Source organism: Amphiura filiformis, chromosome 2 (genome assembly GCF_039555335.1).
Source record: "Amphiura filiformis chromosome 2, Afil_fr2py, whole genome shotgun sequence".
Lineage (NCBI taxonomy): Eukaryota > Metazoa > Echinodermata > Ophiuroidea > Amphilepidida > Amphiuridae > Amphiura > Amphiura filiformis.
In genome coordinates this window covers 23,661,786-23,805,964 of record NC_092629.1, presented here as the reverse complement: position 1 = coordinate 23,805,964, position 144,179 = coordinate 23,661,786, and the positions used below count along the sequence as shown (strand labels likewise).

At 36.4% G+C, this 144,179-nt stretch overlaps 4 protein-coding genes across 4 annotated transcripts; all 4 read left to right on the top strand.

Annotated features, from left to right (window-relative positions):
- Positions 1-3,077: 3,077 nt before the first annotated feature.
- Positions 3,078-33,699, top strand: LOC140139205 (uncharacterized). The gene is made up of 20 exons (XM_072160988.1): positions 3,078-3,210; positions 6,821-6,911; positions 7,387-7,503; positions 8,247-8,392; positions 13,464-13,558; positions 14,714-14,805; positions 16,575-16,694; positions 17,439-17,581; positions 19,885-19,979; positions 20,346-20,428; positions 21,460-21,576; positions 23,222-23,382; positions 27,234-27,334; positions 28,776-28,864; positions 29,678-29,797; positions 30,099-30,227; positions 30,967-31,089; positions 31,443-31,565; positions 32,285-32,407; positions 33,641-33,699. The coding sequence occupies exons 2-20, from the start codon at positions 6,827-6,829 to the stop codon at positions 33,697-33,699; spliced, it is 2,121 nt and encodes a 706-aa protein (XP_072017089.1). The 5' UTR covers positions 3,078-3,210; positions 6,821-6,826.
- Positions 33,700-33,823: 124 nt separating this feature from the next.
- Positions 33,824-57,110, top strand: LOC140146005 (uncharacterized). Its single transcript, XM_072167745.1, has 19 exons — positions 33,824-33,947; positions 35,977-36,099; positions 37,752-37,868; positions 38,346-38,494; positions 39,336-39,430; positions 40,176-40,246; positions 40,955-41,077; positions 41,418-41,546; positions 41,812-41,934; positions 42,378-42,500; positions 43,994-44,122; positions 45,391-45,513; positions 46,489-46,611; positions 47,553-47,672; positions 48,057-48,179; positions 48,720-48,839; positions 50,123-50,151; positions 54,174-54,284; positions 55,923-57,110. The coding sequence occupies exons 1-19, from the start codon at positions 33,926-33,928 to the stop codon at positions 56,196-56,198; spliced, it is 2,229 nt and encodes a 742-aa protein (XP_072023846.1). The 5' UTR covers positions 33,824-33,925; the 3' UTR covers positions 56,199-57,110.
- Positions 57,111-77,745: 20,635 nt separating this feature from the next.
- On the top strand, positions 77,746-83,947 carry LOC140139197 (uncharacterized). Its single transcript, XM_072160979.1, has 6 exons — positions 77,746-77,901; positions 79,765-79,819; positions 81,841-81,909; positions 82,915-83,021; positions 83,530-83,640; positions 83,834-83,947. The coding sequence occupies exons 1-6, from the start codon at positions 77,773-77,775 to the stop codon at positions 83,945-83,947; spliced, it is 585 nt and encodes a 194-aa protein (XP_072017080.1). The 5' UTR covers positions 77,746-77,772.
- A 738-nt stretch (positions 83,948-84,685) lies between these two features.
- On the top strand, positions 84,686-121,088 carry LOC140139186 (uncharacterized). Its single transcript, XM_072160970.1, has 16 exons — positions 84,686-84,934; positions 87,039-87,112; positions 87,634-87,744; positions 88,597-88,696; positions 92,257-92,382; positions 93,083-93,208; positions 93,661-93,786; positions 107,544-107,666; positions 109,233-109,358; positions 110,255-110,368; positions 110,993-111,115; positions 112,536-113,838; positions 115,957-116,083; positions 118,130-118,256; positions 119,300-119,418; positions 120,858-121,088. Exons 2-16 carry the CDS (start codon positions 87,044-87,046, stop codon positions 121,086-121,088), a joined length of 3,051 nt encoding a protein of 1,016 aa, XP_072017071.1. The 5' UTR covers positions 84,686-84,934; positions 87,039-87,043.
- Positions 121,089-144,179: the final 23,091 nt, after the last annotated feature.

Below are 144,179 nucleotides of genomic sequence, written 5' to 3'. Positions count from 1 at the left end.
AATTTCAGCCGACTATGATTCTGTGACATTTTTATGAGAATCGAATCAGTTATTTGAAAGTAACCGTCATTTATTTACCATTAAGATTTTGTCGAAAGTATCTGAGATTTGTATGAATGCAAGTAATCTTATGCAAGAGATTTTGTTTACAAAATCAGTGAAGAGAATCATGCCAAACTGTTACTGATTTTTTAATATAACCTTTTGGCTTTACGAACCAGGTATAATTTTACTCTCTCATTTAACGCATTTCCTCACCGAGTATTGAAACTATGTTTTTCTTCGGGATCAAATTGTCATGGAAACCCATCCACTGTTGTTGATATAAATAAAATAATAATAAGGCATTTGATCATTATCATGATGTCTTTATCTCTCAGAAAGTGATCTATCTACTACTGTTATAAATCGGTGGAGTGGAAATTCAATTAGGCTAAAATATTTAATAGGCGCTACTAAAATCCATCTGTGTCAGGCGAATGTAAAACATGGTCATTATGAGAGAAAGGAGAATATGATTTATTGACTACTGTTAAAAAGACTTGGTTGTTGGCTTCAATTTAATGCACCTATCCATTACATGTACCTATGTAAGCACTAAACGTTTGACCAAAAACAAAAAAAACAACAAAATACAAAAAAACCCAAAAAAACGTTTAAATGTTGGACCATATAAAGGGTTCAAAACTTGGTTGTTGGCTTCAATTTAATAGACCTTTCAATGACATGTACATATGTAGACACAAAACGTTTGACAAAAAAAAAAAAAAAAAAAAACTAAAAAAAAAATAAAAAACATGAACAAAATATAAATAAACAAAAAAACAAGCAAAAACGTTTAAATGTCGAGTCATATAAAGGGTTTAAAACGTTACATTTAAGAACAGTTTTTTTAATTTGTTTATTCAAAATACTGATATTTTAAATTTCTAAAATGTTGTTGTATGGTTTTTCCATACAAAACATTTCCGCCTTAAACCATTTGCTGGAATGATGTTACTATAATGTTGACTCGCCTTATTCCAGATCAACATTGAACTCAAAACTCTTGCGTTGGGATACACCCCACCCCCGCAGGTGCCACTCCCGCTTGTAGCTGACGCGTATGTAGGACTGTTAAGATCCACATATTCGGCATCGCTATCACACAATACCCAATATATTTTTTCAAATACATGCTCTGTCATCTAAGCTAAAGTCGAACACCTTAATTTTCCATTCCATCTGTCACCCAAAGACCCTTATTTTTCAACTTGAACAGCAAATTTCATTTTATCACTGATTGTGTTGCTTATTTCAAAAATACCAAAGCCATTTGAAACCATTTAGAACTAGGAATTCAATATCAGAGGCTGCTCACCCAGAGATCCCGTTTAAAAAAAAAGTTTTTTCACCATGATATTCTCACCTTTCCGGGTAAGATGATAGGTTAATTTACTTTTCCACCGACCTAAGATTGATCCAAGTCATTTGGGGGCTGAAGCGTTTATATTAAGATAAAGGTTAAAGGAATTGGTGTTTAATGAGAAAATCATATTTTCTATAATATTTCCTATATATGAGTATACCATGTTCTTGTCACACAGTAAGCGTCAATACAAGATACAGGGAAAAACAAGTTCCACATGCCAATTTTAAAATAAAAACTCATTTTGTAAATTTAACATTTTTGGAAATGATCTGCTTCCTTGATATTTACAATAATAGCAATAACAAAGCAAAAGCAATAAAACAAATGAAAAACGTACACAAAATATCTTCCTACAAGAGTAATCATCCATGAATTAACCAGTTTATTATTATGAATTACTTGTCTCCATGGCTGTCTCAGAAAGAAAAAAAGTGGCAATTGAATTGCAATTCAAAATTTAGAGCTCTTATTAATTTCTATTGATTCAAGGTCAGGCTTTCCTAATATACAAAAACTATACATTTCCTAAACATTAGCTCAAATCGATACAGATTGTTCTAAAATCAGTAATGACTGACGAAGATGCGAGCCGTCAACAATATTCCATGTCAAATGATAATAGTTTTGACCTATTTGCTAACAATAGTTTGATCTATTTACAGTGATCAATACAGAACGATTGCACTAATTAAGATAGAAATGGTCTCATATTACTTGTCGTATTAAAATACGCAAACAAAATCTAGAATTACTCGAAGATACAAAAAGATATGTTGCCGCTGAAATTGACATTGATGTTTTATGCTATGTCAACTTGGTATCAACACATTTGAATAAAGAAACGAATTACATCACATTCAATCCTATGACACATTTTTACACCATATTCATTATTATTAGCAGCTGGGGTATCATCCTTTATCTGCGCAAGGTTCCCGTTACTGAACAAATGAAGAGGTTGGATGCAAAACGCGATGTGCGGCATTTTCAAACTTTTTGCGTTAAGGCCACCAATGCCTTATTATGCTAGCTTTAAATTGCCACCCTATATTATTGAAACTATGATCACTAACATCACTATTTTTCTATCATTGTCTTTATATTTGACTAGGTATATTCGCCTAAATTTCAAATAAGAAAAAATAGATATGGAACTCTTCACAATATATGCAACCCATGCGTTTTATAACTTTTAAACCTACCCTACCTCATACACACCCACAAATTATGATAATTTAACTTAAAAATCTAACAGTAACATAAGCATAAATTTATTGATATGTTTGTATGCCTAAAGCAAGGCACGGCTGATTGCTAACGAACGGAAAAAAAAACACATCATGTTTTTAGGTAATTAAAAAGCCATGGCAACATACACGTATCTATCTGTCGATACATAGTCTGTTGCTCACACGATTATGATAATGTTTATTGTAATACCTCGTCTCAATTCCATATATGGTATCAAGCATACCTTAATAGGCCATTGTCGTAATCAGTTGCCAATAGTTTCACTAGCTTCTTGGGGTTTTGGCTGCTTCATCTTCAGCGGCGGTATCATATCGAGTAGGTGAGCGTATCTGGAAAATCATGGATTCTAACAGTTCCTACTGAGCGTTTAAAAGTTCTAAAGTGTAAGTTCCAAATTAGTATCGTATTAAAGTTTTGGAAGCTGTAATTTGAAGGTGGCGCCTTATTAGGTGACTTTTGGAATTGAATAAACATAAAAGTGGGGTTTACAAAAAAATCGCCTAAGAAGTAGGAAAACTGGCGGAAATGTTGAACATTACTGATAAAAGGTGAGTTTTTCATACTGCAGTAAAATGGACGATTTTTTTCAAGGTAAGGTGATTATAATTCTGATTAAATTATCGGTAATATAGCATATCAATGGTGACGAACATTTTTATATAACAAATAAGGAATTACTCAGACCGCAGATTAAATGTTAGGATATTCTGTATGTGCCGATTTTGGAGGCCATTCAATAACACGTACAGATTTGACTTTTAAGTAAACTTGAACCATTTTGAAACTTTTTGACGACTCAACAATAACATTAATACAAAGCTTTTTCTTTATGTATTTTTAAATCTCGCCCTACTCGGCGATATTTTCTAACACGAACTACGAAGGGGTGGTGCAACCGTCATATTTTGTTATATTTGGTACCAATGTACGCTCGTACCAAGCACTATCAAATTAAATAAAAGCATTTACCCGTAATTTCACTATCACTTCATAATGTGAGTGTTGCCTCGATTTTTACACCGAATACCAAATTTCCATATACCTAATAATATCAAAAGTACGCAACGGAATAATCATTAATGTTACTGCAGAAACTTGTCGTCAATCCCCACTCCAATATGGTCGACTTTGATGCTCATCAGTCCTACCTTGGTGTGTTAGCCCTAGAACTACTGAGCCATATTTTGTAACAAGGACTACGAACATGCGATTTTCACCAAATTCTTCTCCTAAATATAAAAGGCAATGACTATTTCAACCTAACTAACAAGTAAAAAGTCAGTTGTTCTTTGAATAATTTTACAAGAGCGAAATGAAAATTATGGATTTTACTGTATGAACTAATGGTTGGCCTCACCACCCCCTATGTTCATGTTTGATGATCGGTCCTACCCCCGGGTAAGGTGCTGGGGTATAAAATTTATCGCTAAAATGAGCGCAAAGGGTGGATCTAGGATTAGCTTAGGTCGTAAACACACGCGTTTCTTTGTGACGGTAACCCCCTTATGAGCACTAAGGATGGATGGCATGCGATTAGCATAAACAAAAACGTTTTAGTGTGGCGGGTGAAAAACCTTAAGTCGACAACCCCATCCCACGCTCCGTAGTACGAGGGTAAATGACAATTCTGCTGGAAGTTATCGCGCGTTGTCAACATGGTCCCCGATATTGTCAGTCGCATTATTTCAATAATTTCAAGACCTATTCTAGTAATAAGTGGATAATTGATTACAAGCTAGCGATTTGAAGTTCCTTATATTCAACGCACCACACCCCTCCCCAGGTCTTGAGAGCTGCACAGAATTCACCGTACGTTGGTCATGCCTGTATTATCATAATAGAACAATAACACATTGTCAAAATATATATTTAAAAAAAACATTAAGTAGCTAAGGGGTATTCTCTAGGACTCATGATTTGTTTTTTGCACGCTTGTACAAACGCACATAAAAGCATTTAAAGGAAGTCTCCGGCAATCACAACATTATTCCTTATATGTTAGAAAAATAATTATCAAGCACGAATCACATGGTTTTATTTAAAAGAAACTCATAGTGACCATAAAAACGAATAAAAACATCCGTTTCTCAACACGCGATATTCAAAATTCCCGGGCGCCGAGTGCAATGACGTCCCAGTAATACAATGAAGGCTGACGACAATTGAACACAAATAACCATTACGTCATTGCACTTAGACATTTTCGGCGCGGGAATTTTGAATATCGCGTGTTGAGAGCCGACTGTTTTTATTCGTTTTTATGGTCAATATGAGTTTGTTTTAAATAAAACAATAGGATTCGTGCTTGATAATTATTTTTCTAACATATAAGGCATAATGTTACGATTGCCGGAGTCCCCCTTTAAACCGGTTACTTCCATTTATTTATGTCCCTGTTCTGGTAAAAATATAACGGAAAAATAAAGAACAAACATGGTTTATAGAATATGACCATAATATTCCGTACAGGAGTGTGAATTTCAACAAGGGGTTATCTGAAAAGTAGCTCTATTTGAAACTACACCCCGTGTGTGGGGAGATTAAGTTAATGTCGTCCACCTGATAGGGGGTCTATGGATTGCAACTAGAATACCCAATGGTATCATTTCTATCATCTATGCTCATCTTATAAATATAAATCGGCATAAATGCACACAGTATATGATTAAAACTACTAAATAGCTGAATCTCTTTATTCATAATAATATCAAGATTCAACTTTCCCCTTAATGTCCACTTGGACACATTTTGCTGTGTGTGTTTTCTGTATCTTGCATAAATTGAGTCTCCCCGCCACATTTCCTCTGAATGGTGTAAGATTCATTTTTTGGCCTGAGATGTTACACCACTGAAGAAGACACATATTTACTACTTAATCGGTAATGCGATTGACTAAGCGTCGCGGCTCGTTAAAAAGAGGGGAATAACATGACGTTTGATGTTTAAACAGCCATCAAAATCGTCTTTTAATTTCATTTAATTCCGTTCGTTCTGAATAATATACTCGTGGCTGGATAATATTAAATATTACAGAGCCCAAGGCATATGTTGTTTGATTACCATGGAAATATTGAAAATATTGCCATTTGCTTGGTAACACTGTTTTCGCACCAATAAACTTCATTTTGTAATTATGCTAATGGTTATCATACCAGCACGTATTACATGCTTTCAATGAGTATAACTATCTTGTAATTATAATAATTTCAGTTTTAATGTCTGCCAACATAAATTGGCTGGTTGGAAAGTCAACGAAAATAATTGCCTGATTCCTCTGGCTGGGGAAAAATAGGTTGACCGTCATTATTTTGTACGACAAGCCCTCAAATTACTGAATTCTAATACAAAATCATGCCAGTGTTTCCAGAAGAAGAAAGCTGCTTAAAATGATTAAAAATGACTCGATCTCTCCTATTTGTTCGTGAATTTCAATAAATAATGGGTCATGGGGGTGATAGAATTCTCTTCGCTGTGGCAGTAGCGATTTAACAGTATTAGTTATTATAGCGATGGGTCAAAACTATTTCAGAAGGAAGTACCCTGCACTAGACGTACGCTGTTCCTCTGAATCACATAGATTATTATCGTAATTATAATTATAGAAATTTCATATTATGTATTTTTGAGGCCTATGGTTCACTCGCACCTGTACGACTAGTATCTTTGAAGAGAGTAGTATTACATTCAATCTCTGATTGCACACAGACATGACAGGTCATGAGTGCAGCCAATATGTAGTGCGGGGCAATACATTCCAAACTCTTTTTTGACTCATCGCTATGGTTAATAAGCCATGTTATATCGCTACTTTTACGGCGAATATACATTTTAAAACTGCAAGAAAAATGAACGAATCTAAGAATTAGCTATTTTAAAGGAAGACCATCAGTGCCATCACAATCATTATTTTTTTCAATACTGGTCACGTTTCTGTTTGTTTGTCTGTTTGTTGTTTGTTGTTTGTTTTTGTTTTTTTCGTTTATTTAATTTTTTTTGTTTGTTCTTTCTTTTTTTTTTTTTTTGCTATACTTTTTTTCTATTCACTCATTAATTCCGTTTTGTTTGTGCATTTTCACTCGCGCAAATAATAAACATTTTAAATATGGAACAAAATTCGGATTGACCATACTAGTGATTGCTTGTTTCTCTCCTTATCAGATAATAATGGCTACGTCGGTACTCATTGTATTGACGCTAGCCCTAGCTGGTTATGTTCAAGGACAGGATGGCACAACAGAATCTAGTATTAGTAAGTATATTAAAGTTGATAAGTGTCTGTCTGCCTGTAGTGGGGTGTGTATGTCCGTGTTTCTCTTTGGGCGTGGAAGGATTGTGAATGCAGGAGATTGTAGAAAAGTTTGGAGAGGAGGGGGAAAGCCTCGTGAGAGAGTTTCAAGTTTTGCAGAATTATGCCGAAGGTTTCTGTTCAAACAAGTGTAGAACCTAGCACACCATTATACCGCATACCAGAGTGCACTGCTATCGCTCTCTCAGTCCGACTTCTAATGCGTCATGTAGTGCAATGATCTAGGCAAATTTATTCGTAGACAATTTACGCTTGCAATATGTACTGCGTTTAAACGTGATCTGCACTAACGTCAAAATTAAACCCGGATGAGTACCGTATTGATGCAAATTGGTGTCATGACTAGATTACTCCAATAAGCAATTAGTTTATATCAAATCTGTTTAATAAATTTAAAGCATTGACTTGACCTTCACAGATGACGTTTGTTCCAATCTTATACCATCGCAATTATCGGGAGAACCTCAACTGTACGGCCTGCCATTTACTATTGAAGTTGATCAAACGGTTTACGGCCCAAATCTTGAAGTACAAGGTAATACGGGTATTCGTGTGTCGGTCGGGGTGGGGTAAGGGATAGTTTGTGTTTGGGGTCGTTTGTAAAGACTTGGAAACGTGGGCCTTGATTATTCTACCACCTAAACAGGGATACCGTAAACGTTCGCCTAATGGCGCCCCTGGGCTCCTTTGACTTGGGGTAAGTTTCATGTACAAATAGAGAGCTCCCTCCTAAAAAAATCCCAACAAGAATTAAGGGTATGTGCCCTTATTTGCTGGTGGGATTTTTATGGGAGGGCACTTTTAGTTTGTGTCTAAAATACCAGTTATGTCAGGGGAGCCCATAGCGCCATTAGGCGAACGTTTATGGTATACCTCCAACAGAGGACGTTCGCGGTTATATTATACCATTTTCATATTAAATAGATTAGTATTTCTTTCCATAAAATGTTCGCTTTTACTGTCAGATATTTCCCCTTTTAAATTTTGAGCCGAGCAACTAAGGTAAAGTAAAGAGAATTTACTACCAGCGCTGATGCCGCCACTCACGAAGCAATCCTATTTTCCTGCCTACGCTGACGTCATTACATATACCTTTGTTTGTACCATTTGTTAGAAACTTAAAACTTGTATTCATTTAAGTTTGTCACATAATATTTCTGGTGCCGCCACTGGTTCTGCCCCTCTTTTTACTATCCTGATTGTTGGTCTCTGAACAAAAGAGAAACGAAAACTTATAACTTGAAACCAGGGATTGTATTCTATATGTTTATGTTTTAGTTTCCATAACATCTGATAGGATGAACTTGGTGGGATTTGCCATAGAAGCTCGTGTTGTTCTTCAGACCACGAACATTCGCATTGGAAGTTTTTCAAACACACCAGAAGGGACAGAATTAATAACGTGTTCAGAAAATGAGGAAAATGTAAGTTCATGAAAGGACCTTGACCCGATCGATAGCCTCATCCCTCATTTGCATTCATAAAAAACTATGATTTTGATATCAGAAGAACGCTCATATTTGTGACACGATCTGGTCCATGGGGGCCAAATGAGGCATCTTTGAAAATTGAGTTATTGTAATTATTAAAAACCTCGCGTCGAGGGTTTCCAAAGTTTAAAAAATAACGGTTAGTTAATGAAAAAAGAAGAAGTGAAATTTAGCAACGCGACAAGGTTTATTTGCCCGTAACAGAGTTCTATTGTATTCGCTATTGTATCCGCTATTGTATTCTATTCATAAAAACTACTGCAAGAATCGCAGGCATACACAGTTCTTGCTGGTCACTACCGCCGGCGTTTCGCATTTATTAAAATTCAAAATGATCGGATACTCTTACAATTATAGACTTATACTCGCTTTTTATATAATATTAACAAATTGCAATTATGAAAACTAAAAACTTTTAAAGTGAAATATATTTACCATCGAAAATATATCATACTTAATTGTATATAATCTATATTGAACCCTGAAGTGCCCAATTATATCAAATGGAAATTCATACTAGCACCTATGGGCATCTGTCGACGTATAACAATGTTAATCTTTCGTTCATGCTTCACACCTAACTCGTTTATTTACACACTGCACGCAAGAAGCATATTGGAAAGGCTAGCATCGAGCGATGGCAATAGCGGCGGTAGATGCAAGTATGAACAACATCATTCAAGCGTTTAATCCCTTATAACCTTTAGGTCCGAGAAGTGTGAAAGTTGATGTTCTCTATACGTCAGTGTAGAATCATCGTATGCAATTTCAACCGCAGTAGGCATATTATGACACAATAATCCATTAATTACTCGGACTAGAATCCAGAACCCCCAGTCTTTTGATAGTTGGTGGTTGTGTAAATATTTTCTAAACACTATAAAAAGACAGCTTTTTACTATACCAGAGAAGATGTAATTCTGTTCTCCCTGCTTTTCTTACATCTTCTAAATATGGATATCCAACTAGTTTGCCCCGTATGGCTACAAAGAATCACTAACCGCGCAACCAACTCAAAAAAGCATCAATATCTACCAAAACGTAAAAAAGGGCCAAAGTTTAAAAAAAATTGTGAAGCTTTTCACCCTTTTCTAAACTTGGTCCCATTTATCACACCATGGAAGTAATACACATGGAAGCTGGTCAAATACTACATCAAAGTGAGTATCATACTTGCCGCGATACTGAACAAAAGCAGTACAGTTGGAAGTGGAACAATTGAGTCAACGCATGGTCAACGTGTACCATGTCTAAAATCAAAGTTCCCGCTTAAAAATCAATAGCAGTACCAGGTCGTGTACTAAGTCCTGATAATGGGCTGTGTTATATTACCGCAGTGCATGACTAGTTTTATGAACACAAACAGATTTTATAAAATCCCTACGTAATGGTCAGAATGCTATCAGTTTAATTTATACAATTTTATTAAAAGTATGTAATTATGTGAAAACCTACCGATTATTAATGTATATATATGCTAGACTTTCAGATAGCAGTTTTAAAACAGAAAATGAAATGAAATACAATTTATTTTACGCAAAATGTAAAGATAATACCAGACTCTGGAACATTCTGGTCAACAGCAATTTCGGGCAGCCCCGGGCACACAAATAGATGCGGGATTCATTTTATAATGTAAAGCATGTGCCAAGTGCGCATATCAATTATTACCGCTAATTAGCGGTTTAGACGTAAATGCATGATTTCCAATATTTTGAAGTTTAAGAAATTCTGTAAGTATAGGGTAGAAATCGATATTTTGATTGGATTTCTGTAATTATGGATTACAAATCTAACATCCCTGTCACTTTTTTTCCGAATAAAAACAACATACTTGAAACATAATCAAGAAAAACACGATTTTTGCTCAAAATAATAGACCTGTAAATAAACGAACTGGCAATAAAGGCGGCAAGTCTGATCCACATCAAAGACACGCTGACTACATTGTTATCACAATAGCTTGATACGTACCCTCTATAGAATGTTACGTAAATAATTCAATAGGTGTTGGATCGACCAGCTTCCATGTCTCTTACTTCCATGATCACACTAACCGCGAAATGTGGATATCAAACTAGTTTGCCACACAAGGCTTCAAAATATCACTAACCGTGATATATGGATATCCAACTAGTTTGCCCCGCAGACTGCAGACCTACAAAGAACCACTAACCGCGAAATATGGATATCCAGCTAGTTTTCCCCCAGAGCTTCAAAAAACCACTGTAATTCTGTTCTCCCTGCTTTTCTTACATCTTCTCTTGCAAACTGGAATGTGTATGTGGAGAATTGTAATTTTAATATCCGATGCTAAGGAAACAAACAGGTATGACTATAATATTAATCAAAATCAAGAATAATATCAAACAAATCCTCCTACTCTCTCAGTACACTTGATATAGGCCTGCATTATGATTATAGGCCTATGGTAATAAATGTTTGAAGAAAAAAGTTGAGCTAAACAAGAAACCTTTCGTGCTTGGCTGATCCTTACTGGATGAAGGTTATATAGAGGCCCTGCATGCTTTTATCGATTGGCTCTAAACAAAGGATTTGAACCGGTGTCCTTCACTAAATCATAGTGCAGTGCAGTCATTTCAATCAAATGTTGTCATCAACCTATTTGATCGTAGTGCATTTGTTATGCGTACGAGCGTGTTTATAGTGGGAGCAGATGTGCGGTACATTACGGTAAATTTCTATCCGGTCAGAAATTATCCGGATAAACACTAGCAGTATTTGGATGTAGGGTAGATCGATATCCTTCTTAACCGAAGGATATTGTATTTGCGCTATAAACACACCTGTATAAATTGTGTGCGGTATTACCGGAAGTAGGAGCTTCGTCATGATGGGTAGACACTAGTATTTTGATAAGTAAAATAGCTGGATGAGGTATGTAGCTGGTTGGGGTGGTTACGGGTCGCTAAAACCACTAACCGCGAAATATGGATATCCAACTAGTTTGCCCCGTATGGCTACAAAGAATCACTAACCGCGCAACCAACTCAAAAAAGCGGACGGATTTGGAGACCCATAAACTCACATTGAGGAAGGCATGTGCAACAACATTTCTAATGGACATTCAAATTATACGGATGTTACGTAATTTTATATCTACGACGAATATTTTAGTGCTAAAACTAGATGGCATTCGGTGATGAAATTGATAGAATTGATAGAACCGTATGAATAGAACGAAGTGACGTATCGGGAAAATTCGAAGACGTGATGAAAGACTAAGATTTCTACCACGGACGGGAAACTCACCTTCTGACAGTCAATGAAAAACCTGCTTTTCTGGGGAACAGGTTTTTCCCAATTAGGCTCTACCTCATGTTACTTTCTGGGATCCCAGCGGTGTGTATAGTCTGGTATGGAGCTCATGTTGACGTTGCAGCGTTAGAGACTACAGTGAATCGAGCGTTAGCTTTTTTTTTTATCAGTTATCGTCCAAGTTCGCAGAAAATATTTCACGAGTGGTAGTGTTCACAGAATATTTTCAGTGCTTCAGAAAAATGATATTAACGATTAGGATGTTTTAAATTATTTTCCCGTCTTGATTTTTTTCTGCGACTCTTATTTTTTTTTTTTCTGGGAACGCCGGTACCACGATACCGGGGATTTCGTAGCCCTGCTTGAAAAGTTTGGCCCCTTTTTGCGTTTTAAAACGTTTTTTGGTAGATTGCATTATACATTCAATAGGCTATCATTTACTGACAACACCAAAGGTCTAGCATACTTGGTTTTAAAGTTACGAAGTTTGATGCCTATTTTCTTATGTATTTTATTGTTTTTTTTAATCCATATTTTTACCTTTATCTCAGTTTCAAATTTGCCGCCTTTGGCCCCCCATGGACCAGATCATGTCAAAGTTTATTCAATACCTTTGTGAACAAATACGTGGTGAATTGTGGAAACCACACCGGGCGTAACTAATACAGGCATGACATAGAGATCTATACATATAAATAAAAACATAGCGCGAGACTGAAACATATAGCGACAGAGTAAAGAAATATAAAGAGCTATAAGTTTAACAAAATTTCACCAAAATGATACTTTTATGTCTCTTTAAACAAGTACTCTGTCGAGGAAATTCTATTGAGAAATAAGTAAGTATAAAGCCAAATCCAACAACAGAATTTTCTATCGCGATTATCACGAAAAGTGTGTTGCGTCGAATAGGTCAGTACATGATGCGACCGACGAAAACTACTGGAGCAATATAACCCAATTTCTTGAAACAAATTGTTTCATTTCGTTATGAATTCGGCAGACGGCCGAATCCGGATTCGGCTTTTGGTAAATTCATTTTAGGCATGCATTACTTTTGAATGAGAGAACAAGGGATCAGTGCTTTACCTATAGAGGGCAGCATATCGATTTTTTAACGGTTATTGTCTTTGACCGTACTGCGAGTCACCGTTAGCTAACCCTGTATGCCGCCCTCTTTTGAATACTCACTATGCCGTTATCATCTGATCTCCGTTAAAAAATTGATATGCTGCCCTCTATTATGTACAGCATTGATCCCTTATTCTCAAATTCAAAAGTAATGCATGCGTAAAATGAATTTACCAAAAGCCGAATCTGGATTCGGCCGTCTGCCGAATTCATAACGAATTTTGTAGGCCTTTTAAGGCTTTAAAAAACCTTAATGTACGATCTTTTGAAATTTTTAAGATTTTTCTTTTTTTCTTCCAAAATGACAATATGCAATCATTATGAAAGTTCCCAATATATTTGGACTCGAAAAACATTGGGAATTTGCAAAGAAACAACCTCATAAACATTTAAGTTGGAATATGTGTAAGTATTTACAAATATGCCAACAAATCGGTTTTGAAAAAAAAAGTATATTCTGAAAAAAGATCGTACATTAAGGCTTTAATGTAAATTAGATAACAGAACATAAAATATTGGTCATTATCTTTTTCTTTTTGTTCTTCTTCCTCCTCCTTTTCTTCTTCTTCTTCCATATTTTTCTTCTTGTCATTAGCCAATTTGGACTGGGTACAGTGAATCAGGATTTGGTCAAACGGTAGAGGCTACATGGTTTTTTAATCAGAATTTGAACACACCGGTAAAATTTAGGTAAGTATTGCAATAGCCCGATTTCCACTGACGCAGTACACTGCAAATACAGCAGAGCAACACTTAAGGAACCCTTGAACTCTTTAATGGATAAGGTAGGCCTACTGTGAAGGTGTATGGGTGTTAATTTATAAACAGTAAAACGCGTAACACTTTTTTAAACACTTTGAGCACTTTATTCAAAAGATAGTCTAACTTGAGTAAAATGTTGTTATTTAGCATGTTTAGCTGTTTTGCAATATTGAGCACTTTCTGAGCACGATAGACAGACTGACTCTGGCTGTGTTGACACCATGATGGATTAGTTCATTAAATTTTTCATATCCTACAAACTTCTTTCGAGGGGACTGCTGGCCGCTCTCTTCAGGGATTGTCAAATGTAACGAAAACGTATTACATTTGAAAGTGCACATCGTGACTACCCTAGGTTGACCAACACACTAAACTAACTACCTGAAGTTGACAATATGTCTTCAACGGTCACCCTGGGTTGACACTGCCAAAGATGTATAATGTTCATAGACATTACATGTTGTCAAGAAGTCATACGTCATATACCCTGTCTGTGTTAGCATGGTTAGTAACAGCACACGGATATATATCCAGATCAAGTAAAATAGGGTATACCCAGGGTAAGGTTACCCTGGGTAGATATATTTTACATACGACTTATCTTGTCACAAATATCGTACAATGTTGCCAAAAGTGAACTCTGAAAAGTATGTTCAAAATTATGCACAAGACGTCCTTTTCAAAACTGTAAGCTGTATCTGGTGTATGATCTCGCGGACGGATTTGGAGACCCATAAACACACATTGAGGAAGGCATGTGTAATTCAAGTGGCCAATAATAAGATCGACTATGGAGGCTGAATCATAAAATAAATTCAATTTTAGATTATTTTATTCCAAAATGAAGGCGAATTTTGCTATAGAGGGCAAGTGCGCGCTTCGCGCGCGAAATATTGCAATTTTACCCTATTTAAAAAAAAATCAACATGCAGGGGAATTTTGGAGATCCCCAAATTTTGGGGGCCTGAGGGCCCATCTGGCCCAATAGTAAATCCGGCCCTGCATGGTCTTAATGTGCATCTTTTTTAGAATTAATATTACACAAATTTAAATAATCACGTCAAACATCCATTCTATTTTTAGAGCCACGGTAGCCACATATAATGCGCAGAATGTGTTAATGTACTGGACTAATCTTGAATCAGAAGAGTTAATCTACGAAAACGCAGAAACAGGTATGATTTCTTTACTTATTTTACTTTATTTTACTTATTTACTTAGGTCTACTTGTGTACCTATACCTACACTCATAGAAATTGTTCGTTGGCATTACTCAGTAAGTTGATGTAAGTCGTTGCGTCAACTTTCCGTGTAATACCAATGCGTACAATTTTGAGTAACGCTGACTCGATATCATTATGTTGGTCGCACTCATTTGCACTTACTTTATTGAGGTGTTACAAGTCAGAAAATGAAACTAGCCTAGGTTAGCATAATTTTCTAGAGGTGTGCTATATACACAATTTTGCACTGATTACAAAAATAAATATTTGAATACTGCTAATTGTGCAGAAAATGATCCAATTACGTGAATTAAGTAACAAAGTACCAAATTGGAATAACTCAAAACAATAAGTACAAGTAACTTAATATGAACGAGTTATATCAACTTACATGTTGAGTTACAATAACTCAACTAATTGGTTCTTTGAACCTTGTTTATTTTTCTAAGTTCCCTGAACTTGAATTCAGAAGTTGGCATTACTTAAAAAGTTGATGCAACGACTTACATCAACTTTTTAAGTAATGCCAACAAAGTTGATTAGTTGAACTTATTCGGCATTTTTTAAGTTCGGATAACTAAAATGAATTTTGTTTTGGCAACTTTTACACTATTTTTGAGTTGTCCAAACTTACTCCTTTTGAATTGCGCCAACAAGGCGAACAAGTCATTTCTATGAGTGTACCCATTGAACTATCTATTTATCCAGCCAATTGGCTACATTTTAAGAAGCAAGGCAAAAGGCGTTCAATTGGCTACCTTTTAGACATCAAAATACATTAAAATCACACATTTGTCAAGACATGTTTGGTAAATACTCTATAAAATGACAGACTTCTAAAGAATTGTCTCTAAATCTAGAATATTTTATCAAGATTTTATATTTATCAGGGCAAATAATCGTTTTCAATAATATAACTATCGCCTGTTCACGCATAACTGGTTAACAGACTGGCTATATTAAGGGTATGCGAGGTATTGTTGGTCGAAGCAGCCAAAAAAATAGATTTTCATTATCTGAATCAATAATATTTATCACTTTGGTGTTTCGCAAAAATTCATTCTACAAATCATATACTTTGAAAACTTGATTAATTTATTGTTGTTAATGAGTTATGTACGTTTTGCAAAAGTGTTGTTGTTTCAGCCCTCTTTACAACATAACTCAAGAACCACAGGACCTACAAAAGTATATCTGTGATATTTGAATTCTTCTACACGCTCGCTATGAATTGAACGATGCAATTTTTGCTAAAGCTCACTACCATTCGCAAGATGATGTGAACTACTTTTTTTCTGCTGCTTCGACCAACAATACATCGTATAACCTTAAGTAGGCTCGGCTGTTTGATTGTTTACTTCAACATGTATATTATTAATTAGAGGAGGCTTCTCCCTGGTTAAAGTGTACGGGGATGGGTACCTTTTCAGCGATTAGTAAATCGATGTGTGTGTTTTGTGAAGAACAATACGTCCAATTGGGCGCATTTGGGCAAAAATACCTTTAAAATCATCTAATTTGGACAAATGTGGGTGTTGTTTTTTTTTTGTGAAAAATTTGTATACTGTTGGCCAGGACTGATGGGTTGTAAAATCAGCAAAAAGTATAGGTATATAGAGAAAGTCAGCATCCAACAGTCACCCCGTGGTGATAATAGAAAGCAATCATGTTTATGAATCATGAAGGTGACTTTTTATATTAGCTCTTTAATTAAGTTTCAGGTGATTTGTGCGAAACACTGGTGCCCAGTCATCTATCAAGCCAACAACTTCAAATAAGTGACTCCCCGTATGGGATATTTGTTGATCAACCTGAATACGGACCAGGTGTAGTCATTACTGGTAAGTAACTTAAAATCTGTCTTATCAAATTCCCAATTCCGGCACTCCGTATATCCACGGGTACTCCTGCTGGTAGGAAATTTCGCGATTTTAGGGGGCATTTTCGGATAAAGAAACGCAATTTGCGAAAAACCCAAAAAAGGGGTCATTTTTCATACCACTTGTTCGCAAAATTGAAAAAAAAGCGTGCACGAGTCCCGCAAATTCACGGAGTGCCGGAACCGGGATCAAAATAGTGACTTTGTTTCATTATGTAAATCCGCCCTCATAAAGGTGAGAAATCATACAACGTATAATAATGTCAAAATCACATTAATCTAACCTAAATATCAAGGTTGGGCCCTGGGTTGAGCTCAATATCGCTTTTGTAAGAACAAAAATAAATGTAAGTGAGGTTCACCAACACGTCCTTCAAATGTTACCAACGTGTTAAGTCAATTTTTCCTTAAATTAAACAAATTGAATGGTCATTATTTAGACTGTAATTCGGCTGCTTATTTTGGTGCCCCACAGAATTCTATATTGCGGGGGTTCTGCATTTACTCTGATAGACGATGGTTAAACTATACTTTTTTCTGATTTGTTTGGGTGAACAACTTTGACCCAGTGTAAATAAATTTGTGTTTTGAAATATTTTGATGATATTTTTGTAAATTTATTTAACAAGTTGAATTAAATGAGCTTACTCTGGAAAATTGGAAAGGATAGTGAGTGTAATTTTACGTTATGTTTCATCCCGTTTAGTATTAATCAGAGGCATATCAGAATGGCTAATCGTTATGCTGAATGAATTCGTTATTCAAGCCAGGAGTCTCTACAATGCACCATTTGGTTACTTTACTGAAATTCAAGCAGATACAGAACTTATTATCTGTGACTATGAACATGTGAGTAAAATAAACAGAACATAATTGTAATTCAGTGGCATCAAACCATGTAAGGTTGGCTATGTATTGTAACAGTTAAGAGCCATACCGGCTGTCGCAAAAGTATTTCCATAATTCGCTACAAGCAAAGTAGCGACAAAGTTGTCTAAGTCAACTGCATTTCGATATGATAGCGAGATCTAGCGCCATTTTGATCAGATATCGGCAATCGCTTTCTTGATAAGCGACGGAAGTTTCATCACAAAGTATGCTACTCTCCTAGCGATGCTTCGTAAGATATGCCCTTTAGTCATATTTGACCGTACACCACGAATGAGCCGTAAATGTCCTAAATTGTATTCTGAGATACAGTGTAAAATGTGCATGAATTTCGTGTTTATAGGTATCTCAAGTTAGTGCTACATGTATCTCATTTTGATAGCTCTAGTCAAGCACCTTTTTTTTAAACCAATCAATAATCCTATTGTTGAAGAGGATAATACGCTTATATGTCTATATGTCTATAGAATTCTTAAATATCTCTAGTCTTTGTTTGCTTTGGCTAAATCCTGTTCCAAGTGGTGGGTTACATTATATTTTGTCTAGGAATGTATAACCAACAATTAACAATGAGAGGACATTCCTGAACCTCGTTGACTTGGGGATGAGTTGCAATGACCGCCCATTATTACTGTTTGATATTAATTACCGGCAATGTGGAAAAAAGAGACACATGTTGAACCGAAAAAGGTATACCATTTATTTGAAGGAGTTCAACACCCCGCTTCTGGATATCGTTTGAAGTCAAATGATATACCATTTTAAAGCTTATGATATATATTTTCTAAACACGAAATAAAACAAAATTGACCGGGCGGAATTTACGGCTCATTCGTGGTGTACGGTCACATATACAACAAAAATCCACAACAGTTCATACAGTGGGCGCGTTCACTATCCCACTTTATCGAATATAGAATATTTTGGCCACCAACTCCAGTATTATCTAGCTGGGGGTTTACAACCCCCGAGCTAGGTCCTGTTTTCAATCCGATTCTTCTTTCTTTCTTTCTTTCTTTCTTTCTTTCTTTCTTTCTTTCTTTCTTTCTTTCTTTCTTTCTTTCTTTCTTTCTTTCTTTCTTTCTTTCTTCTTCTTCTGCCAACAAACTTCAAAATGCTTCTCCTACAAGTTACACCCTACAATTACGTTACTTGCACATATGTATCGGCTATGTCCAGTGCCCATAGTGTCTAAACAGAATTGGTGTCAAAGGTCATTAAGGGGGAATTTCCGGTATATTACCAAATACCTTCAAAATGCTTCTTCTGCCACATATTATATAGTACAATAATGTCATTTGCATATATGCATCGGTTATACCACACGCCTATAACTTCCATACAGAATTGGGGTCAAAGGTCATTGAAGGGGTAAAATGCATTATCTGGACATCTGTAAGGGGTATGGGGCTCAAACTCGGTGACAACAAATCTCATGACCAGAGGAACATTTTGCAGGGGTCAGGTCAAAGGTCATGCAGAGGTCAAATTTTAGAAATGCATTTCCTGGATATCTGTAAGGGGTACAGGGCTCAAATTTGGTGACAACAAACTTCATGATCAGAGGAACATTTTGGAACACTTTGCAGGGTTCAGGTCAAAGGTTATCTGGAGTCAAATCTTATAATTACATTTTCTGTATACATGTAAGGGGTATGGGGCTCATACTCAGGGACAAATCTCATGACCAGGGGAACATTTTGCAGGGGTCAGGGCAAAGGTCATCCAGAGGTCAAATCTTAGAAATGAATTTTCAGGACATATGTAAGGGGTACGGGGCTCAAACTCGGTGACAACAAACTTGATGAACAGGGGAACATTTTACAGGGGTCATGACAAAGGTCATCTGGGGTCAAATCTTAAAATTGCATTTTCTGGACAGCTGTAAGGAGTACGGGATTCAAGCTCGGTGACAACAAACCTCATGACCAGGGGAACATTTTTGGAACATTTTGCAGGGGTCAGATACCACAACACCAACACGACCCAGCTAGGTTTGTGGTCTATGACCACCATTTGCCACTAGTTTTTCTTGTTGTTGTTGTTGTTGTTGTGAATAAGTCGTATCAAAATTATTGTATCCTATAGGTTTTATTTTTGTTATGTGTATAATTTGAAATGCCTATCGCACCAATAGATTTGTTTTGAGTTTCATTCATAGATATCATCATTATCATTATTATTATTATTATTATTATTATTATTATTATTATTATTATTATTATTATTATTATTATTATTATTATTATTATTATTATCGTTAGTCAACTTGGAAGGGTAACAGTGAAAAAGGTTGGCGCGAGGTGACAGCTAAATGGACTTCCGATGCTGAGGAGGATTTTGGACCAGTAGTGTTCAGGTTAGTTTGCATACAATTTCATACAATTATGTAAAGAGTGTAAACGTTGCACATTGTCCCGTGCTTCGCGCTTATTCGAACCAGTCAATCCTGCTATGCTACGGTCCAGTAAAGAGGGATTCTGAGGTTTCATGGCATTTACATTAATTGAGTGGCAATGATGAGTGGCAAAGTAAAATGATGCCAGCGCCAAATTTCGAAAGTTAGAATCAAAACGTCATAACGTTTGATATTTATGCCCTCAATGGTCTGTCACGGGTGCGTTGACCGTTGTTATCTACCCAAATTACATTGTCTGTATGCATAATACTTATATTGCCCATGTTAACTTCTGGTGATCTTTTTCTCTTTTATTTTTTGTTAAAGCGCTACCATTGTACAGAAGACCAATTTCCAAGAAATGCCAAAGTTTTGGATAAATGTTGAATCGCAGGCGATATATTACCCAGGTATGCCATTTTGATAATAACAATAACTAGCAACAACATTTGGGACTAATTCTATTGCTTCTGCTGCAAATGTCCTATTGTTGATCAGCAAATAATATGTTCAGGACATCCCCCAAAAAATGTTGTACATGCAAAACTTGGCCCTTTTCGGCCAGGGAAGAATATTATTTATAAAATTTTAATATTCAAATAGCCTATTTCATACTCCAATGGATTTGTGCAGCAGGAACAAAAGCACTTCGAAGATCGCAGGTTCAATGTCAGTATCAGCAACCGCTGCAACCGAATGAAATGAGCGTAATTTATGGTGGACGGGGTACGGGGAGGGGGTGCAAAAATTGGGAATTTTTAATTTTTATGATAGTGGGATTTTGCAACGATTATTTCTGCTACGAAAGTATTTTATTTCGCATGGTCTCTGATCCGAATGTTCATTTCTCCGGAAGGTCATTTATATCAAAAAAACTATCATTCCAAAGGCCCCAAAATGACAAGTGTGTTTTTACGAGATTGTTTCTCTGAAAGTATCATTCAAAAGGTTGTTTACTCGTTCGGAGAAAACCATTTTCAAATTACCCCCTTCGAAATAAACATTTTCTGAGTAATGACCTTTACACCATTTTCGGATTAATGCCCATTTGATTTTTTTTAATCTGTCGGATTAACGGACTTTCGGAGAAATAATCTTTCGGAATAATAATCATTTGGATTAATGGCTGGCATTTTTAGAAATAACACCCTCGAAACCTTTTGGAAATTTAACTCTTCGGAGCAAAAATATTTCGGCGTTATGACAACCGTTCGCAACAGAAACACTTCGGGAATTCGCCCTGTTCCTAAAGTGATGGTCATTAGGCGGGGGCGCCGTATTTAACTTTAGCTTTGGACAATTGTAAATAGGTGAAAACATAAAGAAAATGTCCAAAGCTAACGCTAAATACGGCACCACCTCCTAATGAACATTGATAAATGCAGGGGATATGCAGAAAGCAATAAATGCATCTAAATTAAGGATTATGTTCTATTGACAGAGGATGTGTGTACTTCATTGAGACCAGATTGGTTGACGGGCGAGCTTCAAGATACCGTATCCCCATTTGCAATCAGCATTGATGTAGACACATATGGAGAAGAAATACAAGCTACAGGTGCGTATTAAAGCTACGTGTCATGCTTATACATTATCTTCAAAGAGTTTGTTAGTACTAAAGAGGTGCCTGCGTATTACTGTGGGTCGTTTGAGTTTGAGAACCTAATCTACACACATACACGCCTACAAGTACTGTTGGTTGGCAGGTTCGAAACACGGTTTGAAACGCATCCGCTATCAGTGATGTCACTACCAAACTATATTCTTTTTTCACGGCAGTGAAATGATGCCACTTGCACCCACATCTCATATGCACAGTTTTTCCCTCACATATACTGTGTCTTGAATAGCTATATAACCCACCAACCATGTGCTTTAAGAGGCTAGGAAATAGTTCCTAATATCTCATACCCTAGTTTTTATGCCTTTATCTAATCTTGCAACACATGACAACTTACTAATTAGCCCTAACCCGGAAAAGAGTCTGTCCAGGAGTAGGAATTTTTTAGCCTTTTTTAGAAACATGTTTGCAATTGGCTTATAGCCATCACATGCTGACAATACACATAACTGATTGGTTAATCAAAACTAGCAGGGTCATGGCCAGGCCTGATTACAAAGTAAACATATCATTCTGCATAGAAAACTGTGCAGCAAGCGATTTACTTCAGAAAATTACTACATTGCACAAAACTAAGTCCATTATCTATACTCTATAGTTAATTGAATGTTAGCTAATGTTTATTGACTCTTGTAATAACATATGTGTAGGCCTATAAACCTATTGGTGTTCATACATATCCCTGACCCTGACAAAAGCTAGCAAGAGCAAGCTGTGTAATTATTTTGTTTACTTGTGATAAGATACAATAAATTTTCTTTGTAGTTATAGCCAAATTTGTTTCCTAGTAGGTGACTTAATAAAATTCCTTTAAAAAGGAATGGGCGCCCAATGTGAGCTTGGTCGTGATGTGGTAAATTTCATGGTGTTTAGATTTGGTATTATTATCTCTTGCAAACCCGGTGACACCTCATTATAGAAAGCAGACCTGCCGATAGGTTGTAAGAGGGGATAGCCTTTTCCAGGCACGAATTGGACCATATATAAAGAAAGTTGTGCTACTTTGCAACGCAATCAAAACCTAAATGCAAAACGAGATCCTGTAGGTGGCTCCCGAGGTGGCTTAAAAAACTAAATGCAAAATAAGGTTTTTAAAAAATATTGTTTTCCAGAGTCAAGACGCAGGTATCATTATTACGCCTCATATCACTTATTTATTGTCGAATAAGTGCAGAGTAGGTTAGATATGAATATTGAATGTTAGACCAAAGTAGCTCAAAGTACATGTACTATACCCTTGATCCGCGAACTTGTCTTTTTTAAAGACAAATTCTTGTTTGTTTTGACCTTGTCTGAATATTATAACACTTTTATTAATGTATTATGGAGCAGTGATTGAAAGTATTATTTGGATGATTGGTAAATTGTTACTGGAACATCATATTCTAAGTGCTTGAAACAGAAAATTTACTCGTGTACTAAAAACAATATCGTCGCACATGCAAAACATGTTAATTTCACCAGATTTTTCCTTAAGAAAATAGTCGTACAAGTAACCAAAGGGTGTCACAATCATTCATTATATGGACAACCATTACCGCTTATTCGTTGCAACCTTTTACGTATTATAATCTATTTGCAGTATCCGTCGGAGCTGTGTCCTCTGATTCATACGACCGTTTACAAGGGTTTATTCTGCAAGCTCGGACAGTGAACATGGAGAATCCAGACATTACTAGGCCTGTTGGTTTTTTTAGCGGTGCACCTGATACATCTGAGCTTCTCACCTGTGAGAACCAACCTGTAAGTGTGAATTTACTTTACGTGCTTATTATTGGTGTATATTTTAAAGGAATCGTATTATATTATTATGCAACATGTAACATTACACAGGAGTAATCAACTTACTATCATTCACAATCATTTTAGCTCATTTTCGGAAGCGCTTAACCAGTACGTATTTCGTCAGAAAAGAAGGGAACCAAAAGCTAACCGAACTTCTATCTCAACTTTGCAAGACGTTCAATTTTGAACAGCAATATGTGAACTTTTACTCGAGCTTGTTACGGTTCACACGTATCAGGAGAAAATGGCGACCCCGGATAACGGCCCTTTATTAAGTGGGCATTTCGTGATCCACAGCATCATTCCCTGAACTAACTCTAAAAAGTCAAAAATTTTAATAGCATCAGAACCCTAGGACATATACATGATTCCTAGTGATTATGGACAGGATTTGCCACATCCAAATGCAACATTCGATATAAGAGTCCTAGGCCCTGTATCCACAGGCTGTTCCCTTGTGGCGTGTATTTGCATTGTATTTAGTATGGCGGAAGAAACGGAAACAAAAGATAGGGATTAATTCTGCATACCTATATTAGAAAAGAAGTGTTGTTGAGAATGCTAATAAAGCAAACAACGAAAATTTGTAAGTACAACATTTTTATTCAAAGCTAAATGATGAACCCAAGTACTGAAGATGAGCAGGATGCCGTCATGGCATTTATTTTACTTGCTGGTGCACGCTCATCTCATGGTAACCTTTATGTTTGGGGTCCCACAGCAGCGGATATCCCCTCACCTCCTCAATCAAATCAGATTAAGTCATAGCTATCAGCACCAAAATGTCGTGTGTTCTCTTGTGGCCTTAGGCCTCGTATCCATAGGCTGTTCTCTTGTGGCGTGTGCCCTTGTTCCGTGTTTACTTTTTCCCATGTGACCTGCCACACAGACAACGAACCGTAGCGGCCACTAAGCAAAACAAAGGTTCGTTGTTGTCTGACAGGTCACATGGGAAAAAGTAAACACGGAACAAGAGCACACGCCACAAGGGAACAGCCTATGGATACGAGGCCTAAGAGAACACGGAACAAGGGCACACGCCACAAGGGAACATCCTATGGATACAGGGCCTAAAGCGTTAATATGTGGTCATGTCAAGAGGATACAATATTACATTTCACATAGGCATGGTAGGCACGTCTGTTAATAAATATTAAAACACATGGGAGTAGTAAGTACGCATTCCAGGACGTTTACTTCCGGGTCACGAGGTCAAAGGTTAACCCAGGTCAAAGGGCAACTTGGGTCACTTCCGGGTCATGTGTCACGAGGTCAAAGGTTGAGTCCAAAAGGTCACGAGGTCACTTTCGGGTCAAAAGGTCAACCGGAAATGATCAAAGGTCAATCGGAAATACCGCCATTTTGAAAATTAAAAAAAAAAATCTGAATTTTTGTTTGGATAAAATAAGTCCATCGAAATTATCGCCGTTTTTGAATCGCGAACGTTAATATTAAAGGATGTTGAATAAATTAAAAAGATTACGACTTACCTTGATTATATTCAGGAGTATAATGTGATTCCATACTACAAGTAGAGTCAGCCGTTGATATAACATATACAGTAGGCCTACATTCCATAATGTAATATGATTCAGTGCAAGTATAATCCATAATTATAGCATATGGCCATGCTATGTAGACATCCAATACGATATAATGAATAAAAACAATCGTAAACTCGAATTCACTTCGTATATTTACATTTATTTTCTTTCAATAAATTAATGATGAATTAAATATTCATTGATATTCCATCAACCAGTCCATATCAGGGTCTATCGATAATTGTTCAATGCTCGCCTCCACATTTAAGAAATCCATCTCCATGAGCCAATCAAACTCACGAGGCATCTCTGGCTCATGGAGATTGGAGGGTGCCGCCAATGCTTCGTCAACAAGCCATTGAAGCTCTGGAGGTAACTCCGATGACGACGATGATGGTTCTCCTACGATACTAGGTTCATCATTATTATTATCATTTCCATTATCCTTATTATTATTATTACCATTATTATTATTATCATCATCGTCGTCATCGGAGCTACTTCCGGAGTTTGATTCATCATCAATGACAATGACATCTTCGATACTATTGTTGTTGTCATCATCGTCGGTACTACTGCTGTTGTCATCATCGTCGGTACTACTGTTGCTGTCATCATCGTCGCTACTACTGTTGCTGTCATCATCGTCGCTACTACTGCTGTTGTCATCATCGTCGCTACTACTGTTGCTGTCATCATCGTCGCTGCTGCTGTTGTCATCATCGTCGCTACTGCTGCTGCTGTCATCATCATCATCATTATTAGCGGGCTATAATATAGAGTGAAAAATACGTAAATAGATGCATGTAATTAACCGTTTATATAAAGTGATGGGATCAGACAAAATCAGTCGGAAGTCTGAAATAATGATTTTAAAATATTACCAAAAATAAAATAAAAATATTTATATGAATAATATGAATGAGTTAAATGATGTATGGTATATTTTAATGAGAAAACGTATGTAGAGGTATAACAATCTTACCATCTCATATAGTAGTATCATTTAACTCATTCATATTATTCATATAAATATTTTTATTTTATTTTTGGTAATATTTTAAAATCATTATTTCAGACTTCCGACTGATTTTGTCTGATCCCATCACATCGTATCGTAGGAGAACCATCATCGTCGTCATCGGAGTTACCTCCAGAGCTTCAATGGCTTGTTGACGAAGCATTGGCGGCACCCTCCAATCTCCATGAGCCAGAGATGCCTCGTGAGTTTGATTGGCTCATGGAGATGGATTTCTTAAATGTGGAGGCGAGCATTCAACAATTATCGATAGACCCTGATATGGACTGGTTGATGGAATATCAATGAATATTTAATTCATCATTAATTTATTGAAAGAAAATAAATGTAAATATACGAAGTGAATTCGAGTTTACGATTGTTTTTATTCATTATATCGTATTGGATGTCTACATAGCATGGCCATATGCTATAATTATGGATTATACTTGCACTGAATCATATTACATTATGGAATGTAGGCCTACTGTATATGTTATATCAACAGCTGACTCTACTTGTAGTATGGAATCACATTATACTCCTGAATATCAAGGTAAGTCGTAATCTTTTTTTATTTATTCAACATCCTTTAATATTAACGTTCGCGATTCAAAAACGGCTATAATTTCGATGGACTTATTTTATCTAAACAAAAATTCAGATTTTTTTTTTTAAATTTTCAAAATGGCGGTATTTCCGATTGACCTTTGATCATTTCCGGTTGACCTTTTGACCCGAAAGTGACCTCGTGACCTTTTGGACTCAACCTTTGACCTCGTGACACATGACCCGGAAGTGACCCAAGTTGACCTTTGACCTGGGTTAACCTTTGACCTCGTGACCCGGAAGTAAACGTCCTGGAATGCGTACTTACTACTCATGGGTACCAAACATTTTGATACAGCTTGTACATAATATTTGTGAGCATAAATTGTCTGCAGATTTGGTCATTGGACAGTTATCATGGTTATGGTCATGTATTCTATTACGCGTATTAAACTCGCATATTCAATGTCCGCATCAATCAATTTTTATTGAATATCTATTAAAACATACACTAAACGAGGTATTAGTCCAAAATCACGAAATAACTCTTTAAATGAAAATGGTATGCAACTCGTACGAGCGAAAATAATGCATTTGATAGCTAGTATCGTATCATAATTATTATCGCAAGAAATATTTCCCAAAGATATTGAACTAACACCTTCGTTGCTTTCTATCATTGTTTGTTAACATTCAAGAATTCAACTTGGACTGCTTATTCTAGTAGTATATTCTATGGATTAGACACTATGGTAGCCAATTGGACATCGAATATTAATGTTGGACTCGTCATATTTAGGTAATTGCTTACATTTAATAATATTTTAAAAGTTATCGTCGTTCATGCAAAAAACTAGACTTATTGCATGCAAGCGCGCCACTTTACAGCTGCAAATCCCGTCGCAAATAAATAACACCGTAATGTTCACCGTGAATTATGAATATTCACAGATATAGGGTAAATGGTCATTATTAAGGTGATATTTTCAAACTTTTAACATGCCTCTTCTGCTACAAGTAGCAAGACATTATGATACCAATATTTGTATGTCTATGTTTAAACACTGTCTAGAAGTAACATATCACATCAGTGATATATCTTACTAGTGGCGTAACGAGTGGGGTGGCCCAGGTGAGAAGGTTCCCCCTCTTAACCCCCGGTGAGCTAATTGCTGCCCTGATATTTAAGATTTGTAGTTCTTATTGTACTGTTTAGGCCATCTTTGACAAATTGCGTCAAATGTTGCCTCTTCCTTGAAAGTCACCTTGCCCCTTTGACCACTCCCGGACGCGTAATTTCTTTCTGTAAGCTAGTGTTTTGTGATAAGCCTATGTTTACTGGTTTTTATGGGAAGGTCAAACGTAATGTAGCGTCCTTTCCGGGTAAACATTTAATTTTTTCTACAAATGATGCAAAATATGTGTGTCATGCATTTACTTAACGGGAACATTTACATTTGGTCAAAGGTCACAAAGGGTCAGCAATGGTCATTTTGACAATTATTTTATTCAATCGTAAACACGTCCAACTGTTCTAATGGAGCCCATACCTATTATTAAGCGGTATAAACATGCTTACTTTTAACGTCACTTGCCGACACATATGAATAAAAACATAACGGAGATTTTGTTTTTATATTTTAAGGGGAAATATCTCGAGATAATATTATTGATGCAAACTCTTTAATAAAATCACTTGACACGAGAGAAATCGCGATTTGAAATAGATACATAATTTTTTATAGATTTCATGAAAACACATATACACTGTATTTAAGATATAAATGATATAATGCACAATCAATTTTCATACCCAAGAGGATCTTACGATAGTGATACCAGTTTAAGTGTCATGAGCAAAGTCATTTTGGAGTTTTTCAACTAGACATGCTAGACGTACATGTTTAGATTTCCTGCAAAACAAAAAAACAAACAAAAAAACCCGTCCAAATCGGTAAAATTGGGCAATTTTCATCTAGAACCACTGGGACACGTGGTCCAAGAATTAGCACCTTCATGAAAGATGGGTCATCATATCTGATGCATGGACCAACTTGGGAATGATTTATTCATACAACCTTCATCCCCGATCAGGTGGATAAAAAAACACACCCTCAAGTCCAACATTGTTTGTAACCACCCACCCGACATTGACTTATGATGCGTATGAACTCTCACCTTCCTGTGGTGTTTTTGTTCAGTGATAACTATCTAGCTTATCCTTCTTTCTTTTTTTACAGTGGGAGTGTAGCCAAATATGATAACAGAAATAGTATACAAACCTACTGGATTGTTGAATCTGAAACATTATCCTATGAAGGAAAATTAGGTAATCTCCATACCTTTCTCGTTTGGAAGCGTCACGCGTGTGACCTTTTCTTAACCCTATGAGAACTACATGCCTATTGGTCCAAAAGAAGTTTTTATTATGAATTGGACCAATTAGCATTATTGTTAGAATAATTTCAACACGCAAAAAATTAGATTGAATTATTTTCAAAGCTTCATTCATATTGGTAATTAAAGTGAAGATATCACGTAATTGATTAATCGAGGCAATGTTTCGACAGGTAGTGCTCAGGGGGTTAATTTTTAACATTTCAGTGGCCAAGGTTCTACTCCGCTCAGAAAATCATTTCCCTGTAGCCATATGGACACAAAACGTACACCACAATTATGTGTCATATTGAGATAAGGAATGCGAACGAAAATCAAAATTCGGTCAGAACTGCGATTTTTTACGCGAACCAAAAACTATTTGTAACTGAATGTTCAATCAATTAACATAATTACAATGGTACATGTATCCCGATTGTTTTCACACATTGAACGTCCCATTCAGTGATCTCAGCACAAGTGAAAAAAAAGTAATTGAAATTGTCATATGATATTTTTGAAATGAAACATTTGGCAAAAAATGTAGCTAATTTCAGTGCCTTATTTTGTCTTAAATACACAGCTTTTGGCTAAACCACTAGCATGCTATCATTGCTATGTTAGCACATCAATGACAAAGGTGCCAAGATCTGAATTTTGATGATTTTTACGATCTTCCGGATGAGCAAATCACTGAACGGGCCTTTAATAATATACAAAAATCACTTTTTAATAATCCATTTTGAAAAATCAATGTCTTGTACAGCTTATGGTGAATGCACTTTAGATACTGATTGTGACACAAATGCTGCTTGCAACAATGCTGATGGTTCCTCCAATTGTGCATGTAATGGTGGTTACAGCGGAGACGGCGTATTTTGTACAGGTCAGTTTGTTTTAGACCATATCGCAATTCTATTTGTTTCAATTATTTTTTACTTTATAACGCAAGTCAAACTACATTTCAAAAATAGTGCATCTCTATCTAAATTTTCTACTATGATTGCTTTATGTTTTCAAAACAAGTATATTTCTTGACAAAATTATTTGTTATTATTTTGTGTTCATAATAATAATATCATAAATACGCTCGTACTACCCTGATTATTTCAAAGTACTTAAAATTTAAAAAATAATAGTTTTAATGGTCCATTTTGCATTTTTAATTTTCATACAATTTTGTACAGATGACGATGAGTGTGCTTTAGCTCCTGATAACTGTGAGGCAAATGCTTTTTGTACCAACATCCCTGGTTCCTTCACATGTTCATGTAATGACGGCTACGTACACAATGGAGATGGCACAACATGCACAGGTTAGACTGATTTGATCCAATCAGGCTGAAGTCGGTCATAATGAAACTGAGATATAGCAAAAAGTGACGAGAAATACAATACAAAATGTTAGAATAGATACATATAAAAGGTTCATAACTTTACAACCAAGTACATTTTGTTTTGCATTCACGAGACCGGGTGATTCAACATATCAGTAAGTGTAGGTACTGAGCAAGTAATGGTAAATTATCTTTTCATTATCCCTCAAAAAGTTTAGGGTGAATGTACTATGGAGCTCTTTGGGTACATGTACATGTACATGTACAAATGATGTCTGTGCTAATACGTCATTCTTGTGTACATGCAATGTCGGATATTATAGTTAACAAACGTACTGTATTATTGAAAGTATTTCAAGTTTTTTTAGATTTATGTTTCAAACATTTGGTTGGATTTAGAGCAAACATAAGTTAGAATCTAATTATCTTGTCTAATATTATAATTAAATTCAATTTTTTACCAATGGTGTAGGGGCACGGTGACCTTTACTACTACTTTTTAAGCATGCTAATTCAAAGCGTTGTTGCATTCGCAGTGGATGGTTGTTTATTACGATGTAATATGTCACGCAAAAAGGATAATAACAATAACATCGTGAATACTGCGTTGATTATTCTAACTCACTTAACCCAATGATCATACATGTAGTTTAGGTTAAAAAACAACTTAATAGACCATTGTAAAAATAAATATCCAATTTCATACATCTTTGTACAGATGCTGACGAATGTGCTGAGAATCCTCAGAACTGTGACGAAAATGCTGAATGCGACAACACCGTCGGTTCCTTCACATGCTCATGTAATACCGGTTACAATGGAAATGGAGAATCATGTATAGGTTGGTCTATTTTTTTTACCATTTAGGAATTCAAATTAATGTCACCTATACGCGAGTCAAACTATATTTTGAAAGTTTTGCCTCCCGTATCTAAATTATCAACTATGATTACTTTAAGTTACAAAAAATATATTTCACGACCGATATTTGTAATGAGATCAATCGACAATGACAAATGTTCTGTTGTGGTGACAAGCCACCGAGCGTTATTTAGTTTTGATTGTGTAATGTTTCAGAAAACTGATTAACTGATTATTTTAACTCACTTAACATAATGACCATACCAGTAGTTTAAAAACAACTTAATAGACCATTGTAAAAATAAACATCCCATTTCATAAATCTTTGTGCAGATGCTGACGAATGTGTTGAGAATACTCATACCTGTGACGAAAATGCTGAATGCGCCAACGAAGTTGGTTACTTCACATGTACGTGTAATGAAGGTTACAGTGGAGATGGAGCATCATGTACAGGTTGGTATATTTTATACCATTTAACAATTCTATATATTTCAAATAGTTGTCACCTATACGCGAGGCAAACCATCTTTTGGAACTGGTACCTTCCTTTACGTGGTCGAGACGGTTGTAACAAATCAAAGTACAGACCTGACTCACGTTCGAAAGAGTGGCTCGCATTGGCGACATTATGCGCTGGTATTAAATCTCGATTTTCTTTCCATTGGCTCATATGTTTGGGCCAAAATTAAAGAGGTCATATCTGACAGTCAAAATGAACATGGAAAAAAAAAAAAGTCTATTTCTTGTGTAAATGTTACAAGATGGCTTTAACAAACGCCCCGTATGCAGCTGTATGCATAGACATAGGAAGTATTTCAAAAGTTCTTTTCAGATATGTCTATGGCGGAATAAAACATGATATTTAAAATTTTCTTGCTTTATGTTTCAAACCGTTCGCTGGAATTATTGCAGCTGGAAGCTGGGATAATAATTCAATTATATAGTCCAATGGTGTAAGGCAACGGTGTCTTTTAATACGCAAGTATGCCAGCATGCAGTGTGACCGCTACATTAATAGTGGGCGTGTTTTTCCCCGATATGTCACTCGTGTGTATGGCGATATTAACAATAACATCATGAATACTACCACAGCTACAAGTGATAGGTTTTAACTTTACTTAAGCTAATATGAATATGCAAGTATTAAAAAAAATTAATACATTTTTGTAAAGATAATGACGAATGTTCTGACAACACCCATGACTGTGGGGAGAATGCTGCTTGCTCCAATACCGATGGTTCCTTCACATGTACCTGTAATGAAGGTTACAGCGAAAAAGGAGGAACATGCAAAGGTTAGTTTATTTGTGCTATTATTGTATATTACGTTTATTTTAGTCACATACGCGAGTCAAACTAGTTTTTGGAAGTGGTGCACTCATATGGATATTTTCTAATAAGATTGTTTTATGTTTTTAGAAACAACTTCGTATCATGATCACTATTTGTGATGGGATCAATCAAAAATGATATGATTTTGTCATGCAAAGCAGCCATTTTATTAAAGCGTTATCAAGGTTATTGAATTTTAATCGTATGATCTTTTAGAGTGTATCACAGATCATACATCAAACTCGGAATTTTTACGAAAAAAAAATTATAATTTAGATAATGGATGATGTACTTTGGGTAGTGGTGATAACTGTGATACATGGTCATTCGCGTGTATGCAGTGTCCGCTAGAGTGGACAACATTCCTGTATTTCAAAACCGCGTAATTTGCAGTGAGTCTGCATTCGCGGTAGGTACATTACGATTATTTTAAGGAACTTAACCTACTAATATAAAAAGCGATATAAACACGTATTACTCGCAATGCTTTTGACCCTCTTCAAATTTCTTCAAAAATACGAAATTGACTTTTATTGTGAAAAAGTTATCTTATTTAGAACTTGAAACGCTGGTACATATTGGTCAAAGTGAACGCTCATCTTAATTATCTTAATATCGAAAGAAGCGTAAAGCTATTAAGTAAGTAAAGAGCGATAGAGAGCATTTGTTATAATTTATAACTATGATATAGCCGATTATTCATAAATAACACATGATGAACCCATTCAGTTGAACTAGAAATTGTACTGATGTTTATTACAATTAAAGTATTCAATAACAAATGGTTAAAAAAGTTTATAGCGACAGTAAAAGAAAAGTATACGTAGGCCTGTGTTATTTAAAGCAACATATCTTGGCATGATTTGAATAGCTCACATCACTACTGAACAATTCTGATTTTTACCAGTTTATTGATCGCATAAGACCAAGTAAAAAAACACTTGGGAAGCTAACAAACAGAGGGAGTACGGACTGGAAAAATCGAAAATGAAAATCTATCAACTGTACATAAATTAATACAAATCAGAGTTGTATGCTTTGTAATAGCCAGAGTATGCACAATGGGCAGTAGCGTATTGACGAATTTCCAATAAGATTCCAATTCTTGTTTTCCCCATTTACACAAATCAATTTGTTCCATTTGGTTTGCCTCAGATTTATATTTCTGTCTATCTGTCTATTTTCCATTTTTTCAGTCTTGCTATGTCATTATCATTCTGTAAGGACCACATTGGAAATGATCCTGAAATATTGACAATCATGGGTTACCCATGTTTGTATTAATATACATGTAATGGATATACATCTATCTTATTATGCAATGTTTGTATTTGCATATAGAACTAAATAAAATCAATCAATCCATACATCTTTGTACAGATGATAATGAATGTACCAAGAATACTCATAACTGTGACGAGAATGCTCTTTGCGCTAATACCGAGGGTTCCTTCACTTGTACATGTAATGCCGGTTACAGTATGGATGGAGAAATGTGCACAGGTTAGTGTAATTTGTACAATATCGAAATTTTATCTAGGGTAAAAAAAATTCAGCTATAGGTGAGGAATTGCGGAATCTGATCTAAATATTCTACTATGATTGCTTTTAAACGTTCAAAAACGTCCTTTTATTTCCGATATTTGTGATTGGAATAATCAAAGCTGATATTTTATGTTTTCAAACAAAGCTAATTTATTCAAGCTTTTAATCTCTTGATCATGCGTCAAAATCTGGGTCTGCATAAAAAATGTATAACTTAAATTAGGATGAATGTACTTTGGGTGATGTAAAATGCTGTTTATGCTGATACCTAATATTGGCATGTCATACTAAGCAATCGCCAGGAGCGTAGCGAGTTTTTTTTATGACGTCACCTCCATCGCTGATCGGCAAATTGCTGGATTTTGATCACCCAATGTTTCACCAGAGAAGATTACATCTTCTCTGGTTTCACCAATGTTGCAAGCGCACGGAGTCTTATAATTCACAAACATGCCAACATGCAGCGCGTCTATACATTAGTAATGGGCGTGTTTTTCAGCGATATATGTCACACGTGTGCATGGCGAATAGGAACTATTAACAATAACATCATGAATACTATCACATATATCTGCGATACTTCCCTGATTATTTTAACTCGCTTAACCTAATATGAACGTCACCTCTGTCGATAATCGGTAAATTACACGCTCCTGGCGATTGTAAAATATCTACCAACGTTTAATCGCTAGCAATTTTGAATCGCATGCTGCGACTGCTAGTATGATATGGGTACAGGGCGTTAGTCCGACACGCCGCTAGTCCGACACGCCGCTAGTCCGACACGCCGCTAGTCCGACAACACAAATATACTTAGAGGTGCGTCAGTCCGAAAATGAAAAGCACGGCGCTAGTCCGAAAAAAGCATGCGCTAGTCCGAAAATGAAAACCACTGCAACAGTCCGACACGCCGCTAGTCCGAAATTTAATTGTAAAAACCACGCCGCTAGTCCGACAAAAATTCGGACTAGCGGCGTGGTTTACATAATTTTAAAAAACACGCCGCTAGTCCGAATCTGAAAAGCACTTTTTCAGTCCGACACGCCGCTAATCCGAATCTGAAATACACTGCGCTAGTCCGAATCTGGAAAATACTCCTTCAGTCCGACACTGCGCTAGTCCGAATCTAAAAAACACGGCGCTAGTCCGAAACTGAAAACCATAGCGCTAGTCCGAAACTGAAATGCAATGCGCTAGTCCGAAATTGAAAACCACTGCGCTAGTCCGAATCAGAGAAACACTGCGCTAGTCCGAATATTCGGACTGGCGCAGTGTTTCACATTCGGACTAGCGGCGTGTCGGACTGGCAGAGTGTATTTTAAATTCGGACTAGCGGAGTGTCGGACTGAAAAAGTGTTTTTCAGATTCGACTAGCGGCATGTCGGACTAGCGGCGTGTCGGACTAGCGGCGTGTCGGACTGAGCGGTGCACCCCGTATGATATACCCTTTAGTTGAAAAAAAAATCATAAATTATAAGAAGTATTTCACACTTTGCTAATTTGCAGTGAGTCTGCATTCGTGATGGGGGAGGGGGTTATCAAGATGTATGGGAGGAGTGTGTTTATCAAGATGCATCTCCATCTTAAAATATGGAGATGGCCCTTCTAAACAAGAAAATGTCAATAAAAAAGTAAAAAGACCATTCTAACCCCCCTGTATACATTGGTATATACCAACACAGAAATATTGTTATATACCACGTGGGGGTGTTGGAGCTCACTTGACATTCCATTCTTTTATGATATCAGGGTAGCTAGGTCAACTATGCTACAATCTTGCTGTATTCTGTAAAAGACCCCATAGGCATTTGATCTATGAAATATGAAGACTTGCACTTGACCTGAGAGGAGGCGAACTTGTGAGATGGATTGGCAGATATTGTTGTCATATCAAAAGTATCTGTGCATATTGTGAAATCTAAAAATTGCATATTCTGAGCAAAATATTGCCTTTTAATAGTGTCGTATTTTATTTATTATTTTACAGATGATGATGAATGTACATTGGAGACTCACGGATGTGACATCAATGCTTTTTGCACTAATAAACCTGGCTCCTTCATGTGTACATGTAATGACGGTTACAGTGGTGATGGATTAACATGCAGAGGTAAGTCTATTTTGTATCATATAGTAATGCTATTTATTTCAAATAACTGTCTACTATAAATACTTTATGACATGTTTTGAAAACAAATTAATTTTATGACCAACATGTGTTATGTGTAATGATATCAGTCGAAAATGATACATCATGTTGTCAAGCAATAGCAAAAAGCGTCATTGAGTTGTAATGTGTCATCTTTCTTTTGGTAATTTTAGCCCATTTTTGATCATTTTCGTCAAAGTCCCCCCTGTACATTTGCCTTGCCCCCTTCTGAAAAAATCCTCGCTTCACCACTGATGTTAACTGTTGAACATACTCCAAAATGACTTTGGTTCTTTCAATACATGAGTTTTGAAATGATACGCTATTTTAAAACTCATAGCAATAAATATAAGCTAAATCGAACCAATTTTATTATTATAAAATGTATTTCAAAACTTGAAATGTGTGCCTACTACCACTACTACTCCTACTCCTACTCCTACTCCTACTCCTACTACTACTACTACCACTACTCCTACTACTACTCCTACTACTACTACTACTCTACTACTACTACTACTACTACTACTACTACTACTACTACTACTACTACTACTACTACTACTACTACTAATAATAATAATAATAATAATAACAATGATAATAATTATATATGGTGTCCGCATAATGATCTCTATCATCTGAACTGCCGATAGAGATTGATTTGTCATAAAAGTATAGAGACTTATTGCCTATTATTATAGAATGTATATAATTATGTCCACAGTGAATTGGCAATCTCGCAGCTACGTAAATGAGAAGATTAAATTTGCAGCAAGGTTTACTTGAGCTGTGATAATGACATTTTTGGGTAAAAATTGTGGTAAAAATCACATAAAAAGTACGTTTTTCAACCAAAATATTTGAACTCACATTGAAAAGTTTCACTTAATCCCACATCAATCAATATTAGGCATTCTAAGCTGCACACATTTGCCAAATTTGATGTATTTAAGGGTAGATATGGTATTGTTGGTCGAAGCAGTAAAAAAAAATCGATTTTTATTGACTAAATCAATATATTAATAAAAAATAACACTTTGATGTTTTGCAAAAGTTCATTCTACAAATCATATACTTTGAAACCTTGCTTAATTTATTGTTGTTAATGAGTTATGTACGTTTTACAAAAGTGTTGTTGTTTCAGCCCTATTTACAACATAACTCAAGAACCACAGGACCTACAAAATTATTTCTGTGATATTTGAATTCTTCTACACGCTCGCAAGGAAATGAGCAATGCAATTTTTGCCAAAGCTCACTACCATTCGCAAGATGTTGTGAACTACCAAATCGCAACACTTTAAAATAGTGTATTACCTTAATAAACTTATTGTATGATTTCTTCAATATATTGCACAGTATGGCTGGAAGATGGTTATAAATCATCCATGTGCCAATGACACACCAAAACGAATAAAGCTATTTCAATTAAAGTAATAGGACAAGTAGGCGACGTGTATTTTGTTAGAGTACAAACATATATTGATTGATTGATTATATATTTTTAATATTTATTTCAAACACCGTAGAGATCATTCTGGGACACCCTGTAGTAATATATGATTAGATAATTGAACAAAACTGAATCTATGAATCTGTTCTATTGATAGAGGATGTGTGTACTTCGTGGAGTCCAGAATGGTTGCCAGGGCAGTTTCAAGAGAACAACTCGCCATTTGAAATCAACGTTGGAGTAAACACATATGACGAACAGACAAGAGTCACAGGTGTGTATTTAAGTCACGTGTCCCTTCTTAGTTATTCATTACATTCTCGTTTTTATTTCATAAAACTTTCATTACGGAGCAGATTTTATTTATAATTATTTTTAATATTCTCCCCTCCCAGAATTTGTGATTAATGATGTCCTAGTAATCGTACAAATAATGTACCTTTTTCTGTGTAAATGGATTAAGTACCGCCATTCTTCATTTAACGTCACTATGACGTATTATGAGTGCATCCTTGTAAAAAATAGGTGATTCGTGATAAACAGAAATAGGCTAATTAAATTATGTCGTAAAACCTCAACCATATCAACTAATAAGAAAAATTCCCAACATAAATTTGCGCAGTTATTAATTAATTTTGGTAGTATGCTAGTATTTGGCAGTTCCTGAATTGGAAACTGAGCGTGGTGTACATCGCACCTTTCGTTACATAGCATAAATTATAATGTATTCACTCCAACAAATTATTCTCAGTTTCCGTCACGGCTACCAGCTTTTCTACCGGTAGCGATCTGCAAGGATTTGTTGTGCAAGGTCGGTCAGATAATCTAGAAGTTACTGGGCTTCTTGGTACTTTCGAAGCTTCTGCTCCATCGGAACTTCTCACATGCAAGCATCAACCTGTAAGTGCTTTTTAAGGGCTAGGGTATGAACGTTTAACGAGAGCACATCAGACACACCGAACTGCATTCTGAATACGGAGAATGTCCTTCTGATAGTAAATAATTTTGATTTTTTTTTAATTCGCGATATAATACAAATTATATAGCAAATGATTAAAAATTGATATTTTTGATATTTAACAGTCCTCAAAGTGTAATAAAAACTTAATAAATCCAATGATACGTACTTAAAGTGTATGTAGCTGGGATAAAAAGCCGACGATCAATTGAAAATTATGACTTTTCGTATTGAAGATATGTATTTTCCCCCAAGCACCTATTTTTTTGGTGTTTTGGGGAAATCCATATCTTCAATAGGAAAGGTCAAAATTTTCAATTGATCGTCGGCTTTTCATCCCAGCTACATACACTTAAAGTACAAATCATTTTTTCAGAAAATTTTAATAATTTGTAATAAAATTTGTATTTTATCGCGAATTTCAACAAATCAAAAATTATTTGATATCAGAAGGACATTCCTCGTATTCAGACTTCAATTCTATATGTGCTTCCATGACCCACAAAAATACTGTCGAAAAGTTCATACCAGAGCCCTTAAGATTAAATAAGTGTCATGTGTACATGTCTGTAGAGGGTGGGGTGTGGTTGTGTGTGTGTCGTGGGTGTGGATGTGGGGGACGCGTTCGCTTGTGGGTGTGTGTGCACGGGGTGGGGGTGCGTAGGTATGAGGTATTATTGGTGGGTGGGGAGTGTAGGTGTTAGGTGTATGTGCATGTAATATACGGGCATATTTATAATAATTGTCACCTTCTATCAATTTGTTCTGTTACCATTCTAACAGTCAACCTGGACAGCTTATGCTTCAGAGGGATTAAGCCATAGCGTGATGACGGCCACTTGGACAGTGAACGCCAATGTCGGAAACGTCATTTTTAAGTACCTGAACTTAATTTTCGTGTCTCTTTTAATTTCGTTCATAAACAAATGTCACCCAATCTGATCCACTCAGGCCGATGTCGAAAATTTGAAAATTGAGATACTACCATAACTACGAGTATATAACTTGTTCAGTTTATTACTGATGTTGAATCTTGATGGCAAATTTGTGAACCTTTTATATGTCCATTTTCTTTTGGTTTTTTTTATTGTTTTTCTCTTCGCTTTTTGCCTAAATCTCACTTTCATTATTGCCGACTTTAGCCAGATTGGACCAGACCTGGTCACAAAGTGTCTCTACAGGCAACACATGTGATGACTCGTATAGCGTATTAGCTTATATTTACAGCGTGTTCATAAATCTAATATCATTGCCAATAATAATTGTATGTAAACAATAGCTCTAGGATTAAAACAAAATCCACTCAACTTTGTGGCATTATATTAGGGTCAACATTCAGATGAAGCGCCCTCAGTGGCGCAGATTTCCTTTTGCCATGGGGTTGGAAAAAAGTATAGTGATCTATAACCTTCTGCGGGGGTAGCACGGGGTAAAATTTTGCCATATTGAAGCTAAAATAGTGAAATATGGTGTAGAAGAGGGTAAAAATTTGCACTTTTAGGTCAAAATGGCCAAATATTAGGTTTATTTGGTCAGAAACCTATATACAGGGGTGGATTATTGTATGAACCATTCCCTTATCCCCCGGATTTACGCCTATGCTTCTTCGCCTTTTTTTTACAGAGGGATTGTGGCCACAGCTGATTCCTACTGGATAGTTGAATCTGAAGCAATGTCTTATGAAGGAAGATTAGGTAAACTTAACATTTTCTCGTTTAGAAGCATTTTTCATTGTCTTGATTTTAACACTTAAGTGGCCAAGGTACTTTTCTACTCCTTTTGGCCAAGGGGATACCTTTATGGACCCTCTTCATAAAATCACTTTTCTGTAGAAATATTAGTACAAAACGTACACCACTATGTGAGGGGTCATAATGCAAGAAAAGAAGAATCCAAATTAGGATAATGACCTTTGACCTATGTGAAAATCGGTCTTTAACGGACTCGAGTAATTCGGTATCACTTGTTGGGAGTGAAATTGTACAAAATAATGCATGCGTACTGAGATATTGACGCGCCTAATATACGAACCTCGCATTATTTTGTACACTTTTCGAGAAACAAAAATCCATGATATTTGCTATTTTTATGACAAAATTGTCACTAAAATGTTGGAAAATACAAGCAAATATAAATGCATCAACTCGCAAGAAAAATTAACGCGTCCGACAGCACTGCTTGTAGCAAGCGGAGTGCGCCCGTTCAATTGTACACAATTAATGCACGGTTTGCATTTTTCTAACGTTTGTTCTGATTGGTTCTAGCTATCTAACAGTGTGTGAAGCTCAATACATATAATTATGCCATGATCTGACCCAATTTGCATCACTTAATAAGTTTCCTAATCATATGTTGCGACCCCATTTTGAAAAACAACTCTTATTTCATACATTTGTGTACAGATTTTGATGAGTGCACTGCTGGTACTGATAATTGTGACGCAAATGCTGCTTGCGAGAATACCGATGGTTCCTTCACATGTGAATGTAATGATGGTTACAGTGGAGATGGAGTAGAATGCATAGGTTAGTTTGGTGTTTTTTTGTTGTTGTTTTTTTCAAATAATTTTCATCTGTACTGGGGTAAAATACCACATGGAAATGATATCTAAATTTGATATGATTGCTATAAGTTTTCAAAAACAATATTCGTTTCATGACAATGGTAGAATAAAAATTATGCATTATGTTGTCAATTAAAGAAAATTTTTACAAGTAACATTGTATTAATATTAGTCTTTTAATCAAACCTCAACATTTGTGGTTTTTTCCAAAAACCTCGTCACTACCAGCATCAGTTTATTCTATATCGGGAAAAAGGTACTAATCCACCCAAAAATTACTTATTTCATACATGTTTGTACAGATGATGATGAGTGTGCTTTGAGTACTGATAATGATTGTAATAAAAATGCTGATTGCACCAATACCGAGGGCTCCTTCAAATGTACGTGTAAGGACGGTTACTCTGGAAATGGAGTACAAGTTTGCATAGGTAAGTCTATTTTTACAGGCCCCATATCACAGGATTAAGTGCCCAAAGTTGTCAACAATTATATATAATTATATTTAAAGCAAAATAGATTTTAAACTGTCATTCAACTCAAACATAATATTACGATATTTAACTCAATTTAGATGTCACAATATCTCAATATATGTTTGTATTGCATGACAATTTTAAATTTACTTTGCTTGTTTATCTACAAACACGTATGAGCATACACAATGATTATATTATATAATTTGTTTTGGTACAGATGATAATGAATGTACTGCTGGTACTGCTGATTGTGACACAAATGCTGCTTGCACCAATGAACCTGGTTCCTTCACATGTGAATGTAAAGACGGTTACAGTGGAACTGGAGTAAGCTGCATAGGTTAGTGGGTTTTGTATATATCGTCTTTCTACTTCAAATAATTGTCACATATACGCGAGTTAAACAATGGTTTAGAAATGGCGCATTCTTGTATATTTTATACTATGATTGATATAGGTTTTCAAAACAAGTTCGTCATTTAAGCGTTATTGAATTTTAACTGGGTCATTCACGTGTTCATGCAATGTCGACTGAAGACTATAGTAGACAAACTTTCGTTATCTGGTTATTTCATACTTTGGAGTCAAAATTACTTGATATCAGAAATCCCTCGTATTCAGAATGATGCAATTCGATTTGTCTGATGCGTTCCCATGTCCTAGAAAAAAAAAACACTGTGCAAACGTTGCTATCCGAGCCCTTAACTTATTGATCATGGAAAATTGAAGTAGTTTAAAAAAGTTCATTGTGAAACATATACTATTTCATAAATCTTTGTGCAGACGAGGATGAATGTGCTATGAATACTCATAACTGTGACGAGAATGCTGCTTGCACCAACACCGAGGGTTACTTCACATGTACATGTAATATCGGTTATAATGGAAATGGAGAACAATGTGAAGGTTAGTCTATTTTGTTCCTATGTACTTCAAATAGTTGTCATATATTATGGGCGAGTCAAACTACCTTTTGTGTTGCATCAGTATGTGTTCAAGCAATATCATTCGTAAGTCGGAAATATTGATTTGGAGATAAAGCCAAACAAAGGAAATATTTCCCTTTGTTTTGAACTTTGTCTTTAAACTGGTTGTTCAATTTCCATGGGCTTTTCTGCAAAATGTCGCTTTAGAATGCTTGTTACAACCCAATAAGAAACTGAAAATTGAATAAACCGACTTCAGACGAATGGGGTATCAAAATGCTGAAATATTTTGATAAACAATTATTAGTTCTGAAGCTATAGGCATATTGTAACAGCTGCGTTACCTTTTGTGCAGACTTTAGTTATTTGCTTAAGACATACGGTAGTGAGAGAGTATGCAATCATGACCACAAGAGACTACTCGGTTAATACCAACCGTGAATTCAGACCAGTTGTACAACTATCGGCCGGTAATCGTGAGGCCCGGGGTTCAATCCCGACTGAGCCCTGATTTTTTTTCTCTCAATTTATTATATGTCAGAGTACCCGAGCTTCATAAAGTCATTTAAACTGTGACATAAATGCTGCTTGCGTTATAACTTTTGGGCAGTCGTGTATATAAATTTACAATGTCACCTATATAGTGAATAAACTTCCCGCATTTATGAAGTTTTTCCATACTTTGCTAATTTGCAGTGCCTCTGTATTTGCGGTAGACAGGTGTTAAATATATTAACAATAATATCATAAACGCAACTCTGATTATTTCAACGCTCTTAACTGAATAACATTTATAAAAAAATAATTTTGATAGTTCAGTTTGAACAAAAATGCTAACTTTCATACAGTTGTGTACAGATGATGATGAGTTTTATTTACATCCTGATAATTCAACACATGAATACAAAACCCACCCAAGTCCATACTTTGGCCAAATTAAGCTAAGCATGGGAAATTGTTACTTATACATACGTTTGTCATATGCATAAAGAACAACTAAAATCCACACTCTACATGCGTCAATTGAGCATGTGAAATCCAGCATATATGAAAGAACAACCCAAGTCCAGAACTTTTGAACAGGAGTGACATTTGAACAAAATGGGTGTAATCAAGGGAAGTTTTTTTTGTATTACTAGCAGTATTCCCATTCCGACATTGTTTCTTTATATGTGATTCAAAAAACAACCCAAGTCCGGCATATAAAATGAACCCCCACAAAGTCCCTGAAATGCTAATCATCATAAGTTATACAGTTTAACCCACCCATTTGCACGTAAAACTTGCCCTATTGACCAGGTAAGTCTAACCGAAGGAATTAAAATGATACACAGTTTTTTAGTTTTCTCAAAATCACTTTCCAGGGACTTGGGTGGGTTTGTAATATAAATGCTAACGATCATGCAAGTAGTTTAAAAATGACTTCATAGGTCATTATGAAAAAAAAAATCCATTTCATAAATCTTTGTACAGATAATGATGAATGTGCTGCGAATTCTCATGACGACAACTGTGACGAAAATGCTGCATGCACCAACACTATTGGTTCCTACACATGCTCATGTAATGTCGGTTACAGTGGAGATGGAAAATCATGTACAGGTTTGTTTATTTTGTACCATTTAGCAATTCTATATTCTAGTATTTCAATAATTATTGTCACCTATATTTGAGTCAAACTATCTTTTGTAAATGGTAGATTCATTTCTAAATTTTCTACCATATTTACTTCATTAAAGTTTTCAAAACAAATTCGTTTCAAGAACAGTTACTGTTATTGGATTAATCAAATAATACATAATAATGTTGCCAAAAGCAACGCCAATTTATTCAATTTATATATAATTATATCATGCTTTTATAAGAAATATATAAACTCCTTAATATTACACCTCATAATCGGTTGTTGTTTTTTGTTTCACTCAAAACTTTAACTCATGGGTCGGCGTACTTTGGCTAGTTATATCTGTGATACAAAATTAATGCTGTTTGTGCTAAAACCTTTTAGTCAGTCATCCGCCTATGTCGGATATTATAGGTATTTCCAAAATTCTTTCCAAACATGTCGGTCTCTGGCAGAATAAAACATGATATTCAAAAAAATATTTAGCTTTATGTTTCAAACAGTGAGTAAATTTAGTTAGTTCATCTAATTTACATGGTGTATTCAATATGCAGTGCGTCTGCATTAGCTATATGGGCGGGTGTTTTTTCGATGTAAACATCACAAAAAAATAAATAACCCCTTAAATAATGGCCATTATTTAAAAAGGGGTTATTGTATTGCAAATCTGTCAAATGCGTTGAAGCAGAATTTATTTCTGCGCATTTTGACACCTCATTTGATACGATAGCCCAGAAAACAATAAAACACCGGTCAATTTAATGTAGTGAGGTCCAGATTTGAAAGTTGCACTTACATACAAATTATTACAATACAAAAACACTCAGATATCATTACCAGGTTTCCTTCCATTACACTGAATGCAAAATCAATATAATTTACTGCAACTTTCAAATGTTGGGCTACATTGATTTAAATATACGCTGTGACGTCAATATTTAGTCAATTGCTACAAATGAGATGTCAAAATGTGCACAAATAAATTCTGCTTCCAACGCTTTTTACAGATTTGTAATACAATCACCCGTTTTTGAATAATGGTCATTATTTAAGGGGGGTTAGTTACTTTTTGGAGATGTTTATATAAATGTAACAGATATGATGGCAGATAGGATATTAACAATAATTTGAAGACTACTCTGATTATTTTAATATTTAAAAATATATTGATCATGGAAAATGATTGAAAATAGTTTTTAAAAGTCCATTGTGAAACATACATACCATTTCATAAATCTTTGTACAGATGATGACGAATGTGCTAAGAATACTGATAACTGTGACGAGAATGCTGCTTGCACCAACATCGGTGGTTCCTTCAGATGTGCATGTAATAGCGGTTACAATGGAAATGGAGAAAAATGTGATGGTAAGTCTATTTTGTACCTATGTATTTAAAAAAATTGTAATATATTATGGACGAGTTAAACTGCCTTTTGGAAGTAATGCATCTATATGGATATTTTCTACTATGATTGCTTTAAGTTTTCAAAACAAAAATATTTCATGACCAATATTTGTGATGAATCAATCAAAATTATATATGATATGTGACACAAATGAGACGTGATCAAGCAAAATCCATCAGAAGTCGGAAATGTGAATTTTGAGATAAAAGCCAAACAAAAAAAGTATTTCCTTTTGTTTCCTATTGTTTTGAAAACTCTTTAACTGCTCATATCTTTTGAACTGGTTGTCCAAAAAGATTGAATATTCCCGACTTCAGACTGATTTTTCTTGATCACACCACAAACGCTGTTTTTGCTAATATCTTTAGGGCATGAGTGTCTTTTCTAAATAAAAATTTTAGTTTTGTTTATTTTGTATTAATAATGTGTGGTTAATGTCTCGCCATATGGGTTTAGTTTAAACACATGTATTTTATTGTTTTTTTTATTTCATATTTTTTCCCTTTATCTCAATTTCAAATATGCCGGCTTTGGCCCCCATAGACCAGATCGTGTTATTATTATTATGAGTTTTTTTGAACAATTCGCTAAAATTACCTAATTATTTGCGATTTTACAAAACTTTATACTATTTCGGGTTTTACTCAATTTTTTACCAACATAATAAACTTCTAACTATAATAAAAACAGTGTACTGTATCTTGTATCAACCAAAATACATTAACCTGCGCGTTTATTTGTTCTTAATAATCATATTATATTATTAAGGAAGATTTCATTTCAGCAAATAACGAAGATTTTACCTCAGAAATTGAAGAAGATATGAATGTCAAACAAACACCAGATGATGTATTTTACATGTCCAATAGTATGATAAACCTCAATTTGGACATATTTTGCATCAAAGCTCTTCGTATATTTACGTTATTTTACAGAAATTGATGAGTGTACAAATGGTGAACACAACTGCCATGATGATGCTAAATGTACCAATACCCCTGGTTCCTTTGAATGTGAGTGCAAAAGTGGGTACACTGGAGATGGCGTTAAGTGTTATGGTATGTATACTATATGTAAGCTTAAACGTTCCTTTATTTAAATGAATAAATTTAAGCCCCATGATCCAACTTTAATTGCAATATGCGAGCCATTTTCGAATAGTTAATGTTATTATGGTAGTTAATAGTTAACGTTATTATTTGGACGTGAAACCTATTATTTGCACTTTAACGTAAGCTGGCAATATTGGTGTGGTGTCCTAAAATCAAAAATAAAATTGCCTTTCATAACATAATCTATGTAACAACTACCAGAAACCTGTGAATGTCAAGTTCTTCACTTGCGTACTTAGCCGCATTTCACGCATTCCTGAGGAAGCTGCATGCATATCGCAAATACAACTCGAGGTTCATTACCATCGTATATGGCGGGTTTCTTGAGTAGGTCCAGCCACAAGATGGTAGATCAGTATTTTATTTTGATGGACAGAGATAAAAACTTGTTTAGCAAATGTGTTTGAGTGTGTTTTTCAAAAACCTGTTTACTTTTTTTGGGAGAGTTTTAATTCGGTCAGAAATAGGCAATACTCTTACAGTTTAACAAAAAATAGTGTACTTGTTACAACCAAGAATCAAGAACCTCTAAAACTGATTTCCAATTTAGTGATCAATCCTTGTATCAGAAAAAATTAACTTATCTGCATTTTTGTGATAGAGCACAATGACAAGAACTGATCAGTGTCCATATAATGGAAAAAGTAAACAACTAACAAACCAAGTCCAAAATTATATTAGATTCACGTTTTCGCTGCTGGTAAAAGGGTAGCCTACAGTGACTTTTAATACGTAAACAAGGAAGATTTCCATAGCGTGTATGACGCGTGACATATCAGCAATAATACGGTATAATGGATACTACTTAACTCATTGAACTTAATAATAATAAGAAAAAATATCACTTTTTAATAATATATTTTTAAAAATCATACATTTTCGTGCAGATGTTGTTGTATGTACTTCGAATACTGATTGTGACGCAAACGCTGCTTGCACAGATCCCGACGGAGTCTTCTATTGTGCATGTAATGACGGTTACATCGGTAATGGAAAAGTATGCACAGGTCAGTTTGTTTTAGAACATATCGCAATTCTATTTGTTTCAATTTATTTTCACTTACGCGCAAGTCAAACTACATTTTGGAAATTTGAAACTTGTTATTATTTGAACTATTTTTTTTATATATGATAAAAATTATATTCGATTTTCCGAAAATTCATACTATTTCGGTTTTTGTTCAATTTTGACCAACATAATAACGAAATAGAAAAGAGTGTATTATAGTCTAAATCAACCAAAACACATAAACGTGCTCGCTTATTTGTCTGCTTAGTTGTTTATAATCATATTATTTCCGAGGAAATACGAAAATGTTATCTCAGGAAATAACGAAGATTTTTACATATTTTGCCTCTAATCTCTTCGTATGTTTATAATATTTTTACAGATGTAAATGAGTGTGCAAATGGTAAACACAACTGCCATGACGATGCTAGATGTACCAATACCATTGGTTCCTTTGAATGTAAATGCAATAGTGGGTACACTGGAGATGGTATTATGTGTTATGGTATGTATACTTTATTTAAGCTAAAACGTTCTTTAATTTAAAATAAATAAATACAATTTAAGGGCCATGATCCAATTATGATATAAAATTGGATCGATTGAGCCCATATTTATTGGTCGAGCTATGAGTTTTAAAATATTTGACGAGACGTAGTCGAGTCCAATATTTTGAAACCCATAGCGAGACCAATAAATATTGAGCGTAAATTATCCTATTTTATCCAATATTTTCCCACACTTGGATTCATCAAAACATAATAATGTATATTATGAATGCTACCCCGATTATCGTAACTCATTGAACTTAATATTATGAAGAAAGAAATATCACTTTTTAATAATCCATTTAAAAAATCACACATTTTCGTACAGAGGATGTTGAATGTTGGCTTACTTCGGATACGGTTTGTGGCACAAACACCGATGGTGTCTTCACTTGTGCATGTAATGACGGTTACATCGGTAATGGGGTAGAATAATATGAAGAAAAAAATATCACTTTTTAATAATCCATTTGAAAAAATCATACATTTTCGTGCAGAGGTTGTTGTATGTACTTCGGATACTGATTGCGACGCAAACGCTGCTTGCACAAATACCGACGGAGTCTTCAATTGTGCATGTGATGACGGTTACATCGGTAATGGACAAGTATGCACAGGTCAGTTTGTTTTATAACATATCGCAATTCTATTTGTTTCAATTTAGTTTCACTTATACACAAGTCAATCTACATTTTGGAAATAGTGCATCCCTGGCTACATTTTCTACAATGGTTGATTTTTAATGTATATTTGTACGCTTAAAGCTATATGTTTCGAACCGTTAGTTGGATATTGATTAAACGTTCCATAACAAGTACGAAACTAATTCTCTTGTCCAATATTATATTAAAGTAAATTGTTCACCACTGATGTAAGTCAAGCAAACTCAATGTTTTAACAACGTCATTAACGTGTTATAAACGTTTCTTGGTTTTGTTCAAAACGTTATACTAACAGAGATGTAAAGTTCTTTCAAAGTATACATGCTATGACACTCACCTTTGGATAAAGTTTGGTCAGCTCGTAATCGGCGAGCATTGTTAGGCTTTTACTACTACGCCGAAAAGTAGTCCCACGTTAAGAGTGATATAGTTGACTGTCTGGTTTATAATGTGCGTGTTAAAGTAAATAGACAAAATGTAGGACTTAAATTAGTATTTCGTGACACTTCTGGCGAGAAGTTACAAGACAATTTTCGAAATAATATATATTGATATTAATCCGCGATGTTATAAGGTCCACCGATTACGAGATGATCAAATTGTAATAATAAATATGAACAAAGGAAATCATTTCAAAATAATTTCAGGGTAACCATCGTTTGCCATGGAAACGGCGACCATATTTGATTTTAAGAGTATTTTTTGAGCGAAACTTGTTTCCACTTTCTCATATGCTTACCTTGAGATTTGGCACGCAGGTAGTTAACACTCTTCAAAGTTATTGAGCGAAATGTTTACTTTTCAATCAGGAACTGGGGTCTATTTTTTGCTCAAATTTAATATATACTTAAGAAAAGGTCATTGTTTAGACTTGAAAAAATAATATTTAAAATTTCTTTCGAAACTTGTTTTTATATGTGTCCCAACAACATGCGTGCACAATTTGATAGCAATTATCTCTAATGCCCTAATGAGACAAAATATTTTATCCAGTTGTTGGATATTTTAGCAATTAATGTAATTCCAAAATCTAATACGAGGCGACCATTGCACTGGGTCTCACATGACGAATGTAATTTCAGTGTTACGGAAGATGGCAATATTTGCGTAACAGTATACTTGTTTGCACTCAGACATTTACCTAAAACGGTAAGCCCCTTAGTTAAACCCCCGTTCCTATTTTTATACTGATATCCTGACGGTTACACTAACCAATGATCACATTGTTTTCAATCCAGCTGAGCCGCAGACAACAACTGAAGCAAATGTAAGTCTTTTATTTATTTGTTGTAACTAGTGCACCTATAGCCGTGAAGGCACATATAGAGATGAGAGCACCAACAACATTATAGCGATACTGTTTACCCCTGATTGACTTTTGACATGTTTCCGTCGTATCAAGGATTCGTTTTACCACGTTTGAAATCAATCGGGGATACTTTAACGTTTTACCCCATATGATATTTGACCTCTGTTGATTTTGTTCATGCTCCCGTGATTATGGCGAATTACTTTCACAGGTTTGAGCCCAATCGGGAGAAGTTTAAATTTAACCCCAGATGACCTTTGATCTCGGATGACCTCGATTTAACTTTTTATGTGTTCTCCTCATACGATGGATTCACATCCACTAAATTTAAGCCCAATCGGGTGAAGTTTAAATTGAGCACCTGGATGACCTTTAACCTCGGTTGACTTCAATTTTACTTCGCGCATATCTTCATCTTGAATCAAGGATTCCACTCACCAAGATTGAGCCAGATCGGACAATGTTTGAAATTTTGACCTTTGACTCCCAATGACCTTTAAAACCACCCGGTCAACATGGAACGCCCGTTATCTTCTATATCCCAACAATCAAATCGATGCGTCGAAGCGTGTTGATGTGCATAACTGGACACAAAGCCTTCGCTCGTTATTTTTATTAATATCAATTGGATACAGTTTTGAAATTTAGCCCCAAGATGACCTTTGACCACGGTTGACCTCAAACTTATTCTGAGCATTATATTCCCTTCATATCGACGTTTTCACCAGTAAAATTTGACCTCGATTGGACTATATTTGTAATTTATTTGAACCCATGACCTTTGACCTCCGATGACCTTAAAACCACCCGTCAACATGCTTTTCCCGGTATGGCCGAGACATCGTAATGATATGGCCGGACAGACAGAGACCACTCATGATGTTATTATTATATATCAATAAAGAATAGCTGTGAGAGCACCGGTGGCAAGATAGCGATACTGTTTGACCTATGATAACCCTTTTGACTTTTTGACATGTTCCCGTGATATTGAGGGTTCTTGTTACCACGCTGAAACCCAATTGGGCATACTTTAACGTTTAACCCCATATGACCTTTGACCTTGAGTGACATCAGTTCGATTGTGTTCATGCTCATGTGATATGAAGAATTACTTTGACCAAGTTTAAGCCCAGTCGGGCGAAGTTTAAAATTAAACCCCTAGATGACCTTTGACGGTTTGACCTCTGATGATCTCGATAAATTTTCCACCCACCAAGTTTGAGCCCGATCGGACAAAGTATAAAATTTCGACCTTTGACCCCGGATGACCTTTAAAACCATCATGTCAAAACGCCCAGTACCGATCTGTATTTAAGATATCGCAACGAAACGTAGAGTTTGTGACCCCCAGATGACCCTCGGATGGGGTATTTAAAATTGACTCACTGATGACCTATTACCTGACCTGTGACTTCGATTTTATTTGTCAAATCTTCCCCTCGTATTGATGATTTTGTTTGTTTGTTTATTTCTTCTTTATACTGGGTCCATATTCAGGGGAAAATTTAAGTATTCCCCTGTTCTTCCATATGGCCCAGTTAATTCCACCCACCAAGCTAGAGATTTTGATATTTGACCTTATTTAAAACCACAGGGGAACGCCTAGTACCGATCTATATCCGAAATATCGCATCAATGTAGCGAAGCGCGGCGAAACACATAGCCGGACAGTAGGGTGCACCATCCGCCCTTTTTGTCACAGTTTTATCTGTCCCCAGTCTAAAAAGTTTCCATTTGGGTAGAAAACATCACCAGTAAAATTTTAGGTAAATTGAAGTTGGTTTGGGTGGGCCACCGCGCGTTTGAAATTTTCAACTGCAAGGTTGCCGAATTCGGCAGGTTTAAAATGGAAAAATGCTGAATTGTAGTCTTTAAGTCCAATTAAAGTGGTCAGATTGTCATAATAAGACTCATATGTGATTTTGATAATAACAATCCTAAACAAACCTATTTTAAACTACTTGACCATTTAAAACACTATTTTTGTACTATTTGCACTGATTGTGTACAGATTTAATGCCACGTAGTACAATATGACAATGGCAATTTGACCCCCCTGGAAAATCTCAATGAAGAATGTCAGCCAGTATAGCTCTTCATTGTCCAGTTATTGGTTGTCTGGACTCAACCCATACCTAAATAAAAGTCACAACTCATTCAGTTTCTTAGCAATTGAACCCCAAACTTGGTATTCGGTCACATTTGCACAGTATAATACGGACCAATCTATGCCGCAAGATGGCACTTTTACCCCCCTGGAAAATCTCAAATGAAGTATGTCAGCCAGTATAGCTCTTCATTGTCCAGTTATTGGCTGTCTGGACATTACCCTACTCAATAAAAAGGAAAGGTCAAAACTCATCTAGTTTCTGAGAAAATGACCAACTTGGTACTCTGCAGCAAAATCCCAAATTCCGCACTTTTTACCCGTTCTTGTGGAAGTTTGTCAAGACGTTAGAAATACAAAATGAAACAAATTTTGTATTGCCCTGTGAGTAGGTACTAGATACAATTCATGGACTTAACATTGATTATTTGTTCCGTGGTTTCCCACTACTTACAAACTTAACAAAAAATACAGGACCCCATAAAAAGGGTCCAGATACAGAAACGTCTTAATATCTAAATGCGACATGTATGAAATTCTATTTTATTCCCATGCAAAAGGGGATGTTCTTAAGTTCCTAAAAATGTAAGTTTCATTTTGTATATTTCTATAGTCTTGATAGTAAACAAGCCTCCACAAACATGACAAAAAAGCTAAGAAGTGCGGAATTTTGGATTTTGCTGCATGCCCCGCCGAGTACCAAGTTTAGGGTCATTTTTTCAAATACCGGTACTAGATGAGTTTTGATCTTTGTATTGGGTAGGGTAATGCCCAGACAATACAAGGACAATAAAGAGCGATATAATGGCTGACATACTTCATTGAGAAATTCCAGGGGGTCAAATTGCCATCTTGCAAATTGCGGCATAGATTGGTCTGTAATACTAATACTGTACATTTTACAAAGTACCAATTTTGGGGGTCAATTTCTCAGAAACTGGAATGAGTTTATTTTGGGTATGGGTCATATCCAGGCAACCAATAACTGGACAATGAAGAGATATACTGGCTGACATACATTGTACTTCAATGAGATTTTTTAGGGGCATCAAATTGCCATCTTGCTGATTGCGGCATAGATTGCATGGTCAGTAATACTGTACAAATATGACCAAATACCAAGTACCCCAAGGTAAATTAACTGAATAATTTGTGACTTTTATTTTAGGTATAGATTAAGTCCAGACAACCAATAACTGGACAATGAAGAGATATGCTGGCTGACATACTTCATTGAGATTTTGCAGGGGGGATGCCATATTGTACTTCAACGGCATTATAGGCCTACACAACACAATACTTGCAAATAGTACAAAAAATAGTGTTTTAAATGGTCAGGTAGTTTAAATTAGAATTGTTATTATCACATCCACATACAGGAGTCTTATTATGACAATTTGACCACTTTAATTGGACTTAAAGGCTATAATTCAGCATTTTTCCATTTTAAACCTGCCGAATTCGGCAACCTTGCAGTTAAAAATTTCAAATGCCCGGTGGCCCACCTAAACGAACTTCAATTTACCTAAAATTTTACTGGTGATGTTTTCTACCCAAATGGAAACTTTTTAGACTGGGGACAGATAAAACTTTGACAACAAGGGGCGGATGATGCACCCTACCGGACAGACTGACAGACAAACAGACAGACAGACACCCCACCCACACATTTATGATCTTATTGTTATAGATAGATATGAATGCCTAATTAGATTAGATCTAGTATATTGTTGCTAGCTTGTGCTTTATACGTAAGCCACGGCACACATGAACTTAACACACGCTGAACAGTAAGTATATAAAATACCTATGGTATATTCGTCCCAGATATCTATACTTAGAAATATTTGATTTCTTTTTTTCTTCCCAGCCTTTCCAGTGTTACACTTGCATCGGATCAGCTGAGAGCCATTCATGTGCAGGAGAACAAAAGGAAGCACATGTTGTTGAGACGTGCAGTGGAGATCAGGACAGATGTGGGGTAAGTTGCTAAGCTTACGGCTAGTTAGTCCAAAAGATTCGTCTGAAAAAACCTATAAGGGATGTGAACCATTGGTCCTCACCCTCTACCTAACCGTAACCGATAAACTACAATCACGGTCATAATTGTTCGAACACTTTAACATGAATACTGCAAATATGCCTCCCATTCCCCGGATCAACGTTGGTAGTTGTTTATTTGGCCATGCACCCTTAGAGACATCCAACATTGATTGGTGGGGAATGAGTAGGGCTGTATTAGTAGGAACGGGGTCAGACTTTACACCAAAGAAAGCTACATTTAAGTATGTTAAGTATAACTTAAATACGGGTTAAACCAATCCTACTTTTACACAAGTGTTCGAACGACTTTTTGCCGGGATTGCAAGTCCTAACACTAACCCTAAACCTAACCGCACACCAAATCCTGAGTGTAATCCTAACACCGACCCTAATCCGAACCCTACCTTTTCAGATTAATGAACCGTCGGATTAATGTTCGTGCTCCCAATTAGCTCCAGTTGGTATAGCCACCTGAGGTCAAATTCTTGAAGCTTGGCTACTAGGCTAGCCGCGTTAGTTTGTTAGCAGTCATGCTTACCAATTCTTCAATATTTGGTGTACATTTCACATGAATGGGGACATCTCGCATTACCGATACCGTATTATCGCAAGGAGGGTTTGATGAAAGTGAGGGATAGGAAAAAAATGTGTGAAAAAAATGCCCATTTCGTCCTGCAAGCACTATTATAAGCAGACAAACCTGTTTGCATTAAATGTATATACCTACCTAGGGGCCAACTGTAACATCGACATTACTATAATACACGAAATATATTGTGCCGCTAATACATTTATAGATGTTGTTTTTGTTGTTACTGCTGTGTGCATTATTATGATATTACACTCGAATTCCACATACCCCTGCGTAAGAGTCTTCCACAGAGTGAGCATGGGTTTGAAACAGGGGATGATTTAAGGAACCCCCCCCCCCCATCATGCACTGCAAAAGTGCTATCACTAGAGTTTCAACTGCCACTTTACTTTTCAAATCCCATTGAATTCTGTGCAGATGTTGTTTAATAATTCTGTGTGTGTCATTATTACTTGGTCGATTTCAAAACAAAAGTGATGTATGCATAAAGGATAATTCACACCTTCTGTAGATAACATAAAATGTGAAATCGACCAGCATTTTGAATTTTTTTTATTGTAAATATATCGGTCCAAATTCAAATTTAACCATGCACGTCTATGCAGTGTGCGAGCAGTGGTGTCATGTTCACTCACACAGCTGTGCTAACCGCAAGTCAACACAGTGGCGTGTTGGGTAGTGCTTAAAACATCCTCTGGTTTTGAAATATAATAGACAAAATTATTTACTCCAGTTTTGGAGACCATAATACAGCCTAGTATGGCATTAAAAATATTTGAAAATGTTTGAAAAACATATGCTCTCTGTGTAGCGTCTTTCTTAACATTTCCACAAGGTATGGGAATTTTCAAATGGGATATTCCATTTTTATGAATGTTTGTCCCGAGGGTTCGGTTATTTCGTAAATATCGGATTCGTGTATTATTATATAGGACTAGTGGTTTATTATATCAATTTTCTTTATCATATTTCTTTAAAACGCAGGTCGTCTATTTCAAGACCGATGGCAAATTCCACAATGTGTCACGTGGCTGCTTATCGACCAGCAGCCAAGACCAAACGTGGTGTACGGAAAACATGGACAAAGGATGTGATTATAAACCAGGAGAAGAAGGCAAACCCAGCAGATGCGGGCGTTGTTGCAAGGAATCGAAATGCAACAGTTTGATCTATAATCATGATAATAGTTCGGGCGTGCAATTGATTCAAGGTTTTGCCATTCTCATTGTGTGCTTAATCATGTCCACTGTGTCACATTAAGCATCACAACATCGTGGTCAGAAATACCAATTAAGAGTAGTAGGAGCATTTATGTTGTTATAAAAACGTGGAAACGTGTAGATTAACTGAAAAGTTATTATTTTGAAACTAATTTTAATATGGGGCATACATCTCTTTTGGTTTTTCAATAAAACCCTTATTCATGACTCCTTGGAATTTCATAAAAATATTCCCTAATTGTAATGTTCAAAAGAACTATGTTTTGGCCCCTTTGCTGGCATTACTACTATACTCCAAAAATGGAAACTGGTATTTTAAAGCATTTTTGACCATTGCATTCAAAAATGACATTATAATAATAAAATTATTTAACTTGTTCAAATCACTTTTTTTAATTCTATATCTGGGAACTTATTTCTTTATTTAAAACAGCATGAAAATAAAAACATTGAAGCATTGACACACTTCAAAATATTTGTCACCATACTATGAGCTAATTAATTATTCATGAGTTTATTATTATAATTTACAAAACGAATAATAAAACTTTTTAGAAGCTGAAAGTCCAGGCTTTCCAATGACATGCCACTTACTGGTTTTACCCACCTGATAACACTACAAACGTAGTAGTCAATATGACTCTATTCATTACTCAAGTTAAGTATACCACTTTGGCTAGATCATGAATTATGGTTAAACAGCTATGTTAATTCCCAATTTCTGGTAAAAATGTATGTCATGTTTTAGATTTGTCAAAATGTGTGCAATAAATTTAATTGAAGACTACAGTGGGAGAAGTGGTCATCAATAGTTTTATGAATAAAACTGTGTATTATTCCTGTCGAATTCCATACACTCCCTATGCAAGACATCTTTTTCTTCCACACAGGGACTGTGAAATTCAAATAGAGGTTACCTGAAATACACATACACCCCTGTGTGGGAGATTAAGTTCTTGCCTGAGGTACATTGTGGGGTGATTGATAAGTACAAATCGACACTGTGGGGCTTTTTTACATAGTGGGGTTAACCCCATAATGTAATTGATTTATTTTTGTATAAAATACGTTCTGGGGTGGTCCTGAACACCCGCCAAAAATCACCCCATACTGTTTTGTATGAAAATTGTGTGTTGACCAAGTTGTGTGTTTGCAGTGGGGCTATTGTTGTACGTGTTAGAGCGCCATCTTTTTAAAATTTCACCTGGATTGTGATCAACAGAGGGCAGCATACTGTTCATACACAACATCAACCCACAATGTACCTCCGGCGAGTAGGTGTGTGAGCGGAAAAAGTTACCCGAAAATCATTTTATTTGGATTTTATTTGGATCTAAAATAACTTTGTAAGTAAAATACTTAATAATCAAACCATATCATGAGTTTATTTGTCTAAAAAAAACCCCGTCTTTGTAGTATGGTCTTTTAAACTTCTGAAATTTTAAGCTTACTATAAAACACTGTTCAATCGATTGTCAATCAAATCGAGGGCTTTAGAGGGTACAATTATTGCACCATTTTTCTCAGGCCTACTAAATACAATAGTATAGGCCTGAAACTGAGGCTAGAAAATTTGAGCACCTTAGGTGCTGTGGTCATCACACAATCTTGATATTGTCTGTTGTGAATTAAATGTAGGCCTATACTAGTCTCAGTTTCAGACCTAAAATTTATTTTTTGTATTTTTTTATATAATTATAGCCTAAATAGGCCTGAGCAATAAGCTATTACAACACGCTATGTGATTTTCTAAAAAAAAAAAAAAAAATATACAAAATTATTACCTATTACACTAACTCGTGAACAAAATGTACTGTTCTATGTACCGATCTTAATACTATAGTGCTATCATATCCATGCTCGTATCCAAGGGTGGCAAACTGTTACTGTAACAAATTGGCAAATTTTACATTCACCACCTGTGCTCTCCCGTGATCGTAGTTGAAATGAAAATGGCTGCTATTGACATTGAGCCGTCCCCATCCTCCTTTTGCGCTGGAATTATCGCAAGTTTTCACTGAAATCGTAATTGAACCAATGACAACAACTGTTTGGTATGTACCGTAACCACCGGTATAAGCCCACCTTCAGGTATAAGCTCACCCCTATTTTTCAAAACATTCTGGGAACAAGGGTGCACTTGGCTATAAGCCCAGTACTAAATTGTGGCTAAGTTCTTAAATCCAATCAATGCTTTTCTCTCAGTTATATCAGTTGATAATAAACATTCCACACTTAGAATTTTAAGAAATTGACATAGATGATAGAAATTACTGGTACATTGGGCATACTAGCCCCTCCCCGGTTATAAGCCCACCCCCATTTTTGAAGTGAAATCTGCCATCTAGGGGGGTGGGCTTATACCCGAGTGGTTACGGTATTAGGATTATATAGATTTTGTGGCGCGCAACTGCGAGCAATAGCGACCAAACTATAAACAGATTTGTGCCCCGGTTCTTTCTCACTATCCAAGACGTCGGGAACCAGCGAAGCTATCAACCGCCTTGGACAACCACTATATTTTACCACCAAAAGTATGACACATTTTGGGGACAACCAAAATGCTTTGAGGACAAGCAGAATTCATGCTTTAGTTAGGCCTATCCTCGGGATAACCTCCATATTTTCCTTATTTCGGACACTGCGCAGGGGAACGCGAATACAAACGTATATAATGAGATTACCTAAACAACAAGATGGAAGCCGTGGTTATGTAACGCTCGGAGGCAAAAAAAGACACACATTTCTAGGTCAAATTTTATATCCGGTGTCGGACTTTTGTTTTTCACTGCTTGATTTTACGATCTGCAGAACGAAAATAAATACAATCTCTTACACACAATGCACTACACCGCTCTGTATGCATTTACAAAGTGATTTGCAGCTGTCAGCATTTCATATTCAAGCCTAATTAATTATTCATGATTTCCCATTTATCTCTTTTAGTCTCCAGGGATTATTCGAAGTATAAGCAATGCGACCAAATTTGCATCATGAGACCGTACGACCTACTGCGCAAAATTTGCGCTTTTTAGTTCACAGGCCCCGCCATGTGACAGCAGCCATTTTTTTGTCGGCCATGTTTGATAGTTGCGGCGAGGGCCTGTGGGACTCAGGCTAACCTAAATGTACCAAAAGTCCAGAACTAACCTGAGTCCCTCATGCCCTCGCTGCGACTGCCAAACAGCAGATAAAAAATGGCGAAAGCGTGAAGCGCAACACGGAAAAAGATTCAGCCTAATAATTATTTCAAACGGCTGGCGAGAGGCTATTATGATGATGAGGGTGTTACGAATTGCGTCACATCACGTGGCATCATTCATAATTTTCATTCATTAAAGACCCGGTCACAAGTGATCGCGAAAGCAGTCCGAACAAGCGCAGAAATACAATCGGCCACACTCGACAAGTACAATCGGCCACACTCGACAATTTCCGACTCTGCGATTGCGCAGGTGAATACCTGTAGTTTCTGCGGTCACAGCCTGATATGAGATCGTAAGTATTATACACACATTGATTTTTAAAGATAAAAAGCACTCTTGGTTCATGGCACAAAACTACGAAAGCATCAAAATGTTGATACGGGAACAAGCAACTAAAAAAAAGCGAAATGCAGGGTGCATTTAAAATTGGCACAGATAATGTAGAGAACCGAAGAGGATAAAGCAAGCACCCTCTGGGGATAAAAAAAATTACAAGTGACGCCATAAAATATGAGCCTGCTTTTTTTTTAAGCTCGTATTCTTTTACATGTGAATCACCAAAAAGGCCATTTTGAAAGCCCTAAAATGTGACAAAATGTCAGTCGATAGGAAATTTTCAAGCAGATACCCACAAAATAAGATCTCCTCTGTGGTCATGTGTTATATGGTGGGACCCCAAAATAGTGGGAGGCGTTACATTTTTCTCTCCTCTTCCAGATTTAACTTGTTGGTACAGAGCTATTCTTTGTCCAATTGCATAAAGTTTGGGCTCATTATACAGCTTGATTATTCTACTTTTCAAATATGTTTCACAATTTGAAATTATCATTTGTTTAATTAGTGAAAAATATTAAAATGTTAACGAGGATAAACCTGGAGGATAAGCGGTAGAGGATAAGCGGTAGAGGAGTATGTGCAATCTCTATGAGAATGTTGTGGAAACATGATATCTTTTTGAATTTTAAATTTTATCATTGCCAAATTCTGTGCTATACATGCAAATCATATCTCAAATCAAAGCTTGTTCATTCATTATTCATATTCAACTATTAGTTTGATCTATTTCATGTTTTCAAGTACTCACTGAGAACCGCAAGTCACAAGACCCACAATTTTTCCCTATTCACTACACACAAATGTCAAGATTTTCAGTCACAACATGCGTTTTGGCTTTAAATTGTTGTTACTTGAGAATTACATGTATACACCCTAAGATAGGAAAAGTATACATTTTTGAAAGCATTTTACCCAGGGAATCCAAATATGCAGTTAAAATAAATGTAGGATACACTCTAAAGAAAATATTTTCAAAAATGTAATCAACATTTGGTGCATAAAGTTACGTACATTTTCACACCCTGTATCACCACTTTGGCCAATCATAACATAGTAAAAGTATACATTTTATTAAAGCTCATAGTGTTGCCTGCCACAAAATTAGATTACATTAGAGGTATTCCATATCAGTAGCAAATGCAATAAATTATCAATTTTCTAGTAAAATTATTTTTTTCATGATATCACCCTATATATTTTCTTACACACCCTGTATTATACCAACATCAATTTTGCATTGTTAGATTCCTTGGAACATTAGCTTTCCAAAAATGTATAGTTTTGTTGGTGTGAGATGTATAGTTTTAGACATGTATTAATTTAAGTGAAAATGAAGACAAATTATCAAAATCAGTGTTTGTAACGCAAATGTGCCCCACCATATGACATGTGACCCTGTATCTCTGTGTTCTTTTTTCTGCTATCGACTGACATTAAGACTTCAAATAAAGCATTTTGTTTCTGCCATTTTGATCATAAATTTAGGTTCTGTGCGCAAAACCAAGCCAAAGTCGCAAAAGCTTTGCACGTATAATGAGTGTATGGAAAACTCTGACTTTAGCCTGATAAAAGACGCCTAAATATGGATCTGCTGCACGCTGTACAATAGCGGTGGTAGTAGCTGATCGCCACGCATCAGGGCATTTTCAATTGGAGAGGGCCTCTGCTTGTACCCTCCTTTGGTAGAGAACTATGAAACCATGAAGCCGGATGATTATGTAAAAATTCATTTGCTGCACCCTGGTTACCATGGCAACAAATCTAGAAATCCGCTCATTTCACTTTTGAGTAACAGTTGTTTCTGTGTCCAGTCAGAGGCATTGTAGGTTGCCATAGCAACCAGAGTGAACCAACACATGCTTTTTTTAAAACTTGGCTTCGAGGGCTACAATTGGTGTACAACACTTGATACCTGATATCTGGGAAAGTGATGTAAATTTTCTGTATTACATAGGCCAAAACTTAGTCAAGCCCACTTAAAGCTATAGTCTGTGATTTCATTCTCAATTTAAATTGGCCGTTGTTAACACAAAATTGTGAGTATTTACTGTCGGAAAGAGTCCTGTCATTTTTGAGCCACAATATTGAGGACAAACAGAAAAAAAAATAGCTTAAATGTCCTAGACAGAGGGGGTAGCATCACAAGATGGATTTTTGTGATTTTCTTACATAAATCGGATACAATAACAATATCAAGCATTTGATTTGGATGTGAAATTGGGTTAGCTTCAATATGAGTGTATGGATAATTATCAGCGGATCAGACTGTAATGGTAAAAATATGTTCGGCTGAATAAAGTCTTTAATTAAGACGTTTATTGAAATTGCTACATTTTTGCCTTTTCCTCACAAACTATGAAGAGTTTGGCTGTTATATGTTAGACTACTTGTAAACATCACAAATTCACCAAAAAATCGGGTTCGAAAAAATAAAAGGGGCATGGCCTATCAAGATCTCAGACTATAGCTTTAAGTAATCCTTAGAGGGGAAATATAATTTGTAAAAGGAATAATAACACATTGTTACTAAAAATGAATACCGGTAGCAGAAAGCCCCCAGTTTAAAGCAGACCTGAACACAGATGTGCAAGCCTAGATTCACATGTATCATGTTGGTTTACTATTAGTACTAGTGCCAGATACATTTAAGATGTCAGACTTGGAGCAACCAGTTGGATTGTTAATTGCTGGCAATGACATTGAAGCATTGGCTATTATAGTGATGCTTGCGATCTTATTCATATAAAGTACTTTAGTTGTTTCCTTGAAAATACTCGTCAGATTAATGATGCCACTTTCCGAAGAATTCCTGCAAGCAACAGCTCAACAGTTTCTGCACCTATTTGTGTTGTTCATCAGTGGCATCGTGAGACGCTGAGGAATTGGCAGAATTAATAATGGATGTGCTTGAAGCATTCGGAGAGGCTATTTTGTAGAACTGTAATTGCCTGACTGTTTTCCAAAACTCAACTCAGTCCAAGATAGAGATGCCACATGCTAGCTAGATTTTGGTAAGCTTGCAAGTTGTTTAACACTTTTAGTGATAAAAATTTGTTCCATTTCCAATTGCAGCAATTAAATTTAAATAATCCAACAGTCTTGTCTTTTTAATTAAAAACAATGACTCTATAAAAGATACTGCCATCTTAAATCCATGGTGGGAAAAATATGGAAACATTAAGGAAGCTGCTTCCAGGGAAGTTTTGCTGTTTGGAGGGAAATTTTGCTTTTTTGTACATAAAGGCTCATACGTATAATAACTAACTTGTTTAACATTTGGCTTGCTTGAATTTGCTTTCCGTGAAATAAACATTTATTCAAGCCCTGCGATATCTTTAAAGTCACAGTCTGCGATCTTGATAAGCCACACCCCTTTTATTTGTTTAACCCTGATTTTTTTATTATTGGAAATATTTATAAGTGTTCTAACTTGCATCTGAAAGGAACCAGCCAAAGTTATCTTAGTTTTCAAATAAAAAGCAAAACATTTTAAACTTTGAAATAATATCCGATTCGGATGTTAATTTTCCAAAAAATGTTTTCTGACTTTTACCGTCTGATATGCTGAGAAGTATCCGTATAAAAGATACTCATATAATATTAAAGTTAACTAAATTTTACACCCAAATCAAATGCCTAACCTTGTAGTTGTGACATTTTCTATTTATAAGAAATTTACGAAAATCCAACCTGTGAACTAACCCCTTTCTAATGTCCTTAATATACATGCAGAATCTTGGATTGTCGCAAATTTTCAGGTGCTGCACGCCAGCAGGTACCGTACGCCTACATGCAAAGTTAGGCCATGTCAAATTCAAAGTCTTCTTTAGGCCTACAAGGCTGGGGTAGCCTAAAGAAAAGAATTTTTTAAAACTACAGGGCCCTGCACATGTAGCTCTAGTTTAATTTCTTGCCTCTGAAAAAAAAAGTAATTATTTTTTTCGGTCTGAATTTAGACTGCACAACACAAAATTGCGCCACAAACAATGTAGTAAATGGTGGGTAGTTCGGTGGAAAAAAAAGCAGGTCGAAAGGGGGGACAAGCGATTTTTGGCAGGTCGAATGGGGGGGGCAAGCAATTTTTGGCACAGATATTTTGGGCACCGTTTCTATATTACGCCCTAAAAGGCGTAGGAAATATGCAAAATTTCCTGCTCGCTGCGCTCATTTAAGGTTTTAAATTTGGGTTCCCCAAAATCTTGCATGTGTGGGGGGTAAAGATTTTTGGCACGTCAAAAGGGGGGGCAAAGGTTTTTGGCACGTCGAAAGGGGGGCAAAGGTTTTTAGCACAGCCAAAGGGGGGGCAAATGATATTTGGCAGACCATTTTGAGAATTCACCCCCCCCCCCCCCCAGGCCTCCAAAAACCGCGGGAACGCGGGAACGGCGTTCCCAGAAAGGTCACAGAGGTCACAGAAAAAAAATTGCAAAAAAAAAAAATTTTTTTTTTTTTTTTTAATTTTTTCCAAAGTTTTCGGCGATTTGAGAACCACTGGACCTATTATGAAACTTCAGGATCATTTACAGTTAATTTAAAAAAGAAAAAAAAATCAGAAAAAATTACAGTTTGTTATCCTGTATATATAATATGCAAACCATTAACTAATGTTTATTTCTTCATCTATCACATATTATAGATGCATTGGTTTTCCATGCATTTATAATATGTGATAGATGAAGAGGTAAACATTAGTTAATGGTTTGCATATTAAGATAACAAACTGTAATTTTTCGTAATTTTTTTCCATTTTTTTTTCAAATTATCTGTGAATAATCCTAACCCTTCAGAATAGGTCCAGTGGTTCTTCAAAGTTGCAAAATACTTCTAAAAAAATGTTTAAAAAAATTGTTTTGAGTTTTGACAGTAATACTTTGAAATTTTAAGTTGTGTTTTTTTGTGAAAAAGGATGTAAATTTTTATAGAAAACTGTTCCAAAATAAGGCTCAGATTGCACGAGAGAGCATCTAAACCCTGAGAGCTTCCAGGGCCCTTAAGCGGGCCCTGGACCCCGGCCGTTAGGATTTCGCGCTTCTGCTCGTGATGTCGCTTCTGCGCATATAGGCCTATTTCAGTTATTTCACAGAAAATTTTCAGCACTTGTCATTAAGTTCCCAGACGGCAGAAAATTTTCTGGAGGCCTGCCCCCCCCGGGGGTACACATAATTATTGCACCACCCCTTATGCATAAACTGAGTCAAGCGATGGCGCTCTTTGCTGGGATGTACCATAAAAAGTAAATGTAATCTGTACCAAATAACAAATTTTTCGAAAACTAATACAACAAAAACATTCAAAATTTGGTCACATGGGGATCAAATGCAACCTTCAGGCCATTTTCTTGTGAATTTTAATGGAGCTTTTATTTGGTGGTGTGCGCCCTTAATAACTTTAAGACAAGGTTTCCAAATTTTGAGGGCTTGCAAACTCATGAATAAGTAAAGAAATAAGACTGAAAATTCATGTTACTATACAATATTGTTTTAAATATGTACAACTATGCTGAATTCTCACTAAAATGTTTTTCTCCATGCATCTTGTGACCAAAATGTGGCCAAAACCAGGTGCCAAAACACATCGGCCGGTAATGGGTGACGGCTGTCTTTAGCAACCTTTTTCGGCAAAATGTACTTTAAACTTCCCAGAAAATATATATTTTTAGCAGGGTTTTAGTTATTTTCTATACAGTTTGTATGATTTTTGCAATTATCTGTGATATTTAAACATAGAAAATGGTGAATTAAGCTCAAATTATAATGGTAAATCGCTGAAATTGAATGAAGTTATTAAGCTTAAAGTTCGATTTTCGAGTTAGACAACTTTCAAAAATTGTACGCGTGTAAATATGCCGGCAGCAAGCACGCACAAACCACAGCGTAAATCGCATTAATTTTACATGATTTTACTCTCTGGCTAAAGTAAAGGTGTACAGATTATAGTGCCACATCTAGATGTCAGACTTGGAGCAACCAGTTGGATTGTTAATTGCTGGCAATGACATTGAAGCATTGGCAATAAGTGATGCTTGCGATCTTATTCATATACAGTACTTCCTTGGGGAATATGAACATGTGTATTTTATTTTTCTGTTCAACTACGCAGACTTTTGCTTTGTACGATTTTTAATATCAATCCATAAGTATAATTGTTCACTAATATGCCCTATACTGCCTGCTGTTGCTGAAATTAGTGAATATCACCTTTCCTGCATTGTAAGTCAACAATCAACATACATACACAATGTACAGTGGAACCTTGATATAATAAACAGCGTTCGAAATTTTGGTTGTCCGGTTGCCGGGACAACTAAAAAGTCACCGGACAACCAAAAATATTGATTCGGTTGTCCGCCGGACAACCATAAATCTAGCCAAAAGTCACATTTGTAGGCCTACGGACAACCAAAAACTTAGACAGACAACCAGAAATTGTAATCTGGTTGTCCGTGGGACAACCACTTATTTTTCCTTTATTTGTTCACTGATAATAAACTAACAAAGCAATTAATATGTTATCAGTGCCAGGACTGAATTTTCCTATGTTGGCGATTTTTTTTAGCAACCATTAAATGATAAAGTCCTGATATCACAAACCAATTTCTTTGGCACAAGGATGTTTGTTATAACAGGTTTTACTGTACTACAGCTAAGGTACTGTTGTAGTCTATACTGTAAATCCCCATATTTAGTTAGTGTGGGATTTAATTCCATGATTTTGCAAGGAGGAAAATTTGTGAACTTAAAGCAATACCACGAGATTTGCTAAGGAGTGCGCCCTCTATGTAGGCCTACATTTTCCGAAACACATTTTGTGTTGTTTACATGAATCGAAAGATCATCGAGAATAGACAATAAACCTGTGAATATTAAAACCATGGGAGTTGCCGTTTTGACTGAAATGTGAAATTAGTTTTCAAATCTCGGTGCCCGAGAATCCTAACACTGTACTATTGAATGGCGATTGCTGTATTCAGAATATTATCAGTTGTATGCCAAATATAAACATTAGAACACTGGGGCTTAAAATATGTTGATAACTAGGGTCATTTCTTCATTTTATGATGACAAGAGTGGAAAGTAAATTTTGTGCACTCTCGTCATATTGCTTTAAATACAATGGCTATGTGTTTTGAACTTGACACCAAAAAAAGGGTGAAAATAATAGAGCCACACACGCACTAGGCGTAAATAATTGTGTTCATTATGATGGACTGAAAAGGAAAATGTGCAGCATAAGTCTACGGGTACGCCCACTAGTGCTGGTGTCGGCTTGCATTTTCATTATCGACAAGTCGACAAAATTGAAAACCCGACGTCGATAATTGTCGACAAAGCATGAAACAAATGCAGCATCACCGCAGCAGTACTTACAGCTCCCTGTGGTGAGTGTAAAAGGTGTTGAATTCATCACCCAAAGTTTAAATGTCGAGCAACCCTAATCACAATCATTGATATTTTAAAAATTGCGATATGTATCGAATAGCACTGAACCTTACTCAAGAATGTTAAGGGGGCGATAAACTTGAAGTGCCACTTCTAAAAGCCTTTTTGTCCCTGCCGAACTTTGTCCCCGCCGAACTAGGTTCGGGATGGGGACTATAAAATGAGCTCTGTGCGTCCGTCCGTTACTAAATGTTAACCCTACCAACAATCGGTTCCTACGCACAAACCGTTAGGCGTATGATGACATGGTTTGATGGGCAAGGGGTTCTACATCTTGTACACAATTGGTTAGATGTTCAACGCAAATTCTGCATATTAAATAGCTAATTTGCATAATTTAAAGGGCATTGTCTGTTTTGATTTGTGATGTCTTGTTAACAAATTATCTCAAGTTTGGTTAGGTGTATAGTGATCAAAGGTAAGTTTAAGAATAGGTGGCGTGGGGTGGATGTGAGGTTAGGTTTAAGGTGGTTATGGTAGTGTAGGATGGGATTAAAGCCCTAGTCAAGGATTTTAATTTTGTTTAAGTTAAAGCTATAGTCCATGATTTCATTCTCAATTTACATTGGCCTTTGTTTACACAAAATGATGAGTGTTTAATGTCAGAAAGAGTCTTGTAATTTTTGAGCCACGATATAGAGGACAAACAGGAAAAAAAGCATAAATGTCCTATACAGAAGGGGTAGCATCACAAGTTGGATTTTCGTGATTTTCTTACATAAATCGGATACAGTTGCGATATCAGGCATTTGATTTGGATGTGAAATTGGGTTAGCTTCAATATGAGTGTCTTTTAAGTACGGATAATTATGGGCGGATCAGACTGTAATGGTAAAAATATGTTCGGCTGAATAAAAGTCTTATTTAAGACTTTTATTCAAATTGCTACATATTTGCCCTTTCCTTGCAAACTATGAAGAGTTTGGCCGTTATATTTCAGATGTAAGTTAGACTACTTATTAACATCCCAAATTCACAAAAAAATTGGGTTCAAAAAAATAAAAGGGGCGTGGCCTATCCAGATCATGGACTATGGCTTTAAAGTGCTTGTGTTGGGTTTCTAATTTTTTAGTGTTGAGTAAAGTTAAGGATAGGTGGGTGGGGTAGAGTGAGGTTAGGTTTAAGGTTATGGTAGTGTAGGATAGGATTAAAGCACTAGTCTAGGATTTTAATTTTTTTAATGTTAAATTCCTTGTGTTGGGTTTTTACATTTTTTTAGTGTTGGGTAAGTTTAAGTATAGGTGGGGTGGGTGGAGTGAAGTTAAGTTTGAGGTTAAGTGTTGGGTAAGTTTAATAATAGGTGGGGTGGGATGAGGTTAGGTTTAAGGTTATGTTAGTGTTGGATAGGATTAAAGCACTAGTCTAGGATTTTAATTTTTTTAATGTTAAAGTCCTTGTGTTGGGTTTTTACATTTTTTAAGTGTTTTGGTAAGTTTAACTTAAGAATAGGTGGGGTGTAGTGTTGGGCGACTCAGTCGACTAAAGTCGGAGTCGCGACTGTTGACGCCAGTCGGCAACTCAACTTTTGCTATTGTCAAAGTCGACTTTTAATCAGCTTATAAAATGCCTTCTTTTTGCCTTAAATTTCTCCACTGCCTTGAAAAATAACAAAGGAAAATGTCCAGAATCATCAAACTATGTTATAAATTGTTGCATTCACTCTTGTAACATTATTTATAATATACAAGTTTGGTGACTGCTGAGTTCCTTTATATTGTTTTCCGATGTATTAACATGTCGGCAATTTTCAATTTAGGTTTATTAAGTTTCATTTTCCCCCTTTTCATTCTCAGATGGAATCTTGGAGGGCTGAGTGCTTGGTGTACATCCTTAGTTTTCTTTGCATTGCTTTCGTTTTCATTTTAATTACAGTTATTTCATTTAGCCATTTCCACCAGGCTTCTTGTCCTTAAAGGTAAGCTCAAGATAAAGGCCCAAATCGAAATTGTTTTGAGACTTTCCTGTACAGGGCGTTAACAGTAAAAATTCAACTTGATTACAAATTAATTTGCCTTTTGTGGATTATTTAGAGGACTAAAAAGTTGAAAAAAGGTTCCAGCTTTTCCTATTTTTATATGATTTTTCTGGATTTTTGGGCGGGGCACACTGGTTTTTGTATTTTTTGTTTGTTTGTTAAAATAATGTTTGTTTGTTTTGTTTCATTTTTTTCAAATATGGGCAGGTATAACAATTGACCATAATATGTGCAGTACCGCATGCGGTACTGCACATATCCGCTTGCACTTCCGCATGCGGAACTGCACGTTCCGTCACGCATTTCCGCATGCGGAACTGCACGTCCCGACCTGCATCTCCGCATGCGGTAGTGCACGTCCCGACCTGCATCTCCGCATGAGGATTTGCTATATTTTTTGTGCAATTCCGCATGCGGGAATTTAACATTTCTTGTGCATTTCCGCATGAGGATTTGGTATATTTTTGGTGTAATTCCGCATGCGGACATGCAACATTTATTGTGCATTTCCGCATGGGGATTTGGTATATTTTTGGTGTAATTCCGCATGCGGACATGCAACATTTCTTGTGCATGTCCGCATGGGGATTTGGGATACTTTTTTTACAATTCCTTATGCGGGAATGCAACATTTTCTGTGCAGTCCCGCACGTAGGCCTATGTGGGGTTTGCTTGCGTATGCGGGTAAAATTAATGATATAAAATTAGATAGGGCCTATTAATTATAATCTTTGAATAAAATAGGAATGATTGTCGATAAGGTGAATAATTCTACTTTGTTAAACATCAAAATTTTGAGGGTTTGCAATTTATATAACTGCATTGGTCTTACGATTATTTTAAAAATGCGAGAAGCGATATTTTCCATTCACATTTTATTTTTATAAAAAAGTTAGGCATAAATATGCTTCAACAACACATTCACTGACTATAGTAAATGCGCACAAGAAGAAAATGATAATATTCAAGGTTTGCCTATTAAACATTAGCCGTGTTCAGACTATCGATGATAGTGTCGTAGTTAGCGTTGTATAGTTATAGTCATCGATGATATCTTGTGGTTAGTGGCAGTGTGGACACGATCGTAGTTATAGTCATCGATGATAACGACGTCGTAACTTCAAGTTAATAACTACAAGAAATCTTATGGTTTCGACGCTGATTTCGAGCGAGTATCCCTATTAATAGTACGGCTTAGTAAATGTATGAATAAGTTAATCCTAAAATCACATTGATCCGATGGATCATGGGAATGAGTACAATTGAATCATCCTTGAAAGATGCATCGATGCATATAGTAACAATGGGTGAGAGCATGTTTACATTTTGCTAGACTTCTCCGTAGTCCACTTGCCAATTGTGCACTACTCTGGCTATTACATTCCCAAGTGGACTACTGACTTTGCCTTGAGAGTTAGGCCAATTTCTGGCCTAACTAAAATTGGTGATGATGTAATGCATCTTTAAAAATGAATCTGGCTTGTGATTGGTCGCCCAGATCTCGTTATTGTTTAAATCCTCCCGGCGCCAGCACTGGTACCATTATAACTATACATGGTACACAACTATCTAGGGAATGCGGCGCTTTTGTGCTGGTGGATGAACGTATGCATCTAGCGCGTATTGTAGCACCATGCTTAGTCTTGTGGTTAGATTTTATTGATAAACAAGTATGATTGACAGTGTGTGAGTCCCGGGGTAAAGTTCTGCTTAAAAGTGAAAGTCCATAGTCGGTTTTTCGGATAATAAACTGGCAGATTCTAAAATTAGAATTGTTCAGTATTGAAGTGTCATTATAATTATGCCATTATGATATGTTGCATAATATAAACGGTAGGGCCTATACTTTACTTTTACTGTCACAAATATAATTATATAGCCTAAACTTTTACATAACCATTTTATACTAGTATTTTGATGTAGGCCTACTAAATATCAGTATAATTTCGAGTTCAACTGAATGCGTTCATCATGATTAATAACATTTTTATTTATCAAAAATCGACTATGGCATAGTCTAACATTTTGCAGGTATAGGGTCATTTGAGAGCTCTGGTACTATTGTTGACACCCTTGTCGTCGATGATAGGCCAATAGTGTGGACGCGCCACATCGATTAGAGGATAAAAATTATAAGTGTCGTAGTTATAGTCATCGATGATAAGGCCCAGTGTGAACATGGCTAGTATTATTTTGGGAGATTTAATCCGCAATTATCGTAAGGAATTTTACATCGGTACATCATACGTGATCACCGTCATGCCGAAAAGTGAATGGCAATAAATGCCCATATTTAAGCCTCCCTCAAAGAGAATCCGATTTCTATAACTCATTCACAAGTTTATTAATCCCCTGTGAATACCACGACGCTGGAGGCTTTATTTTTACCGTAGTTAACTTTAGAATAGGAACCTCGTAGTCACGGGCATTGTTCATTATTGATCGTAGTTTGTTTTCATATTCAATAGTAATAATAATAGTATCAGTCATTGTGTGTATGAGCTTTATTCCGTCATGCATGAGTATGGTTGACGTACATTTAAAAAACGGATTTTGGCAGATCACCTCCATAGCGTAGTGGTGTAGTTTCTAGACTCTGAATCCCAAATTGTGGGTTCGAATCTCGGTGGAAACTTTTCTGATTCTTGTGCAAATTAGAAAACCAGTTATAGGGAGGTTTCTATACCAGTTATTTCTGTGTTTTTTTTACATTTCCTTAGGGTCCAAAGGTTTAAGTGTGACTCAAATACATAACCAGCTAATACCAGCACCAGGGGTATATATTTTTCAAAATTCCCTGCTTTTGGGGTTGGGAAAAAAGTAAACAGTTTTAAAAAATGGGGAAGAAAGTAACAGCACTGGTTTGCTGTACAACACATTACATTGGAGAAGAAAGTCAATCTCTCGAAAACTGGTGTAGGGGAAAAGTCACACTTTTGGAAAAATATGTATCCCTGGGTGAAACCAGGCCTAAGTTAACATTTTCTGTGTGGCTGTATATTATTTTATGGGTATAACTTATTAGGATTATTTTGGGACACATTTCCATAAGAAATGTATGTGGAATATAGTAATTAAAATATTACTGAATGTATCAATAAACTGTGTTTATATTATTTTGTTACAACTTTCACATTTAGCCTATACTGCATTCTGCATCATGCCGAACACAAGAAGATCCAACAAGAACAAAGGAGTAGAAGAGGAAGATCTTGATCTAAGGGAAAGTGAATGGTTTGAGATCCAAGATGCTGGGACAAAAGGTAAATAAAAGGCAATCATAATTCTTCAACCATTAGCATTACTGTTTTGAACCTTCTATAGACTACTTACACTAGGCACAAAAAAAAGATACTCATGCGTTTTTGTGTCGCCTGCAAGGATTGCAGGAGGCACTTACTAAATGTCACAGATGTATGGATGGATAAGTTTCAGTTAACCTTTTTGAAATCACAGTAACAAGAAAAGATGAAGTTGGAAAATGATCAAACTTGGTAGATTGTAAAAAAAAGCACTCTTATTGACCCTAATCAAAAAGGTCAAAATTACCATTTTATACTTAGTTTTGGTTAACTTTTTTTAAATCGCAATACAAAAAATATTGTAAGTTGGAAAATTATCAACTTGGTAGGTAGAAGGGAGATTGGGCACTGATTCACACACAAAAAAAAACATACCCTACTCAACAAGACATTTTGGTGATTTTGAATGACATTTGTTACCTATTTTTGGAAACATTACTGAATTTGATTCGCTGACTTGTGTGTTGGGATACCGATTTCAACAAAATCACTCTTATAGATGCCGTAAGTATGATGTTAACGCCGCCATCTTGTGGATACGGAGAGTCTTCTTGCTAAGAATATTAGCAACACACTGCGTTAACGTGTGACTGAGGGCGTGCTGCGTCTTCCGCGTAATTGGGGGCATAATGTCTAACGGATTACATGCAAAAATCGTAGTACCACAAGATAGTGGATTTCTCGGAAAAGGCTGATGCCGTCTATTGACCCTACTTAAAGGGGGCGCTGTGAAATGGTCAGGTCGCCATGCAGGCGACCTGTCCATCATCGCTATAATATCTTGCTATTGTTAACGAAGGAAAACAATAGTCTGCTTATTCATTGTCTTGATGATCATGTCGGCTATAATCCGGCCCACTTCACAGCGGGCCTTTTAAGAATTTTTTTGTGAATTTGGTCATTTATGACCGAAAAGGACCTTTTTACCTATTTTTGGGAACAAATTTTGAAATATCAAATTCTTTACTTATCATTGTTTTCTTTTACATACATCCTGTAATTGGTGTGCTGATTTAAAAAAAAATACTCTTATTGACCCTATTCAAGACATGTTTGTTATTTTAGCCATTACCAAAAATGACCCTTTTTATTATTACATTTGTTACTAAATTGCAGGGAGGGGAGTGTTTGCAAAAACACATATAAAAGCAGGAGAGGTATTGATGCAGTATGATGGGGACCTGATAACAGCAGAGGAGGCCGACGAGAGGGAGGCCAAGAGTGACAGTTGTTTTCGATATTACTTCACTTATAATGGAAAAGAACTCTGGTAAATATAATCTTCTGATAATCTTTGAGTTGTAGTGGCATAGTGTGGAAAATCTGAAATAACATTGTAGGGTTTTTAAAGGAGGGTGTTCCGATTGATAACATCATCCCCCCATTTTTCCCGATCAAAATAGAGATTTTGGTATCAGAAGAAAGCTCATATTTTTCTAATTATCCCATTGAAATTTGAGGCCCAACAAATGTTTACTTTTGAAGTTATAAACAAAAACGTTCGAAATAGTGGTAACACAATTTATCGGAAAATAGTTTAACACAGTGTTCAATGGGGACTTTGCCTGTGGGAAATATGCATTGTTTTACTCTCATTTCAAAACCACTGGTGCAATACAACTCACATTTTTTAATTACAATTTTGTTTGGGACAGGCTTTCACATGAAATGGAAAACAGCAAGTGAAAAAATCGGAACACCTAACTTTGTGATGAGGTAACAGTTTCCCCTAGGAACCTGACTTGTAGATGAGTGTATGACATTGTGGGGTTGAGCTATGTGAGGTAACAGTTCACCTAGAATTCTTCACTGTGGATGAGTGTATGTATGACATTGTGGGGTTGAACCTCCTGAGGTCACAGTTTTCAAATGAGCCTGGCTTGTAGATGAGTGTATGACATTGTGGGTTTTTAACACTTTAACTGCAGAAGGAGGGGGGTAGCATGGTACCCAACATTTTGTTTTTCGGCTCCGGCATTTTAACGCCACTATATCTTGGGCTTAGAATTTTTGTAATTGCCTAAATATCAGTTGCGCTTCTTTTGGCAAAAAAAAAAATTGGGATCGGATGCGTCGTTCTTCTGCTAATTAGCATATATATTAGCATTTTGTGGGTGTTGTGGAAATTTTATTTTGCCCATAAAATGACCCCAGAGTAAAAATTTCCAAATTTTGTTTAATAATGTCTTTTTATTTATGATCTGCTAATTTGAGCCAAATTTAGTTCAAAAATTCCTTTGGGAAAGGGTATTTTTGCCGTCATTTTGAAACGGTAAATTATTTTTTTTTTTTTTTTTTATGTTTGTATTTAGTGCATACACCTTTGGTGTAGCTTTCAAAGTAAAATTTGGTTATATTAGGGGGGGTAACATGGAACCCCCCCCTTATGCACTAACGGGAGGTCGAGGTACCTTATGCAGTTAAGTGTTAACTTTGTGGGGTATCAGTTCCCCGATGAGTTTGGCTTGTACCTTGATGAATGCTTGACGTTGTGGGGTTTGAACTTTGTGAAGTGACAGTTCCTTGATGAGTTGGGCTTGTAGATGAATTCTTGACATTGTGGGGTTTTAACTTTGTGGGGTAACTGTTCCCCGATGAGCTTGGCTTGTAGATGAGTGTATGACATTGTGGGATTGACAATCCTGAGGTCACAGTTCCCCGATGAGCCAGGCCTGTAGATGAATGCTTGACATTGTGGGGTTTTAACTTTGTGGGGTAACTGTTCCCCGATGAGCTTGGCTTGTAGATGAGTGTATGACATTGTGGGATTGACAATCCTGAGGTCACAGTTCCCCGATGAGCCAGGCCTGTAGATGAATGCTTGACATTGTGGGGTTTTAACTTTGTGAGGTGACAGTTCCTTGATGAGCTTGGCTTGTAGATGAGTGTATGACATTGTGGGATTGACAATCCTGAGGTCACAGTTCCCGATGAGCCAGGCCTGTAGATGAATGCTTGACATTGTGGGGTTTTAACTTTGTGAGGTGACAGTTCCTTGATGAGCTTGGCTTGTAGATGAGTGTATGACATTGTGGGATTGACAATCCTGAGGTCACAGTTCCCCGATGAGCCAGGCCTGTAGATGAATGCTTGACATTGTGGGGTTTTAACTTTGCGAGGTGACAGTTCCTTGATGAGCCTGGCTTGTAGATGAGTGTTTGATATTGTGGTTTGAACTTCCTGAGGTACGGTAACAGTTATCCGATTAGCCTGCCTTGTATAAGTGTATGACATTGTGGGGTTTTAATTTTGTGAGGCTTGAAGGTGGGTGTATGACATTGTGGGGTTGAACTTCCTGAGGTCACAGATCCCTAATGAGCCTGTACTGTAGGTGAGTGTATGACATTGTGGGGTTTGAACTTCCTGAGGTCACAGATCCCTAATGAGCCTGTACTGTAGGTGAGTGTATGACATTGTGGGGTTTGAACTTCCTGAGGTCACAGATCCCTAATGAGCCTGTACTGTAGGTGAGTGTATGACATTGTGGGGTTTGAACTTCCTGAGGTCACAGATCCCTAATGAGCCTGTACTGTAGGTGAGTGTATGACATTGTGGGGTTTGAACTTCCTGAGGTCACAGATCCCTAATGAGCCTGTACTGTAGGTGAGTGTATGACATTGTGGGGTTTGAACTTTATGAGGTAACAGTTCCCTGATGTGCCTGGCTTAAGCTTGTAGATGAGCATATGACATTGTGGGGTTTGAACTTTGTGAGGTAACAGTTCCCCCACTGTATATCATTAATGTTTTAAAAATTAGTCAGAAAAAGAAGCATTGGAAAAACAACATGCCAAATATTGATGAAATCATTAGTCAACTCACATATATGAAATTGGCAGTAAAATTAAAGTGGTGTTTTACACAGCATGAGCACTCAAGTCCAGTGGACCAAGCAATAACTTGATTTGATTTGATTTGATTTGATTCGGCATCTCCATAATTACAAAAACAATGATTCATAAATATTAAAAACATACAAATATACACATAATACAGGGAGATAAACCAGGATGGCCCTTTAAGCCAAAGAGCTTGTTTCCAGAGGGGTCCTTTATAAAGAACATTAAAAACAGTAAAAAACAATGATACATTTAATAACAATATATAGCTTAAATATAGATAAAAGTCCATTAAAAATGTGCATCAACAATTGATTTCATTCATAAGATGTGTTCTGACCAATTTCTTAAAAGTGGATTTGTTTGAAACTGGGTAAGCTAGACCAATCCATAATTGCATTATAGTAAAAGGTACCTGAGATGATGGTGGACTTTTTTGGAACAACAAACTTCTGCACACTATTTCTGGTATTATGATTGTGTGAATTTAAAACTCTAGTAAAATTACTTCTCAGATATTCAGGGCCTATTTCGTTAAAAATATTAAAACATGGTTCAACCTGAGCTGTTTTGCTCTGTTTTGGATACTAAAAAATTGAGTTGTTTTTAAGATCCTCCTCACTGATATGATACATGATATGTTGACTCAGAATAAACCTGATGACTTTAATTTGTGCAACCTGTAACTTCTTACTTGTAGTTTTATTTATACCGCAGTACTAGGAAGAAATGTAGTAGTCGAACAGACAGAGAACGAGAGCAGAACATAAAATTTTCTTAATATTTTGGTCAAGAAACCTTGCCTGTCTATATAAAAACTTCAATCTGGAATTAACTTTTTTAATTACTCTAAGAGCCATTTCTTCACCATCTAAATGCTGATCAATTGTAAGTCCTAGATACTTTACATGAGGAGTAGCATTGATTGTTTGCCCTTCACACTCGATGGTATAGCCCTTCTGTTTTGATAGAATGAGCTCTGTTTTTCCCATGTGGAGCGATAGTTTATTGCCATTTATTGCAGCTACTAAGGGTTTTGCTTAGCTGCTGACCAATTTTTATTGGATCCTTTTCAGAGACAATCAGGGCACCATCATCGGCATACTGAAGGAGCACACAATCAACACAGTTGGGCATGTCGTTTTCATAACATAGAAATAATATTGGACCCAAAATACTCCCTTGCGGTACCCCGCATGTTAAAGCCATGGGCTCAGAGTCAGAACCATTAATACTAACAATTTGGGACCTACAATTCAAATAAGACTCAAACCATTCAATATCAGACAATTTATCAGTGAAAGATTCATTACTATAATTCTTGAGATATACTTCAAAAGTTTAGGTCATGGAAATCAGTTTCTTGACACAAAGTTCTGTGAAGTTTATCTTGTTTTAATCAGGATGCTGCTTCATTGAAAACTAAATAGTAAATTTTGCTTTACTTTGCAGGATGGACGCAACTGAAGAACCAGCGTCGGCCCCCAGCTTGGTCGTTTAGTCAATCATGGGGATACAATGAAAGAAAGAAATGCAAGAATGAAAGTCATCAAAGGGCCCAAGCTATTTCTTTATTCAACCAAACCTATTAACCCAGGCAACGAAATACTCTATTGCTATGGAATAGAGGTGCCATGGAAGAAAAAGGTAAGAGAAAGTGTGATCTCAATTGCCCTGTTCTAACTGCATATTTTAATGTACTAGGTGAAAATCCAGGGGGGTACTCAAATATTTTTTTGGTAGGGACGTGCCACTGGAAAATTTGAAGTTGACCGATGTCTATACCAATATTTGAAGAAATTTTCACCCATCAATATACCAATTTTTTTCAGTTTTGCTCTTAAAATTGGCAATTTAAAAAAAACCAAAAACGACCCATTGAAATACCAGATTTAAGCAAGAAAAAGGGGTATTTGATTAAGGGGGGACATGGCATGGAAAATCTTTTCATCTGTTTTTTTTTAGATAATGCAACTGTACAATTCTGTAGGCTTTTCATTTTCCAATGCTTTTTATTTGATCGAAAACGGATATTCCGTTCCAGAGATATGACTCGTCAAAATCGAGACGTGCATGCAAAATTTGACAGAAATGACCCATTTTCGCTAATTTCCCGATACTTTTACATGTAAAATACACTCACCCTGTGATATTTAACAGAAATTTAAACAAATATTTACATACTATTAGGATGGTTCATTTTAATTGGTTTAATTTATATTCATAATTACTTAAATAATTTAGCAAATAATTTGACATCATTAAAAAACACAGGTATAGGAATTTCCTATGTATTTTATTGTTTCCTCGCCCTGCTATGTTAAAGAAAAATACTAAAAAATTAATTGTAGGAAAACTAATGGGTCAATTTTCATGATTCTTTTTTTAAAAGTTATGATAATTCAACTTGCAACTGAACATGACAAGAAGTTGTACATATTTATTGCAAAAACCTATAAAAACCTCAACGGACCAAAATCTTTAAAAGCCGCTAATTCAGAAGTCGGGTTACAATCTTGCCCCCCCCCACTTATCTCCAAAACCGTTTGACCAATTAACCTCAAATTTGGCATGATTTTACCTTGTTATAGGCCTATATACTGTGATCCTATGAAGCCATTTTTGATGAAATTTTGTAGTTTTTGATGAACACTAATTATCGTTTATTTCCAGCAAAGAAAATTGCTGGAAAAGTGAACGATTGCCATGGCAACGGGGAATATAATTTCTGTAAACGCTCTCATAGGATCACAGATCCTGGCCACTATAATTGTTTAAGAAACAAACTATGTTTAAATAACTTTTAATTTTTGAGATAAATGGGGTGGCAAAATTGTGATTTTGAGTTTATGATTTTCTTGTTATCATGACCTTTGACCCCTGGTAATTAGCATACCGGAGGTCGATATAACCAGAGACAAATATATTTTGAAACTTGGCACTATGCCGAACGTTTTGCATGCTTGTATTCAAAGAAACTATGTGCTGTCATCATAACAATCATAATTATTGGTAAAAACGATGCCATGTCCCCCCTTAACCAGAAAACAAAAAAGTGGTCATTGATATACCAGAGAGCTGAAAATGCTACCCATGTTTGCAGCATGCCCCTGTATGGCCTTTTGAACCCCCCCCCCCCAGGATTTGCAAGATTAGTTGACATTCCAATGATTACTTAAAAGAATTGGGCAGTTGTCAAGTGCACCGGTATTTTTTGAACAATGTGGTGGTACTATACTGTTGGATTTTATTATGTTGTGAGGAAATCTTTATGGCGAACACAATGCTATAAGTAAATCGAGAGGCGCATAGGACACATGATTACTCATGCATGCAAATTTTCAAGCTCTTGCCTGAATTAAGGCAATTTTGTTTCCCTAATTTAGACTTTTCAGGCTACATTCCACCAATTTCAGGCATTTTCAAACTAATTTCAACCAGATTCTAGCTTGAACTGCTAGCTTCTACAAGTAGGCTTTTCATGAAATTCTATTCTCATCCATGCAACAGAAACCAGTGGAGAAGAACAAAGTTGAGACGATGGCAGTGAGTACTACCCCAAAAGGTAAGAAATAGCCACAACGTTTTGAGACGAATGATAGTGAAGATGATACTCTGGCAGTGGGCATTCAAAGCCTAGCTGGAGAGCATAAGCTGCACGTACTCTATACCAAATGCAATTCTTTGTGGGTATTGGGCAGCAGTATGGATAAATTTCCATTACCCACCATAACAGCATAAAGGGCTGCCTTGAAATCTTGCGTTATTTTATATCATTTGAGATGATAACCAGAACTTTGTTATTTAGGTGCTTACAATGTACAAACTAAGTACCAATGATTGTGGTTTCACATGTATGTAGCAACTACATGGATGTCCCACAATGCAATGCTTCTTTCTACAAATCAAACCATTTGGAAAGGCTAGAATGAAGACCAAAAGACCAGCGTTTGTGTAAAAGTATTTTATGAAAGATGGAGTTAAAAGTTGAAAAATCAAGATAAACCATATCAACCAGCCCTGCATTGTCCAAGACAAGGCTGCACTAAGTGTAGTTCAGAAAACAAAATACTACGACTGGTATTTTAGACTAGTCTAGTCTGTTGACATGACAACAATTTCTCATGTTAAAGGTCATTTCTTGTTCAGCGAGTCACCAGGTAATGTTGTTTTAGCTACTATTTACCAGCCATTTTTAACCTGTAATTACAAATTTTGAGTTGTAATGAACCAGTGGTTTTGAAATGAGATTAAAAACAATGTATATTCCCCAAAGGCAAAGTCCCCATAGAAAACTGTGTTAAACTATTTTCCGATAAATTGTGTCACCACTATTTCGAATGTTTTTGCTTATAACTTCAAAAGTAAATATTTGTTGGGCCTCAAATTTCACAGGGATAATCAGAAAAATATGAGCTTTCTTCTGATACCAAAATCTCCATTGCAATGGAGAAAAGTGGGGGGATGATGTTGTCAATCGGAACACCCTCCTTTAATAAAACCAAGGGTTTTGTTTCCCTTTGCTCTGCAATATGATTAATATGGTCTTTCCACCTGAGATCTTTGTTAATGTCAACTCCAAGATAAGTGTGGTTTGTTGTCTCTTGGAGTACTGAGTTACACAGTTTGTAGTTATGTTTGGGAATGTGTTTACGAGCATGGGTGATTTTCATAACAAAACATTTTTGAGGGTTAAAGCACATTTGCCAATCCGACTCCCACCTTGACAACAAATTGCAATTTCTCTATAAAGGACGCAGTCCTCTGCGAAAAGGCGAACTTGAGAGCATATGTTTTCCGGAAGATCGTTTATGAACAACAAAAAGAGTAATGGGCCTAGGTCCATCCCTTGCGGGACACCAGACAGCACAGGGACCCAAGATTGATTATTTTGTGGGGAATTATCCAAGTCCCAAGTTCACGCCTGAGTTCATCACATCCTAGTGCCAGTCAGAGTCCATGTAAATGAGGACTCAACTGGTCTGGAGTCCAGATTTGAGTCCTACAGTTAAGCTTGGAAGATCAAACTGGCAAACTGGAAGATCAATAGACTGACAGGTCAACAAATCCAATATTTTTTATTATTATTTATATCAGGCTTTTATGCGCTACAATATTATTGTGTATTTAATATTGTATGCCAAGTACCGGATGCGTACAATATTAAAATAATATTGTATGCAGCGTCTGGAACTTTTAAGCGATTTACGCTGATGCAAGCAATTTTGCGCCATGCAGCGTAACGCACAAGCGATCGGCGCTTTATGCATTTCACGTTACGGCAGAGTCTGAGTGCAAGCAGTTAGCTCTGGCTCAATTCAATTCAGTTAAGTTAAGTTAGAACTCAATCATTGTCCGTGGCAATAGATGAAGAATACTAAAGTGAGTAAAGCCTGATATAAATAATAATAATATATTGATGGCTTATTTTCATGTGATACAAGAATATATTTCACTCGCTAGAACAATATTGTACTCGTCCTCCGGACTCGGCCCAATATTGTTCTAGCTAGCTCGCGTAATATATTCTTGTATCACATCAAAGCCATCCAATATTATATAATTATATTTATTTCATCTATTTAGGCCATGACAAGAAGACTGGACAAACATCCATCATCCCAGAAGATGAAACCACAGCAGATGACCAGAAATGTAAGCTAATTCTCTTGGGCATGTTGCTGGTATTTAAATGTACATAAACACTGAGCCTGAAAGTGGTGATTATTGACCGCATCTATCAAGTATTGATCTTCACACTGGACTTGATGACAGACTCATAGACTTCTGAGAGTTTGTACCGGCTCTGTGTCTGTTCAGGGATGAATGGTTTGCTTTGATCTGAACAGCTTCTTTAACACCCTACTTGATAGATGCAGTCAACTATCACCACTCTCTCGCTGACTAAAGATGGAGCACCATCTGAAAATTCCAAGGTAGGAATTAATTTTTGTGTTTGACCAAAAGTTTAAATCAAATCATGATTTATACAAACACAGATGATCTTTCATGAAAGTAAACTGAAAGTAGTGCTAGTACTGTAGATGAGAATATGACCAGTGTGGCTGCAGTCCTTGAAGGTCCTTGAATTTGAAAACAAACTTGAAAGTTCTGGAAATTTGCTCAAGGTCCTGGAAAGTCCTTGAAAATTGGATTTTACCTGAAAAAGAATTTGGACAAAATTTGGGGGAGTGGAGAGGAGCAAAGGATTAAATTTCGACGCAAACACGCAATGTTTTTATGGTGTGGTAAGTCCTTGAAAATCATGCTTTCGGACCTTGAAAGTCCTTGATTTTAAAGACTTCAAGGTGCAGCCAACCTGTTATCACAAAATGAAAATTAATACTAACTAGTGTATACTAACTAGTGTCACCGTATTTTGTGCCTCTTAATGTAGGTTTAACAGAAATGTAAACTTCATGAAAACTTTGAATCAGCTGCATAATAGCGGAATGCCGTTTTATAAAGTCTTATTAGTCATTCTTTACTCTGACAGTAACATGGGAAGTTATTTGATGCAGTCTTCACGCTAGTTGACTTTCAAACTTGTCCTACTGTAAACCTGTTTCAAACCGTATCAAATAGATGAGTTTAAAAAAAACTGTAATTTGACATAGCCACTAATTGGATGTTCACTTTATTTTGTATCTTCTATTTTAGCTGCAGAAACCTGTCAAGTACATGTAAAGAGATCCTTATGTTGTTCACCAAAGTCTACATGTAATAAGATGAGAAAATTAGATCAAGATCAAAGTCAAGCAGAGAAGGTATGTCCTGCGAGCGATATAATTTTCCGTATTACAGCCCAGGATAGGAACATCATACTACAAATGTAGAGAAGCAGTTCTTTAGCTGTGTCAAAAATGTTACGGGTATGATGGTATTGCAATATGATGCAATATCGATTTATTCTGTAAAAGCTTATCAGGGATTAGAATCCAATCACTGGCAATTCATCCCTCCCTGGTTTAGTGGTTATCAAGCGTGCTTCTCTCAAATTTCACCACATAACTCAGAAAAATATGGCGCAACTTTTGGTACCAAAATCACCATATGTTTGGAAACATTTGGGGGGATGATGTTGTAGATCATGTCAGGTATCTTTAAGCCTGTTATACTTTTAGGGTCATCACTCTGGTAATGTTCATGCTATTTCCCATCTAGGCTAATTTTAAATAAACGATTATTCTCATGCCTGAATTCTTTTAATGTTATGAAATAAAACATGTTGAAGTTGTACAATTTTAATTTCTTTTTATTACATCCGTACTCCAGGCACATGCATTAGCAGGCAAACTCCATGATGCTCCGGAAGAGGAGAACCCTTCAAACTGTGAACAACATATTGATGTATCATTATTGCCAACATTTGTCAAACCCCCCATTGTCAGTAGAATCACAAGCTCCACAGTGCCACTATCACCGATACCATTTAAATGTGACGCTTGTCATGAAGTGTTCATAAACGTGCAATTGTTGAAAAAGCACACACAGACTTTCCACACTAAACCTCATCAAATCACACTGGCCAGCCCGTACGCTCAAGCTCCAGAGACTAGTACGTACTTTGTGTTTCCAGGAGCTAGTGGTGATCAAACCCCTATTACTATGCAACAACAAGGAACATTATTGCAGGACATCCCTGGCACATCATCGCAACAGATGGCACAACAGCCTACAAGTACCCCTCTAGCAGTGACCCCATCGAGTCGGACTTTAGCCAGAGTCCTTCGAGTTCCATGTTCCAATCCACTCCTGCTGGTGGACTCTCAGCGATTTTATCGCCGATGCAAGAAGGACAGGTGAGTAGTGTTGTTATGTTTGATGGTGCCAAAGAGATTTAACAGTTCGATTCTTTCTTTTTTGAACCCTAATGCTGGTTTCATAGTGTCATGCCCAGGGACAGGCGATTTGCGCGGAACTTTTTTTCCGCGCAATTGGCTATTTTTTTCCTATGGGCAGAGATACATGATTTGCACCGAAAAAAGAGTTCCGCGCAATTTGCTATTTTTTTCCGCGCAAATTGCCTGTCCCTGGATGCCGCTCTGCCGCATTGCCGCTTTGATGGTGATATTCGTTACTGCGCAGATGCACCAGAAACATGTTGAAGTTGTACAATTTTAATTTCTTTTTTATTACATCCGTACTCCAGGCACATGCATTAGCAGGCAAACTCCATGATGCTCCGGAAGAGGAGAACCCTTCAAACTGTGAACAACATATTGATGTATCATTATTGCCAACATTTGTCAAACCCCCCGTTGTCAGTAGAATCACAAGCTCCACAGTGCCACTATCACCGATACCATTTAAATGTGACGCTTGTCATGAAGTGTTCATAAACGTGCAATTGTTGAAAAAGCACACACAGACTTTCCACACTAAACCTCATCAAACCACACTGGCCAGACCGTACAATCAAGCTCCAGAGACTAGTACGTACTTTGTGTTTCCAGGAGCTAGTGGTGATCAAACCCCTATTACTATGCAACAACAAGGAACATTATTGCAGGACATCCCTGGCACATCATCGCAACAGATGGCACAACAGCCTACAAGTACCCCTCTAGCAGTGACCCCATCGAAGTCGGACTTTAGCCAGAGTCCTTCGAGTTCCATGTTCCAATCCACTCCTGCTGGTGGACTCTCAGCGATTTTATCGCCGATGCAAGAAGGACAGGTGAGTAGTGTTGTTATGTTTGATGGTGCCAAAGAGATTTAACAGTTCGATTCTTTCTTTTTTGAACCCTAATGCTGGTTTCATAGTGTCATGCCGCTCTGCCGCATTGCCGCTTTGATGGTGATATTCGTTACTGTGCAGATGTAATATCACATAGCTTACAAAACCAGTAACATGTGCCATCCGACTTGTTATCCCTTTCGATATGATGCGTCACAAATATATATTCCTGCTACAGTGTGTACCATAACAAAAATTACCATTAAATTGTTGTTCCCCAATATTTGGCAGTCATAATCAAGAAACACAGATGTAAAAGTTAAATTTTGTGAAAAGAAACTTTCACTAAATAAGCATGTTTAAAGGGTAAATCTTCACTATAGGAATTCCACCAAGAGTTGAATGTCCAAATGAGTGATTAGACCATTCCATACCTCCTGAGCGGAGCAAATGATACTACTTTTATTCAATAAAATCAATACCTCATTATTGTTTGAGATTCAAACATGCCACTCTAATACCCAATACCCCTGTTCACTGAAGCAAATGATGCAACTGTTCGTGGAATTCCCTATAACTATGATTTCTTGTAATTTGTAATGTAATTATCTGTATATTTTTCTTCCCCTTTGCCTCCCCATGTAGCTATGTTTATCATCAAGAAACACAGGTTATTTGTAATGAATTATTTTGATTATTTTGTTGATGTTGAGTTTTCCTATACAATTTTCTTTGAAAAGATTATTTACCGAAACTTATTTACCATTCCACATGTTGTTCATTTTCCCATTGTTGATTTTTATTACTATTATTATTATAGATTATTATTTACAACATTTTTACCAGGATTATTCAAAAAGTTTTGCATAGTGCCTCATAACTTAAAATTCAAGCTATACTCATTGTAATGAAGTAATTAGTCAACAGTTGAAAGTATAACCATGGGTAATTTAATTGAATTAGCCTTGACATGTGCAACAAAGTTATGAGGTAAGGTAAAATTGTTGTTTCTGTTCTGTTTTGAACCTTATTCATTCTGATTGTGGTGCTGTAGCATATCTGTTTTTTTTTTTTTTTTGATGTGGCTGGTCATAACTTTTGTTTAATGATCGCCATCCATTTTATTTATGATGTTGTTTTAATGTTTGTTTATTGTTATTACTATTAAGCTTACATAATTTGTATTAATGCTTTTTCCAACTTTGCCTGTTCAGATTCTCTTATGTTATCAAATTGATTTAAAAATGTTGAATTGTGCATATTGTACAATTGTTGTAGGGATCCTGTGGAATCTATTGGCCTCAAGGTGAAATGGAGGGCATAAAATGGATTCCACAAAGATCCCGAAAAAAGATCATTAAATATTTGTGTTATATCCTTCATTAATATATTCTTTGTTTGCATAATGTCGAGGTTTCAATTGATTGTGCACCTGGCCACTCCCACAATATTCAAGGTCACACAGGCAATAACAAGAGGAAACAAACAATTCGCGTCGGTGGGTGCGCCCATGTTTAGGTACACCCAGACGACAAGCGCTAATGAGGAAAGGTCACGGGATGGTGCTCACTCAATTGAATTATCGACTTTAATCAAAATGATGGCTCAGTATATCCGATCCAGTGAAATTTTAGACAACTTGTAGTCCACCTGTTGTTTTTTTTAAACTTTTTCCTTGTACTTTTACCCCCCCGTACTTTTACCTTTTAATCGTTCAAGAAAACTTACGGTAAAACAATGCCAAAACACTGTCGCGCAATCTTAAGTATTAAGCCAGTTCATTCACCCATTGTCCAACGCCACCAGTTGTCATATTGATCACAGTACCATAAACGATAAAGGAACTGGTAACATGGAAATTGAGATTCAAATTAATCTTGTACCAGAAACTGGAATTTAGTGGCGTGGTTAACTTCAAAATTTTGGTGTTTTTTTACCCAGATTTTACTAACTTTCTGTTGATCTTTTTTTTTTAAATCAAAAAGTTGATTTCATCATTTGATGATATCTTCAAGTTTATGTAATAAAATTTAAACTATTTTTTCTGTACAATAGTAGTTCTTTAATCGATGCGGATATTTTCTGTTTTGTTTTCTTGCTTCAGTGGTAATGGCAGCAGAAGTGGACCTTGAAACTGTACACTATGAACTCCAAAGTTCGCTGAATGCTCAAAATCCAGTAAGTACATGTAAGAGGAGATGGTAATACATGTATTATGTAATTACATTCACAGATTTAGTATTACTTTGTATAATAGAATTGTATGTATAACTTATTGTAAATACTTGTATTATATACATGTAGTTCTCTAGTAGCAGAATTGTAATCCCAGCTACTAAACAATCAAATAAAATATTTGGTTAACTAATAATTGCTGCGTTTAATGAGAAAATTCATACAGGTCCTGTGACTCTGGTAAATAAAAAATGTTACAGAACAAACTGAAATGGTTCCTTTAAGGAATATTAGGTTTTAAAAAATCACACATTTTGTATCAATGTTAGTTCACTTCCTAGGTATAAAAAGGTTGTCATGTCTATCTGTTGAAAACTTGCAAGGAAAAATTGCAAGTGTCGAAACCTCAACCTATGCTTATGTATGTTTACACTAATGCATGCTGATCTCAGGGATTGATTCCATTTCAATTTAATAGTTTTTAATCATGTTTTGGCTGGTATCTTGAACATTTGTTATTACAGGATCATGTGTTAACCGTTAATATAATGGAAGGCATTATAAAGGAGGAGACATTAAAGTTGACAGCAAGCTTGTTGAGAAAAAACCGAAGATTTGTAGATTCGATTAAAAAAGTAAGATGCATATAATTCTGTTAACTATCCCTTTACCCTCTTTTTTGTAAGAAATGGTGATGATTGCCTTGAACTGATTTCCCCTCTACTTAATGCATGACCATTGACCCCACAGGGTCACGCTCAGCTAGGTTAATCTATAGGGAATTCCATGAGCTGGTGCATCATTTGCTTCAGTGAACAGGATTATTGAGTAGGGCATAACCAATACGCATGTCGGTTATCTGATCGGGCTGATATTTTGCCCATACCAAAAAATCGCATCGACAATTGTCTGATCTAATCACTCATTTAGACCTGCATCTCTTGGTGGAATACCCTATAGTTCGACTTCATCCATGGCAAATATCCATACTAATTGCCTTTCATAATCACCTAGAACTTGACAAGCTACACAATGCTGAAGGAACAACCAAGATGATCAGGCAACTATCTAGTGGCAAAGCACCAAGCGAGGATGCATGGTAGCCCTACAGATATGTACAAGTATGGTGGAGACGAATTAGTGTCAGAACTAACATGGCTATTCAAAGAACTCTGGGCTGTAGGTGAATTTCCACAGGACTTTATAAAGGTGCATTAAAGGGCAACATACCTTACATACGAGTCTGTGACAACCTCAAGGCAAATACTCCTTATAGCATCGCTATAAAGATATATACCAGAGTGATTGTCAATCGTCTCACCAGCCACCTTGACATTACCTTCCCAGAAAGACAATGCAGCTTTAATCTGGTAGAGGCACAACCAACATTTTGCTCCATAAGATATTGTATAATCATTGTTTATTGTATTAATAGCAAATTATTTTTAATAATATTAATAATTTAAAATTGTTGTTCAACTTTGCAGATCAGAAAGTATGTACACAGTGAGGAGGTTAGGGCCACCGCTGAACGCCTCTATGATATGATGAAAAACCAATTCTTGAAACCAAAATCACTCATGATAGGTAAGCATCTCCCAGTTGTTGACAACAAGCATACTGTAGCTCAAGTGTGTTTTTAATGGCTAAGTTTTCTAATTCTGGTAAATGCAAAATGACCCGAAAGTACTGCAAGTTTGATGTGTATCGGTTTTACTTTCTTGTATGGCCCATGGCTGAGAAGTTTGTGATAGTGCAGAATTAGTAATTTTTCCCCCAGCAAAAGCAAGCATGAAGATAATTCCCAAAATAAGCTTGATTGAATCAACACATTGTTGTATTCACTGATTATGTGAATAAAATTCAATTGAAAACACCCAATTCTTTCAAAACCACAAAAATTACATCCTTACCAGATGGTTTCTCTTTGCAAAAAAATGAGAGTAGAGTAATACAGTACAGTGACTGATGACCGATCAGAATGCTTTATGATAGCTAGTGATATTGACACAGGACATGCACATGTAGTCTGTTTGGTCAATTTTTGGAGAAGCTATTCAAATGTTTAAGTAGTGAACATCAAATACATTTTGCTTTGGGTTTGAGGTGAGCATGTCTGTTAAATATTTTGTACCCTGACACGTTTTCTTTCAGAGTCTTTAAATTTACAGTTTAAATATTCTTAAATATTAATAGGTGTTGTCTGATTCTTCAATATTGTTTTCACAATAAACTGAGAGGAAATTTCCCGCTTGATCAGCCAGCACTGCTTCCTGCGCATTTGAGATGCGATCGCAATTATTATGGGTAGAGTTAAGCGTGCACCAGTGTGAAAGGCGCACACCATGGAAACAGCTGTGGCGTGAAACCAAACAAAATGGTCTAGGTTTTAAAATAACCCTTTTTTTTTTAAAAGTTGCCATTTCTACCCATGTTTACAATGAAAATTGCAGTGATTTATAGGAAACAATCAAATCTATACTTTCGGAGGAGACAACTCAACTAAAAATCTTCTTGTTTTTTTTCAATGACCTTTGATTAAAGTGAAAAAATAGCATCTTACATTTGTCAAATATTTTCTATTTCTGATTTTTGGTCAAAAATATCAACTTGGGTTCATCATCCGTTATTATTATTTATATCAGGCTTCCGAGTAGCAAAATAAATCTGTGTATTGCAAAGTTTCTGTAAAGTTCCCGGATGTGATGAATATTAAAAATAATATTGTACGCATCCGGGCATTTGAGACTATTCATGAAAATATTTACGATCGTTGATGATATCCGTGAGTTTCGGGTGTATACGAATTTGCGTGTTATTTATCCGCTCAACGGAGCATTGTCGTATGACAGCACCTCCACACAACCATGACAACAAATATGGCAGCTGTCAGCGGGAGATTCGTAAGTTTGAGCGAAGAGGAATATGCCGAAATCTTACGAAAGAAGGATGCAGAAAATACTATCAAAGCTATAAAGAAATCAGTGAATATTCTAACAGCGTACCTGCAAGTAAAAGGCAAACCCGATGATTTGGAATAATTCGGTAGCTTACACTCGTAGGTATACATGGTAATAATAGGCCTACTCATGTACTGGAGAAATCGGGTGTGTTTCCTGTTTGATCAAAGCTCACCAACTGGATTTAGTACTGGATTACTATCAAAAGGTTTGGTTTGAGCTTATTCACCAACTGGATTAAGTACTGGATTACTATCAAAAGGTTTGGTTTGAGCTTATTATGTCGCAGAGGCCGAGAGAATTTGAGAGACTTGAACTGTTTACAACTTTATCTTTGACCTGTTTGGAAACTTTTTAATTTGGAAATTGGATTGAAGAACATTTTTTATTATTAAAGGATCAAGCTAAAGTTGCTAAACTAAGCTAGGTAAGTAAAATTTGATTTCCAGAGCAAGTCAGCCTGATATAAATAATAATAATAATATTGAATGAAACTTTTTTCGGGTGATACAAGAATATTGCTCTCGCTATAAAAATATTTTTATAGCTCGAGCAATATTTTCTTGTATCACCCTCAAAGCCATTCAATATTATATAAATAACGGAGGCACTTACAGAAATAAGGAAGGAAAGGAGTGAATGGTATTGTGGGGTTTTAACTTTATGAGGTAACAGTACACCTAGGGCATTCTTTGGTTTAAATTTTAACAGTTTCCACACAAGTAAATTAAAGTTTCCCTTACATGAATTTTTTTTGTACCTCATACTAAGATGGCCTCTTCAGCACTGAGATGTAGATCGGCTGACTTGATTAGCATGGATTGAGTCACATGGTAGATTGATGTTAGTCGAATCATGTGACTCAATCAATCTCTTGTAGGCCTCTGGGAGGTGGTGATGGCCACTGTCTTGGTGGACACTTAGGAGCCTGTACTGTAGATGAGTGTATGACATTCTGGGGTTTTATTTTTGTGGGGTAACAGTTTGTCGATGAGCCCGGCTTGTAGATGAGTGCTTGACATTGTGGGGTTTTAATTTTGAGAGGTAACAGTTCCTGAATGAACCTGGCTTGTAGATGAGTGTATGACATTGGGTTTTAATTTTGTGAAGTAGCAGTTCAAGTAGGAACCTGTACTGAGATGAGTGTATGACATTTTGGGGTTTTAACTTTAACAGTTCACCTAGGATCCTTCACTGTAGATGAGTGCATGTGGGATTTTGCTTTTGTGAGGTAAAAGTAGGCCTTGGGAGAATCTGCGTTCTTTAACAGCGATTTCCACGTGCTTTTTTCCAGATTCTGCGTGTTTCAAGCACCTCAAGAAATCGTGATTTTCCGCCTAAATCCGTAAAAATCGCCCATTCCGCAAGATTCCGCGGTGCAAAATACACAGGGAAGATGTGTGACAAAATGTAACTGACAGTGACACTGCTAATGTTGAATGTACATGATTAATATGAAATATGTTTTGAAAAATGGATTTTGATGTTTACTGAGGGCTGAAAATGCATTTTGGAGACAAGCTTTAGTTTTTAGGTCAAAATATATATCAGATCCGCGAATTTCTGTAATTGTTCACCAATTCGTGCATGGACGCAGATTCCGCTGAAAACATGTTATTTTCCGCGATTGCGGATTTTCCTAAGCAAAGGTAACAGTTCAAGTTCATCTTTGAGTTAACAGTTCACCGTATCGTAGGGCCTGTAATATAGATGAGTGTATGACCTTGTGGGGTTTTGAGTTAACAGTTCACCGTATAGGGCCTGTACTGTGAATGAGTGGATATGACATGTGTGGTTTTGACTTGTGAGGTAACAGTTCAAGTTCACATTAGAGCCTGCACTAGATGAGTGTATGACATTGTGGGGTTCTTACTTTGTGAAGTAACAATTCGCCTAGGAGCCTGCACTTTAGATAAGTGTATGATAGACATTGTACATATTGGGATTTCAGTTCACCTAAGAGCCTGCTTTGTGGAAGACATTGTGGGGAATAAAATTTATTATCCGACTCCCGAGTTCAACCCCGAGTCCATCACATCCAAGTGCAAGTCTGAATCCATGAAAATGAGGACTCGAAACGGGTCTTGAGTCCGGACTCGTGTCCTCCAGCTAAGCTAGGAAGATCAATAGGTTTATAGGGCAACAAATCTAATATCTTGCATTGTTATATTTATTTTATCTATTTAGGCCAAGACAAGAAGAAGTTCAAGGGACAAAAATCTTCTGCCATTAGTAACGGCAACAGCTCTGACCACCAAAGCAGTAGTAATGATGAAGATAGTGATGATGAATCAACAGCAGATGTACAGAAATGTAAGCTAATTCTCCAGGGCGTAACTTATCGCCAATCTAGCCTTCTTCTATACATGTTGCTGGTATATAAATGTATGTAAACACTGAACCTGAAAGTAGGGCTAGAATATGACGATGTGGGGTTTTAACTTTGGGAGATAACAGTTCACATAGAAGCTCTCACTATAGATGAGTGTATGACATTGTGGGGTTTTAAGTTTGTGAGGTTAGTTCACCTAAGAGCCTGCTTTGTGGATGACATTGTGGGGAATTATCCGACTCAGAGTTCAAACCCGAGTCCATCACATCCAGCACAAGTCCGAGTCCATGAAAATGAGGACTCGAAACGGTTTTGAGTCCGGACTCGAAACGGGTCTTGAGTCCGGACTAGTGTCCTCCAGCTAAGCTAGAAAGATCAATAGGTTTACAGGGCAACAAACTAATAAGATAAGTGTATGATAGACATTGTACATATTGGGATTTCAGTTCACCTAAGAGCCTGCTTTGTGGAAGACATTGTGGGGAATAAAATTTATTATCCGACTCCGAGTTCAACCCCGAGTCCATCACATCCAAGTGCAAGTCCGAATCCATGAAAATGAGGACTCGAAACGGGTCTTGAGTCCGGACTCATGTCCTCCAGCTAAGCTAGGAAGATCAATAGGTTTACAGGGCAACAAATCTAATATCTTGCATTGTTATATTTATTTTATCTATTTAGACCAAGACAAGAAGAAGTTCAAGGGACAAAAATCTTCTGCCATTAGTAACATCAACAGCTCTGACCACCAAAGCAGTAGTAATGATGAAGATAGTGATGATGAATCAACAGCAGATGTACAGAAATGTAAGCTAATTCTCTAGGGCTAAATTGCCAATATAGCCTTCTTCTATACATGTTGCTGGTATATAAATGTATGTAAACACAAGCCTGAAAGTAGGGCTAGAATATGACGAGTTGGGTTTTTAACTTCGGGAGGTAACAGTTCACATAGAAGCTCTCACTATAGATGAGTGTATGACATTGTGGGGTTTAAGTTTGTGAGGTTAGTTCACCTAAGAGCCTGCTTTGTGGATGACATTGTGGGGAATTATCCGACTCAGAGTTCAAACCCGAGTCCATCACATCCAAGTACAAGTCCGAGTCCATGAAAATGAGGACTCGAAACGGGTTTTGAGTCCGGACTCAAAGCGGTCTTGAGTCCGGACTAGTGTCCTCCAGCTAAGCTAGAAAGATCAATAGGTTTACAGGGCAACAAACTAATACCTTGCATTGTTATATTTATTTTATCTATTTAGACCAAGACAAGAAGAAGTTCAAGGGACAAAAATCTTCTGCCATTAGTAACGCCAACAGCTCTTACCACCAAAGCAGTAGTAATGATGAAGATAGTGATGATGAATCAACAGCAGATGTACAGAAATGTAAGCTAATTCTCTAGGGCTAAATCGCCAATCTAGCCTTCTTCTATACATGTTGCTGGTATATAAATGTATGTAAACACGAGCCTGAAAGTAGGGCTAGAATATGACGATGTGGGGTTTTAACTTTGGGAGGTAACAGTTCACATAGAAGCCCTCACTATAGATGAGTGTATGACATTGTGGGGTTTTGAGTTTTGAGTTAAAGCCGCATTGTAACATCTGGATGCAGTGAACCATGAAAAAAATAGAAATCGCTAATTATGGTTTTATTGTGGTTGTATTAGCCTAATTAACATAGGCTAACAACAGCTAATCCACAAATGTTGTGGATTTGACAAAATTCGCACATTATCCTTAATTTGTCGGTGGCGACCAGCTAAATCCCCATTGAAATCCATGTAAATAGCCGTTTGTGTATTAAGTGCAAATTTCTTGTTATAAGGTGTCCTGTTGCATGTAAGGAGTTGTGGGCCGTTTTAATTGGGTGTTTGTCACTTTGAGACCAAAATAATGCAAATGTAAATTTTGGCGGAATATTACAATGCGGCTTTAACAGTTCACCATAGGGCCTGTACTGTAGAGTGTGTGACATTGTGGGATTTTGAATTACGCAAACACGAGCCTAAAGCTAGATATGAGAATATGACACTGTGGGGTTTTAACTTTGGGAGGTAACAGTTCACATAGAATCCCTCACTATAGATGAGTGTATGACATTGTGGGGTTTTGTATTTTGAGTTAACAGTTCACCGTAGGGCCTGTACTGTACAGTGTGTCCTCAAGTGTGTGGCAAAATAATATTTGGGAAAGAGTAATATGTCACTAGAAAGGGCAGAATGTCCTCTTTCCAGTCGTATGCAGCTTTTCGCTGCAATTAATATACTTACCTCTGGGTAACATTATGGTTTCTACTAGACAACCCACCTGACATCGCCCAACACTAAAATCTTTGAATTTTTACCGATATTAGCGGTACTTTCCGTGACTATACACCAAGTGCACGTAGTAATCCAATCTACTTCGGGCGCGCATTTCATGCCGTTCGGAGACCAAGAAAATTGTGACAATTTGTTGTTATTATTAAGATTTTGACCCTAAAGAAACTTGATATATAAGTTTTTTCAGTTACTGTACCATAACTACGCAAGGTAGTCGGTAGAAAAACTGATTTCCGGCGCATTTCTGTGTGTATATATATACACGTGTATAATAAGGTGCCGAATTCAACAACCTTAGATTGTGAGTATCTGAGCTTATATATTATTATGTCAGGCGGATTTATCCGCCTGATATACTGTGAAGCTCTCAAATCTTCTTCTTTCTTTCTTTCTTTCTTTCTTTCTTCTTTAGTAGAACCAAAAATTGCTACTAGTGCCAGACGCTTGCACCAATTTTGACCAAACTTGGCCACAAGAAGCACTGACCCAAGCTTAATATAACTTCTACACGGATAGGGGTCAAAGGTCACATAAGGGTTATTAGGGATCATTTTGTGAAAATCTTTAAAATGCTACTGCTCCTTTAAATGACATGCTATGACCACCAAACATGGTCAGCAAGAACCTCTGGCCCAAGCTTCAAATAAGTTGTACCACAGATTGGGGTCAAAGTTCATGTAAGGCTTGATAGGGGTCATTTTGTGAAAATATTTGTGTGAAATGTAATGAAGCAGCTATCATTAGAGGCAGCAATTTTGCAGATAACTTAGGCGGGGAGACAGCTTGTCTGCTGTTTTGATAACGAGAGATAAGCATAGTAAATATTTTGAAAGTCTCAACATATTAAGTCTTAACCACAGTCTAGACCAAACTGAACATGTCAGAGATTGTCTACTGTAGGGGCAGTGGTGTGGTTTTGGGAAGATAGCTGACAGTGGATCTCACATAAGATTTTCTTTCTTTTTTTTTTTTTGGGGGGCTATTTGCTATATGGACCAAGTAATAGGCATGGGGAACTCTGTTAGGAATGCACTTTTGCTTGGTTATATGGGAAAGTGGGAGGGCAGCGTGGGTAGGGGAGGAGGGGGAGTCAGGTCAAATTCAAAGTTAATCCGATGGGGCTGTAACTCCGAGAAAATGATCACTGACAATTGAGGAATATGAAATTGCAAAGGTCATCCGAGGTCAAAGGTCAGGTCAAATTTAAAGTTGCTCCAATTGGCCTGTAACTCAGGGAAAACAATCCCTGACACTTAAGGAGTATAAATCCATAAAGGTCATCTGAGGTCAAAGGTCAGGTCAAATTTTAAGTTGCTCCGATTGAGCTGCAACTCAGGAAAAATGATCCTCGACACTTCAGGAGTGTAAAACCGCAAAGGTCATCCGAGGTCAAAGGTCAGGTCAAATATTAAGTTGCTCCAAACAGCCTGTGACTCAGGGAAAACAATCCCTGACACTGGAGGAGTATACAACCGTAAAGGTCATCAGAGGTCAAAGGTCAGGTCAAATTTAAAGTTACTCCGATCAGCCTGTAACTCCGGGAACACAATCCCTAATACCTCAGGAGTATAAAACCGCAAAGGTCATCCGAGGTCAAAGGTCAGGTCAAAATGATCCCCGACATTTCAGGAGTATAAAACCGCAAAGGTCATCCAAGGTTAAAGGTCAGGTCAAATTTGAAGTTACTCCGATCAGCCTGTAACTCCGGGAACACAATCCCTAATACCTCAGGAGTATAAAACCGCAAAGGTCATCCGAGGTCAAAGGTCAGGTCAAATTTAATGTTGCTCCAATCGAGCTGTAACTTGCAGAAAATGATCCTTGACACTTGGGGAGTATAGCATGAGTTTATCCGAGGTCTAAGGTCAAACTATGCTAATCAGAATCAATCACCGCCTGACATTCGTGGCTCGTGAGCCACAGTAGCTCTAGTTACAATTGTGACCTCACCTGCAGGACAGTTGTGTATGAAGATATATAGAATCTTGGACGGAAGTGATAAAGTAAAAGACACTCCATCAGAGTCCAAAGCCGTTGGAAAAAATGTGAAAAAAACGGCAAATAAATCCAGTCCTGCTCAGGCTAGTACTGGAAAAAGTAGTGCAAAATTCAAGTGATAAAACTAGTAAAACTAAAGCTGCTTCTAATGTGGAAAATAGTAAATCAATCAGTGAAACTCACGGTACAGGGCAAAATTCTGAAAAAAAATTTAAATCCTTCATGGAAAATGCTGTATCAATGGTACGATCAGAAATTACTACCCATAGGGGAGGACAAGCCCCCTCAGCAGGGTCTAGTGAGGAATTTGCACAACCAGGATGGTCTGGTATAGTCATTCCAGTTCAAGTAAATTTGAGTACAAAGAGTCAAATGATGATATCAAGGATGACCAAGACTCGATAGCCTTAGATGTCCATGCTGATAATTCAGGGATGGTCTTCAGTCTGAGTATCAGGATAGGCCTTCGGCAGGGACAGACTTAGGTTTCAGTTTTCTACTGGCCCTCCGTGCCAGTGAAATGGCTAATCTAGTGGCCCTGCAATAAATTTACTGGCCCAGCTTTTTCAATATGTTCTACTGCAAAAAAACCCAACTTTTGTTGGCGCTTTTGGGGAAAAATCTATATCAATTTTTAATCATTTGTCATCATACAATGTGTATCATATCGCATATATCAAAAAATCAAAATTATTTGATATTCCTCGTTTTCAAAATGCAATTCGATATGTCTGATGTGCTCCCAGGTCCCACAAAAAATATGTGGAAACGTCACTGTCCGAGCCCTTAAAGTCAAGCAAACCTTAACATTTTAATTTGTTTTGTACTGAATGTACTCAATGTAGAGAGTGTAGTCACTAACACAAGTTCAGTCCTGCCTTTATTAGTTCCGAAAGTTTCAAACTAGGCGGTATTTGCGGTATCGCTATCAGCATCAGATATGTAGCGCATGGAAGAGCTAAGTAGTATACATAGGCCTACTATCATCGTAAAAAGCGGCAGATATTTCCAACTTGCTAGCAACGCAAGAATAAGAAAATAAATATTATACAAAAAAAAACATTGAATAAAGATATAATTTTCAAGTGACAGGAAGAGCAGACAACTGTAAATATGACCATCACTGATACGGTCTCATAAGTTTTATATCAGGCTCAGAAATCTAGTGGCCCACCGGGCCAGCATTGTTGGAAGTTTACTGGCCCGACGCAAAGTTCACTGGCCCCGGGCCACTGCTTAAATCCGTCCCTGGCCTTCGGTCAGAGGAAGGAAGCTGACGACGAGGCAAGAAGCGTGAGGGAATCCGTTATGACAGGATCGAGAAGCCTAATTGATGATGTGCAGTGGTATCGGTCCTTCGCCAATTGCCTTCATACTATGATGACTTGTTAGGGGAAGGTTTGGAGTCCCAGAGTCATACCTCTTTCTCAGCCAAATCATTTCAAAAAGGTCAATCAAAACCCCAAGTTCCTGAACTACCTTTAGAGGGAATGATGAAGGATATGGGAGAAGATTGAGACATTTATGGAAAAAGGTCAAATAAGTACGTCAACCTCAGTCAATAGTCGCCATTTTTTGGTTAACGAGGAAGACGTTGAGAAGTATAGTAGGGTGCCAAAGATCGACCCAGAATACATGGCTATGATAGGAGCCGGGCCAAAAACATGCACACCAAGATTGCTCCCAGCAGTTCCACACGTGATAAGGCTCCCATTTTTAAACACCAAGAAATTAGGGTGGCAAGAAATGAACTTGGAAAATGTGATGAATCAGCTCGAGTCAATTTACGAGCAGCTTTTAATGGATTGCTTATAGTAGGGGGGTGTGATAATTCCAACTTTTTATGAATTGCTGCTGAAAATATGGTATCGACTATACTAAAGAAGAATATGATCATTAAAAATAAATTTAAGTAGATTAACCCCCCTGTACATGCCCCTTGAAGATTTGGTAACAAGGTTGCCGAATTCGGCAGCCTTGCACATTGCTTAATGAAGTAGGTTATCATAGAAACTGAAAGAAATTGAGGTTCATGAGCCTGTTTAATGATTATTTTGTATTGTAAATGCTGTGTTTGATCAAATGTGTCGACAATAACATAAACAGCTTATCAGCTGGAAGATAAAATCACGTTTTATTTGTCTAGAAGAGAGTACAATGCTTCATATTTAAGTCCATTCATCCAGCTGCAGTCTGCCTTCGACATCACATTCCTCAAATAGAGGTTCAGGTTTTTGGCATTATATTTCACACACAGTTTGCTATGATCTTTTAATTGCAAACATCACTTGATTTAAGAAGTGAAAGACTTGTGTCCCTTCAAGATACTTCAAGATACCCAGCTGCAAGGTTTTGGATCGCTGGCTTGTCAAGCTTCTCTGGATCCATGGAAGATAGGCCTATGGCATGCTCAGCTGTAAGATCACATTCCCCAAAGGTAAAACTGTCTCCTTCTGAAACCCGGAACAAGACATGGTCGATCATCTTCATCTTTGTGGCTTCATATATGAGAAGGATTCTGCTACTTTAAACGAGTAGGCCTATCATAATATGTTATTATCATACATGTACTTGATTTGCTGGAATCTGTCCATTGACACAAAGGAGAATGCTGGTATGTTGATGTTAAGAAGGTTCTTGGGATTATTGTGCAATTAGTCATCATAAAGTTGATAAAAGGCTGGTATCAGTTTTGAGCAGGTTGTAACTGTTCAAGTTTAGTTAGTGAAAAATATGGCTCTATAATATGATGTAAACTAATCAGAGCTCCTGTATAGTAAGACTGTATGGTTTTCAGGGAGTCCAGATCCAAGATGCACTGGCAATGCATGCAAGTATGTGTTCATATATGGCCTACTTTTGAAGATCCTGTAAATAGCTAGAGTTATATCATTAAAGTCATTAAAGCGTTTGTCCTTCAGGCTCACTGGGAAATGTGGATGTTTCATTGGACTTGTTCCATGATTTATTAACTTTGTATGCAGCCAAGTGCCTGTTGAGTCAAACTGCTCGACGATGAGGCAGTAGTTGAGTAATTATTCTTGGGCATTATCTTGTCTACCTATTCTGTTCTCAATTACGTGCTTGGTAAGACTCTTAATCTTAGGTCCGTATGCACAAATGAGTTAGATCGGGTCTAAAGTTAGACCTAAATTGTCTAAGTGGAATTTAGTCCCAGGACAAGTGACATTTCCCTTTATATTTTCTTAAGCTATTTTGTATTATTTTTTAACTTTGCATGTAAATCTTTAGAATTTGCTAGCTACTCTATGAAGTAAAAATAAGAGTAAAAGACCATTCCTGTTGGAACTCAGTTCCACTTAGACCAGTCTAACTCTTTTGTGCATACGGACCTTAGGGCCTACACCTTACAGAAAAGATGATCAGACATAAACCCAGAATCCAGCCTTTCATCAATAAGACTTTCTACACCTACACTATGAGCTGTTTGATCTGTGATGACAAGTGTTTTAGTTTCTACTCCACTTGCTGCTTCTAAGATCACAAAGATAGGCCTACTCACTTTTTACACCACACTAATAAACCTATAGCCCCCCCCTAAATGTCCAAAATTGCTCAAATATCATCATGTGGAACTAATTTCACACTAGCTAATCAAGAAGGCCACATACAAAACCCATAGTTTTAGCGAAAAGCACATTAATCAAGTGTTCACAACCATTTGAACTTCCATTAATGTCGTCTGCTACATGCAGTAAGTATACAAGCCTGCCGAATTCGGAAACCTTGTTTCAAAATTTTCAAGGGGCATGTACAGGGGGGTTAGAAATCTTTTTTGAATAAAATTCTTTCATATTCTTGATTTCTAATGTTGATACCATGTTTTGAACTGCAATTCATATTAAAAAGTTTAAATTTGCAAAATAACACACCCCCTACTTATAGTAAATGCGGCCAACACCATACTAAATGACCCTGATAAATATAGGACAGATGAAGCAGCGAATCTGTTACATGGCGCTGTTCAGACCCTAGATTCTATCGCAGATTGTGCATTACGCGTCACAGCACGTAGTGTACTGGCCCGACGCCGTATATATCTATCTCAGGTTACCTTCAAAGACCATAATGCACACAAAGACCTAATGAAGAAACTGATGGTGGGCGGTGAATTATTTCATGGCGAATTTTCCGAAGTTAGGCACAAGTATGCATCATTGTCAAGGGATGCTAAAGAAACATCAGACTATGACTCAACTAAATTCAATATCCCAAAGTAACAGGGGTTCTCAGGTGATGTGAAAGATGGCCCCCCCAAAGAAGCCTGCCCTCCAGAAAGGATATGAGAGACAGGCACAGCCTCATTATTATTATTTTTTTTTTCATTGCGGCAAACATCATGTAACAACAGGATCGTAAAGTGACTTTTAACACAGTCTTGCCTAGTGACAGGAAACAGAAGCCCTTTCCCTATTCCAAGAGAGGAGGCTTCAAACAATGACATTCTCCCACAAAGATCAACTTTAATAAGGGGAGGTTACAACAATTCGTGCAAAATGGCAAGAAATAACACCCGATCAATGGGTATTCAAAACGTTCAATCAAGGGTACATGATAGACTTCGTAACCAGCCACCAGAATTCAGCTGTGTCAGGGAGACAAGATTACCATCAGACCCTATTTCAAGAAAATATTTGTTAGATGAGATGGATTCTTTATTAACAAAAGGCGCTATCGAATTAAAATCAGAAAATCAGGCACACAAAGGATTCTACATTCGTCTATACATAATCCCCAAGAAAGGGGGAGGTATGCGCCCAATTCTGAACGTCAAGCCGTTAAACATGTTCATTCGGAAAGAAAAGTTCAAAATGCAGACAGTATACGAACAATTATGCATTCTCTAAACCCCAGAGATTGGGCAGGAAAAATGGATCTGAAAGATGCATATTTCCAGATCCCTGTTCATCCGAGTCACCGAAAATTCCTGAGATTTTCAGTAGCAAAGCGGTGTTATCAGTACAAAGTACTATGTTTCGGACCGACATCAGCCCCAAGGGTCTTGACAAAAATAATGTCAGTAGTGGGTGCCAGAGTGGGCGCATACCTTCATTCCCATCAAATTCACATGTCACAGTTTCTCGACGATTGGTTAATCAGTGCAACAAGTCGAGAAGACGCAGTCAAAGCAATTCAGAAGACAATAAACTTGACCCAGGAACTAGGCATTGTAATAAACTGGGAAAAATCTGTGTTGAAACCGACCCAAATCTTAGACTACTTAGGGATGAAATTCAATTTGAGGGCAGGTGTGGTGACACCGTCAGTGGAGAGGTTCCGCAATTCCTGCCAGTACAGAAATTGCTAATGATATTAGGCCTATTGCAGCATGCATAGAAATTGTACCATTGGGCCGCCTCTTCATGAGGCCAGTTCAGATGTATTTGTTAAGTCAGTGGCGTCCAAAATATCAGAGCCTAGAATTTTTAATAGAGATTTGAAAAAGTCTGATACCACATCTGAAATGGTGGACGTTACAGGAGAATGTGATGAAAGGTGCAAGATTATGTCTCCAAAATGCACAGATGACATTGATCACAGATTCCTCAAAACTGAGGTGGGGAGCCCACTTAGAAAACGAGCAGATAAGCTGACTTTGGGACCCCTTAAAACAGAGACACGGCACATAAATTGGCTGGAAATGAGAACCATGTTCTTAGGACTTCAACATTTTGTGAAAAGTAGAGTACAAGACAGTCGGACAACACAACAGTTGTGTCGTACTTGCTGGTAAAAGAAGGTGGAACAAGGTCACCAGAGCTGTGTTTCCTGGCATGGGAGTTACTCAATTGGTGCCGGGATCATCACATATGCCTGAAGGCAACACATATATCCGGGAGCTTAAATGTTATAGCAGACTGCCTATCCAGGGGGAATCCCATAAAACACACACAGTGGTTGCTACCAAACATGGTTGTGCATCAATATTTTAAATATGGGAAAAGCCGAATATCGATTTGTTTGCAACAAATTAAACAAGAAATGTCCGGTATTTTGTTCACTGGGAAAAGAACAAAATGCACTAGCAGTCGATGCATTCACGATATGTTGGGAGGGGATTGAAGCATATGCCTTCCCACCTCCAATCCTCCTGCCAAGAGTACTGAGAAAAATAATGATGGAGGAATGCGTAGTAATATTAATTGCCCAAATGTGGCCGAGACAAGTGTGGTTTCCAACAATGCTAGACCTAACCATAGATCTTCCAAGAAAACGGCCAATCAGAGAGGATCTCTTATTCCAAGATCGAGGAAGATTGCTGCATCCAGATCCAGCCTCGCAAAGTTAGTAGCATGGAGGCTGTCCAAAAACAGAAAATTGAGACATGATTTTCTGAGAGGGCTGTAGAAATTATGGCAGCAGCCAGAAGAAAGAACAAGTCTAAAACATATGATGCCAGACTCAGAAGATTCTGTGATTGGTGTGAAGAGCGGAATACAGATCCCTCTTCTGCGACTGTGAGTCAAATAGTAGATTTTCTGCAAGAGTTATTTGACAAGTTTAAGTTTACTCTACAATAGCTGGATATAGATCAGCAATTTTCTTGATCCGCAAAGGTTTTGATGGTATAATTACCTCAGGAGAAAATAAAGATTTGTCAGGTCTAACTGCAGGCATGCATAACTTAAGACCAAAAAGAAAACATTAGCTCCTATTTGGAGTCTACCCCTTGTGTTAAACATGCTGTTAAAAGAACAATTTGAACCAATGCAAACAGCAGATATTAAATATGTTACATGGAAAACTGTGTTTTTGGTAGCAGTTGCTTCAGGGCATAGAGTTAGCGAAATACATGCCCTGTCCAGATAAAAAACATTTTAGATGGGAAAAGAATGGGAAAGGTAATAGAGAATTTTTTTTTTTTTAATAAAATAATAAAATGCTGAAGTGAACAATAGTCCATAAGACACAGTTTCAGATTTGAAGCAGGTTTGACTGCCAAAAATGGCAAAATATAAAGTTTTAAAAAATATTGTTTTAAATATGTTTTCTAGACTGAAATTTTGTGCAGAATTCATTTCTGAAGTCAGAAATGCACAATTTGTCATTGTTTTCCTGATATGAGCATTACAGTAGAGGCATATGCTTTTGACGGAAATAAAAATATGAGATCCATAAGTGACAACATCATCACAACATATTTGAACTCTATTGGCACACTTATAAAGGCTCTGCAAGGCTCACATCATGTTGTAGTGCAAGTCTGACATCTGATTGGTGCACACACATTGAATATAGGTCACATGATTGCGCAATATTACAGGTACTAATTGTTCCCGATTTTGCTCAAAAATGGGGTGGCGAGTCAATTTGATAAAAAATTAGAACTCAAAAATATGCATTTTAGCACAAGTTTGATACTATATCCCTGTAGTACTGTATCATGGGAATAACTGATTAGTTTTTCTGAAGTCAGAAATGCAAAATCTGTCATTGTTTTCCTGATATGAGCATTACAGTAGAGGCATCTGCTTTTGACGGAAATAAAAATATGAGATCCATAAGTGACAACATCATCACAACATATTTGAACTCTATTGGCACACTTATAAAGGCTCTGCAAGGCTCACATCATGTTGTAGTGCAAGTCTGACATCTGATTGGTGCGCACACATTGAATATAGGTCACATGATTGCGCAATATTACAGGTACTAATTGTTCCAGATTTTGCTCAAAAATGTGGTGGCGAGTCAATTTGATAAAAAAATTAGAACTCAAAAAATATGCATTGTAGCACAAGTTTGGTACTATATCCCTGTAGTACTGTATCATGGGAATAACTGATTAGTTTTTTAAACATGTCGCCCTCATATTTTTTTTTTTGCGATTTTTCGAAATGCCAAATTTTACGTAATTTACAGATGTCACAAATTGATAAAAAAATTAGAAAAGAAAATTGAGAAGGAATGGAAAGATATTAATGTTATACCCAAGTAGGAACTTATACTGTGCATAACTGATTAGTTTTTCAAGCCTATAGCTCTTGTAGTTTTCTTGTAATCCCGATTTTTATAAATGGCGGGAATTTTTACACACATCAAAATTTTAAGGGGTAGGGGAAACATTATTACATTTTGCAAGTCTTTCCCTTAGTTAAAATGAATAAAGTTATGTATCAAATGAAAGCCCATTCAATACTGCATAGACTGGTAGGTCAACCATCACTGTAGCACCTTCCTATCACGAGTTATGATTTTTCAAATCAATTTTTTTGCCGAAAGCGGCTTATTTTGGCATGTCAATTGTCACGAGGCATGTCATATTTCAATGATTCTGGCGCGCAAATGATTAAGTCAATCACAAAACAAATACCTGAATCCATCAAATAGTACCCTCAGCTGATATGTTAACATTTTAAAGGGCCATATCTATGTATATTGTAGACTCCATGAGTATACAAAGTTGGCATGTGAAAATTTTTGTCACCCAAAAAGTGCGTTTTTCGGGCAAAATCGGCCACAAATCAAAACGATGTACGATGCACGCGTTTTGACAAAAAAAATCATGTTCTACAAACAATTTTACCCTAGAAAAGACACCTTAGACATTAAACATAGCTATTTTCACTCTGGGGTGAATTTTTACACAGTTTGGCAGTGAAACCTGCTTCAAATCTGAGACCATGTCATAAGGAGTGAAAAATTCAAAACTAACATAGGCAGCATTGCACTATGATAGCAAACCCTATGGCCTAATCAGTGGTTCACAGCAAGAGGAAAACTGGAGTGCTGGGGAGAAGCCTCAGATGAGTGACATAAGATGCTGGTGTACTCTGCTTATTCAAAAGCTATTCCAAACATGTACGGCTGTGTGGATGAAAGTCCGACCCATAGAGATGGTTCTTGAAACAGGCACTGCAAGGGCCAAGAATAGCCAAGAATGAATCATTGAAACACCCTGGGGAAGATATATTCCTATCCAGTTTTGATCAGTACACTTCAGTGGAAGATGAGCTTGTGCCCATGTATAGAGCAGTAGCAATTTATTTGGAAAGAACCAAAGTTGCTAGGTCAAAAGAATCTCCACTTTTCTTGAGGGAGATGTGCGTGGTCCGTCTAAGGAAACAATTTATTGATGGATCGTTCAGACTGTCAAAGCCGGAGAAGAAGACATCAGTTTGGCTAGAGCACATGATACTAGAGGTCTTGCTTCTTCATGGGCATTGTTTCAGGGAGTGAAATTGGAAGAAATAATGAGATCAGCTTTCTGGGCATCAGAAACAATGTTTACAGGGATGTAAGTTTTCTGTATTTTTACAGAATTCTGTAATTTTTGTAGTCCAGATTTACGCAATTTCTTTTATTTTCAGCCCATTTCGGGCTTTTTAGCCCAAATTTACGCGTTTTTTTCGTATTTTCCGTATTTTTTCTTCAGGGTTACTTACATCCCTGTGTTTATGTCATTTTACATGAAAGATGTTGTATGGGATATTGCTATGTTTTCCTCGGCTACCCTTGGTACAGCACAGGCAGGTGCGAAGCGATACACAAAGAAGAAAAGGAAGAGGTAGAAGTCTTCCTGTTAGTTTACATGATTAGCACACATAATGTTGTTAACTTGCTTTTCATCGGTGAGGTTATGATATCACTGATTGTTAATGTTCTAGTCGTTAAATTGATTTTTGTACTAGTTCATGTAGAATCCTAATAGTTCATGAGTTAGCTTGTGTTTTGTTCAAAGTTATTTACAATGTTGCAGTAGTTATTATAAAACTTGCAATTTACCAAAAGGCACTTGACATTTTGCACACTTGCATGGTTGAGCTTTGCTACTCAGTACTCAAGCATACAAATTTGTGACAGTTGTTTTCAGTACCCTTAATATCTGTTTAGTTGTTCACTGAGCTGTGTCAATAACATCACAAGCTGCATACCACTGGAAAGAGGACATTCTGCCCTTTCTAGCGACATATTACTCTTTCCCAAATATAAAGTTGTTTTGCCAAAGCAGTAATTTTTATCTCGATATACTTTTTTTGTGGACAACCTGTAGGATGAGTGTATGACATTGTGGGGTTTTAAGTTTGTGAGGCTAGTTCACCTAAGAGCCTGCTTTGTGGATGACATTGTGGGGAATTATCCTACTCAGAGTTCAAATCCGAGTCCATCACATCCAAGTACAAGTCCGAGTCCATGAAAATGAGGACTCAAAACGGGTCTTAACTTATTTATCGCCACTCTAGTCTTCTTCTATACATGTTGCTAGTATTAAAATGTATGTAAACACTGAGCCTGAAAGTAGTGCTAGTACTGTAGATGAGAATATGACGATGTGGGGTTTTAACTTTGGGAGATAACAGTTCACATAGAAGCCCTCACTATAGATGAGTGTATGACACTGTGGGGTACGTTTTGACTTTTGAGTTAGCAGTTCACCGTAGGGCCTGTACTGTAGATGAGGACATTCTGCCCTTTCTAGCGACATATTAATTACTCTTTCCCAAATATAAAGTTGTTTTGCTGAAGCAGTAATTTTTATCTCGATACGGTAATGCTTTTTTTGTGCACACCCTGTAGATAAGTGTATGACATTGTGGGGTTTTAACTTTGTGAGGTTAGTTCACCTGAGAGCCTGCTTTGTGGATGACATTGTGGGGAATTATCTGACTCAGAGTTCAAACCCGAGTCTATCAAATCCAAGTACAAGTCCGAGTCCATGAAAATGAGGACTCGAAACGGGTCTTGAGTCCTGACTCGAAACGGGTCTTGAGTCCGGACTCGTGTCCTCCAGCTAAGCTAGAAAGATCAATAGGTTTACAGGGCAACAAATGCATTGTTATATTTATTTTATCTATATAGGCCAAGACAAGAAGTTCAAGGGACAAAAATCTTCTGCCATTAGTAACGTCAACAGCTCTGACCACCAAAGCAGTAGTAATGATGAAGATAGTGATGATGAATCAACAGCAGATGTACAGAAATGTAAGCTAATTCTCTAGGGCTAAATCGCCAATCTAGCCTTCTTCTATACATGTTGCTGGTATATAAATGTATGTAAACACTGAGCCTGAAAGTAGGGCTAGAATTTGACGATGTGGGGTTTCAACTTTGGGAGATAACAGTTCACATATAGAAGCCCTCACTATAGATGAGTGTATGACACTGTGGGGTTTTGACTTTTGAGTTTGCAGTTCACCGTAGGGCCTGTACTGTAGATGAGAACATTCTGCCCTTTCTAGCGACATACTAATTACTCTTTCCCAAATATAAAGTAATTGTTTTTCCAAACCAGTAATCTTTATCTCGATAATACATTTTTGTGGACACCCTGTAGATGAGTGTATGACATTGTGGGGTTTTAACTTTGTGAGGTTAGTTCACCTAAGAGCCTGCTTTGTCAGGGCTGTCAACTCTCCCGCATTGGACGGGAGTCTCACGCATTGGCGCCCATTCTCCCGCTCTCCCGTCAAACATGTCAAATCTCCCTCTTAAATGTAAAAGCTTCCACCAAGCCCCTAAAATCTCCCGCATTGGGCCACAAATTGTCAAAATTTAGGTCTATTCGACTATTTGAAGGGCTGATAACCTTCTTCTTTTTTTCTAGGTTGTACGCTACCGAGATTCTACATTTATTTGGTGCTTGCAGTTGTAAATTTTGACATTTTGCGACTCTCCCGACAAACATTTTCCAAAAATTGACAGCCCTGGCTTTGTGGATGACATTGTGGGGAATTATCCGACTCGGAGTTCAAACCAGAGTCCATCACATTCAAGAACAAGTCCGAGTCCATGAAAATGAGGACTCGAAACGGGCCTTGAGTCCGGACTCGTGTCCTCCAGCTAAGCTAGGAAGATCAATAGGTTTACAGGGCAACAAACTAATATCTTGCATTGTTATATTCAGGCATGAGAAATTTCTGCGTTTCCGCGGAATTCCGCGTTTTCAATTATCAAAAATCGCATTTCTAAAACTATTTCCGCGTTTTTCAAATTTCGAAATCTGCAATTTTTTAGAGCGACTGGAAAATGAACCTAGCGATCCTTCGGTCGTGACCTTAGTCTGACAAAGTGGCCGGGATTTCGACTGATGCTGAGGCAATCGTGACCTTTGTTCTCTGCATTATCATCGTGAATGTGAAGGCGTAGCGGTAATGCCTATTTCGCATTTGTTTTGAACTGGGACCTGTGGTGATGATGCTATTTGAACCCACTGTCATGTTGCTGGCAGAAAAGTGAAAATCGGTGTGGAATCGGCGTGAATCAGCGATCCAAATGCGAACAAATTCCTTAGCTTATCGTGCATCAAATTGATTCAAAAGTGGTAGGTGACTTTTATCGCCCATGTGCAAGTATCAATATGCTTTTCAGCGCACGTGTTGCATTTTTCGCATGTCATTATAAGCTTCTGGGTTGCCAAATTCCGCATCTTGAATATAGACTTGATTTTGAATGATACACGTATTTGGATGCTTTTTAGGCTTCCCTCGTTTTTCCGCGTTTTTGGTAGAGCCCCACTCTCATGCCTGTATATTTATTTTATCTATTTAGGCCAAGACAAGAAGAAGTTCAAGGGACAAAAATCTTCTGCCATTAGTAACGTCAACAGCTCTTACCACCAAAGCAGTAGTAATGATGAAGATAGTGATGATGAATCAACAGCAGATGTACAGAAATGTAAGCTAATTCTCTAGGGCGTAACTTATCGCCAATCTAGCCTTCTTCTATACATGTTGCTGGTATATAAATGTATGTAAACACGAGCCTGAAAGTAGGGCTAGAATATGACGATGTGGGGTTTTAACTTTGGGAGGTAACAGTTCACATAGAAGCCCTCACTATAGTGTATGACACTGTGGGGTTTTGACTTTTGAGTTTGCAGTTCACCGTAGGGCCTGTACTGTAGATGAGGACATTCTGCCCTTTCTAGCGACATACTAATTACTCTTTCCCAAATATAAAGTAATTGTTTTTCCAAACCAGTAATTTTTATCTCGATAATACATTTTTTGTGGACACCCTGTAGATGAGTGTATGACATTGTGGGGTTTTAACTTTGTGAGGTTAGTTCACCTAAGAGCCTGCTTTGTCAGGGCTGTCAACTCTCCCGTCAAACATGTCAAATCGCCCTCTTAAATGTAAAAGCTTCCACCAAGCCCCTAAAATCTCTCGCATTGGGCCAAATATTGTCAAAATGTAGGTCTATTCGACTATTTGAAGGACTGATAACCTTCTTTTTTTTTTTTGCTGGTCAACTTTTTTTGGAGTTGTACGCTACCGAGATTCTACATTTATTTGGTGCTTGCAGTTGTAAATTTCGACATTTTGCGACTCTCCCGCCAAGCATTTTCCAAAAATTGACAGCCCTGGCTTTGTGGATGACATTGTGGGGAATTATCCGACTCGGAGTTCAAACCCGAGTCCATCACATTCAAGAACAAGTCCGAGTCCATGAAAATGAGGACTCGAAACGGGTCTTGAGTTCGGACTCGTATCCTCCAGCTAAGCTAGGAAGATCAGTAGGTTTACAGGGCAACAAATCTTGCATTGTTATATTTATTTTATCTATTTAGGCCAAGACAAGAAGTTCAAGGGACAAAAATCTTCTGCCATCAGTAATTACGTCATGGCCAGCTTTGACCACCAAAGCAGTAGTGATGATGAATCAACAGCAGATGTACAGAAATGTAAGCTATTTCTCTAGGGCGTAACTTATCGCCAATCTAGCCTTCTTCTATACATGTTGCTGGTATTAAAATGTATGTAAACACTGAGCCTGAAAGTAGGGCTAGAATATGACGATGTGGGGTTTTAACTTTGGGAGATAACAGTTCACATAGAAGCCCTCACTATAGATGAGTGTATGACACTGTGGGGTTTTGACTTTTGAGTTAACAGTTCACCGTAGGGCCTGTACTGTAGATGAGGACATTCTGCCCTTTCTAGCGACATATTACTCTTTCCAAAATATTTAAGTTGTTTTGCCAAAGCAGTAATTTTTATCTCGATATACTTTTTTTGTGGACTCCTTGTAGGATGAGTGTATGACATTGTGGGGTTTTAAGTTTGTGAGGTTAGTGACCTAAGAGCCTGCTTTGTGGATGACATTGTTGGGGGAATTATCCGACTCAGAGTTCAAACCCGAGTCCATCACATCCAAGTACAAGTACGAGTCCATGAAAATGAGGACTCGAAACGGGTTTTGAGTCCGGACTCGTGTCCTCCAGCTAAAAATAAGCTATAAAGATCAATAGGTTTACAGGGCAACAAATCTAATATCTTGTATTGTTATATTTATTTTATCTATTTAGGCCAAAACAAGAAGTTCAAGGGACAAAAATCTTCTGCCATTAGTAACGGCAACAGCTCTGATCACCAAAGCAGTAGTAATGATGAAGATAGTGATGATGAATCAACAGCAGATGTACAGAAATGTAAGCTAATTCTCTAGGGTGTAACTTATCGCCAATCTAGCCTTCTTCTATACATGTTGCTGGTATTAAAATGTATGTAAACACGAGCCTGAAAGTAGGGCTAGAATATGACGATGTGGGGTTTTAACTTTGGATGATAACAGTTCACACCGAAGCCCTCACTATAGATGAGTGTATGACACCGGGTTTTGACTTTAGAGTTAACACCCACCGGGCCTGTACTGTAGATGAGTGTATGACATTGTGGGGTTTTGAGTTAACAGTTCACCGTAGGACCTGTACTGCAGATGAGTGTATGACATGTGGGGTTTCGTCTTGTGAGGTAACAGTTCACGTTCACCTTAGAGCCTGCACCGTAGATGAGTGTACGACATTGTGGGGATTCAACTTTGTGACGTGACAATTCACCTATCTGCACTTTAGATGAGTGTATGATATTGTGGGGTTTTAACTTTGTGAGGTTTTAGTTCACCTAAGAGCCTGCTTTGTGGATGACATTGTGGGGAATTATCCGCCTCCGAGTTCAAACCCGAGTCCATCACATCCAAGTGCAAGTCCGAGTCCATGAAAATGAGGACTCAAAACAGGTCTTGAGTCCGGACTCATGTCCTCCAGTTAAGGGGTATGGGTACAGTATGACCTTAAAAAATTGCAAATTTCATATTTTCCTAGATTTTGGCAAGTGTAGTTTAAATATAAACAAGTTACTAATTGACACCAACTGCCATGCCCCTATACTCACTAACTGACCTTATGCAAAGTCAGTTTCTCTGTTTGATTTTCAAATATCGATTTTAAATATCACTTTTCAAATACCGAGAGCCATTGTTACACGCATTCAAACTGACCGTATTTTTAAAAATGCCCTTAAAGAGATTGCATAGAATTGCATAGAATTGTCGTCTACAATATTTTACCAATAATTGCCGACGGTCAGACAAGTCTTTTAGGTATTCTATCTTCAGAAATGAGTCTTAAAGTAAAAATAGCTGAAGAACTTACAAAAAATCACAAAAGTGACTCGTATTGTAAGTGTTTTAAAGAAATCGAAAACATAAATGTTGGCGTTATGGGGTGGCAAAGACCTATAACCATCTTCAGAAACTGCATGTAAAGTGGATTTTCTTTGGCATTCTCGTGGAGTGAAAAATCCCCCAAAATATCTATTTTAAAAAAAACTGCCCCAAAATTCGTACAAAACACAAAAATTCCAAACTAAAAATATATTTGGACACAGTGACCCTAGTCACTACTGACACCTGTAGTTTTGTTCATGTCATGTTTTTTCCTTTCTTCTTAGCCTACTTTTTAGTGTAACGTACCCATACCCCTTAAGCTAGGAAGATAAATAGGTTTACTGGTCAACAAATCTTATTATTTAGTAATATCTTGCATTGTTATATTTATTTTATCTATTTAGGCCAAGACAAGAAGTTAAAGGGACAAAAATCTTCTGCCAGTAACGTCACCAGCTCTGACCACCAATGCAGTAATGAATATAGTGATGATGAAAGTATGGACGAGTCTGCAATCATCAGAGATACGGAAATGAAGGGTGTATATATTACAAAGGTTATGAAGTCTGAGACAACCAACAAGGGGAAGAAGAAGAGAAATAATCGAGTCTACAACAATAGGAATTGCTGCCCATATTGTGGGCAATTGATAGCCAATTTTAGTCAGCATATTTTCGGGATACAGCATGAGAAGAAACCTGAAATTTGCCACATACAATCTTTAGATGATGGGAAAGAGAGAAAGCGACTCATCCGTCTTCTTCGTAATAAAGGTAATCACCAGCACAATATGAATGTCATTGAGAAGAAGGCAGGACAGATGATACTTTCAAGAAGGAACAACAACAATGAAGACTTCAGTAGCACTGATTATGGGCCATGCCCTACTTGCTTGGAGTGGCTGAGGATAACTATCATCGCCCGCCATAGCAGGGATTGTCCAGCTCAGAGCAAGAATGTAAGAACCAAGGGAGGTTTGCTCATTCAGAGTAACATACTTGCTGGTAGAATAACTGGAAATCCGAGTCAAGTTGTAGTCAAGGAGGTGTATCCAATTATGCACAATGACAAGGTTGGCATAATGGCAAGAAATGATCCACTAATAGTAACTGTGGGAAACCTCTGGATGAGACATAATGTGAAGAACAAATTGATGAGGGCACAATATACATCATGTGCGATGAGATTGATTAGTAGGCTACTAATACAGCTTCAAGCAATATGCATACCAGAGAGTGGAAGTGATCTTGCGGACTATTTGAAGCCTAAGCATTTTGACGACGTGACTCGAGCATCACTTTTACTTTCCATGCCAGATGCTGATGATGAAGAATCTCTTAAGGCACCATCTAACGGACTGAAGATGGCCATTCAGGTTAGAAAGCTATGCGTGATTAAGAGGGCGCGTTCAATCAAGGATGAAGATACTACGGGACGTAAGGAAGCAAAGCAGTTTTTAGAGCTTATGGATGCCGAGTGGGATACGAAGCTGGAACGCCTGCTTCTGGCAGAGAGGAAGTTTAGGAAAGAAGATCCCTTGCCATTGCCATCGGACATCGAGAAACTGAGTGTTTACTTGAGAGATAGGGCCGAGTCTGCAGACCTTGAGGACTATTCTTACACGAACTACAGAAGGAATGTGATCGTGGCTCTCGCATCTTGCATATCTTATAACCGAAGAAGACCAGGGGATGTTCAAGCACTAACGTAAGTTTTCACTAATACATTGTGAGCTTTACCCAAGCCTGCAAACCCTGAATCATCCAGCTGGGTGATTTTGATTGTCATTTAGCCCAGTGGGAAACAAGATATCTAAGTTTGTGATCTCTAGTACATTGGAATTTTCTTAACGAGAAGATGTAAACTTTGGAAAAGATAAAAAGAAGGTGTACACTTACTTCAAGGAATACATACATATTGTGTCTTAGTGGAACAAAATTTATGATGTCATCAAATGTTTAATCAAAAAAGTGTGAACGTTGTAAAATTAGAATAAATATATTTTGTATATATACCCCCCCCGGAGTTACTGACAGAAGAGATATCAGGACGTTTAATTCTTTTTCTTGTCAAAAAAAAAGCTGACAGTTTCTCCTTAACCCCTGCAAGTTGCGAAAAATGAAATATCACAGATATGGGAATTATAGGTCAAGAATGTGTCCCACTCCTCCTTTGCTTATCATCCCGTGTCCGTATCATGGACTTGATTGTTCCATTGAGCTTTTCAACCAGGCCTGAGGTTTTGTGATGAAATGGCGTTGTAATGGCTTGATCGATGTGCATTAGTTTGTACAACTCACACATGGTCTTAGAAAGGAAATTTATACCCTGGTCTCACATGATTTGTGCAGGTAGGCCCCATTCTGAAAATATTTCGCACAGAGCTTGTGCTACTGTTTCTGTGGTGATATTTGCAAGGGCGAAATTACGCTTGGTCAGAAATGATCAAATTCAGGCGACCGTCAAAGTCTCCTGGTGGAATACTTGAAGTTTCTATCCACTTGGAATACCTGAAGTTTCTAGTCCTTCAAAGTGGAACCAGTATAGTGTTTTCCTGCACCAACAGGACCGCTAAATTAAGGTGATATTCAGAGTCTCAAAGTAAGACTGCCCAGGAAGTCAGTCGTCTTCATCTTTTGTTCAAAACCAACTTTAACATTATAGTGGAGAGTTATTGGAATTGGAGATTAGTTCTTATCAAACACCTCTCCCTTACATCTTCTTAAAATTTATCGGTTACCTCATTGCTGACCAATGGGAAGATTACCCCCCTAGTTTCACAATAGGAAGTAGCAGGTAGAATAACTGGAAATCCGAGTCAAGTTTTACTAAAGGAGGTGTATCCAATTATGCACAGTGACAAGGTTGGCACAATGGCAAGAAATGATCCACTAATAGTAACTGGGAAACCTCTGGATGAGACATAATGTGAAGAACAAAGTGACGAGGGCACAATATACATCATGTGCGATGAGATTGAAGTAAACTTTTGAACCAATCATGATTAAGGAAAACCTGGTTTCTCAACAGGAAACAAACCTTTGAGGAAATCATAATTAAGGAGAGATGGCTATATAAAGGGGAGAAGTTGGCTTGCCCGCCAAATTGATAAATCTCATAAATGGACACATGTGTTGTTTCCTCTACAGCCTAAAGAAGCAACCACATCTAAACTTATTACGATCCTATTAATTGGGTTTTTGGGTGAAGTCACATATTTTTGAATGACCATCTGTCGTGGTCAATTTGGAATTTTAGCTTTTTACTTTGCCCACAAGGGAAGTCTGTCTCCAGCAAGAATGTTATATTTCAACTTTCACCAGAATGGTGTGTTAAGTTCGATGAAAGTTTTAGTGAATTGTCCTTTTATTATTCTTCATTATGTATGAAGCTAGCTATGTCACACAGTGCTATGTGGATACTTTTTTTGGTCAATGCTGGACATCTATGATAAATTGCAATTTTTAGAAAGATTTTTTAAGGAATAAAATATGTAAGCAAAATATTAAAGAAAATTTACTTCCAGTAATTGACTCTCAGACTCAAACTCTGAAAGACCATAATTGTTCAGTGAAACCTTAAATATTAAATCTCCCCAAAATGTTCTTCATCAATTGGCAGTTTGACTCAACACGGTTGATGCCACAACAGTCAATTTTATTTGAGCCATATCATAAATTTACCTAATTTCAAGATGCATGAGGAAATGCACAGTTTTATGTACCCCAAGAAAAAAAAATACAAAAATCGGGTACTGTAAGCAAACCTTTTGAATCCACATCAAAGTTTCACCTTTTCAAAATAAGTGTATCATTTTTTTCACAGCCTGCAGGACTACCAAGAGAGAAAATCTGGACTGGATGATGTGGCAGCAGAGTCTTTTGGAGATGATTTGACGCAGTTTGAGAGACATCTTGTGTTATCACAGGATGTTATCAGTATAAGAGCAAAGGTACATGATATATTATGAATTTTCACAATGTATTTAACATAATTATAGTATCCAAGGGCAGTTGTCCCCACAATGATTATGGGATCAGGGTTCATAAAGAAAAAGCAAACCTAGCCCATGCATCTTGCAGACATTTTCCTCTGAAAAGAATCCGCTTGAAAATCATGTATGCTCCAGCGACTAAAAGTTATTTTGTTTTTAAATTCTGTAAGCTGTTTGCAAAATGGGTAGGTTACTAGTAAATGTTTGGTGATTGAATTTTATCATATAAAGGATGTGATGACTTCATTTTGTCAGCATTTTAGAAAAATTTTGGCATCCAGCAAAAATGTTTCATTTTGTATGTTTATAATGAATCTCAATCCTAACATATTAGTTTAAATTACTCCTGTGTTTCAGCAACAAAGGTGCATATATTGCTCATATTCTTTGAAGATTTAGTGATTTTTGTACTGGTTTTTATAATATAACTTTTCAAAGTATGTATTTGAGCAGGGATAAATCTAAACTCAAAATATGACATGATATAAACTAGGATTTAATTATCAGATATCTGTTCTTTCAAAGAAATTATTCTGAACAGAGTAACAAATAGATTGATAGGCGAAAGGTTTCAGAGGGAGTGGATAAGCCGACCCATAAGTAATAATATGGAATAATATAAAACCTGCACACGGAAGAATTGTAAAAAGACTTGAATATTTTGTAGTATATTTATTGTAAAATAATACCAAAAATAAGTTCATGAATGATGTTATGGCATCATAGTCCATAACTTTGAATAGCAAATCAGACATGAGCCCAAATAGTTGATATTGTACAAGCTTGAAATTGCATACACACCATGTTATAGTTTTGTGATTACAACATTAAGGGGACTTAATGGATTATTTTGACCCCAAATGATACATTTTTGACCCAAACGAAAAATCAGCATAGTTCCCACCGGGATTCGAACCAACGGGCTATGGGGCGGACGCATTGCCGCTAGACCACTGAACTTGTTATTCAAGTGGCAGAAATATTACGACTAAGTACCTTAGTATGTTTTGATTTGGTCGTTTAGCATTGATTTCATACCACTTCCGGGAGCTAAAATTACTGATTTTGATCAATTGAGAACTCAAAATCGCATAAAAAAGGTACAAATGTTTAAAGGAGATATCAAAGAAATAATGTGGACCAAAAAACGAAATGTACTCTGAAAATTGTCGCACGCGTCGCAATATTGACGTCACGATTTCGGAAAAGTGAGCAAAAATTGGGTAACTTTGAACATATATAATTGACAGACAACAGACTCCTTCCTGAAACTAAATACCCTAAATTCTTTAATGGGATATTGTGAATGCATTACTGGGTAGAACTTCTAAATAAAGGCATCATGCTTTTAATTAGGGGCTCTTATTTAGAAAAAGACCGTCAACGAAAAAACATGGTCAGAAAAGTGCGTATATTACATATACCACAATAAAATAAGAATTTTTGAAACCTACATTATTTTATCTGGTATGTTGTCAACAACATCCAATCTCAACTGGTACTTAATTTATTGATCTTGATAGTGCAAATTGACTTTTACAAAAGCACGACCCAAGATTTCTGCAAATCCATGAAGACCCCTTAAATTAATCATTTCATATTTTACCAATGTTCACTCAAGCAATAAATCTCAACTCACATCTTCATGTACCTCCACTCTGACTCTGCCCGGGGCCACCCAAGTTGGAGCCGGCCCTGTAAAAGTTACAGGGTTCCCAGCCCATCAGGAAAATCAGGGGAAATTATTTTACTTTTTCCAGTCAGGGAGTTTGATAAAAATGCCTCAAGTCAGGGAATTTACACTAAAAATGGCTTGAAATTCTGCATTTTTTTTAGCTCATCAAATACAAAATTATCATGGAATTTTGAGACTTCATCAGGAAAAAATCAGGGAATTTTGTTTTCTTGAAATGCTGGGAACCCTGAGTTGCGAGTCAGTCCATTTTTGCAGCGCCATTGCCAGTTTCTGTACCCATTCTTATACCTTGTTTACCTTATATGTAGGGCAACAAGTACTTGCCACTTTTGGTACAGACACACATCAGACCAATACTGGAATATTTGGCATCAGATAGATGTAGAAGGAAGGCAGGAATAATGAGTTTCAATATGTATCTGTTCGCCAATAACAGTAAGTATCATATACAGATCATAGTCTAAACAAGTTATTTTTACGATCAATTTAATTTCGTGAGATTTCCGGGAGGATAAAATTGCTAAATTAATCATTCTTCACTGTGTACAATTGGTCATTGTTAATTTGTGACAAAAAATGTTGTCACAAATTTATCTTGTTTTACAGTATATATATAATAAAGTATGGTGATTTAAAGGTACTATTGCAGTGATCCGACCAGTCGGAGTAGGCCTAAAATCATCAAACCTTTACTTTTTGCATTTTTGAAACAAAAATATATGTAGTAATTGGCCCTACAAGTGGCATGCACTAAATCAGCTTTATAAGGGAAATATATGACATTTATGCTTAAAATCTCTGTGCGGAGATTTTAGCGATCGGCTGTGGCAGTTGAATTCGGCAGCTATGTACGACGTTGTCGTTAGAGACGTTCCGGCGGCTGCTAACACTCGTGTCATGTATATTTGTAATATTTTATCAAATATACGACTGAGAGGGGTCTAATATGATTGAAATGAGTTATTTTGTGATAATTTATCATGTTATGAAGCAAGTGACTATGCCTACAATCACTGATAGTGCCTTTAACAAATGGGGTTTTTTTTCTCAGAGAGGAAAATATTTATGGTAATGACTGTTGAAATATTAATTTCCACATTATGAATGTGTAATACCAGCACTGCATACCTTTTGTGTAATCTAACTAGCTGCATGAGTCCTGTTCAATGATTGTTACAAGTTTGTAACCATGCCTGCAAATGTGATTATTGTGGGCAAAGAAAACTAATTTGTGTGTTTATTTTGTTGATTGCACACACATTTGCTTTTCATTCTTGACATGGGAGATTTATAACCCGGTTCGATAATTCATATCATGATGCATGTAATATTTTTATTATTAATAAAAACGAGGAGGATATAGTACATTTTCAATTACAGTGAACTTTGCACTTTCTTCAAAAACATACTTTTGAAAACTACTGGACATTCCTTCATATGTTAATATCCTGTAAAACACATTATTTTGTGACCTGCAGGAACTGGTGTAATTCGAGGTGGCTTCGCCCTGAAGGAAATGGCGGATGGGGCAAATCTCAGCCATCCTGAACGCATCCGAGCAACCAACTGTAGGAAGTACATGGCAACAATGATACAAGTAGGTTTTGTGAGAAATTAAGGTTTTCTGATATGTAACACATTTTTAGTGGAGAATAATGGTCAATCTGGGGGTTGTACAGTACAGTTTAAAAATGGTTTTTGGCCCATAACCCTAGTAAAAATGAGAATGCAAATGTCAGAACTTGTGCAAGTTCCTGACCCTCGGAACAAACGAAAATTGCTTCTGCTTGCGTAAGCGTCTGCTTGCATCCCTGAATGCTAGAATTTCTGACACTTTTTGCTGGTTTTTGCAAGTTTCTTGAGTGAAAGCTAAACTATTTATACAAACACTCATTACCTTTTTATTGACTTGACTGTTCTTGCATTTGATTTGAACAGAAACTTGCACAAAACTTTCAACATACTTACTGTTCCTGCATTAAAATCAAGTGATGCAAGCAAAATCCAGTTTCTTGCACATGATACACCGGAATTTCGGACAAATTTTTACTAGGGAAGCCACCATTTGAGAAATCCTGCTCTAGATCTGTTACCATGACAAGAGGATGTCAATATATCTACATGCAGAGAAGCCATACAAAATTATGGAAACTGATGACCATATCTGAGATATGTAGCAAAATTTATTTTCCAAAATTTTCATGTCAGGCACATTTAATAAGCAAATTAATGTTACATATTTGGAAACAGTAATTTGTTACCTCCTTAAAACAGAAAACCCAGTCAAACACTGTATTTTTACGAGAATCTATCTATTTGGATTCTCACAAACTCTTCTATGGAAGAATCTTTTCGAGAATGGATTCTTGGATTATCACCAGGTTTCTAGCCCTGTTGAGTTAGACCAAAAGGTGTATTTCAATGATCCATAGGATTGTGTGGTGTAATTTTGTCAGATGTCAAAATTGAACAGACCAGCCTGTATCTGTAGACATTGAATGAATTTGCAAGAATCCTTTGGCACACAATCTTTATGTACCAAGGTGGTCCCATTGGTATCAAAGAGTTTGGTGTAAAGTGGGGGTATGAAAAAGTAGATCACAGATTAGGATAGGATAGGATAGGAAGCTTTATTTCACCACGGAGGCCCAAATCAACAAAGTTGTTCTTCCTTGGGGCCGTATCGCTCGATCTTTTCTTCATGAAAAAGTATTTTTTTTCCTTGAAAAATCCTTTCATTTTGTGCTGATTTTGATAAGTGTATTAGACTACATCTCAAGTGCTATGTTTGGGTTCCACAAGAGCAAGTGACATTTGTCAGTTTTAGCACCTTGGCCATGGTTATATAGATTGAGCATTCATTTGCTGGTAACTTATTTCATTTGCTTTGCTGTAGCTCTTAATTGACTGATCACTGTGTGGCGACTGAAAGATAGCAGTATTAAATTCTTGTGAGTTATTCTGAAGAACCATAGTTGATAAAAAACATGTATCTGTGACATTTGCCATTTTATTATATTTCTATCTTATTTCTAGGGCCTCAATGTCACACCTCAGGAACAACAGTGGATCGTGGACCACCTGGGTCATAGTCTAGAGATTCACAAGATCCACTATAGGGCTACAAGTGACATACTAGAGCGCACTGACATAGCCAAAGTTTTGCTCATGCTGGACCATAACAAGATGAAAGAATACAAAGGGAGGAGAATACAAGACATTCACATTGAGGGTAAGGAAGTAGAAAGCTATCATGAGATTGCATGACTATATCACTTATCCATATGGATATCCATCCACTTTGCTGTTGTAGAGAAGATAAACTTTGGTGGAGTTCATTTTTATGGACTTATTGAATTCATTGAATAATTATAATAATAATATAATAATAATAATAATAATATTTATTCGAATCACTTGCACATTACAAAAGCAAATATTACACACAGAAATTGAAATAAATGTTAAAGTCACAACAAATTATATACCGTAAAAAATAATTACATGAACAATGCAAAGGCAAGTAATTCTGGATAAGAGAATGGGCTTCAGAACCCAAACACAGAAGTGCTCTCTCATCCAAAAGGAAGTAAACATACAATGAAAATAAAAGTACATGAAATCAATACATGTTGCAACCAAATTGTCACAGTATCTCTTCTTTGAAACGTCTTCTTGCGACCCTCCCGAAAAATCAAAGGATGAGCACAGCGTAGAAAATCCTGGAAGTTTCTAGCAATGAAACTCATACCCCTTTTATTAGGGTGAAGTTCATCTTTACAAAGATCTTTCACTGCATGGTTGTCAATAAAGGTCCAGTTGAATTTATCACAAAGTGCACTTACATGTTGATTCACAGATTTTAATTTATTCGTGAGGTGTGGTTTATCAGTCCTATGAGTTATTGAAGATATAGCAATTGTACTTGACTCTGGTGCTTTGGATTTAAGACAGTCACACAAACTTTCAAATTATACATCACTGAAAAAATCATTTGCTTGCTTAGATTTTCCATACAACAAGCGGTCAAAGGTGTAAGTTACTACACTCTCCTCTGCAAAGATGTCGTTAGATAAACGATCTTTCTGCAGTTTCACTAGACTTGCCTGCATTTCCGCTGCATTCAATCCTGTATTGTATGCATAATTGGATCCACAAATGAACGTGAATGTTATGCCATTAACACAGAATCCACTGAATTCATGATACTTCAAGGGTACCTGCTGTTCTGATTTACCTATTACTACCTTTATTTTACCATTTCTTGACTTCTTCACATCTATCTGGTTAACTTGTTGTTTGGTGCAGTCGTGATATTGTGTCAAATATTTTTGAACAAAAGAACCATGATCTTAAACCAGAAACCTGAAGTACCTGCTCTCTGCAGCAAGGATGACCTTGTGAGCTGGGAATTTTTTGTCTCCTACTGTCAAGGGTCAAGGAACGACATCCCCATCTTTGATCCTCATCAATACTACATCCAAAGTAATTTGAATGTGTCCTGAGGGAAAAGGTAAATACCCAGTTGTGTAGCCTTTTCAGAGGCATAGCTGTTGTTGTTGTTGTTTTTTCCTGGGAGGGGGGAACTTGGGAAAATTTGGAAAGTTCATTGGGTGGAGGGGCAGGAGTGACCTTTCAATATTGGTAATAGTGATACACTTTGGCTTGATGAGAGTTTTAGTGGGATTTGCCACCAAAAGAAGATGAGATTTGAGCCAAATAGTGATACACTTTGGCTTGATGAGAGTTTTAGTGGGATTTGCCACCAAAAGAAGACCTTTTTCAGCACGCCATATTTGATATGATTTGGTGCATCCTTTTGCAAACATCTGTTGTATTTACAAATCCGCTTACTTTTTGTTGGCTTGGCATTACATTTCTTTTCGCTAGCTACAAAATACAGGGTTTGAATTGGGATCCCAATATGAAATATAGCTTCCTATTTTAGTATGAAAAAACCTGTCGAAGAAAAACAAAATTTTCATCATTATAATTTGATTCTTAGGTAGCAAAAATCTTTTAATCAAAGAATAGCCCAGTAGCGTGCAGTGTTAATTGATACTGAAAAGAAAAGGACAGGTCCTCTCCCATCCACATTCATCAAACTCCATGATGCATGCAGAGACTTGATGATGAAATTGACACTTAAAGCATCGATTGATAGGCTGAGATCAGGTTTGCTGTTATTGGTGCCATTGACCTCCATATGCATTAAATACGTATCTACCTACCTACTGGACAGCACTTCTGCACAGGCTGCCTGACACGAGACCAAACACTCCTATCCTGAGCCAACTGTTCTGCTTCATCAACTATCAGGTCCAAGCCAAGCCAGCTGAGGTCCTTCTTAATGACATCCTTCCAAGTTGTCCTTGGTCTCCCTGGTTTGCGCTTCCCATTTGTAGGCTTCCAGTTGTAGAGTACCTTGGAAAGGCGATCCTTATTCATGCTTTGAATGTGACCAAACATGTAAGACGTTTCTTTTTGATAGTGAAAGAGAGCTGATGCTGCTTTGTGAGTGACCAAATGTACTTGTTGGTGATGCGCTGTGTCCAGGCAATTTTCAGAATCTTACTTTGGCAGTGGCATCTCATATCAAAAGCATCTATTCTAGCCTCATCACGATCAGTCAAAGTCCAGCACTCAGCTCCATACAGGAACGTTGACAACACACAAGCAATCACTAATGATTTGAATAGCTGTCAAAGACACCATTTTCATCTACTAGTTCCCCGCAAGTGCATTATAAGGATTAAAAACTTATTGATTTGTGAGTGATCACTAAATTTGTTTCAATGAGGTTTGAGGTACACATTCTTTTCAAAAGAAATGAACAGTGTCATATCCTTTTATATAAATAGTGGAAGGAGATATCCAATTAAGACTCGTACTTTAAATTTTGGAATTGATATTGGAATTATCATTTCAGAGCTAATGAAGAATGAGGATGAGGGACAGGAGGATCGCACGAATGACAGTTCCACACCAGTACCTCTTCCCGCCCCACCGAGCAGCCAGAAGATGAAGATTATATTCGGATGACATTGAGGATGATGATGAAGATGATCTTGCATGTAAGTTTTTCGATTACATTTTGTTTCATATATTTGAGGTGTTTTTTGGCTCTAAGCATAGCTTAAAGCAATATTATAACATTATCATACAAAATAGATTAGCAATTCTTTGACATAAAATGTTAGTTTTTACTGTCAGATATATCACCTTTTAATTTTGAGCCGAACAACTACGGCAAAGCAAAGAAGATTGGAATTTACTACCAGCGCGTATGTCGCCAATACGTACCACTCCTTCGGTCATGTTATGGTACGACCCTTTGTTGTGTAGATCACCGTCCCATACGCCGTGAACGTACTGTGTGTTATGAACATTGTGTATGCGTTCGACTAATAATTCCATCGTAATAATAAGACGCCGGTTCCGGCGCTTTATTCAAAATCTCGGATTTTGACAAAACTACAGCACCTAGAGTCTTGATTTTTGCAGGGTATATTGGTTTAATAAAGTACAATATAATCGTGTAAAAAAATGAATTTTAAAAAATCAGTGAGGGCGTCCTCAACAGCAAATGTTATAATATGGCTTTAATGGGGAATTTCATGATCCAAATTTCTTCCTACCAATATATATTTATCCAAATTTCTTCCTACCAATATATTTTATCACTTCATTCTGCAGATATTCAATGGTTCATAGGATTGTCCCTGGGTCACATGGAAGAACAAAGACCTACTTGTATTGGTCACTGCATGAGTAACCCAGGTTAAAGAAGAAATAAACAAACAAACAAACATTGTGTGCTGTAAAACAATGTCAAATGACAAAACAAATTGATCAACATATTGGTTTTGATAACCGATAAGTCTCCAAAATGAGCTCTTATCAACCAACCAGAATCTGCTTGACTGTAGAACAAACTGGAGTTGTATGAACAATTGAATGTCTTCGGGCAAGAAGGGCCCAACTCCACTCAGGTAGTTTTTGAGTTAAAGAAAAACTTAACTTTGACAGATTTGTAAAGTAAATTATGGGAACTGTATGTGAGCTTTAGTGCTTGATGGCAACTTTATACCACCACACAGGATCGCCTTTGTTGTTTCCATGGCAACGTTAAGAGATTAAGATAGTTTGTCATTTCGGGCCTTTCTTGCATGAAAACATGGAGTTGGGCCTTACATCTTCCATATATATTACTATTGACATGATTCAAATTAATATTTAGAGAGTGAGTTTGATCTTTTTCTTTATGTACACGTATGTGAAAGACAGTTGCATCTGCAAGAAATTGGCCGTCCTAACCCCATTTGCCAAAAATATTGGGAGTTGGGCCCTTGCCTGAAGACATTCAATTGTTTCCAATGTTTTCCACAAAAACAAAATAGTGCTGAACCTCAGCTCCATTGGTGCTCTTGTTTGAATGTTAGTGAGATTAAATTCAAGAAGTCTCCACGCAGCAATACAAGGCTGTTTGTGTTGAAACGTGGAACAAAGTAACAACATCTTCTCTGTTAATTGATACCTCCTATGATCCGCATCTTTAACATGTGTTTGAAAAAGATAACTTGCATTGCTTTGATATTGCATTAAGATCCATACAGACTACCCTGTTGACCACCAACGGGAAGCTACAGTCCATAATGATTATTTTTTCTGATAATAATCGAGTTCGATAATTCGCATAGCGCAATTCGGGATATCCATATCCGGTGGTGTAAATGATCCGCGATCGGTGCGGTCCTTGTTGTTTATCCCGAAATCTATCCCATCATCCTTTGCGTGCAGGAATTATTGGATTGGCGTATTGCACATGACCTTTGGTGGCTATAGTGGACACTGATGTATTTGCTTTTTCTTAGTTAACAAAATCATTTGTCAAATTCTAACACTTTGATATGACTTGGTAAATTAGTCAACATTAGTACACCATTATATTTGCAGGGTATGGTTACGAAGATTTTAAGAAAAAAGTGAGAAAGGGGAAAACAAAAAAAGAAAGTTCACCTTGAAGTGCTTTAGGTATAAAGTACAGGCAAAAAGATAAAAGAATCCCTCAAAATGGCTAGAAAAACAAAATCTCCTGACCGCCTGTAAGTATAACGTGCATCCCTTAGATTCAAAATTTTAGATCTGGATAAGCACCAATGGGTAAACACTCTATTAACCAAACTGTACAATTTGCTTTGCAGTTCCAAGAAAGAAGAGGCAGGTGATCAAAACCAGAAAAATGGGGCAGCGGCACAATTGGACATCAGAGGAGAAAGAAGAGGTGTCAACACTGTTTGCCAAATTTTTTGATAGAAACAAGACGCCAGGAGAAGAGGCAGTGAGGAAGGCCATTGAACTCAGCAAGAAGAGAGGCGGGCTGATATGGAAACTGCCCATGAAAAACATCAAGAGCAAAGTCTCCTGGATGAGGCTTCACCCATCAAATTCATCAAAGTAAACAAAATTACAAGAGGTCCTCCATTTTCTGCATATTTTGGTACCTCGCTTGAAACAATTGGTCTTTATTTAGTCATTTTATGTCCACTAACTTTAATGAGACAATGTAAAGTTACAAAAGGTGCAGATATTTACATTGCCTTTTGATGAAATACGCCAATAGTGGTTACAGCGCATGACTTCTTCAATTGTCACGCGGTAATGATCCCATTTGAAAAGAAGCAGGAATGCACTATATAAAAACATGAATAGCATATTATGCCATTTCTTGTTTTACACCTTTGATTATTTAATTGGCCCTAACTCAAATAATTTCAGTTGCATTGAATTCAGAGAGTTACCAAAGTGTGCAGAAAAGAATATCGCGTCAAAGTAGTATATAGTTTTCTTATTGGGTTAAGATTTCCTGGCGAAATTGACCTGTTTTGGAACATTTTGATATTTTATTGGTCGAGTTTACTTTGGTAGTCCCAGGCTCTTCAGAATTTGTAGATAACACCAATGAAGGTGTTATGGTAGGGCCAAATTTAGTGCTGAGGGGAACTCCACAAGAGAGTTTTCCACTTTGAAAGTGCAAAATGGCAGCAAGCACATTGGCCATATACAATAGCAAAGTTTGCAGTCCAGGGTAGGATTTTGTTTCAGACACCTTCAGTATACAGAGTCTATAACTAAGTATAGGATACTTCTGAAAAGTCTGCCACTGCTAGTAACACTGCGAAAAGTCAGTAAGACGGTATACATGTAGTATGATATAGAGGACCCCTCAAAATACCATTATTGTTTAATAATTGTAATTGAGCTTGGTAAATACATGTATTTAAAGGTGCCTGACATGATCCACAACATCATCCCCCCAAATTTATTCAAACATGGTGATTTTGGTTAGTGATATTTTACTGAGTGATGAAATATGGTGTAAATATTCCATGTAGATGAGGAGAAGATATTAACGAAAAAGTCTCAAATAATTAGGAAAGTGTGGTTACCACAATGAAACAATAAAAAACAAACAAAATTTTCTCTCATTTCTTCAAAAAACAAAATATATATTTTTAATTTTTCACCCAAGATTGAATATTTTGATGGGAACTGACAATTTATTTTCCAAAGTTTCATGTCAGGCACCTTTAAAGAGATTGGCTTTGGTTTTCCAAGTAGCAGGTCTCTTGCAATGGGGCAATTGTTGCATCTTTCCTCACTTGGGAAACTTGTCTTCTCTCAGCAATGATTTGAGTATGTTAGTGACAGATGCTCAGCTCACAGGCTAGCTGCTTGATCAAATTTTCTGGGAGCTTCATCAGAGCCAGCCACTTCTTAGTGTTCACTTTTTAGTACATGCTGTATACATTTCCCAAGCATGGATTTTGGGAGATGGTCTTGCATGTAGGTTGATTAGTGTCTGCTTTGTGAGATTGATGAAGAACATGTCATTGATAACCTGATGAGTCACCTGACCATTCTGCTTATTCTGAGGGGCTGGAATATTTGTTTCTTTTAATTTGTTATCAACTTGTTAGCCTTGTGCCACCATGATGGATTTAAAGTTATATTCAGTGATTCTTCAAAATTGTCCAAAACCAAGATTAGTACCTCATTGTTCAATTATAGCATAACAAACCCAACGCTGAAAGAATTACTTCCTTCGCTCATGTAGTTTTCATGCACTGGTTAATTTTGTGCTGTTGTGTACATGCACCGCTGAGTGTACAGCGCATAAACAATACACGGAGAATTAAATCTGACAGTGTTCAGGAGAGCCAGCTTTTGATGTCATCGTAATCTGCATCAAAAACAAACATATCTTGAAAATTTGAGCATCTTAGGTGCTGTGGTTGTCACACAATCTTTGATTTTGTTCTGTTTTAAATTAAATCTGAACGCTGTCAGATTTAATTCAAAACGAACAAAATTGAAGATTCCGTGACAACCACAGCACCTAAGATGCTCAAATTTTCAGGATATGTATGTTTTCTGATGCAGATTACGCTGTACATGTACACTCATCAGCGGTGCATGTACACAACAGCACAAAATTAACCAGTGCATGAAAACTACATGAGCGAAGGAAGTAATTCTAGTTAAATTAAAATAATTAAAATAAATTTAGGGCGCTCGATTTGGAGAATCACTGAATATGCCTTTAAGGTTTTGAAGGTGATCTGTGTAAGGCCAAATATATTTAATTGTTTGTCTCAAAGCCCCCACGCGCATTAGTTTTATATTGTGCGCATTAGTTTCTCAGAGAGTCCAAAAATGATTTTTTTCCCCTTTTTTTTTGTTGTTGAAAAAATCATGAAAAATAAAGCTCAAAAGAAGTTGCAATTCTCAGAAAACACTTGTACATTGTACAATAAAACAGACATGACTCAATATTTGTGTATTTTGTCATTTTATTTGTGCGGAGAACACTTCATAATGTCGAATTGCACTTCAGGGTTCTTTCACATATGAATTCATTTTTGAAAAAAAATCTTTTGAAAAAAAAAATTTAAAACAAAAATCGCATTTCGCATTAGTTTTTCAAAAGTAGAGGGGCTTTGAGACAAACAATTAAATGTATTTGGCCTAATATGATTTTTTTATTTGATGGTATTAAAGGTGCCTGTCATAATAGACATCATAATCTGTCAAAAATTTTCCAACCATGGTGATAAATAGGAAAGCATAGTAACCATACTAAATAAAACAAATAACATCAACATTTATTCTCTTCTTCCTTCAAACAAAATATAAATGTTTAATTTTTTCACATATAGATTATTTTGATGGACACTAACCATACTATAAAAAAAATTTATATTCCAAAATTTCATGTCAGGCACCTTAAGTATTTTATTACTAAACAAATGCCACGGAAGATTCTTGTTATCAGCAATGGTTCATCGTTTAATTTGGTTTGGCAATTTAAGGAAGTAAATTGCAACAATGTGTTGAAAATATTAACAATATCAAGCTGAAGAGACATGCACATTTGCAAAGAACCGATAACGTTAAATGAAAGTGCAAAACGCTTTCATGTGAAAATACACATGGAACACTCTATATATATATTATGTGTAATCATGAGAAGTGCCAATAGAACTGTATGAGAAGTTTGTGAAATTGAACAAATAAGTTTTTTTAGCACCAATAAGTAAGGTGTAATATCCTTAGTTGTGCCAGTTGGCATAAGAACCACATTAATTATTTTTCCATGATCCCTGTTTTGAACAAGTTCACACTTGAGTTAAGTGTGTATAATAATAACATCAACGAAAAACAGAGACTTTGTATCACAGACACTCAAGAGTCATTTACAAAGTATGTTTTTATTATTTAAATTGGTTTTAAAGTACATGTATCAGATATAAAATAACTAGCTGACATTCACCTCATTTGTCAGTTTTGAGCCGTATGTCAGAGTCAAGTATTATGCATCTTCTGAAATATACAATATTGGTTTCAATGTCAACTCCCAAGACATGTTTCAGTGTTGACTATATGTCTGCAACTTACAGAAAATCAAACTATTGCAATTTTCAAATAACTTCTTTCCATGAGATATTATTGGGCTATTCCAGAAATTTTGGTACACCCCCATAGAAAAGTTGGGAATCCAAAAATACGAAGTTGTTTTTTGCTATGGGAATTCCCAAGAAAATTTGTGGTTCTTGCACAGAAAGATGCCACTTTCCGAAGAATTCCCGCAAACAACAGCTCAACAGTTTCTGCACCTATTTGTGTTGTTCATCAGTGGCATCGTAGATGCTGAGGAATTGGCAGAATTAATAATGGATGTGCTTGAAGCATTCGGAGAGGCTATTTTGTAGAACTGTAATTGCCTGACTGTTTTCCAAAACTCAACTCAGTCCAAGATAGAGATGCCACATGCTAGCTAGATTTTGGTAAGCTTGCAAGTTGTTTAACACTTTTAGTGATAAAAATTTGTTCCATTTCCAATTGCAGCAATTAAATTTAAATAATCCAACAGTCTTGTCTTTTTAATTAAAAACAATGACTCTATAGGAGATACTGCCATCTTAAATCCATGGTGGGAAAACTATGGAAACATTAAGGAAGCTGCTTCCAGGGAAGTTTTGCTGTTTGGAGGGAAATTTTGCTTTTTTGTACATAAAGGCTCATACATATAATAACTAACTTGTTTAACATTTGGCTTGCTTGTACAGGGGTAAGAAAATAATGTTGCTCAGATTGTCTTGAAAATGGTCACAAATTGAGCCGTTTTCCAAAACCTCACTCAGTCTAGTAACTGCCATATGATAGATGTGTACACCATGATTATCCTGGGGGGGTCTGTCCTCATTGAAAGGGGGATATCAGGCGTGACCAAGAATTCACGTAAAAAGGGTGTTTTTGAAGATCAGGCACGTTACGTGCGTAACGTGAATAGGGTCTCAAAATCAGCAAAAATCAAGAAAAAGGGTATCTTTTTTAAACTGATGAGTTACGCTCTTAAAAATTCAGCTTACGTACTTAGGGTTCATTCAACACTAGAGCAAGTTTAAGTCCCCGTTGTTATACCTGCCAACTAACTGTCCCGTTTTAGCCGTATTTGTCCCGTTTAGCCCTATATAATTAGGCCGAGGTCGTTTACAAGTTTCCTACAATTTGTTTCTCCGCCTTCGGATGATGCACGTGCTTCATGTTGATAGTTTTCTTTAATGTTTATGTGATGCGTGCATGATAAGTCTGTGTGGTTTCCGACATGCGACATCGACTTACTCCCGACGTTCGGATGATGCACCGGGATGATGCACTGCCTTCATCTGTTAATATTTGTCTTTAAACATTATGTGGTGCCTGATGATGGGCCTACAAGTCTGGTTTGCGACATATCGTGTTACTCATGACTTTCGGATGATGCACTGCATTAACCCGGTAATATTTTTCTTTAAACATTATGCGGTGCATGATGATAGGCCTACAAGTTTGGTTTCCGACATCGTGTTACTCCGGACTTTTGGATGATGCATTAGCTGCCTTCATCACTGTTAATATTTTTCTTTAAACATAGCCTATATGCGGTTCATTATGATTGATGACATCAGAGAAATTGCGAGGTTTTCGAGTTGTGAGCCTTAAAGTTGACACTTTATAATTTCTTTGACAAATTTTCATTCTTGTATTCAGTATCATGTTGCCCTAAATTACTTGTCAAAGGGACTATTTACGTGAGAGGCTTTTATTTGTGCATTTAAACATAACTATATTTTTTGACTAAAACGTAAATATAACAGAGTAGCATGATTTTCTATGGATGATTTTAGCAATAATTGTTGCGATCATATTTTTACAAGATTTTAAACATTGTGCCTGATCAAGAGCCTCATGCAAGAAAGCAAAATGTTATTACTTGCTTAGGGTATTAAAAAAATGGTTATTACTTGCTTAGAGGTTTACAAAAAAATAATACTTAGGGTAGCAAATTTCCGATAATCATACTTACTTAGGGTGTATTTTTGGTATCACGTAAATACTTGTTTAGGTTGCTTTTGGCAAGTCCTTGGTCACGCCTGATACCCCCCTTTCAATGAGGACAGAACCCCCCGGATGATTATCTATCTTATTGTTAGTGTGCATTGAATTGGTTGTCATCACTCAACGGACATGAAATTTGCATCACCCCTACCATGCAATATTTGAGACCTGCTAGAATGGGTGGAAAGTCACAAAACGGTATTATGGAGATATCTCCACATTTTAAATCTTGGTTTTTTTTACTTATACTTTCATACTTAAATCGCCTAAGCTGCTTTTGCACTTAGTGTTGAAAAATCATTATCTTATTGAGTTTTACTTAGTATTTAGTTTTCTGGAGCTTCAAAAATTTACTACCTCCTTTCCCAAGTAACTTTCTGCTCATTTCATAGCAAGAGCTCTCATCAGCACCTGCAAAGGCTGACCCAAATCTAACATGTGACAGCTCTTGGACTGAGTGAGTTCTGGAAAACAGCTCTACAATTGTTCATACGGTCATTGGGTAAGAAAAAGAATAGTTTGGGCCACCTTAGATGTCTGCTTCGTGGTATATCTATTATGGTGCAACATGTCAACATTGAGTACAATATAGCATTTTCAGTTTGGTGCGCTTCATTTTGTATATCTCAACAACTGGGCATCAGAGGTGGTCCAAACTATTATTTTTCTTAAACTCACTGATCAGACTACAGCTCAACTTACCGTACTTTGCCTAACCAGACAGTCCATGCCAAAATTGTTACTACACCTTTACATTTCATCGAATCTCTTTTTGATGTCTGTCATTTTGAACATCACACTTGAAAGATGTATGCTATGTAGAAACTTTATTTTGCAATTTCATAATTTGCATATTATTAGCATATTTGCAAGAAAAAACATGAAAATCATGAAGTACCTATATTTTTCACAATTTCAATATTTTATTAGAAATTAAGCATGTAGGCCGTTTGTTATGACTTGATGAATAAAGTTGTTAAAACAGATTTTGATATTTTTGCTTATTTTTCCTTTTTTTGCCCCAAAATGTGTAAAAATCAACATTTTTTGGATGACCTATATTTTCTTTGAATATTTATCAAATTTCTTAATTTAGGTATAATACAGTGCAGAAAAAGATGTCAAAAAAAGTTGTTAAAACAGATTTCCAATAGATTGTTCCATTTTCCATTTTGGGTTAAATACTCAATTTTCATGCGCGGGATATTTGAAACATAAAATGAAAACATGTCCATTGCACTTTTTCCTCGAGATGTACTATAATATCAAGGTTACGGATATATTATAATCCCTTATCTTCACTGATCCATCAGATACCTATTGTTATGAATGATCAATGAAAAGGTTCAGAACTGGGCTACTAATGGTCTTGTCAAGTATCTATAGTTAGTTTCATGCCTGTGTCAACTCAAAAATCATCCAAGGTCGAATGTAGGAAAAGTATGATCAGTTGAGCTGTAACAATAATAATTATGCGAACATTTGGGCAACATTATTTTCTTAACCCTGTACAAGACCGATCTGAACTTCACACTTTCCCGTATCCTGAGGACTGTCAGTCATACTGAGAAAAGAAATACATTTCTGGAATCCTTGGAGCATCCATATTAATATTATATGCGGGATACTTACATTTCGACACTTGCAATTTTCTCAAAATGACAACATCATTGGTTGGTTGCCAGTCTTTACGCAAATTTGCTTCTAGAGTGAAAACTAAGGTCTCTTTTATTCATAGTTGGAATATTCTATATTAATGTTCACAATGCTGACATGGCTAAATATTTTGTTTTCTTGTTTCACTTCAGGGTAAACCCCTGTTAAGGGGGTCGACTCTTTTGCGCCTAGCGCTACTCTAGACAGTATTCTGAAGAATTGGGAAAGGCTAGAAAAATGAAAGTTGCCATGAATATTGCAGAGGTTTTCACCATCTTTCTTGTAGTTCGATTTTGTGTATATATAGCTTTTAATGATTGATTTAGGTATATGGTGTCAAATATTCAAAACCTTCGTTTTTTGAACATTTGACACTCTCTATAAAAATCCATACAAGCTAAACAAAATCAAACTACATAGGAATGATGGCAGGAACCTTGGCTATAATCATGGTTACTTTGGTTTTTCCAGCCCTTCTCAATTCTGCAGAATACAGCCTGGAGTACCGTTATGTGCATGAAAAACCCTACGAAGGATCAACTCCTCCTTAACACAATGAGCATAATATGTAACATGTCTGCTCAAACTTGTGTTCATTCAATTTCATGTTTTGAACACTTTAGCTTTTCTGGAATCATACTCATTCTGGAAATGATAAAAAAATTCAGCTCAATTTTGTGAAATTTTGTTAAAAGTTGGTTTTATAAGAATAACAATAAACACTGCTTTTTCTATTGAAACAATTGATAATTTGATAATAAACATGATTACGCAGCATAATTGTGAGGTGGCATGAAAAAAGGTTGAAGTGGTTAATGGTTATGATTTAACATTTGTGATGCGGTCACTCGAAATTAATCTTATGTCGGGCACCATCAAATTTGAGTCTTATAGTCTTTTGGGTAAAGCAATAATTGAGCTGTATTTTGCTGAAAACCCTATCAAAGTCAGACTTGGTTCCAAAGATACAGTCAACTTTGTATACCTGAAAACAATAAGTGACAAAAGTAATTCTGCACAATAATTGCAGGCATGAGAATTTTCAGGCAATTGCCTGAATTCAGGCTTTTTTGGGTCCCAAAATTTCTGCAACTTTATTTATTTTCAGCCCGTTTTTGGGTGTTTTTGCTTGATTTCGCGCACTTTTTTCAGGCTTTTTCATAAAAGTTTAGGCTTTTTCATGAAAGGTCATTCTCATGCCTGTAATTGGGTATATCTCTAGAAATCAATATTCCTAACATCCCACTCATTCCGCGTGATCGCATCACATTTCTATATGATTTTCTCATAATTGCAATCAAATGTGAAACCTTTTTTTTTTCAAGTTTTATTGTCTACTTATGATATTTCTACTTCACATTTATGAAAATACTACAAAAAGATCTGGTAGTTATTAGGAGTCAAGTAATTGACTCTCACATAAACTACCACATCATTTTTGTAATATTTGCTGAAAATATGGATAATAAGCAATACGAGTTTACTACCACAAAATAAGAAATAAATGCCTTTTTTTTGCATGTGCCTTACTAGCACTCTCGCCCATTTTGCCTGCTTTTTTTTCATGACATTGACATCTCACAAGCAGCAACGTGTATTATAACACCTGCATCACCTCACAATCTTGACTTCATGATTTTGAACATCAAGAACTTATACATGCATTCGTATAAAAGCTGGTACTATAAAATTCCTTAATCTCACCCACCTTTTATTATGAAAGTTCAGATTAAACATTTAAACTGACAGACTGGGCGAGGTGGCAAGTTGGTAACTCTATATTGCTCAAGGTTAAGATGCTTTCTTAAGGCTGGTGTCAACCCTAATTAAGATGCTTGCTTGCTTAAGGCTGTTGTCAACCCTAATTTTGTGAAAAATACACAATGCTGTAAATATTGAACTTCTAAACATAAATCATACATTTTCCGAATGCATGTGAGTCAACGACTCAAATCATGGCATCAAATTTCACCAAAAGTAATGATTTTTCTGCTTTGACCAAAAAATGTGTCTTTTTGGCTCAAAAGAGTATGGACAACCTAACCATGTCATAGTGTTTTAACTTTAAAAGTTCATGTTTTACAGCACTATGTATTTTTCACAAAATTAGGGTTGACACCAGCCTTAATACAAAGATAGCAACTTCTGATCAAGCCAACAATAAAGTTTTTTTAAATAATTTAAAAAAAATTTGCTTTTAAAAAAGCAAAAGTGTACAGGGTGAAAAAAAATTGTAAAAAAAGTTTTGTTGTTTGGTGAAATTGAAATAATTTTAAGATGTTTATCAACCTGAATTATCTCAATGGTAATTGGTGAAAACGGCATTGAAATACGAAAGTAGTCAAAAACCACTTGTACACGAAACAGCCAGAAGTAGTAAATTGCATCCCAAAATTAATGTCAAGAAAGCATGCAAGTCCCTTTCAATATGAAATTCCCTCCAATTGAAGCCAGTGTTATTGTAATGTAAAATGGATATTGTCTTTTGGCAGGAAAACCCTCCTATCTGCTTTAAGCCCCTGAACATGTTAACAGAAAAAAGTGGCAAGTGTTGACATAAAAGATTTTACTTTATACATGTTCAGGGGCCATATCTGGAAATGGAAGGGAAAACATCTGACATGTTTTTGGCCTCTGAACATGTTTAGAGACAAAATGCCTAGTGTTCATGTTGGAGATTTTCCTTTATACATGTTCAGGGGCAGAAGGCATATGGGAGGTTTTTCCCGCCCAAAGACAATATGTCAAATTGTCATCAATCATTTGTTTCTGTCAAGTTCATGGGTATTTTGTTACAGTCAAGTCATACATGATATATATAGACATAATAATATACATGTGGTGCGATCCAGCGGGATCATTTGGAAGTCGGAACATTTGACATTTTCAGTTTTCTGTTTAGTTATATTACCCATTTGTCGGAGCAACATTTTGCTGAAAACCCCACCTGAATCGGATCAGTGGTTCCCAAGTTGTGAGCGATTGAAATATTCTCAAAACAGTAGAAAACAGAACAAATTAATTCCTTTATCTGACTATGTCTCAAAATCAATATTGCCGACTTCCGACTGATCCCGCTGGGTCGCACTACATATGTTGTTTTTGACCTCTTTGTTTAAATGGTCGCCATTTTGCACATCCTTTCCAATGCCGTTTTCACCAACTGACATCTAGATCATATTGTGGTTTATAAATGTCTTCAAATAATTTCAATAAATTTGTTCCCACTTCTGAGAAATCAAATTTTTCAAAGCAAATTGTAAAGGTTTTTTTGCCAAACCATGTAATTCATGTTGCCTGTGAATGTTTAAAGAAATTGTTACAGGTGTTACCTATACTGTAATGATTAGAATCACTTTTTGGGACACATTTGTAATTGCAGTTGATCATAGTTTCTTATATTGTCTTTGTCATTGTTAATAAGGCAGGGGTTCTCAACAGGCGGCCCGCGGGCCACATCAGGCCCGCCAAGCACTGCCAAGTGGCCCTTGGTCAACCTCACAAAACAAAGAAAAACAAAAGGAAAAGGGGGTATTTGGCCCTTGAGAAGCTGTATTTCAAGTGGTTGCCGCTCTCTAGGTGGCCCGCGATCAAAAATAGTTGAGAACCCCTGTTATAAGGTATAGAATGTTATAATTTGGATTTAGAATGTTATAATCATGTGATGAAAATAAACAATGGTTTTTTGAGTGCTGTTTGAAATGAGTGAGTGTGTTGTGTTTTATATTAGACATTCAACGCAGGCCCGTAGCCAGTGGGTGGGTGGGCGGGCGGATTCCCCCACCAGCAGCTGCCTCCCCCCCAAAAAATGCACTTTTTTACGTCTTTTTACCCAAATTAGGGCAAAATGTGGCCCGAAATGGCTTACTTTGTGCTTTTATGTACTAACATTTTCAAAAAATCAGTAAAAGTAAAATTGTTTAATTGATACATAGAAGCCCCATTATGTCATTCACACCCAGCAATGTTCATGGTCAGTGATAACAAATACCAGGGAAGGTATCAACCTGCAATGTTCTAATTCTCACAAATGGTGATTCTCCCAAATAACCCTGTTGTGTCACACACGCACCCCGCAAAATAAGTGCTCATTGATAAGAAAACCAACCCACAATGTTCTTCTGGTACATACAAATAACCCCATTATGTCATACACTCACCCCACAATGCAAGTGCTTGGTGAGAAGAAAACCAACCCACAATGTTCTTCTGGTACATACAAATAACCCCATTATGTCACACACGCACCCCACAATGCAAGTGCTCGGTGAGAAGAAAACCAACCCACAATGTTCTTCTGGTACATACAAATAACCCCATTATGTCATACACTCACCCCGCAATGCAAGTGCTTGGTGAGAAGAAAACCAACCCACAATGTTCTTCTGGTACATACAAATAACCCCATTATGTCATACACTCACCCCGCAATGTAAGTGCTCGGTGAGAAGAAAACCAACCCACAATGTTCTTCTGGTACATACATATAACCCCATTATGTCACACACTCACCCCGCAATGTAAGCTAATGTAAGTGCTCGGTGAGAAGAAAACCAACCCACAATGTTCTGGTACATACAAATAACCTCATTATGTCATACACTCACCCCGTAATGTGTGTGATCATTGACAAGAAAATCAACCCACAATGCATATCCAGTTCATACAAGTAACCCCATTATGTCATACATGCACCTCACAATGTGGTTACCAACTGACAGGAAAGTGGCTACCCACAATGTGCCTTAAAACTTGCCCAAACAACCCACAATGTTCATACACAACATCAACCCACAATGTACCTCTGGCGAGTAGAGGGGGTCTTCCATAAAAGGGTGTATATATTATAGGCATATACATAGACTGGCGTTTAATGCTCAAACACAAAGAAAAAGTTCTGATCCGAGTCTTTTATTATGGTTTACTTTTTCTTAGAACTAAATGTTTGTGCTTACACAAAAAACTAAATTAAGTTCAATCTATCGATCGACCATCGATTAATAAACTATTGTGATAACATATTATAAAACTGTACATGTAATGATATGAACCAATTAATTCTGATTAATTGGTAGTTCATTAACAACTATAGTATTGCAGCAACGGTATTGCAACGGTCGATCCAAAGATCGAACAAATTTTGTTCTGTTGCCTCAGTCACTTCTTTCACTTTAGTTTTCAATGCCAAATACAAAGTGCTTTGCTTATTGCCATGCTGCTTAAAATGTATATGATGCGCAGTAAATTAAGTAATATTGTCTGTACACCATTTTTCACCCTGATGTATATAGCAGTGATGTTAACACGTTGGGCAGCTTTTTCACTCGCGCATCCATGCGGTGTCTTTAAGCGCGTGCGTCTGCACACCAGCGCCTTGAACGAACGCTAGCGATTTGAGCCTGCGCCCAGTGAAATGCGCACTGACGTCACTTCCACATCAGGAGGGAAAATACATTAGTAGAATACAATGTGTTTTGACAAAAAAGAAAAAAAAAGTATCTCAGAAGTAGAGAAGACCAGGGCTAGTTACGGGCAAGTTATTACGGTGCTCACTTCACAAAAGTGGAGAGATGGGTTTTTAATTACATGTACCCATATCATTATATTTACGAAATATGATTATTTAATAATTCAAGTCACTAATTAATTAGTTAATTAAGAAATTAAAGTGAAACCATTACTAGATACAGTACCCAACTACCGTATAAAACATAGGGGCGAAATATAATTAAGATATAGTTAATTAATTAATTAATTAATTTATTTATTTATTTATTTATTTATTTATTTATTTATTTATTAATTAATTAATTAATTAATTAATTAATTAATTAATTCATTCATTCATTCATTCATTCATTCATTCATTATTAATTAATTAATTAATAATTAACTCATTATTTTTTATTTCATTAATTACATTTTGCTCTACACTTTTATAGTTTAATTAATTAGATATAGTTAATTAATTAATTACTTAATTACTTACTTAATTAATTAATTAATTAATTCATTCATTCATTCATTCATTCATTCATTCATTCATTCATTCATTAATTCATTCATTATTAATTAATTAATTAATAATTAACTCATTATTTTTTATTTCATTAATTACATTTTGCTCTACACTTTAATAGTTTAATTTTTTTTTTTTTTTTTTTTCATTAATTACATTTTGCTCTACACTTTTATAGTTTTGAAAAAGGTAGTATAGTTTCAGCCTGTAGCATGTATAAATATAAGACAGTGGTTACACGCTCTAATACTTGTCCTGCATTGTAAACACAAAAACTATAATACCAAGATATGTTTATTTTAGTGAAATTCAAGCACTTCAAATACAAAATAATATTGAAAATAAAATAAAATGATTTTCGTATTTATATGCTTCAAAATGTTCACAACTAGCCCTGGTATTCTGGATAATTTATATAATTTATATTATAGATATAAATGTATGTATAAATTCAGCAGTGTCTGTATCTTGTAAACATGAAGTAAGTCTCCACACTCTAGTTAGAATACATTTTGCAACTTGTAGTGTTTTTATTGCGACATTTTTTTACTTTAATAGTTGAAATAAAATAGTTGGGGCTTAGCAAACATGCATTCATTAATATTGTTTTCCCATTCTGACAAGAATTTAATTTTAAAAAATAGTAATAAAGTTCATTTTTCTCCAGTTTTATAGTGGGTGATTTTGTTAACGCGCGTGGGAGCTGTGCCACAAACAATGAAATTATTATGTTGATTTCGGGTGGGATAAGAGACATTTTCGGGAAATTAGGAAATGCGCTGAAGATGTTTTAGCCAACTCAATTTAGTATGTGAATGTACACAAATCAGTATACCTTTTGTTTGCATTAAATCGGACAATTCATATTGAAACGTATTTTCAAAACATGTAAAGAGCATTTCATTATTTCCGGAAAATGTCTCTTATTTCACCTTAATGATGATTTATCTCTTTGTGGCATTTCCTTATTTCCAGAAAAATTATCATCTTTCACCTTATTTTGGCCTCAGTTGGAATAAATTAAATATAGAAACAAACATGGCAAATTGCTAGTCTTAATGTAGTATGTAGTATGATTGTTTTGCAGAGTCTTTCCATCAAAGACATCTTAGTTAAATGTTTCACCAAAACCATGCAATTGTCGGGAAAAACGTCTTACAGCTGAAAAGAGTAATATAATAAGTGATGGAAAGTAATTAAAAAGGAATCCACAACGTGAGATTCATAAACATTTCAGTTCTAAACAAGGTCTTTTGTTTTGCATGTAAGCCCAATAATATCAGAGAATATATACTATGGGGATAATAGAAAACGTTTGCATCTGATGATCGAAAACAACTGCATGGTCAAAGGTTAATTAATAACTAGAGGTAGCAATACAAATCTAAAAAGAAACGTACTTTAAGAATATATGTAATAATACTTTAAGAATATATATGTTTTAACTTTAAGAATATATGTAATGCGTGTTTTAATATTATTGTGTAAAAAAGTAATTTTGCCGGTCAATATTACTTTCCTCATACCAGGAACCGCAAAATGTAAATTTTACTATAAACCGTCCATATAATATTTGCAGTGGTAGGAGCGATACGCCGAGCGTGAGTATAACGGCCAAGGAAAAAACGCTTTGTTAGGTACATGTATAAATATACATTTATGCAAGTTAAACGATACTGATATATACTGATATATAACTGTATGCAACCAATGTTATATTCAGATATGCAATAGAGTTCTAGAGTGCTTTTTGCGTGCAATCGGTGAACTATTATGCAATACAAATTATATTCAAGAGCATGATTTGCAGAGTTCATGTTCATTAGACAAGTATTGATGTTTACTACATTGTTAAGTCCCTGATACAAAATCCATCAATGCTTTTAAAAATAATCTTGTATAATAATGTTATTGAAACAATGACAAAGACAAATTAGAGAAGTATATTTTTTTTAATTGTTGCAGTTCCTGGTACTGACAGATCTTATAATTGTGGCATTGTAATATTTGTAAAACTGCTGTAACAATGAAATATGTAGTGTAATGTACCTATGAAATACTCGTATTATTCATATTTTTAACATGAAAAGGCTGGAAAAATGAAGTGTAGGAAGATAGAAAGTTATCTGGGGCAAACATGATGCAAACCTAGGAGGCACTCGACTTTGGAAGTAACGTGGAATTGCGAATCTTTTAAGGAGAAATTTTACACCATTTGGGAAATGTTGGGTCGAAATAAAAAGGTTGGCAAATTAATGATACCAAATGTAAAAAAGGTATCAAATTTTAAGAAAAATATTGATATTTAATTTTTGAGATAAAAACGACATCATTTCCTAAGAGATTATCATCAGAAATTTGCTATACATTCTTGACAAAAGTCTTGATGAATGTAAAAACAAAAAAAAAGGGATCATTGGGTGAGAGAGAGTTGCAAAATGGGGGATCAAACGGCGGGCCGCACATCCCCGTCCCCCTTTAAGCACCACCCAGATTAATTATTCAGGGCGATTTTATTATGGTCATTACTATATTATATATACACACGTGCCTTAAAAATTAATTGCACATTATATTTGCAGCAGCACGCGCAAGCCATTAACTATGCATATTTTTCAGAAGGTAAAAATAGCTAATATATTTGTTACAATATTTATAAAAAAAATGTCATTATGTTAATAATATTTAGTTTAAAAACTTTTCAAGGGTACTATACAAATCAAATTGAGCTTTTTACAGGTGGATATTCTAACTAACATTTAGATATCGTAGTTATATAAAGATGATGAAATGTGTTGAAACATTTTATATGAAAAAGCGCGACAACAACATTTTAGAAATGTTTTCAAAATATTTGCTGAATGTTATTAAAACATTTTATATCCTTTATATAACGTTACAATTAAACGTTTTATGTAAAACGTTTTGTGTTTAATAGATTATATAGATTATTTTCTTAAATAAAATGATGACAATAATATCTGCATAAAAACTATAATGTTATGCATTTTAAATGACGAAGGGCAGCCATTGAGCATACAAATTATAACGAATTAGCCTATATTTGTTAAATAAATTGAAACTAAATTATATAATACAGGTATTATATTAAATCCTATTCTGCTTCTGTATGCGGTCGATGTACACCACATGTAATGTTGTAGAAATAAAACTGAGCCAAGCAAGTTACGAAAGAAGTACGTTACCCATAGTGGGCCATTAAAACAATCAGTTTGAATGAAAATTAGCAAATTATACATGCATTTAGAGCATAAATATTTTGTATTGAATCCGTCCGAAACTAGGCTTAATTTAAAATGAATTTCAATAATACAATATCGGCGAGATTTATGTAACCGGCCGGGCCCACTTGTTACATAGCATGTCACTGTTTGCATTTGACCTTTGGAATTACATGACTGCGAGATATTTTCCTCCCAGCGACGACATGTAAATTTTAGGGAAACATGTTTTCTTTTTCATCGGCCTTACCAATAACTATTAGTATCATCACAATAAACACAAAATTAAGTTTTAGTCATAACAATTAGGAACATTTAATTATTCATTGTTATTTTGTATTTGTAATTTCAAAGTGAAATAAACGTATTTCTTCCGTTGACTGCTGGCTCATCACAGTAACACGTGTCACGTCTCATTTTATTTATTGTGGTGAAATGCCCAAAAATTAAAGAGTTATCTAAAGCAGAACATGCAGGATATGTGTTCTGTTGCAAAGGCTATGACATGACAACCCCCCCCCAATAAAATAAATAAAATAACAACAACAACGTGCAGGGCACAACATTTCCATTAGCTTTAATCATGTTAATTAACATTTAGGGAAATAAAAAAAGTTTTTTGTGCTTGTCTATTAGTAAAATAATATTTGTTTTTTGTTTTAAATAATGAATTCTCAGTTTAAATAATATACGCGGATAATGTTGAATTTTGCAAGTTGCAGAGATCATGTAAAATTAAATGTTGGCCTATAATAAATCACATTCCTCGATAAAAACCAAAATATTTTTTCATTTTGTAAATACAAACTTGCAATAAACTTATTTATTTCGTTGACTTTTGGCTCATCACAGCAACGAATGTCACGCCTCATTTCGAGGGCTTAGAGCAAGAACTAGCTATGTCCACAATTACATGTTACTCATTTCGGCAACAAATGGACGGTTAATTCTGCCCTCCATAATATAATGTAAGTGACTTTGGGGGTATATACATAGTCACTTGCGTCTAACTAACCATGCTAACTGTTTAAGTGACCATGCATATACCCAAAAAATCACTTGTATTTATTATGGACGGCAGAATCAATCATCCATTTGTTGCCGAAATGAGTAACATGTAATTGTGGACATAGCTCTAAGCCCTTGATTTATTTATTGTGGTGAGGTGCCCGAAAATGAAAGAGTTATCTATAAAACAGACCATCTAGGATATGTGTTCTGTTGGAGCGTCTATGACATGACAAGCCCTCCCCCCCCCCAACAAAAAAACGAGCAGGGCACAGCATTTCAACTAGCATTAGTTAACATTTAAGGAGCTAATTTATCCATGGTCATTACCCTCCTTGGGAGCAGGACTCAACATCTTGATAACATAAGCCATTTCAATACAATATGTCGCACGCAAATTTTAGTTTTGCTGTTTTGTTATGCATAGTCGTGCTAAAAGTCTATCGATAGTTCAGAAATACACATTTGTGCTTTGAAATTAATTTTCTCGTT

Coding starts and splice junctions, on each gene's coding strand:
- LOC140146005 (XM_072167745.1), top strand. CDS start 33,926: ATGGATGGAGAAATGTGCACAG. Junction 40,247..40,954: donor GTCTTATGAAGGAAGATTAG/GTAAACTTAACA, acceptor ATTTGTGTACAG/ATTTTGATGAGTGCACTGCT. Junction 54,285..55,922: donor GAGATCAGGACAGATGTGGG/GTAAGTTGCTAA, acceptor TTTAAAACGCAG/GTCGTCTATTTCAAGACCGA.
- LOC140139205 (XM_072160988.1), top strand. CDS start 6,827: ATGGCTACGTCGGTACTCATTGTATTGACGCTAGCCCTAGCTGGTTAT. Junction 14,806..16,574: donor CTACGAAAACGCAGAAACAG/GTATGATTTCTT, acceptor ATTAAGTTTCAG/GTGATTTGTGCGAAACACTG. Junction 21,577..23,221: donor AGAAGAAATACAAGCTACAG/GTGCGTATTAAA, acceptor ATCTATTTGCAG/TATCCGTCGGAGCTGTGTCC.
- LOC140139197 (XM_072160979.1), top strand. CDS start 77,773: ATGAAAGAAAGAAATGCAAGAATGAAAGTCATCAAAGGGCCCAAGCTA. Junction 79,820..81,840: donor AGTGAGTACTACCCCAAAAG/GTAAGAAATAGC, acceptor TCATCTATTTAG/GCCATGACAAGAAGACTGGA. Junction 83,641..83,833: donor CATTTGTCAAACCCCCCATT/GTCAGTAGAATC, acceptor TTGTGTTTCCAG/GAGCTAGTGGTGATCAAACC.
- LOC140139186 (XM_072160970.1), top strand. CDS start 87,044: ATGGCAGCAGAAGTGGACCTTGAAACTGTACACTATGAACTCCAAAGT. Junction 92,383..93,082: donor AACAGCAGATGTACAGAAAT/GTAAGCTAATTC, acceptor TTATCTATTTAG/ACCAAGACAAGAAGAAGTTC. Junction 93,209..93,660: donor AACAGCAGATGTACAGAAAT/GTAAGCTAATTC, acceptor TTATCTATTTAG/ACCAAGACAAGAAGAAGTTC.